This window comes from Mauremys mutica, chromosome 4 (genome assembly GCF_020497125.1).
Source record: "Mauremys mutica isolate MM-2020 ecotype Southern chromosome 4, ASM2049712v1, whole genome shotgun sequence".
Taxonomy (NCBI): Eukaryota; Metazoa; Chordata; order Testudines; family Geoemydidae; genus Mauremys; species Mauremys mutica.
The window spans coordinates 18756533-18900711 of record NC_059075.1 but is presented as its reverse complement, the minus strand read 5'-3'; the positions used below and the strand labels follow the sequence as shown (position 1 = coordinate 18900711).

Sequence of the window (144179 nt, the reverse complement as noted above, 5' to 3'; positions counted from 1 at the left end):
AATGGAGGAGAAAAAAGTAGCTATGGGAGGTAATCTAGATTTCCAGGCTTGAAACCATATATTCCATGTCCTCTTTATGGTCTTGTGTTAATATAATGTAAGAACGTGGGGACATAGTTTGTACCAATGCTGAAGGAGAAACTGCTGAATAATAATAATAATAATAATGAATTTAACTAATTTCTATGGAATGCAGGTCTCTGGCTCATAGTAATGTAGCCAGGATCCAGAGATCTATGTTCACAGTGGTTCCTACGGGTGATGGATCTGAACCTTTTGAGAAATCTCCATCTAGACTCTAGAGCTAAACCTTGTGGCTGGCCTGTCTACTTATAATGAGTCAAACTAAGCCTCCAGAGCTGAACTGTGGATCTGAACTGAGATTCACATTTTGGGCCAGACAATGGACAACCGCTGGGTGGAGACACAAGGTGACAAAGGGCAAAATACCCTCTTTTCAGTCTTTCACCACCATATGACTACAAAGTGTAGTCCCTGCTCCCTCCTAGCCCTCCTCTCCCCCAAATCATAGGCACTATTTGCCTGAAAGGGAGTGGGATGAGAGGGGACACATGACTCCATCTCCTCTGGGCTGGCTAAGAGAACTCGCTTGAAGCGTGCTGTAAACCATTGCAAGACTGGTGGAACGGCTGGGCCAGGGTGTGCATCTCTCATGACGAATTCTGGCTGATTCAGCAAGAATTCCTGTTGTGGAATCTGACTGTAGCCTGCCCCGGAGAGCCCCATTTAGCACACCTGAGACTGCCAAGGACACAATCTAGCCCATTGGCTGTAGGACTGATTTCTAGTTCTCACAAAGAAACAGAGGAGAGCAGGACAGCTTCGGTCTCTCTATTTGTACATACAGTCAATAGTACGTAACACACAGAACTATAGGCACGTGTACCTTAGGAAGCTAGAAATTGTTGTCAAGTAAGGCAGCCCGGTGGCCTCACTAACAGCGCTATCATTATTCCGAGATTCTGCTCCCTGGGCTAGCAGAGGAACATTGCCAGTTTTGAGAAGGAAGTGCATGCTGTATTACACTGCTCTTGATTATCCCCTAAAGGCCAGTTTGTGGGGTTTTATTTACAGTCTTGCTAGTCACTGTCTTGCTCCGGCACCAGACTTTATGAGTACAAATAGCTGCCTGAGGCAAGAAGCTGGGAATTATACACAGGCTGGCTAGAAGGGAAAGCCCTGAGTCTCCCTTCTAGACAACATAACATTCCGATTTGTTTTTCATGAGGTGAGTTCTGCATCTTGGACTGGAAAAGCAGGTAACAAAACTAAGGCAGGTCTTGTGTTTAATGCAATATACTGGAATTCAGATGATCTAGGGTCAATCTCTGTTCTGCTGCAGGCTTCCTTTGTGACATTGGACAAATCACTTAATCTCTCTGTACTCCACTTCTCCATCTGTAAAATGGGATTAATAATGTTTTCCTTTCTTCCACCCATTTAGATAAAAAGCTGATCAGGGCAGGGACTGATTCTTATTATGTGTACGAACAACACTTAGCATCATAGAGCTCTGGTTAAGACTTTTATTAATAATAAAGAGGAAGTCTATGCCATAGAACTGGAAACCTCTAATGAAATGAAAAATAAATACATTACAGGATTAAATGAATGGAAATACAATTGTCAAACAGAAAAATGTGTCACTATTAAGAGGTTAGACTTACACAGCCAGATACTCAGCTGGTAAAAATTAACATAGTTCCAATGAAGTCAATGTTTTTCCATCTTGGTTTACATCAGCTGAGCGTCTGTCTCAAAGTACTGCCTTTACTAGAAAAAATACACTGACACACTAGGCATACCTAGAATCAACTTTCTTAAGCCTGTAAATTATGCTAAATTATGTAAATATCTCAGCTGAATGCTCAATGATCTGATAGTTCCCAGAACAGTGGCCATTTAATCTTCAATCTGATATTAAATTAAAGAATATCTGTGGTCAAACTTCAGTTTATATTTTTGCACTTCTGAAAAGCATGATTCACAATGGATTCACAATGGATTGTCACTCACCTTTTTTGTTTTTGTTTTTTTGAGAATATTTTCATAGACTTTTAGCATCCAGGCAGAAAATGTTTTCAAATAGCTTTTTGGCTGTAATTAAAAACTTACAGTATATTGTATCTTGTACCTGACACCACTAATTTTGATATCACTTGTTTCAGTAATTAATAGATCGTGCCTATTACAGAGACAAGGCAGATGAGATAATACCTTTTATTGGACCAACTTCTGTTGGTGAGAGAGACAAGAATTTGAGCTACACAGAGCTCTTCTTCAGGTCTGGGAAAGGTACCTAGTGTCACAGCTAAATACAAGGGGGAACAGATTGCTTAGCATAAGTAGTTAATTCATATTCTCAGGGACATTTCAAGGTGAAGTGATCATTCCTATTACAGGCAACCCTTTCCCATTGAGTTATCTAAAGAAATATATGGTTAATAATGAGTTCCTTCCTGAATATGAAAATACTCTCTAAGAGGGAAGAGAGAGAGACACCTGGCAGTAATATATTTTTCCATTACGAAGGACTGTAAACACACCTAGGAAGCGGATGCAGCACTTTCTAAGATGCCAGAGCCATATCTATCAAATGCCACTCCAGGCCTTTTCACTTCTCCTACTGAGAGGAGAGCATGGAATGCACGTGGTATACACTTTTAAAAATCATTCACATTCATTTTACAGTGTGAACACTCCTGCTGTTAGGCTGCAAGTTTCAAAATAGTATAACAAATTACAAAATCCTTTTGAAGAAGACAAATTGTTCTGAATTATCTGCTATGATGCACTGTTTAATTATGCATGCTTTTTTGCTAAGCATCTTTAAATATTAACAAGATATGTTTTTGCACTTGTGACCTAAACCACATCCAAACTCAGATGTCTAGTGATTATTACCCAGTGCCGTCTTACAGTACAGTAGTGTTTCACTTAGTCTCTTTAGGTCAGGCTCTTTTTGTGTTTCTTTGCTTTTGTTCATCCCCAGAGATAGTCACACTCATCTGGGCACTGAAAAGGGACCAGAAAAGCCATAAACCTAACTTTACCGTTAAAAAGCAAGAGTCCTGTGGCACCTTATAGACATAGGGTATGGCTACACTTACGGTTTGCAGCGCTGGTCATCCAGCTGTGTAGGAGCAGCGCTGGTGTGTGGCCACACTCACAGCTACCAGCACTGGTGTGTGGCCACATTTGCAGTATTAGCAGCGCTGTTGGGAGTGCTGCATTATGGGCAGCTATCCCAGCATTCAAGTGCAACAACGTGCTTTTCAAAAGAGGGGGGTGGAGGGTGGTGTACTGTGACAGGGAGCGGGGAAGATAGAGTGGATTTTTGGAGCCAACACTGTTGTGTGTTAGCTTCCTGGATTGGAAAAATCACAAAATGTTCATGAGCCCTTAGTCTTAACTCTTAATTGCATACAGCCTGCCTCCAACACGGACACCACCCCCCCCCCGCCCCCCCGCTGTTTCACTCCCTGTGGTGTTTGCTGTGATCAGTGTTTGTTTTAGATTAGCAGTTCAACGGAGCTCTGATCGGTTCTGTTTCATTCACTCTCCCTGCCTCTCACTTGATTGTTTACAGCCAGGTACAGATGATCACAGCAAACAGGAGCTCTGTTCGGAGCTCCGATCGGTTCTGTTTCATTCACTCTCCCTGCCTCTCATTTGATTGTTTACAGCCAGGTACAGATGATCACAGCAAACAGGAGCTCTGTTCGGAGCTCCGATCGGAGCTCGTTCACAACAAAACAAAGAGAGGCTGCATAACAAAACAAAGAGAGTAATTTATAAAAGCATTCTGGGATACACCTTATACCCTGGAGGCCAATCACAGCGCTGGTGTGTGGCCACACTTGATGACCAGCGCTGCAGCACCAGCGCTGGAATCCTTATTCCCCATGCCGAGTGAGGTGTACGGCCAGCGCTGCAGCCAGGGAGTTGCAGCGCTGGAAGTGCCCTGCAGGTGTGGCCACTTACTAATTGCAGCGCTGGTAGAGGCTTTCCAGCGCTGCAAATCGCCAGTGTAGCCATACCCTAACAGAAGTTTTTGGAGCATGAGCTTTCGTGGGTGAATACCCACTTCGTCAGACACAAACATGCATCCGACAAAGTGGGTATTCACCCATGAAAGCTCATGCTCCAATACTTCTGTTAGTCTATAAGGTGTCACAGGACTTTTTGTTGCTTTTTACAGCTCCAGACTAACACGGATACCCCTTTGATACTTATTACCCTTCAGTTAACCTTTCCTATATTCATGACTCTGGGAGTGCATCCATGATCTAGCTCTGAGTGAGATCCTCTTTGCTGAAAAAGAAGTCTAAACTGAGGCATGAGTTTAGAGTGTGGTCACCCGAAAGAACGAATAAGCAGGACAGAGAAAATGCCTGCTATATAACATTGCTCTTGATGATCAAGATGGACACCTTGTGACCATCAAAAATAGATATAGTGACTCATTATTTCACTCAGTTCAAGAGATGCTTATTGCCATCATTCAAATGATCTGGGCTGCAGTATGGAATTCTGGATATTTGTTCTCTTAGGGTCTGATCCATAGCCCCTAGAAGTCAACCCAAGAAACCCATTCACTTCAATGGGCTTTGGATAGGCCCCTCGTCACCTCATGTTCAGATTAATGTTACCATCATTCTAATACTGTTTGGTATACTGGTTATTTCTAGTCTGGGCTGTTTATGTGAGCATTACTCCCCAGGTTGATGAGCACAGAATAAATAGATGGTCCAGATCCTCAAAGTCAGTGGAGTGATCCCAGTGTAGATCTGCTGAGGATTTTGCCCCATGTGTACTAGAACAATGTATCCATAGTTATCAGTCAATACTGGGATCAGCAGAATGTGAATTACATAATATACAAATCATTGGTGAGAAAATGCACAATGCCCTCATCTTGCACAGACACTAATTTCCACAGCCCACTAATCTTGGTAATGTGACTCTGCTCTTGCTGCCACCAGCTGGGAGAGATCTCCCACCTGCAGCAGTGATACTGAAGATATGAATCTCAATGCAACCAAAGACCAACCAGCTTGAATAGACTTCTATGGAGCGCCATGGGGCAAGAACCGTTTCTTACTGTGTGTATCTAGCACAAGGAGGCCCTGATCTTGGCTGAGTCCTGTAGGCACTGCTGGAATTCTACTACTAATAATAACAATAAAAAAAGAAAAGAGAGCATGTCTGTTTGCTAGCTAGCTGTATGACAGCACTTTTACAAGGGTAGGTATAACCCACACACCTCCTGAGTATGGTGTTCTGGCCCATCTAGTGGCACTGAGCCCACTTAGGGAGAGATTATGAGTCTGCACTACAGCCTTAGTTAAGAGCCACATGGCTTTTAGCTCATGCCATAGAGGATCATGCACTAAGCTCCAGAGGCCCCAGGTTCGATCCCAACAACCAGGGTTTGTTGGTGTTACATAGGCTTCCTGGAAGAAGTGCGGGTAATGAGCTTGTATATTGGCTTAATACATCAGGAAACTGCATTAGTATATACAAGGCAGCTTCAAACTACTGAGAGTGGTTTGTTAACCAGCAAAGATGATATCTACTGCTGAACAAAGCGGCTGTTTTCAATGTGTGAGGCATGCCTTGCTGTCAGGTTTTGTCAGAGTATGAATGCCGTATCTTGTCTGCGATCTGGTAGAACCAAATACAATAGAGGACATGGCAGTATATAATGGCAAGGGATGTTAGTACTCTCAGGAGCCAGGCACTAGGCCTCACAAGTAGAGCAGAAATGGGAATTGGTTGTTTTGTGCCCAGCGCCTTGTTTTCTCTCTGTAGTAAAGTTTCACAAACGAGCAATGGCTGCGAGCGAAGACAAAGTGTAGGAGAGAGAGAGAGAGAGAGAGAGTGATTGCCCCCATTTTATAGAGGGGGAACTGAGGGGCAGAGAGAATAAAAGTGACTTGCACAAGTTCACACAGAAAGTGTGGGGCAGTGGTGGGAATTGAACCCAGATTGCCTGAATCCCAGGTTAGTGCCTAACCCTGATACCTGCCTTTCGCTCTACAACAGAGAATCATCCTGCAGCTCCAGCTGCATTGCTTTATCTGTATATTTCAGTTTAAGCTGGGCTAGGCGCCTGGCCTGCCTCTGTGTTTCTGTAGTCCTTGGAGCACTGTAGCTGCTTAACAAACAATAATAGTAACAATGCACTTCAGGGACCAGTATGACAGAAAGAAAATGAACCAGCCTCTGAGGCGATGCTTGCTCATCCTTGTATGCATGCTCTATTCCTATGAACTTATGGCCCATTAATCAAAAAATCACTTACCTAAATGACCCTTTGGGGGGTCATTACAAGCCAATACAAGTTACAGCAGCCATTAAGCTTCCCTAACTTGTGCTGAGAGCTGGCTCAGCTGCCTGCCCCAAGACTAGGGGCAAGGAAAGCTGATTTGCTGCTCCACTGTGCCAAGATCTGCTCAAACCCAGCTGATGATTTAGCCCACTGTTTCCAGAATTCCCTTAAGCTCACAGGTTCTTGTCCTTTAATGGCCACAGAGCCATTGCAACGTCTGATAGAGTTGCAGGAAGCCACAAACTAATTGTGTCACCCATGGGTCTTGACATGACATCTCTCTGTTGAGCTGATGAGCGATGATTCAGCTTAATCTTTAAGGCTACTTCATGTGGTTCTTCAGCCCTGAGGACTTTTCCTTTCAGTGCAGAGGAACCCTTCTTGTCTCTGCTGCACGGGGCCTCATTTAGCTACAAAAGTTTGTCTTCGTCACTTACACCAGGTGGCATCTTAGACTGAAAATATTGTGATGTTACAGAAGTTATGCACATTGGCAAATTATATTTTGCCCAGGAGCATGCACCCTGAAATCACTAGTCATTAGGTACTAGTCAGTCTGAGTACTGGATGCAACTTCAGGGCCCTAATAATCAATTGTCTTGCTGTAAATGTGTCTGGTTTTGCACTCTGTTGCATGCAGTGCTCTTTTGCTACTCAATTAGGTTCATTGTTGATAATAATTACTCATTACTTGTACTCTGGTAGCACTGACGTGTATCTTTTTACAGTTTTCATGAAAGGAAACAAACATGGAATTCCAATATCAGCTATTGTAACCAAAGGTGGTGGGAAATTTTCCAACAGAATGTTTTTCCATTTCATCAATATTGAACCTTGACAAAATTTCATTTTGAAAAAAAAAGCGCTTTTCGACAGAGTCAAAATGGAACATTGCAATGTTTTGTTTTGAAATGACTTTTTATTTCAGGATTTTATATTATATTATATATGATAATGTACCTTTTTATAAAGTCAACAGCAGAAGGAAACATTTAAATTTTATCAAAACTGATTGTTTCAAATGACCCAAACCATTTTGTTTTCAAAAATTTTATTTCATGGGAAATTTCAAAATGTTGAAATTTCTCACTGAAGGGACATTCCAAGTTTCCATGAGCAGTAATTGCAATAGAGTAAAAAGCATGCACAATACAAAAGAGGTTTTCTATCTGGAAAAAAATATTAGTACAAGTAAATTATACAATGAATATATGGTGGAAAGAGAATAAGAAAATCAGAAAGAAGAACAAAAAACAGCAGCATAAGAATATGAGTTTAAAGTTATGCTTCATTTCTTAACTTGAGAAGAGGAGGGATTAGGAGAGTTGGCTTCATTTACACACACTGGCTCAGAAAGGTGTAGGTTTCACCTCACTGAGGTTCTGAGAGGAGCAGCTGTCCTCTAGAGAGAACCATCCCCTGGGAGAGGAGGCAGTGCCCTCACCCCTTCATTTGTGCTGCTTACATCCCTTAGAGATTGCCCTAGGGAAAGACAGATTTACACTGTAGTCAGGAGCCATAGCAACCATATTGTCTGCTCATTCCCAGCTGCTGTGGTCAGATGTGTCAGTGTGGGGGGTGGTCTGAGTAGGTGTCAGGCCTAGTGGTCTGAGCAGGAGTCAATAGCCAGGAATTGGAGCTGAGGTCAGAGCTAGACTCCGAAGCCGGGTGCCAGAGACAGGAGTCAGGAGCCCAGGGTCAGACCCAGGTGAGAGGCCAGAGGCCACAGCCAAGGGTCAGAGCCAAAAACAGAATTCAGGCATTGAAGCCAAGATTTACCTGGAGTGGGACAAGGCAGGGGGCAAGGATGGAACAAGGCAGCAGCAGCAGCAGCAGGACTGGAATGAGGCAGGAGCAAGGCTAAGAACAAGCAGGCATAGGAGCAATCACAGCTGGGGAGCAGCCACTGAACTGCTGCTGCTGCAGTGGTTTAAGAGCCGGCCTGCTGGCTCTTATGACCAATCAGGAGGTGTCGCTATTGAGGCTGCATACTACAGGCGAGCTATGCTGCTTAGGTTGCCTGAAGGCTGGCTTTGCTGCAGGCCCTGATGCTTACCAAGGGGCTTTCCACAACTAGCACTGCTCACAGTGGGCCACCTTGCACCTTCAGAGCTCCGTTCTGGGTGGACATTTTGCCGCCAGAGGCCTGTAGGCTGGTTTGAATCTAGTCCAGTATCTCCTTTTGTGCTTTCTTCATAGGTTCAAAAAGACTCTCAAAAATAAGAATGTGGGGAATCTCAGCACAGAGAAAGTGCTGCCGTCCTCCAAATGTAAGGGATTCAAAAGCCAAGCAGTTTGGCAGTGTGAACAGAGGTCACACAAATGTAGCCAGTGTCAGGATGTTGCAAGAAGTGGAAAATGGTACGAAAACTTACATGAAGATGAGTCAAACCAGATTACCAACCAATATCATCAGCAGCAGCTATTCCCAGCTATGCTAAATATTAGGTCATGAGAACAAATGGATAGAGAGATCATTTTAAATGAGAGGAAGCAGCAGTGTTTCTAGACAAGTTTCTGGTTACTGTCTAATGCTATAACATGGTTCCTGGGAAGTAGATAGGAACTTGAACCAAAACTCCAGATCCAAATTTTGGAAAAGTTCAGATTGAAATTCTGTGATTCAGGCCCATCTCAACAGGTTGTGCGTTTGTAAAAAGAGACACCCCCCGACACACACACAGGCTTGGCACCCAGTAGTTTCATGATAACTACAATTCCCCACCCACCTACCAGTCTCCACACACCTCATGCTTGGAAATATCTGGCTGTGGACTTCTTGGCCCTTGCCTAAGCTTAATTCATTCTCATAAAGGTGCTGTAATAAGGAAGGGCACATACCATAATGAGAGTTATGTGCAATAATTTTTAGTGATGAACTGAAAGGTATTTCTCAATAACATCCTTTTCTGAGTCAAAGCTTTTCTTGTTAATTAGGTGGGACAATTACCACTTCGCTGCTGTATAATTAAATCTCACAATTAGCATAAGCACCTATGCCATCTTTTTGTGAGCGAGACTTACAATGGAAGTTACCCGTATGGAAGGCGATCTATAGACATCTTGTGCTAATGATCTAGAATGTGCCACTGGATTTAATGATAGGTGCTATTGGCAGCACTCTGCTGGCTTGATATAGGAAGAAAAGGGGTTTATGCTTATGAACGCTATTACTGTATATCAATAGAGGACAGGGGACAGGAGGGACACAAAAAGCAGAGAGATAAATACATTAAGTTTCAGTTAGAGCAGCGATGCGGGAGAAAGCTGGAGTTAATACATTTTCGGAGAAGGCATTTCTTTGAGGAAGAAGTTGTTCTCTAAAGGCTGATGTGACGGGGTGATGATGGGAGAAAGGGGGAAGTGCTTTTAATTTGATTGGAACTCCTCTTCGCCATGAAAATGCACGGCTGTTGGGAAGTAGCATGTCATTGCACTGTACCTGTCAGTCTGTGTCAGTCCACTCCACATATCTACAGCAGAAGCTGAGCAAGGGAATAAAAGGAAGCACCAATGCAGCCTTTCAAAGGGAAGCCAATTGACAGCGCTGTCCATGTACCTGCTGGTATATGTGTGGGTGTATTTAGTGAGTTTGTGTGTGTGAAAATGAGTCTCGGCGCACTGACTCAAGCCAGCCACCATGGTTTCGGTTTTGCTAGGGCATAACACATGGGGCCAGATCCTCAGTTGGTGTGAACTGGCATAGCCCCACTGAAGGCAATTAAACTACACTAGTTTACGACAGCTGAAGATCTGGCCCCTTATTCCCTACTGTCCTAGCCTGGCCTTTCTCCAAGCACACGTTGATTGTCACACAGGCTACGTCTTCACTACCCGCCGTATCGGCAGGTAGCAATCGATTTCTCGGGGATCGCTATATCGCGTCTCATCTAGACGCAATATAGCGATCCCCGAATGAGCTCCTGTCGACTCCGGAACTCCACCAACCCGAACGGCGGTAGCGGAGTCGACATGGGGAGCCGCGGACATCGATCCTGCACCGTGAGGACGGTAGGTAATTCGATCTAAGATACTTCAACTTCAGCTACGTTATTCACGTAGCTGAAGTTGCGTATCTTAGATCGATCCCCCCCCTGCAGTGTAGACCAGCCCACAGTGTTGCCCACTGTTTAATGTGGACAAAGAGCCTTCTCCCACATGAGGGCTAAGACTGGTTAGGGATTTTCTGTTGATTTTTTTTCTCAACAAGCAAATAAGGTTTTGACGAGAGGTGTCTGCTTTTCATCAGAGAACCAAAAACCTGAAAACGTTCATCAGAAAAAACTCCCCCCCCCCCCACCAAATGTTCATGAGAACCTTAAATAAGGTTCATTGTGACCTATAGCATGATATCTGAAGACACAGATTTCCACAGGTAAAAAGCTACAGGTCTGATTCTGCTCTTGCTTCAGTGTTATAAATCAGGAGTTAGCTTGTAGTTAAGACACTGGAGGGATTCAGAAGATGTGGTTTCAAGTCCCCTCTCTGCCATTGACTCCCTGTATGATTTTGCACAAGTCACTTAATCTCTCTGTCTCAGGTTCCCACCTGTAAAATGGGGATAATAATATTTTCTTTTTTCCACCCTTGGTTGGTCTGATCCATTTAGCTTGTAAACTCTTCAGGGCAGGGGTTGTCTCCTACTGTGTATTTGCATAACACTTCACATAATAGGGCTTTTATCTTGGTAGGGATCTCTGTGTGCTACCATAAACTGTTGAACAGTAACAAGAAAGGGGGAAATCTACGGAAGTGACTGGTATTGCAAATTGGAGCAGATGAGCCCAAAGAACTGCCCATCTACCCCTTGTCCTTGCCACTATTTATGATTATGTTGGGAAAAGGGTGATTATCTTTACAACAAAAAATCATCTACAATAACCTGTTTAGTTACATTAACTGAATCTTTTACTGCCTTTGTAGCTTTTCTTCTTCCGAATAATTCTGTGCTAACTGCATGAGGATAACACAGTAGCATGAAATGGTGGCATAAGCCGCACAGAAAACAAAATTTTATTTATTTCCTTTTTATTTTTCTCACCTATTAGAATAACATCCAGCATTCAGGCATAAAATCCTAAATTACAAAGCGATTTGGGCTCTTCAGCTAAGCCACAGAAGTATGCACTTAGCAAATTCTAAGGACAGGTATGAGAGAGGTACAGTGCACCATGTGTTGCCTTTTCAAGAAACCCACTGAAGCATGCAAAAATACACATATGCGGAGGTGGATGCAACGTGCTATTTGTTCAAAGCAACGCGGCAATGACCTGGAGCAGTGGAAATATTTACAGGTTTAAACCCAGAGGACTCTGCTGCATATCAATTGCAATACGAACAGCAAAAATAGAAATGTATTATTTATAGGCCTACTTATAAAACCTAAATACCTCACTGGTGGACTTCTCTGGAATGAATTGGTTTTGGGAGCAGTGGGGTCACGTTACACAGCAAGATAGCAGGAGAATGCTCCATTACAAAGAATATGTATGGAGATACAATTAGTCTCCGAGCCTGATTCAGATCCCGTTTATATACTGGTGTAACATCAGATTTCAGTGGAAGAGCCCTGGTTTACACTGGCATGAGAACAAAACTCTATATTTAAAATAGTACCACCATAATGAGCTGACCCTGTACTGGTTTGAAGTCAATGGGAGTTTTCCCATAACTTCAGTGGCAGCAGGATCAGGTGCTGAGTGCTGGTATTTGGATTTTTCTGGTGTGATGATGCCTTTGGGTTCAATGGACACACTGAAACACACAGGGATTGGTTCTGGTACTGCACTGCTTTTACACCGATAAACTGCACTGAAGGCAGTGGAGCGCCATCTCGATTTACACCACTTTAAGAGAGATCAGCATCATGCCCACCCCTTCCTTGAGGTGTATGGATCAGCGACTTCACCTTACAGTAAACTTTATACAAACCTTTACAAGTAATGAATAACACTCTAGGCTGTGCACTGAACCAGCCAAAGCAGCCCCGTGCTCTCACTGACATCCTCCTCTTTCCTCCCGTGCTCTCAAAGGTGCGTTACCATCTCTCAGCATATTGTGTCTTAACTCCGGCCCAACTCTGTAAACCCATACCGCAAGCGTACTGCACCAGCCACAGTCTCAGAACTCCTACACACTTATCTTAGATATGCCATTGGTCTCTTTCTCTCCTTCCCCTTGAGCATTCCACCTTTTCCACATGCATGTCTTTCCTGTGTCATTTCTAAAGGCTGGCATTTTCAAAGGAGACCTAAAGGATTTAGCTGCCCAACTCCCATTAAATTGCAATGGGATTTTGGGACCTAACTCCCTTAGGCACATCTATACCGAGAGTTTGTGCACTGCAAGCTGGGGTGTAGATCTATAGATCTGTAGCTTGCTGCTCACTCACTGTCCATGCTGGACCCTGCTGCTCCACACTAAATATCCCTCAAGCACTTTTTCTTTCTCTTTATTTACACCTCTGCTTGCCACACACTAACTCTCCATAAAGACAAGCCCTCGGATGCTTATTGAAAATCTCAGCCTAAAATAAACGTGAATTTAAGGAAATAAAAATTAATCAAAGCAATAGTTGTCCTTATATTTCTTACTCTGAAGCTCCTCAGTCCCCTGACCATTCTCTGTCATCCAATATACCGTATATACTCGTTCATAAGCCGAATTTTTTTTTTAGCAAGAAAAGGGAAACACCAGAGAAGGGGGTTGGCTTATGAACAGGTATAGAGAGGGAGAGGTGGGACACAGCCCTCCCCCCAACAGAGGGGGCAAGGAGAGGCAGCACAGCCAGCAGAGCCAGACGGGAAGAGGCAGGGCCAGAGTCTCTCTGCTTTTGGCCAAGCTGCTCTCCCCCCAGCCTCCAAAGCAGCTGGCAGGCTGCGGCTGCACCACTCGGCCCCACTCCCCAGAGCAGGCTGCGGCCGTGCTGCCCTGTCCCGCCTGGCCTGCCGGAGCAGGCTGCGGCCGTGCTGCCCCGTCTGGAGGAGCAGCTCCAGCCAGGCCAGAGACATTCTCCCCTGGCCCTCCCCAGATAAGTTGGGAAGGGGAGTTTGTGGGGGTCTCGGGCTAGGGGTGGGGTCATGTGGGGGGTGGTCACAGGGGTTACTCCTCTGACCCCCAGCTTCTCCCCCGCAAAAAATTTCCCCACCAGTTGCTGTCAGGGTAAGCAGAGTAAGCAGCTGGCATGCAGGGACCCTTTGTTTACTCTGTGCCTGTGGACGCTCGAAGTAAACAAACCTTCTCGGCCCCCCAGCAGCTTATCCTGATGGCCCAGGAGCCAAAGTTTGCTGACCCCTGAATTATAGGGTCAGCTTATGAATGAGTGATGAAAATTTTCCATTTTTACTTATCCATTGGGGGGGCAGCTTATAAACAAAGCGGCTTATGATCAAGTATATATGGTACATCCTTTACTCCCCCACCTACCCATCCACCTTGAAAGCCTCTCAATAGGGCCGACTGTCTTTTGTCAGAGAAGCTGCTTCCTTCTGAGCACGCTGGTACTGCCCTGGGCAGGGGCAGCTCTAGCTTTTTTGCGGCTCCAAGCACAGCAGGCAGGCCGCCTTCGGTGGCCTGCCTGCGGGAGGTGCCCAGTCCCGCGGATTCGGCGGCACGCCTGCGGGAGTTCCCCGGTCCTGCGGATTCAGCGGCACGTCTGTGGGAGATCCACCGGTCCCGTGGCTTCGGCATACCTGCCACCAAATTGCCGCTGAATCCGCGGGACCGGCGGACCTCCCGCAGGCGTGCCGCCGAAGGCTGCCTGACTGCCCACCTCGCAGGGACCGGCAGGGCACCCCCTGCAGCTTTCCGCCCCAGGCACGCGCTTGGAGCGCTAGTGCCTGGAGCCGCCGCTGGCCCTGGGTTGCCCAAAGAAGTCACTGCAGAGTGATGAGATTGGCTCCCTCCTACTGTACCCATTGGTGAGAGAATCTGGACCGTACCAATGGAAACATTAAAAAGTATGAGACATAGTAGAATCATTTCATGAATCATAAGGCCAGTGGGCTAAATTCAGAGGTGATGTAAACAGTGATGTAAATGGGTCAGAAAAATACTTGCCTGGATAAACCGAGTGTAACTTATCCTGGGGGACACACAAGAAAGGGCTCTAAACAGGAAAATTACTAACACAACAGTGTAAGACAGAGAAACTTCTGCTGAAACTTACTCCTTCCTTAATGTTCATTTAATTCTACATCGCATTCTTCAGGTCTCCTCTGCATTACACTAGTATGACATCAAAAGGCCTCCATAGTCACACCCAGGGCTGGCGCTTCCATTAGGCGACCCTAGGCGGTCACCTAGGGCGCCAGGATTCGGGGGGTGGCATTTTGTGCGCTCCCCCCGGGGCGCGTGGGAGCTTCCGGTTCCGCTCCCATCGTGCCGCCGAAGAAGGACCTTCTGCCGACGTGCCACGGAAAACAGCAGCAGGCAATTGAGCAGCTCAACGACTGCCGCTGTCGCCTGCGGCATTTCGGCGGAGGGTCCTTCTTCGGCGGCGCGATGGGAGTGGAACCGGAAGCTCCCGCACGCCCCGTGGGGAGCGCACAAAATGCCGCCTCCCGAATTCTGCCTAGGGCACCAGAAACCCTGGCACCGCTCCTGGTCACACCAGCATAACTGTGGTAACACACCATGGAGAATCAGGCCCTTGGTGTTCGAGTTGCTCTCATCTTGCTTACCCATGGAATACAAAACCCATACAATTTGTATTCCTTTAGTACTGACATTCATTTTCTAACCCTCTCATGCCTGCTAAGTAACTTGCACCATTATTTATCACTTCTATGACTTTAATCCAGAGACTTCCATTTGAGTTTCACTTGGTTTCACAAGCTCTGTATTTGGCTTGATGTTGCCAGGTCTTTGGTTAAGCGGCTAATTCTGTCTTATTTCCTTCTCCAGTCAGCTAGTTCGCTATCAGCTAATACAAACTGGTGGCCTCTATTACGCCAGTTATGTAAATTCTGTTGACTCAATTACACATTTCACCATATATTGGGGCTTGCTGTAACTTCCATTGGTATAAATTTGAAAGAATTCCACTGGAGCCATGGAGTTACACCCATGTAAATCTGGTGTAATGAGAGCAGAGTCAAGCCAATAGTTTCAGTGGCGCTCAGGGCCTAATTTTCAAGTATCAGCACCCACTATTGAGGCCCAATTTTCAAAAGAGCTCAACATCCAACACGTTGACTCTTTTGAAAATCTGCCACTTACGCTGGTGCCGAACTGGGAACTCTTCTGAAAATCTGTCCCTGATTGTCAGTAATGAGCAATTTTGAAAATCTGGTCCATAGAGTCTCTAGTTCAGGGGTCAGCAGCTTTTCAGAAGCGATGTGCCGAGTCTTCATCTATTCACTCAAATTTAAGGTTTCGCGTGCCAGTCATACATTTTAACATTTTTAGGAGGTCTCTTTCTATAAGTCTATAATATTTAACTAAACTATTGTTGTATGTAAAGTAAATAAGGTTTTAAAAATGTTTAAGAAGCTTCATTTAAAATTAAATTAAAATGCAGAGCCTCCCTCTCCAGAGAGGTGGCCAGGACCTAGGCAGTGTGAGTGTATAGCAAGGTGACAACTCCCCAGTCCGAAGCCTCCTGCTGGTCGTCCTGGAAATTAGCTCTTCCAGCCTGGAGCGCCCTCTGCAGGCCAGTGTCTCACCTGCCTTTGGCCCCCGTGTCCCTCCATATCAGGGTTCTGCCCCCAGCAGTAACCCACAATCTGGGTCTCCCCACCCAGGGGAACCCCCAACCCTCTATTCTCACCTTGCCTCAGTGGCTACTGCCAGTCATCATCTAGCCCCTGCTCACTGGGGTAGACTCCAGTCTGTAATCCACTCATCACTGGCAACGGGGGTTTAGACCTGCTGCCTTTCCTAACCCTGGGCTGCACCTCTGCAACCCCAATACCTGCTTTGGGCCTTTACCAAGGCTTGCAGCCTGGAGAGTTGCCAGGCTGGAGCTCCCCCACTCCTTTGCCCTTCCCCAGCCCTGGTCAGCCTCAGGTACCCGGCTCAGCTCCCAGGCAGCCCAGTCCTCTCTCCACTGCTAGAGAGAGACTGACCCAGCTCCTCCCTGAGCCCTTATAACAGGGCCAGGTGTGGCCTGATTGGGGCATGGCCCCAGCTGTGGCTGCTTCCCCAATCAGCCCAACCTTTTTTCTAGGAGCGGGGTAACTGCCCTGCTACAGAGTGTCACAGAAAATCACCTCATGTGCCGCCTTTGGCACGCGTGCCATAGGTTGCCTACCCCTGCTCTAGTTGTTCTTTGGCAGAAAATACAAGTTACTTCTGAGCCTTCACAATACAGAAAACCAGAGAGAGAAAACAAATAAATAAAAGTGAAATGCACATAGTTGGCCAGAGAACCCTGCCAGATGTTTCATGTATTTTTCCTGATGGAGTTGTATCTTTCTACCTAAGGACTTTCACCCAGTTCTCCCACAGACACCAAAGTGGTCAATTTTTCTTAATGGGGAAAAAGATCAGGTTCCAATGCCTGTCATAAATTTTATGCCTAATTAAGTTCACATTAACAGGATTGAAAAGGACATCTTTGCTGGCAACTCACAGTTTTGTTTCCTTTTTTAAAAATTCATTTGGCCCTCGGTAGACCTCTACAGTGTTTCCTTCTCTCTAGTCCACTTGTCTGGTGGAAATACCGTTGTGAAGCAGCATGGCATTGCCTGGTATCATTTGGCTTTATGTCCATTCAAATTTGTTAGCTTTTATCTCTGCAGTTATAGAATTACAAAAACATCCTGCCATATTAGATTAAAAGGGGGGGGGGGAGGTATTCTGCAGTTACCAGAACAGTTGACAACAGTGCCATCTTGTGTTCCTCTGTGCCAGGATATTAAAAAGTAGCCCAGAGAATAAAAATTGAACGTAGCCAAATTGAACGTAGAAAGGAGACATAAATTAAATGTCTGTCAACGATACCGACATTCTTTAGTTCATGTGATACATGAGCATTAGCTGGACGGGTTTATTGTTTTTTTATTTTATTTAATTTTATTTTTGATCCTTTCCTTTAACTTTCTGTCTGCCACAGGATTTATAGTTGCCTCTCCACCGATCAGACTTCCAGGCAACATAAAGATAATCATTTAAACACTGAACCTTTTTGGAACACTTAGTTTGGGTGGAAATGGCTTGATAGAGCTGCAAATCAATATTACTTTGTAAATGTTTAATGTTCACACAATGTGAAAATGCTGTAAATAAAGCCAGCTAGCCACAAAAGGCTATTCTTTGTAGTTCATTTAAAAAAATGTCAGTTCAGCACTATGGCTAACTATCTGCTGTAGATATGGCTTTAAAACTGTCTAGGCTAATAAATCAAGTCCAGAATTTGAATAACCTCTGGTGGCAGGTAATTTTTCAGAACTCCCAAATACTACGGTAAATAGCACTAGAATTTTTTTTTTTAAGTTATGTACTAATGTGGACAGACCTGAAAGTAAATAAAATGAGAGCTGGATCAAGTCCTTGGTATGTCTATTAATATGAGATCCAGAAAAGTCACTGTAATTATCTGAGATGGGTTCAGACTGAGGAATTCAGACCTGGATTTTAACCATCTCCTCACAATAAAGTCTTCAGTGTTTGGAATGGAATACAGGCGAGTCTCATCTTACGCTGGGGTTACATTCCGCTGTCAGCGCATAAGGCGAAAAACGCATATAGTCAAAATCACATTGAGTGTAATGGCGGGAGGAATCGCCCGCACCAGAGGAACAGTATTTAAATTGTTATTTTTCTCTTTTTTTTGTTTTTGCCAACCGCGCAAAGCTGAATTCGCACATGTTAAATGCGCGTAAGATGAGACTCACCTGTACTTTAATTCAGCCCATTACAGAGATATATAGACACCATGAATTGTCTGTCTGGATCCAGACTGAGTATCAACATCCATCCCCCACCAAAGCACAAGTTGTTTGGTTGCACCCTATCACTAGTCATTATCGATCCCATATAAATGAGAGAAAGCGATGCACAGTAAAGGGCATTTACACTATAAGGAAAACACCATTTGTAACTTTGCATCATGCCTGTGTCTTTCCCAAAAGTGTCTTTGCCAGAGATCTCACTATAGAGATATATTGATGACTCTTCAGCCAGTAGTAGGTCAGTGACTGATTTGATGGTCTAGTCATAGATGCTCCCACATGGAGGATATCACTTAATCTTGGTCTGCTAGCAGGGGTTGGGCGGGTTGCAGAGACAATGTGGTAAGCCCCAGCGTACAGGGAGAATACAGCATTATATCCCATCACTCTGTAGCAACCCCTCCAAATAATTCAGAAGAGATGACTTAGCTGGAATGATGATCAGCCCAACATGGGATTCAGACCAAAAAAAAAAAAAGTTGAGAAAAACACTCAGAGGTTTCCAGTGTTTCCCTGCCTGTGTTTGGGCTGATGTTTGTAAGGAGCAAAAACAAAGACAATTTAGTTATATGCATAAATTGGATAGCATCCTGCTTGCCTTGTTCAAGCAGTAACCCTGTTGAATGGTTGCCAGGTAACTGCTGGTGCCTGCTGTCTCTTCAGGTAGGAATGCCACATTTCCCAGTCCTAGAAGGGGTTTTCTGGGGGATAGATAATAGGCCCATATCGGTGCTAGTCACTTGTATTTAGGTAGGGATAGCTAGTTTCCCATAGTCTTTTGCACAACTCCACTGACATAATTCCACCCTTAATCTCATTTCACTACTTTCTGCCCATGTTCCTAACCCCTCTGGCTCCCTATTGCATTAGTTCTCTTTCCTCAATGGTGCTTGCAACAACTCCCAATTAGTATTATCTGTGAATGTAATTAACGTGCTCTTCATGCTTTCTTATAGATCATTAATAAAGCTGTTTAAGACACCCAGGCCTCCTCATATGTAGCCCTGCAGCATCCCACTGGACTCATGCCAACTTGATAATGTGCCAGTTATTAATTTTTGTGTATGGTCCTTAAGCAAGTTACCAGCTCAGGTGAAGGGCGCATAACCACATACATTTGAAATGCATTATCAAATATCACCTTCTCAAACACTCAGAAGGAGGATTGCCTAGTGGTTAGGGTGCTAGCATGGGACTCAAGAGACCTGGATTCAATTCTCTGCTTTGCCACAGATTTCCTGTGTGATCCTGGGAAAGTCACATGGCCGCTGTGTGCCTCAGTTTCCCCTCTGTAAAATAGGGATAATAGAGCTGCCCTACCTCATAGGAGTGCTATGAGGATAAATATTTTGGAGTGCTCAGATAGCATTTTAAAAGGGTCCAGGTAAGTACCTAAGATAGATAGTAAATGTCTTCCTAAAGCCCAGACATGTTATATCTAATATATGACTTTGACTGTTAGAATTCCATCTGCATTTACAAGCCTTTATCATTGTCTCCACAACAGAAAACATTCTGATGAGGGGGTCAACGGTCTAGCCTGTAAACACTGATACTTGTGTTATGTTACATTGACCTGGGAGAGGAATCACCATAACGTTGCCACAGGTATAAACAGCACCACAAGAATAATTATTGGTGCTGTAGACTGTAGCCAGTTTTTCTAAAAGTTAATAATTCATTTGCTCTTAGTTTTATAGCAACACTGAGAATGTAGAGTAGGACCGGGCAGGAAATGGTTTTCTGGTCTGCTAGAATTTTAGAGATTTTGAATTTTTTACCTGCCATGAATGGGACAAAAAGACCTTGATACATTGGAGAATTGGTCTGAAATCAACTAGATAAAATTCAATAATGACAAGAGCAAAGTACTACACTTAGGAAGGAAAAATCAAATACACCACTAAAAACAGAGAGTAACTGGCAAGGCAGTAGTACTTGAGAAAAGGATCTGGGAGCTATAGTGGATCGCAAATTGAATATGAATTAACACTGTGATGCAATTGCAAAAAAGGCTAATATCATTCTGGGATATGTTAACAGGAGTGTTGTATGTATCGTAATTGTCCTGCTGTACTCAGCACTGATGAGGCCTCAGCTGGAGCACTGTGTCCAGTTCTGGTTGCCACACTTAAGAAAGATGTGGACAAATTGGAGAGAGTCCAGAGCAGAGCAACAAAGGTTAATAATTCAAGGGTTAGAAAACCTGACCTGAAAGGAAAGGTTAAAAAGCCTGGGCATGTTTACCATTAAGAAAAGAAGACTGAGGTGGACCTGGTGACAGTCCTCACATATGTTGAGGGCTGTTATAAAGAGGATGGTGATCGGTAATCAATTGTTCTCCATGTCCTCTGAAAGTGGGAGATGTAGTAATGGGTAATCTGCAGCAAAGGAGATTTAGGTTAGATATTCGGAAATAACTTTCTAACTATTGCAGACCCTCGCTAGAACGCACGTCTTTATAGCGCGGATTCGGTTATAGCGCAGGACCGCGCATGGATCCCAAATTTAATTGCCTGCATTGGAATCCATGGTAATGCAGTCGCTGCTATAATGTGTTAACGCGGGACTACGCCTGGATCCAAAACCCTGCGTTCTAGCGGGGGTCTGGTGTATAAGGATAGTTAAGAGCTGAAATAGGCTTCCAAGGAGGTTGTGGAATCCCCATGATTGGAGGTTTTCAAGAACAGATTAGACAACCACCTGTCAGGGAGGGTTCAGGTTTATTTGATCCTGTCTCAGTGCAGCGGGGCTGGACTAGCCGAGCTCTCGAGATCCCTTCCAGCCCTTCATTGCTATTATTCTAAAAAGCCAAGACAAAAGTGAGACAATATTGGTCAGCATGATGGGCAGTGATCTCGGCATTTCCCCAGCATAACCGCAGGTTGTTTTGAAGGCGTCACAGAAAAGGAGAGTTAGAAGAAAGGTTTCGAAGGAGGGTTATGTGGTAGTTTTGTGTATGTCGTTGCGGAGCTCCTCCCAAGCATGAAGGGCAGCACTGGAGAAAGCACGAAGATGCTTGTTTGAAAATTTAACAGGTGGACAATAGAGGCAGGAATCATGGGCTGATCAGAGATGGGGGCTGAAATCACAATTGTGAATGAGAATTGGCAGATAGGGTGGGGAGGATAAGATCTGAATGGCCAGGAAAATGAAGACAAACAGCTTATGTTTGATGCAATAGAAAACGGGGAGCCAGAGGGTTACAAAGACAGGAGTGACATGGTCAGAGCAACAAGCTAGGAAAATGCCCATTGCAGCAGTATTCTGAAGGGATATGAGTGCGGCAAGATTCCCTTGTCAGGGCCAGAGAGAAGGAGGTTGCAGTAATCAAGGAGTGAGATAAAGAGATGGGATGTCGGGTGTAGTTTGGGGGGCAGGGTGCCCCCCCAAACTGTAAGTGTGGAGTGGCGCTAGTAGGGGCTGCACGTCGCGGCTGCGGATCTGATAAGGTGATCAGCTCCCCCATCTCTTCCCAGTGGGTGGGCTGAGGTGGGCCTTAGGCCCTCCTTTGCCACGAGGCCCAGTCCCTGTCAGTGCCTCTGCTCCTCCACTTTCCTCCAAGGTCCCACCCCTGTCCCGGTTAGAAGCCAGAACCGGGACATGGTAAGAGCTGCCCAGGGAGCCTGGGCCACTGTGGGGAGCCCCAGACCTTAGGCCTGTCCTGGGCAGGGCACCCCGCAGGGTGGGGACACATACCGGGGGCTACTCTCAGGCACCCCAGCCCCCTGCCCCTGCAACTTGGAGGGTCAGCAAATTTGGCCACTCCTCTTATAGGGTATGTCTATACTACCCGCTGTATAGGCAGGCAGCGATCGATCCAGTGGGGGTCGATTTATCGCATCTAGTCTAGACGCGATAAATCGACCCCCGAATGCTCTCCCGTCGATTCCTATACTCCACCACCGCGAGAGGCGCAGGCAGAGTCGACGGGGAAGCGGCAGCGTTTGACTCACTGCAGTGAAGACACAGCAGTGAGTAGATCTAAGTACGTCGACTTCAACTATGCTATTCATGTAGCTGAAGTTGTGTAACTTAGATCAATCTCTCCCGCCCCCCCTGTGTAGACCAGGCTATAGACACACAGCTGTCATAGGTATATAATGGCTCTGGTTATGCCCCAGACAATGGCTCATCTACCCTTCCTTTCCAGGGGACCATTAACACCTTAGTCTGACAAAAGTGGAGGGTGTGCCAGGCAGTGGGGACACAGAGGTAAGTCTGTGGGGGAGAGAACTCTGCATTTCCCACACTGGCCAGCGTTTAGCAGTTTATTAATTTATGTTTCATTGTAATGCAAATTTTGAATTTCCTGGCTTTCAGACCAATACAATGTTGCACAAAGATCCAAAATGAGGGCTGGAAGAAAACCATTGTGCAACCAACTTATAACGTAAGGATTTTTTCTTAGTTTTCAATACCTTAGTTTCACCATTCATCTTTGTTCCTGATGAAAAGCATTTTAGAAGAATGGAAGACTTCCATCCTTGATGGGCTAAAAACGACCCATGCTTCATGCTTATTATCCATGTATTATTTGCAAGGCAATTTTTTGCTATGCCTAATACTTTTTAATAGAGTTTCCAAAAGGTCCTGCCATCCCTTTAGAGAGCGGCTCTGTTGGCTTAGCATTCAGGCCTGTGTAGTGATTTGTTAATGTATAGATCTGTCACAACTAATAAATCTTGACACTGTTATGGATGACATTATTACTTTTGATCAAGATTACAGCACCGGCTAGATGATGTGGTTGATATGGATGTTTATGAGCTATCAGCTGCCACTGGAATATTAGACAGAAAAAACCCAATGTGATTCAGAGCATACTTCCATTTAAATATTAATGGCATGATGATATTGATGGTAACAGTATCCCTGCCGAGGCTGAGTGCAGCGTCCTCCATACATGCATTTATACCATTAGATGCCAGAAAGAGCACTCACTAAGGAGCTGCTGATGATTGTAATGCATAAACATTCATGCACAGCTGCTTGGGGTTTGTGTGTGTGTGCAAATTGAGTTTATTATTGCAGAAGTCAAAAATCCCCAACATGCTATCTGTACCATGCTCTGGTGTCAGACAAGGCTTAAAAAACAACAACGACTTAAGCACAGGTCCAAATAATGTATAACATAAATAGCATATGTGCCAAATGAATTCAATAATAAAACAGATGTGGCAAATTACATTTAATAATGTTTGACAATTCCCCATGCAGCTAATGGTTTGTTAGAAATTAGTCCCTAATGTTTTAGGGACTGCTGGCATTTTCAGGCATTTTCTTTGTCTTAATTTACATGTTTGTTCACTGTACACCATTTTTCCTGCTCGTTGCTAGTTTATGATCCTTTTTAACTTGCAAAGATTTCAGATGCTCTTTCAATTCACTGCCTAGTCCAGTAAAATAATGTACCTGGGAAGATTCTGTCTTAGTGGATCATTTACTTCTCCCATTCTATAATGCAAAAAACAACCACCCACATTCCACTCTAATATCTGCAGAAGCAGGGATCTACTCATTGGTGCACATGAGACTCCAGGCAAGAAGCACTGTGACATGAGCAGAGAAAGAGCAAGTGATTAAAAAACCATTGTGCCAGATATGAAAAAGAAAGCAAGTTGCAAGGAGTATTCTGTTCTAGAAGAGATTCTCTTAAGTGACTTAATGAATCTATTGCATTTATATAGCACCTTTCATCTGAGGATTTAAAATGCTTTACAAACATGAATTCATCTTTGCAACACCCGTGCAAAATAGGTGAATAGGATTATACCCATTTTCCAGAAGGATGGATGTGGATACATGAGTCCTCCAATGCTTTCCCATAGTTCCCCTGGGAACTCCAACAATGCACTTAAAGGGAAATCATAGTGTACTTCATCTTACTGGAGCAATAACAACAATGAAATGTGACCCCACAAGTCTGAGGGCCTCACACAAGTAAGGACAGCACCAATATGGACACAACAACTTGTATGTTATTTTGCAGCATGGCCACCCTCACTCAGGCTAGGCTAACTTGAGAGAAGTAACATGAGTGTAGAAAACTTCTGCAGCGAAGACAAGCCCTTAGAGATCAACAGGTCCAGAGAAAAGATACCATTGCGAATGGCCCCAGTCATGAGATGTACATGATGAAAATATTGTATGACAGTGTTAGTCATACTACAAAGACATGTGAGTAATTGGCTTTATTTTTTTCCTAGTTTTTTGCATTGATCTCACTAGAAAGATGGCAGAACTTCAGTTGCCTGCACGAAAGAAAGAAAGACCTCCCTCTTTCACAATTGGTACAAGGTGACTGAGCTTGAAATATTTCAAGCGTGAGAGGCAGACAAGTGAGATGTACACATTAAAATTTCAGAGGAGGCATGTTCCCAGGATGTAAGTCAGAGCGACTGCTGTCTCATGCACTGTTTGCATCCACCTTCATGTAAATTTTAAAAGGTGCAAGCACTTCATTCCGATGTTGCAATAAAATCTCTTTAAGCTCAATAACACAGTGAAAGCTGGGAAAGAATGTCACCTGGAGAGCCAGCTCTCTCCCTTTCTTTCAAAAAATACACTCCAAGCTGCCGAGCCCAAGAAGAGGTTCACTAAAGATAGAGCGGCCGCTATTGCTTGAAAAGATGCCAGTCTTTCCTCTGGTGTAATTTCCAGCTCAGAGTCTCCCGCCATATTCCCCTGAGGGCTCTCCTTTGTCCTATGAGATATCGGTGTCAGCATAACTAACAATGGCAAATGCAAAGAGCCTGGATATTCTCCAAGTTAAATATTTGGGTGGGTACCTACTGTATTAACTATTCCTGGGCTGTAGCGCTCAATGGCCAGATCTGATTCAATAACACATTGCTCTCCTCATTCAGTTCCCCTTACAAAGAAGTACTGTAGGTTAGCATAGTGTTCCAACACACAACAGGCTATAATAATGTTTTGTGCCACTGATATTGTTTTTTTAGGAGGAGCAAGGGCCTGGCATTCCTGCAGTATAGGAACAGCAATCAAGGTACCATTTTGGGGGGGGAGGGGTAGCTCAGTGGTTTGAGCCTGCTAAACCCAGGGGTGTGAGTTCAAACCTTGAGGGGGCCATCTGGGGCAAAAATCAGTACTTGGTCCAGCTAGTGAAGGCAGGGGGCTGGACTCAACGACCTTTCAAGGTCCCTTCTGGTTCTAGGAGATTGGTATATCTCCAATTATCATTATTTATTTATTTAAAATAATGAGCCTAGTGCAAGCCAAACTGGTGAACAGAGAGGGATGCCCATATTCTCTCCACACCCATACAAAGGGCTTGTTTGCCAGAGTTAAAATCCCTGATGAGCATCTCGCTCTCTTTCAATCTCTCAATTGCTACCACTCTTACTTGAAGTGCTAAACATTTATTCTGTTGAACTGCCCTGCTAAAAGATGAGAGCAAAATCCAATCCCTGCCAATGTCATCAGGGCACCACAATTATCAAGAGCGTGCATTGACTCGCACAAAGAAAGCCCAGCTGCTCTCTGAAGGAGACCATTGGTGTTTAGTTTTCAATTCCATGGGTCTATCATACCATCTTGGTGCTCGAAGACCTTAATTCGTCTTGCTGTCAGATCTAGCCATCACCTGTGAGGCACTTTTTGAATGAGGTTCATCCTGCCTGCTAGCATAACACAGTCATCATCTGCCCTGTCATCTGAAAAAATATAAATGTTTCACGTGCCACTAATAAATCTGCTGCAATATTTGTTGTTGCTTTTGCAGTCCAGAGCCCCATTCCACAGAATATTTAGAAATTGCTTGCCTGATGATAAAGATCATTGCTAATCATGTGCCTCTGTGGTTTCTCCCCAATGTGTGGGACAGCAGAAATGCTCCACTGTGGACATGCAGGGTTGGACATTCTCTTTGTATTTCCTTTTAATGCCAGCCAAGCCAGGAAGAAAATTCCCTTGAGCACAATTGAGTAGGGGCTAGAGGGGTGGGAAAAAACAGATGAGTCACAGAAGAGGCTTGGTAAAGGCTTTTGCATGATCCCATTTAATAGGAGGAGCTACTGGATAGCATTTGCACAGGGAGAACGGTTATGCTCTGCTCACTGTTAAAAGTTACAGTTGATCACAATCCTCTTTCTTTGCTTGTTGATGTCCATTACTGGCCCTAAAGTACCAGCTGTGTAGCACCATATATTTCCCTTTTCAGTGAATGAAGTACTGAACCTGTTGTCATAATCAGCTCTAGTCTGCTCTTCCCCAGCTTCTCTGCTTTTAAACTGCTCAGAAAGCATTGCCCAAGTATCACAGTGCAAGCTAGTTACTTGGGTGGAGCCTTTAAGTTACCCCTGAATATGGGACATGGTGTCAGGTTGTACCATCCCAGGGGGCACACAGGGAAGGAATTGCCTCTCCCAATAACAGTTCTTCCCCAGCTCCATGGCAAGAGTAAGTGACTGCAGCCCCGAGAAAGGTGTCGCTCGCTTCCTTCCTTCCTCACACCTAGCTAGTTTGCTCTGAGAGGTAAATCCTTCTCTCCACCAACCCTGCACAATTCCATTGGCGCCAGTGAAGTTGTGCAAGGGCTGAATGAGATACAAATTTGCCAGGGAGAGTTTTGGGTTCAAATGAGTCCAAATACTCCATGTGTGACGAAGTGGGAATGTTCTTAATGTTTTCTCTGAATAACGTGTGGGTGCCTCAGTTTCCCCTATGCATTTCTTAAGTATCTAGGTGGTGGGATAAGCGTGTGTGATTGTTGCAGAGCCCTAAATGGCCAGTGTGATGCTGTCTGCACAGAGAATGGCCGACACCCTGTATCCTGGCAACTGATGGCCTGGTCCCCTCCCCTGCAAGGTGCCAGCTGAAGGTGCTGAAGAACAGAGAGACCAGGTGGCATCCTGGCCAGGGAAAGAGACAAAGACCAGAGGAGGGGCTAGAGCGTTTCAGCTGGGAGCTGGCTGTGGAGACAGGGGAAGGCTCAGAACGTGGGTCTGGGCTTCCCACCTCCCCAAGATGGACCTGACTGAGAGGTCCTGTTTTCTGTACCTACAAGCTCTATTTTAGACTGTGTTCCTGTCATCTAATAAGCCTTCTGTTTTACTGGGTGGCTGAGAGTCATGGTGAATCGCAGGAAGTCGGGGGGTGCAGGGCTCTGAAACCCCGACACTCCATGACACCATGTACATCTTGATCCAAAATGTATACATTTGTCAGATTTTCACTGAGCCCATAAGATACCACAGGCTTCAGTGGTTTGAGCATTGGCCTGCTAAACCCAGGGTTATGAGTTCAATCCTTGAGGGGGCCACTTAGGGATCTAGGGCAAAAATTGGTCCTGCTAGTGAAGGCAGGGGGCTGGACTTGATGACCTTTCAAGGTCCCTTCCAGTTCTAGGAGATTGGTATATCTCCAATTATTACCTATTAAAGGCCTAAATCAGCTCAGTTTCTCTCAAAACTGGGTCCAGATTTAATCAAGACATTTGCAAACCTGGACCAAGGACTGATTTTGTAACAAAATCTCAAACCAGCTGGATTTCATGCCAGCACTTACCCAGCTCCAGCTGGGCTCTTTTCAGCAGCCAAAACCTTTCTGCCTCAACCCACCTAAAGTCAAGTTGTCCAGTGTTAGCCTGCCCATCAGTTAACAGCGGAGGCCTATGAACATTGGTGGGCCTGGGCAGGTGTAAGTTTGCACAACCCTAGGCTCCACATTTACTTCTCTCCACCCATAAGAACCTCTGCACCCCCACAGTCTTTTGAAATATCATTGCCCGTTATAAAAATCAGCCCTAATGGCAAATCCCAGAATACTGGGTTCTGCCCTTCTTTTGATAGAACAAGGGTTTTATGAATTCCAACACCATATATGTCATCCCTACTGATTTGACTCCAAAGCTGGACTTCATGGCAAAGAAGTCTCCAAAGATGACTGAAGAACCGATTAACAACTGACCTCCTTTACTTTGGTAGCAGAAGATGCCCCGATACATGGGTGATGGACACGGAATAAGAACTTAATTAGACAGGTAGGTTAATTAGATAAAACTGCAATGAATGGTTTTATTATAATGTGTATTACTGCACCTGTCAAGATGGAGGCTTCTGTCAAGACGGAGGCCTCACCGTGTTTAGCACTATACATAATAAGAGACAATCCCTGCCCCCAAAAATCTTATAGTTTAAATAGACAGGACAGACAATGGGTGGGTGAAAGGAAGGATTATTACATATATGGAATGAAGATACAGAGGGATGAAGTCAAATGTCCAAGTCTGGACCCAGGTATCTCAAGTTTAAAACCAGTACCTTAACTACAAGAGCATCCTTTCTCTAATGTAGTCATTCTGCCCTTCTAGGCATTTTTTTTAACATATTTTATATAAACACCTGCATATTTTGTGCATCAGTTTCGTACTCCTGCTGCAAAAGCTAAACGAGCATAATTTGGAGAAACTGTTAATGGTCTGTGCACTAGCTCAGAATGCTTCTGATTGCCAGTCCTATCCCCATTCTTACAGATGAAGACAGTTGCTGAACAATATTATCGTGTCTCAAAAGAGCTGTTATCAGCCTTACAACAAACTGAGATAAAAAAAATTAATCAACATTGGTCTTAAACCTCCAAATCTTCCTATTAAAATCTGCTTCCATCTCCTCATTAGTCATTGTTTCAGACAATGAATGTTTACGAGGTATTAGACATTTTATTGGTTTCTCCTTCATTTTGAGTTCTTTGTTGTTCATTTGGAGAATAAAAGATCATGAGTGCTGTTTCCTAAAGTTATTTATTAATACTCACCAAAAAAAAAAAGAATGAGGAGAAAGGAAGCAGGCCAGATTTTCTTCAGGCCTGGACAGCGACAGAATCTCCTTTTCCCCACCAGCAGACAATGCATTGCCAGAATTCACACAGACACAAGGAAAGATCGGGCCTGAAAGTGACAAAAGACTACGGACTCCATCATTATTTTTCCACTTCACCTAGCTAACTCGAAAATCACTGACTGTTCACTTCAAAGCAAACACAGCTGCAAAATGACGCAAATGCCATTACTGAGAAGATGATTTTTTTTAAAAAAGATCATCATATTACACAATCAGGCTGCAGGTGCAACTTGTTAATTTTGCAGATCATGAACCCAGGCCTGGGAGAAGACGATACAGCAGCACTTTGCAGTGAATCAGTGCTTTGTTAGGCCACTATTAAACATGACAGTCCAGGCCTCAGTTAAATAGAAATTCAGTGCCAGAGCTTTTGGGGATAGAAGGGGTTGGAGGGAACACATGAGAAAGTAGTCAGGATAGAAAAGATTTGACATCAGTTATTGAAACCAACTCAGTATTATTTGGACGCAGTGGAGAAAGTGGCAGTCAATAGGATCATGTTCAAGTTATTTTCAGATTTGCCCTTCGTGCTGAGAGTGAAAATATATGTCAGAAGGAGAAAAATTGTATAAAAGGCTGCATTTTCTGCAGAAATGTTATTATTAATCAAATAATGTTCCCTTGGTCAGTAGTAGTCTTTGTTTCAACATGCCCAGGGAAATCTTTATGGAGCTATGGTAATGGAGCAAGTCTGTTTGTGTCTTTACAATTATGCATTCTGTGTTAGTCCTGGCATTGTAAAATGTATGCTGTGACCTCAGGGGAGAGGGAATACGGTAAATCCCGCCCCCTCCTTTCACCAGCAGCTAAATGCAGACATAAATGGGCCAGATCCTCAACTGGCATAAATTGGTGTCACTCCATTGTCTTCAATATAGCTACATTAATTTATACCACTTTTAAAGTTACAGTTGTGACAACTTGGTTTAGCAGCGGGGGGCTCTTAGATCAGTTCTCTATGGGCTAACGGTCTGATTCATGGACTTGCAAGCCAGGATATGTTGTAAAAATGATCATCAACTTTATTTCCACTAGACTCAAGCCTGGAATAATTGAAAAGTGGTTTCATGAAGCAATGCCATATTATTATGTATTTTATGAATCTACATTTGATGCATCATTACCGTGAATTTGCTCAAGGTAAAATAACACAACCAAACCCACAGCTCTTTCATTTCTCAACCTTTAACTCCATGGACACCTTTTCTGCTCTGTTATTTCCCCTACTTCAACCTAGAGAAACCTTCCCTGCTAGGCAGCTCAAAAAATACACAGGCGCCTCATTTAAATCCAATGAAGTGGCTTCAAATTATCAAGTCACAACGTTCCTCAACAGCCTTCTCTTGAATTGAAAGAAAGTGGAGTTTGGAATTCAGCAAGAGAACTGGAAGGAACTCCACATGTTCTACTCTACTATCAACAGGGATTATTTAATGCTTGGTACATTTCTGTGACTTTACTGTTTGATATTTTTATTCCAGTAAATCTTCAGTAATATAACTGCCACTCAGTGCTCTGTGCAGTGTCTCCTGACTAGAGGGCGACTGCTGGAGTAACTGAAGGTTTCGGAATAGTCACTTCCCACCAATAATGCTCCCAGCTATTAATAGGCTAGATTTTTGGGAAACCAACTCACTACAGGACGAAGTCTCTTCAAGCCTCTCTCCAAAATAAATTGCTCACTTCATCTGAATAACTTTACTGTAGGCAGAGAATCATATGGAGTTAAGGTTCCAGCAAAATGAATTGTGGCAGTTGCTAAACAATTAGCACTAAACAATATGGAGAAAATTTAAAACCCCAACAGAATACAACGCTATCTGTAAACATTGATATGGTGTGTTTCATCAACAGATACCAAACTATCTGTACATATACCCATGCCACAGCTGAGAGACATATGGCCAGCTCTGCGATACAAGGCAGCAATCAGCCAGCAAACAACACAAAACTGGAGCAAAGGAGAAAGCACTATGGTGTGTAACCCCTTTTGCTTGCATCTGACTCCGAACCACACAGGTTCCCCATTCTTTAACATTAGCAATCTCCTCTTCAATTTTTCTAACGTCCCATTCAGTGGGTACATTCGTGAGCAGGAAGAGGCGTTCAGGGTCAGCCCCCTCCAGCTCACACCAAGTCACAAGCCTCTTCTGGTAATCCATACTGGGAATTTACGTAATTTCCCAGGAAGACAGCAGGGGTGTATATAAGGTCTGAGTTTAAAAGACGGGATCCCAGCGGTGCCTCCAATGTAGCGCCCCTCTCCACCTGATTACCTCCTTTAATGGCAATCCGCTTACAGGTTCTGATGGACAGGTCTGGGTTCTTTTGGATCCCGCCACCCACTCAGCAGGGTGAATCTTTTTTCTTTTTTTGTTATGAAATTAGTTGGCGGTGCCTCCACCCCCCTCGCTCCTGCCTGGCAGGGTCCCCAGGGCAGCTTGGGCGGAAAATTCTAACTACAGAGGAATCCCCACTTACTTGCCAGATAGTTGGAGACTTCCAAGAAATAACACAACACTTAAAAATATATTCAGCACAACAATTATATTAAACAGGCAACAAATACAACATAACAGGGGAAACACCATTTTTAGGGTCACCGGTGCCCACACTTAAAATACCCCTGTGTGGAGTAACAAATGTAAAATTAGTATCCTGTTGGTACGCGTACTTTGCTGGGGCCCTTGATGACCTATACAATTCTCTGCAGAGGTGTAGCAGTGTGGCTGACTGGGTTCAGTACAGCCAAAAGACCCACAAGTGGGAGGAGGTGGTGAATCCCTCCACAGGTGTAATAAGCGGTAGATTATAAAATCCTCAAACCCTCACTCCCTGGCTTGAGGACACAGTGCAGGGAGTAGAGGGTCCCCAAAACAAATTCCCTGACTAACTAACTAAAGACAAGGCACTCACGAACTCCACAAATGATCTTCAGAGTTGAGGATGACGCTGGACGATTCCAGGGGCTGCTGTCCGCTGGCAGGGATCCTCCTCAGGCAGGAATCAGCCCTGGACTAGCAGCGCTGACCATGTGGGGACTGGTCTCACCAGGGGAGCTGGAGGCGAACCCAGCCTGGCTGGGGAAATTTTTCAGCAAGCGTAACAATTGGGAATCATCCGTGGGGGGATCTGGTGTCAGGTCCCTAGAGGCCAGTTCTCAGGGGGAACCCTGCTTGCAGGCCTGGGACTCACCAGCTCCCCACACAGCCAGTTCGGCCTTTCTCCTGGCTCGCCCCAGCCTCTCCTCAAAATGGCTTCTCCCCTCTCCTCAACTCCCTGGGAGGGGCATCTCCACTCCCTATTGGTTGCTGGGCAGACTCTGAGTTTGCCTTGGCTCCTCCTCCCTGAGCTGCCAGCAGACAGAGCTCCAGGAATCTATGTAATCTCCTTGGGGGTTACAGGTGTAAACTCTTTCTTGGAATCTTCTCCTGTACTTGCAGAACAGAATGGATCGTGATTTTTAAGTTCTCCTCCCTGGTTTTCTAAGGCGATCTTCTAATTTGTGACCACAAATAACAGCAGGTGCATTTAATAACATTTCCACCATACCAGGCAAAGTCAGGCAATCAGAGTTCCTAAGTGTTACATCTCAGCGCTGCAGAACTGCACACACAATTATTTGCCAATGCAAAAATGAGGGCACCAAATCAGATACCAATCTGAAGCCTTGTCAGAGACTAAAGAGTCTCCTCTGAGAGACCTCCATGCTGCAAATTGTATGTTACTCAATTTATCTCCCTTGGCTGGATATATAAATCCATCAGTGCTCTTCTGCTCTTAGTAAACATGTGAGTAGGCAGTAAGCAATTTGAGGCAAGGACCATCTTTACATTATTCATGTGCATTTCCTGTGCCTAGCACAATGAGGCCCAGATCCCTGATTGGGGCCTTGAAACATGACCATAATAAATAAATAATAAATCAGAGGGGAAATGAATAACTATGTACAAGATTATTTGAGAGATGCACTCTGAAGAGACACTGCAAAAGCTAGGCAGCTTTTGAATGTTATGGAAATGAGGCAGTGTGTGTGCAATTATCTTAAAATGCATTTCCAAACTTTCCCAACAAAGCATTTGCAATGAATGAGGTGTTCAGATACCATGGTGATGTACATAGTTGAAAACCATAGACAGAGAGAAAGACAGAGAAATACATCCATACAGAGAGAGAGAGATTTTTTACCCAGAAACAGAAACATGGCTACAACAGAGGGGAAACTCCATGCTTTCAATGAATGATATACCCTATCTGTAAAATGCAGTTCCGAAACACAAAAATATTTGAATATTCTTTTGGTCCAAATGATGCACAATACCATATTCTGCTGAAGCTCATGGTTCAGATCTAGAACTCTGGTGACAGAAATTGTCCCAGGAAAGCACAGCTCTCCTCCTTGGCATTAGGAAAGCAGCTTCAGAGATGATGTGTTGCCTGACTTTTATCCAATAACTCTACTGAATTTGTTGTCTGACCTTTTCTTTCCTGTGGATGGCATCATCCATGGAGCAGTATATCATCATCATCATCCTCACTCACATGATGCATTTCGCTAATAGATCATTAGAAAGAAAGCTCACTCTGAAGATATATTAGTGCAATACATCACCTCAGAAAAGGATGTGCTGCTGATGTACTACATAAAAAGATGACAGAATCCAGAGAGGAGCCAGTCTAGAGCAAATAAGTTTAATTGTGGTATGATGAATATGACACAATTAAAACCCATTACTACTATGATCACCTTATATTATTAAAAGCTGTCATGTTTGTTTATATTGCCCTGCTTCATTTAGCATGAACAACTAAAAAAGCCAAGTCAATTTCACTCTTCTTTCTAGTCAAGTTCACATTCTGGTTCTCATAGGCTAGCACAGGCTGCAATGTTCAGATTGCAAACTCTCCAGGGGAATGTTTCAATAGTTAAAACTTCACATAAATATTCAGTTTTTTTGGAAAACCTGTTTGTTCTACAAACGTCTAAATTTCATATCTAAATTACCTGAGTGCGTCCCTAATTAATGATGCCACTTGGCTTCATTCCAGACTATAATTCGTACCCAGAAGCTGTGATATGATGCAATACAACCATTGAGGAAAATATACTTGCAAAACAGCTGCATATTTCCTCTGAAAAACTAATAGGTAACACTGGATTTATCAGCTTATTTCTGCATGACACAGTAATTTCAATCCAAAGGACTTTGTGGTACTAGGCCTTAAAAGCCTTCACACTCAATATGTCATTCTCTCCCTTTCCATTAGCTGGTTGCCTACTTAATTATGTACTCTATGCTGAAGAGGGACACCTGTGGTGTTATTTAAGGACTGTGCTTATATGGTGAGGTCCCTCCCACCCCAGTGATGTTATTAGTAATTTTATTCTGTATTATCAACAAGCATACCAGAAAAGTAAAACACAATTAAGCTGCTATTTGGCACTGTGGTTAATTGCACAGCTATGATGAGGTCAAAATTACTGGGCAATCAGCTAGGCTTTCGCAGATGCATTATATAATCCCGGAGATTAAGTCCTTGGTAGGTAGCCAGTAAATTGCTCTTCATTAACAGAAACAAAGTGGTTCTATTAACAGAACTCGTATTCAAAGTATAATTTTGCTGGTTCTCAAAATAACAGAATTCCTCCTTTAAAGAACAATATATATTTGTATTAGGAAACACTGCAACTAATGGATAGCCCCAAATAAATCTAACACCAGACGTGTCATTTAAAGAAAAAAAAAAGTAAGAAATATTTTTCTTAACTTCCAACAGTTTATATTTTAGAAGGTGAAAAGGTGACATGTAGCGAGTTAGACTGTTATTCCATCAATGGATACAAAAGGCCAGATTCTGCAGCTTTATTCTATAATAAGTTCCATAAAAAGCAATGGGGCTACTCAGACAGTAAGGTACTACTCAACATGAGTAAGATGGCAGGATCAAGCCAAAAGGGTCAAATGCATTTTTCTTTAACTCCAAACTCATTTTTCAGATGATTTACTGCCTTGTTCTTTAGGACGTGGAAGGAAACTGCTGCTTTCAGCACTCAAACAAAGGACACATTGGAACTGACATATTTTTACGTATATTTCTGCATCGTGATGCTGCCATCTCCCCTACCTTGACAAAACTCCCAAGAATCCAAATTGAATTTTTGCCAATAAAAGGACTGCAGGATTGGCCACTAATTTATAAATGTTAAAATACATCTACTCTGTCTGTAAACCCAGACTTACCTTGCAGGGGTAAAGGTGATTTCCAAATATTTTACTATTTTTAGGAAATATTAAATCATGAAAATCATTTCAGAATATATCTCCTGAGTTATTCTTAAAATTTTCCCATATTTCTCTCAGACTGAAATAATATAAAAATCCATAGCAGAACAATTATTGTCACATTTGATGTATTCTTTATTACTCTACTATAAAAATTCAATTAAGTAGCAAAAGAGCCACAGAAGTCTTCCTTTAAATTATGCGGTAAACAAAGACAGATGCATTTACTCATGTAAAATGTTAAAAATCCCTAATCCACTAAGTGAGGTATCTAAAATAAATTTACATTTAGCAATTGGAATCACACTTTTTTCCCCCTCAACCACGTAGAAGCTTGCTTAGGGAAAGTGAGTCTAGCCAACTCAACAATCTGTGACTCTGAGATATATTATTGCCTCTATCCATGTTGCAAAATTCCCATATATGAGATTTATCACATGCATCAGGGGGAGAATATAGCTGTATGTGTGGATCAGTAAAAAAATGAGAGGAGTTATGGTTTCGGGGATAAACAGGAAGTACCCATTGTCCAAAAGGTATTCCGCTAGTCATGATTAATATTGCTTGGTATTATAAAAAAAAAAAGCCCTTTGGATTTGATTTAAGCATTGCAATGTACTGTATTGAGTTATAAGGTTATATTACCTCACACACTTTGAGAGAACTTAGCATGACCCTTTTATGCTCCTCACATTGGGCTAAAGTTTTAGGGTCCTTATGTGGCAACACATTGAAGTATGAGGATGTAAAGGCCCCCTTTTCTTGCCTTCTCAGACTGGGACTTTGACCAGAACACATCTGAACACACACGCCTGCCCTTCCCTTTCTTGTGAGCAGGTGGGTGTACAGAGGAGAACAGGGAAGTGGAAGGTTATCCTGCCTCTGCTTCTGCCGCTCATCAGAAAGGGGAGGTAGCCTGGGAGGAATTAGCTGCTCCATCAAAAGGGGTGAAGCAGCTTACGCCAGAACAATGGAGTAACGGGTGAGGAATTTTGACTCTCAGAGTCAGTGAATTCTCTGGTCTGCTACTAGGTCAGTGCAGCTATGCATCACCCCTTTCTCCCAGCAGAAGAGTTACAGTCCAGCCTATATCTCTCTGCAAACTTCATTTAGGGAATCAGGACTTGGGTTATGTTTTTGCGGAGTTTAAATAGTGGTGGGAGAGCTCTGACTAGTTTGAAGCCGTTTCACTATATACATAAAATCAGCTTCCTCGGGCTCAGCTGTGACTACATCATTTTGAGCCAAAATTAGCTGTGATGGTGACAAAGGTCATCTCAGCAAAGTTACAGGTAACAGCCACCAGTACTTGTGACTGTCTAGTCAGTTAGTGTCTTTGGAGCAGGCATGTAGCGGCATGCAGAGTGCTCCTGGCACCAGCAACACCATTGCGCTCTATGACCAGACAGTCTGTGCCAGCAGCCAGCCTGCACAGGAAGTGAGTTACTGTTAAAGGAACATTACTACCATAGGCCATTGGGAGCAGTGAAGGGTGGGGCTGAAATAACTTGAACACAGACTTTATCACACACCAGAAAGGAGAAGCAGAGAATATCCTGCCCCTTTAATTCCCAAAGGCGAATAGAAGGTGGCTTCCCTCTAGGCTGACCAGATAGCAAGTGTCAACAATCGGGACAGGAGATGGGGGGTAATAAGTGCTTATGTGAGAAAAAGACCCAGACATCGGGACTGTCCCTATAAAATCGAGACATCTGGTCACCCTACTCCCCTCACACAAAGCCCCCTAGAAACAGCTTGCATCAGCCAAGCCCAAAGGAAAGACCCAAAGCGTGGCTCAATTCAGCCACAGTCTGCGGAGGAAGAGGAAACTACCTCAAGTACTTGTTCTTCTCCTAATTCTGGGTTTCCTTCTGAAGACAGGCCAAAAAAAAACCCTTCATAGCTCTCATTCCCACAACACACCTTTATCTGCTTCCACCAGCCCTCCCTCCACAACTCTCATTACCGCTCTCAGCCCCATGCATTCCCTTCATATACTGTGCTAAGGGAAGGGGCAAGTGTTAATTAATTCCTCACAGCTGTCCCAGCTTTGCTGCCTTACAAATCAACACACCTGTGGTCTTTCCTCCGGCCAGCCACAGAGGGTTAACCCCTTCCCTGCCGACTTCTAGATGGGCTCTGCATGCTCAGTGTTTCTTCTTTTAAGCCGATTATTAATTGATGTCTGCATTTTGTTTAAAAGGCAGAGCAGAATTCCCAATTAGATTCAGATCTCCTGGGGAGCCTAAGGAAGGCCAGTTAACACTGGAAGAGCCACATTGCAATGGGCATGATGCATTCCAGAGCACCCCACCCTCTAGGGAGCATTCACTGGTCTAGTGGTTAGGCTACTAATCTGGGACTTGGGAGGACCCTAGGTTCACTCCTCTATTCCACCATAGTATTCCTGCGTGATTTTGGGCAAACTGCTTATAGCCAGATTTTTTAAGGAAATCTATATGTCATTGAGAGATAGGTGCCTAAATACCATTAAATAGCTGGGCCTTAGTGACTTTGTGCCTCAGTTTCCTCTCTGTAAAGTGGAGATAATGGTATTGCCCTACTTCACAGGGGTGCTATGAGGATCACTATATTAAAGATTGTGAGGTGCTCCGGTATTATGGAGATGGGGGCCATATAAGTACCTAAGGAAGTTAGACACATGAACTGAAGCTTGTACTCTTATGTTCCTGTCTGTACACCCATACGAAGGTCTGGCTCTTTTATTAAGACTCACTGCTAGGAAACTGAGGCACTTCCTACACTGCTAAACTCATTCACAGCAAAGAATAGAGGGAGAAGGGGCAACATGAGGAAACAGAAGAGGGGGAGAGAAAAAACAGATGGACTGGCAAAAGGGAGCAGTGTGGAAATGACTGGTCACCTGATCTGAACTCTCCCAGGCAGCCCGACAAAGATTCAGTGCTGCATGAGAGTAGACAGCACCAGCAATGAAACTGAAATATGACATCTCAGGGCTTGGGCAGAACTGGGGAGTTAGCATACATATGAGACAACACTTTGTGGGAGAGAAAGACGGGTTATATACACATTTACAATAAGCACCACTTAAGCTGCAGGGAGAAGAGACTGAATAATATAGTGAATATTGAGCAAGAGGAAAGTGAGAAATGTAAAAAAAATAAAATACATTTAGGCTAAAGAAAAAGGAGACTGAGAGAAAGCAAATAGTCAGTGTAGATCACATTCTATTTTAAAGCTGTTTCATTATGTCTTTCAAGTTCTGCATGTCTCTCAAACAGTCACTCGCAGACATGCAGCCCTGGTCTCAATTTCCTTAACTTTATTTCTGTCAGAGAGAGATTACTTTCACAGTTAGGATCCAAATCTATACTCAAGGGCCAAACTCCCTCGGTCTCACCACTCACCCTAATTTTCACAAACTGCCGTGAATTGTGCATACATCTCTGAGGCCAGGAGTGTCCTACCCAGCCATCTATCGATGTTAATTCTTTTCTCAGACCCTCATTTTTGCCCTTCCCTTTTTTTATCACCTCTCTTTCTGTCTTTCATCCCAGCCTTGTCTCTTGATCTCTTTTTTCCCCACCTTATGTCTTTCTTTATTTGCTGCCAGCTCTCCAAGACAAAGCGCTGAGATTTCTGAGTCGCAGTGTGAGCAGCTAAGCTGGCACAGTATGTTCTTATAAGCGGCAGAGGTTGCCACTGGCTGCTTTGCACAGCTCTGAGCGATCCCTGGAATTGGAACTGATGTAGGAGTTGGTGTGGAAGCTACACAAGTGCAGCAGCTAGGTGGCAGGCAGGGCACAGACAACATAGGGGCCAGGGATTCACTGCTGGATAGTTCCATCCCACAGAGCCTACTCCAGATACTACCACCCTCTTCATCTGCCAGCACTACTTAGCCCCGCAGGGACGGAAAAGGGACAGAAAAGCTGTGGCTAAAGAATAGGAAAGAATAGAAAAGGGTTTGCTTTCCCTCTGACTCACAACCTTTTCACCCCTGTGTAACTTGTGTGACTTCACTGGAGCTACTCCCAATTTACACTGCGGTAAGAGGAGAATCAAACCCCTAGAGTCCTATTACTGGTCCTGCGACAGACTTCCTGTGTGACCTGGGACACTTCACCACCCTGTACTCTGTTCCCCCTGCAGTAAGATGGAGAGAATAATACCACGACTCATTTGCTAAACCCGTGTGACCCATGAGCACATTCCGAGCTAAGCAGTGCAATCTTTTAACTGAGCTGCCCAGCACTTCTCAGTGCCAGCTAGGATCTACAAGCACAGCACTTTGACCCCTCAAATACTGTCATCTATTCATTGCGATGACACTGGAAATTCCATGCTACAAGAGGAAACTCTGAATATTATTTTAGAGCCATTTGGTACCAAAAAGAAGTTAAAGATAAGGGGGGGAAAATCTTCAAAGCTTCTTCTCTTCCTTCTAATTCCAATCAGTTTCTAATCAAACCAGCATGAGATACCAAGTGATTACAGTGCCATTTGCTCACCCCAGGATGTGACAATTAGCCTAAGATACCAAATGAAAGGAAATGAATCCTATATGTTTTATACCAAATGACTTTCATTTTAATTACAAATTCCAAATAAATCAACCTAGATAACAATCAGCAAGTTCCATCCACTAGGGCAGGGTGGGGATTTTTCCTTTTGTGTGGTTAAGATTTAAAACTGACACCCGAGAAAAATGATGAAAGACCAAAACATCGCATGATCCCTGGGAGAACACTTTTCACAAAATGCTCACTCTATAGCTGACCTCTCAGTCCTCATGCACAAAGGAAACCTGCACAACACCTTCAAAAGATGAGCCTGGGAGCTTATATGTATAACTTTGTTAGACACTAATAATCACAGACTCAATAAAGACTTATGGATCTTTACCACAATCTATTAACCAGGAACCCTTCTTTGTCCTATGACTGCAGAGGTGTTAACTGCCCCCTTCATCCTAACAATGTGTTAACTCCTTATGCTAAACAATCTGTTCCACTTTGTATTTAACTGACACACTGTGTATGTCTACACTGCAATTAGACACCCCGTTGACTCATGTTCATGGGACTTGGGCTAAGAGACTGTTTTAATTGCAGTGTAGGCATTAGGGCTCAGACTGCAGCCTGAGCTCTGGGACCCTGCCATCTCACAGACTCCTACAGCCCAGGCTCCAGCCTGAGCTTGAACATCTAAACCACAATTAAACAGCCTCTCAGCCAGAGCCCCGCAAGCCCAAGTCAGCTGGCATAGGCCAGCCACAGGTTTTAAATTGCTGTGCAGACATACCCACAGAGTACATGTCCCAAACTCGAAGAAGAGCTCTCTGTAACTCGAAAGCTTTTCTGTTTCGCCAACAGAAGTTGGTCCAATAAAAGATATTACCTCACCCACCTTGTCTATCTAAACTCATTTCAGGTAACAGCCTCTAGAACTGAATAGGGATGAAATCACTAGGGCGCTACAGGAATCACATACATCTCTAGATACATTATTCTAAAAACTAGAGCTGGTTGGAAGTTTTTCATTGACCTTTTATATATATATATATATATATATATATATATATATATATATATATATATATAATTTCAAAAATGTGTTGATTTTGACAAAATTTTGTCTCGACAAAATGAAAAGAGACAGTTCAGCAATGTTGAAATACCCTATTTTGACATTTTCAGAATGGACCCTTTCAACTGTTTGTTTCAAAGGACTTGTTGAAATGAATTTCATTGTGTTTTATATATATAAAAAAAGTTTTAAATGGTCAAAATCAGAATGAAATATTTTGATCTTTATCAAAACAAAATTTTTGATGTTCCAGAGCCTTTAAAAAAAATCATTTCACAAGAAATTTCTAGGGTTTCTATGGGACAGGAAATTCAAAATCATGGAATTTCCCCAAAAATGGAAAATCCAGTGCCTGCCCAGCTCTGCTAAAACACATATAATTTCAGAAAGAATGAGATTGTTACAGAAATGTTCTGTATCTATATATATGGCCTAGTCTACACCAAAAATTAAGCTGCTGTAGTTGCTTGTAGTGTAGACATATGGCATGTTAATAGTTAGTTAATACATAAAATGCAAGTAGATGGTGCTCAGGAATATAAAGGGTGAGTGTGTTACAGCTCCTCATCTGTGTCTGATCCACAGGGGATACGAATCTGCTTTATCCCTAATTAGAGAGCTTTAGCTCAAGCTGCAGTACCTTGTGCGTTTAACTGTGGATTTCCCCAGTTTGTTCCCTGTGGGTTCCAGCATCATAGATACTGGGTTTTGTAGGTCAAATAAAACTGGTTGTGCATTGCAAATGGCTGCCTCTGACAGTTCTTAACAGAGATCCCTACGATGAGGTTCCCCACCTCCCTCTTCTCTTCTAAATGTTATTCTAAAGAAAAGATATACACTCAGTTAACACAGGGCCGCCCAGAGGGGGAGGGCAAGAGGGGCAATTTGCCCCAGGCCCCGAGCCCCACAGGGGCCCCCACCAGAGTTTTTCGGGGCCCCCGGAGCGGGGTCCTTCACTCCCTCCGGGGGGCCCGGAAAACTCTTACGGGGCCGGGCGCAGGAGCTTCTTCTGCTCCCGGTCTTCACCGGCGGGGGGGGTCCTTCCACTCCGGGGCGGAAGGACCCCCCGCCGGCGAATTACCGCGGAAGACTGAGCGGGACCCGCCACCGAAGTTCAGCTCGGTCTTCGGCGGTAATTCGGCAGCGGGGGGCCCTTCCGTTCCGGGACCCGCTGCTGAAGTGCCCTGAAGACCCGCGGCGGGGGCCCCCCATCCGCCGAATTACCACCGAAGACCGGGCTGCACTTCGGCGGCGGGTCCGGCTTCAGCGGTAATTCGGCGGCGGGGGGGGGTCCGCCGCGGGTCTTCGGGGCACTTTGGTGGCGGGTCCCGGAACGGAAGGGCCCCCAGCCGCCGAAGACCCCGGGCCCCCGGAATCCTCTGGGCGGCCCTGAGTTAACATCTATGGGAGTCTCCCCCAACCCCAGCTGTTCAAAAGGGTGAAGCTAGCCAGCAATGCCTGTATCTTTTGATGCCCCAAAGCAAGCAGGTGGGTAGGGGTGTGACTTATGCACTCCCTCCTACCATAGGCTAGCATACATAGCATAGTGCTGTGTCAGTGCACGCTACATCTGTGGAGCCTAACTTTAGGCACCCAGTATGAAACCTGAGTCCACTAGTCAAATAAAGAGTGATAATGAATGAATTAGTTAATTAATAATGGCCCCAAAAATGTCATGTGGAGTTCCCATGAGGTTACAGCTCAAAATATCAGAAAATGGCAGCTTGGCATCACTGCACCAACTACAAACAATAAAAAAGGAGATGATTTTTATCCATTTAGGAACTGAAGAGCTGGTTGGAGAAGCTCCTACAGTGCAGTTTTTCACTGGAATTTGATGATTCCTCTAAATCAAATCATTTCAGAAAGACTGTCTGATGAAACTCCTGGCTGGTTTCATGCCAGCTTGCCCATTCAGCCTCCTCGGCAGCCCGCCTGGTGGGCTACTGGAGAGTCGGGACTTCCAGGATCTGAAACTCAGGGGCCTGGGGATCCATGCGCTTTGAGGGTTTATGACTCTGGGGCAGCCCACCAGCTGGACTGCCTCTGAGCAGGAGACCCTAGGGCTTCCAGGGTCCATGGTTCTGAGACACTCTGCCAGATCGACTGTCCCAGGGCCACGGCTCCATTCCTTTTCACAGAGCATTTCAAAATTTGGGGGAGTTGTGTTCTAAACTGGAACAAACCCACATTTCAAAATAGCAAAATCCTTTGCACAACGGAATAACCTTTCTCCTCACAGCTCCAGGAATCGAACTAAGAGCCTGATCCAAAGCCCACAGGTCATTTGATTGCATCAGTGGAAGTCAGAGGAGCATGCCAGCATTGGGAGGTGTCTCTCTCAGAATAAACCTTTCTATGTAGTCATGGAGGGAAAATTAGATGTGAGAATCTGTTGTTTGTGCTTCATCTTCAACTCCTACAACCACTGCTGTTCAATGTCATCCTGGGTAGGGGTGGGGAGAAGAGCAGGGGGGCAGAAAGCACAAGGTGTCGTGCAGGATTCTGAAATGTGCCTGTGTGGAACATAGAACACAGCACACACTAGCAGATTCATTTTCTTCAGGTTGTGATTAGTGAGAAAGGAGCCACAGCTGAGCTGCTCAGAAAATCTAGAGTGGAAATAAGGAAGAACTGCACATTCTTAACATTATTCCCAGAGAACGACTGGGGCACTCAATCTCTCTCTCTCTCTCGTCCTGCGTATGATTTGAACAGAGGGGGAGAGAGAAGGGTGATAACTTGAGAGGGGACAGCCCATTCAGCGAACTGCATTATACTTATTTTAAAAATGCTTGTCAGAAGTATATTCCAGCATAATATACCTGGGCACAGCACAATCTGCTCCTCGGTGTACAAATCCTAGGCAATTAAACGAATGCCATAGCTCACACTTGGCAAATGAAGAGAGAAAACAGTATCATCCACTCAGCTATGAAAAAAAAAAAAAGAGGACCTCAGACATATGTGAGCTGAAGAGGGATTCTGTTGCAGAATCTACTGTTCAGCAGTTTATGAGAAGGTGTCTTACAAGGACAGGGTAAAATGAATGACATTCACAGATTCCAAGGCCATCAGGGACCACTTGTGATCATCTAGACAGACCTTCTGTATAACACAGGCCAGAGAACTTCCCAAAAATAATCCCTAGAGCAGATCTTATGGAAAAACATCTTGATTTAAAAATTGTCAATGATGGAAAATCTACCAGGACCCTTGGAAAATTGTTCCAGTGGTTAATTACTGTTAAAAATGTACACCTGATTCCAGTCTGAATTTGTCTAGCTTCAACTTCCAGCCACTGGATCGTGTTATACCTTTCTCTGCCAGATTGAAAAGCCCATTATTAAATATTTATTCCCCATGTAGATACTTACAGACTGTAATCAAGACACCCTTTCACATTCTCCTTTGTTAAACTAACTAGCTTGAGCTCTTTGAGTCTCTCACTATAAGGCATGTGTTCTAATCCTTAAATCATTCTTGTGGCTCTTCTCTCAACCCTCCTCAATATATCAACATCCTTCTTGAACTGTGGGCACCAGAACCAGCAGCAGTCGCACCAGTGCAAAATATAGATGTAAAATAACCTCTACTCCTACTCAAGTTTCCCCTGTTTATGCATCCCAGGATCACATTAGTTCTTTGGGCCACAGCATCACACTAGGAGCTCATGTTTAGCTGATTAACCACCATGACCCAAAAATAGATCTCAGAATCACTGCTTCCCAGGCCACCTGTAAATATGGCCTACATTCTGTGTGCATTGGGCGAATACATTTACATTTAGCCATATTAAAATGCATATTGTTTGCTTGCACCCAGTTTACCAAGAGATCACTCTGAATCAGTGACTATCCTCCCACAATTTTTGTGTCATTTAGGGATGATTTTTAAAGGTATGTAGGTGCCTAAAGATGCAAATAGGCACCTATTGGGCTATTCAAAAGTGCCTAGGCACCTAACTCCCATTGACATGAGAATTAGGTTCCAAAAAGCCTCACTCACTTTTGAAAATTGAATTTCGGCTCCTTAGTGACATATGAATATTATGCCCTTAGAGCTGGTTGGAAGAGAAGGAACATTTTTTACAAACATTTTCATGACATTTTTGTTCTTTTTTCATAGGAAATTTTTGAAATTCAGATTTTTTTTTCCAGAGATCTGTAGCAGGCTGAAAAAATGGGATAAATTTTGCAGAAAAGTCATTGTGAAATATTTGTCCTTTGTTGTTGAAGTTTTTCAATCCGCCCTAGTAAAAACACTGGTGAAAATCAGTGAAAAAAATGTATTGCCCTTTCATTTTGCAAAACATTTGATGTTTTGAATTTTTGTCTCAGTTTGGGGTGAAAACAAATGTAGAAATGTCAGAACTGGCCTCTTTTTTCCATCCAGATCTATGGTTAGGCTTTGAAGAAGATCCAAAGCTTTAGAAAGACAGAATAATAATGAGAGAGTCGCTATTGGTTGACAGCCAGTGAACAGACAACACAAATCTCAAAAGGATTCTAGGTCTCTGTCACATCCAGTCACCGCCCCATCTACTAGTAGATGACAGTGTTCTAGGTACAGTGAGCAGCTGTCTGATTTGAGACAGGTGGGAATTGGCTGTAATTTGGCAAGATACTAGATATCTGATAACATGATATGGGATTGTTCCACGTTTGTGGGACCGCAGTAGACTTGCATTTTCGTGCTGTAATATTTCTTATTCCCATAGGCCTACTTACAGTGTGCAGGGGCTACAATTGTACTTGTCATTTACTCACAGCTACACTGGGGAGGCCCAGCATAGCGCAGAATTGCTCTTTTAATTTTACTTGTCACAGAAAAGCAAAAGGAAACTGAAAATAGGCACCAGCCTGATGAATCGTGGTCTGTGGAGATCTTGACATGGTCACGTGGGTAATGCCACCAATTCCCCCCTACAGTTTGATGCAAGGAGCCAATACCCGAAGGAATGCAATATCCCCTTCTAGCAGTGGGACCGCATGGCCGCACACAGTGTTCTCATCCCAGTGGAACTTTTGAATGCATTGCTCATCCATCACCCTCATCTTTATAACAGGGATCTAACGTTCAGCTCTCCAGCCACACTAAGACACAATATTCCAGCATGGTGTACTCTTTCCCACTCCATATTATATGTACAGTGATTTATTTGTAAGGGATAAGCCTACGAATTTCCCTTGTCTCCCATCCCATACACACACAATTTGCTTCTTGAATCTAAATGCTCAGACGGGTACTCTGCTTCAAGACCTTCATGTGGATTTCCAATGACTCTCCATGAACTGTACATGAAAGTACATCTAAACAATGCATTCAAAAGTTCCTGTGTGTGGCCATGGGGTCCCACTGCTAGCAGGAGATGTTGCATTCCTTCAGGCAGTCGATCTTTGCAGCAAGTGGCAGGGGAGATTTCCCAAGTGACCATCTCACTATGTGTTTGTGACCAAGTGTATATAAGCAAATGTTCAATTTTTATCTCCAAAGTTACCCTGACCTAAGGCATAGGACTGGCAATACCCAGCCAGGGACCAGTGAGTAGTTTAAGGCTCAGTATCTTGACCCATCAGAGCTAGAAACACCTGTCTTATCCCACTGAGGAGCTAGGAAACCAAGATTTCTAATGGTATTTCTAGCAGGCTCTAGAGGTTCAGTAGTTCTCAGACCTTAAAGCTACAACACTGATTTATGGAAAATCTCTCTCTGACAACTCTGGTCGAGTTCAGGATCCTGATACAAGGAAGAAAGGAGAGCAGTAGAACAGAGACCCTGGACTTCAGAAAAGCAGACTTCGACTCCCTCAGGGAACTGATGGGCAAGGTCCCCTGGGAGAATAACATGACGGGGAAAGGAGTCGAGGAAAGCTGGCTGTATTTTAAAGAAACCTTATTGAGGTTGCAGGAACAAACCATCCCGATGTGTAGGAAGAAAAGTAAATATGGCAGGCGACCAGCTTGGCTTAACAGTGAAATCCTTGCTCGTCTTAAACACAAAAAAACAGCTTACAAGAAGTGGAAAATTGGACAAATAACCAGGGAGGAGTATAAAAGTATTGCTCAGGCATGCAGGAGTGAAATTAGGAAGGCCAAATCACACTTGGAGTTGCAGCTAGCCGGAGATGTTAGGAGTAACAAGAAGGGTTTCTTCAGGTATGTTAGCAACAAGAAGAAAGTCAAGGAAAGTGTGGGCCCCTTGCTGAATGAGGGAGGGAACCTAGTGACAGAGGATGTGGAGAAAGCTAGTGTACTCAATGCTTTTTTTGCCTCTGTCTTCACAGACAAGGTCAGCTCCCAGACAGCTGCACTCTGCAGCATGGTATGGGGAGGAGGTGACCAGCTCTCTGTGGAGAAAGAAGTAGTTCGGGACTATTTAGAAAAGCTGGATGAGCACAAGTCCATGGGGCTGGATACGCTGCATCCGAGGGTGCTAACGGAGTTGGCTGATGAGATTGCAGAGCCATTGGCCATTATCTTTGAAAAATCATGGCGATCGGGGGAGGTCCCGGATAACTGGAAAAAGGCTAATGTAGTGCCCATCTTTAAAAAAGGGAAGAAGGAAAATCCAGGGAACTACAGGCCAGTCAGTCTCACCTCAGTCCCTGGAAAAATCATGGAACAGGTCCTCAAGGAATCAATTCTGAACCACTTAAAGGAGGGGAAAGTGATCAGGAACAGTCAGCATGGATTCACCAAGGGCAAGTCATGCCTGACTAACCTAACTGCCTTCTATGATGAGATAACCGGTTCTGTGGATGAGGGGAAAGCAGTGGATGTGCTATTTCTGGACTTTAGCAAAGCTTTTGATACAGTCTCCCACACTATTCTTGCCAGCAAGTTAGAGAAGTATGGGCTGGATGAATGGACAGAAGGTGGATAGAAAACTGGCTAGATGGTCGGGCTCAACGGGGAGTGATCAATGGTTCCATGTCTAGTTGGCAGCCGGTATCAAGTGGAGTGCCCCAAGGGTCGGTGCTGGGGCCGGTTTTGTTCAATATCTTCATTAACGATCTGGAGGATGGTGTGGACTGCACCCTTAGCAAGTTTGCAGATGACACTAAACTGGGAGGAGTGGTTGATACGCTGGAGGGTAGGGATAGGATACGGAAGGACCTAGACAAATTAGAGGATTGGGCCAAAAGAAATATGATGAGGTTCAACAAGGACAAGTGTAGAGTCCTGCACTTGGGACGGAAGAATCCCATGCACTGCTACAGACTAGGGACCGAATGGCTGGGCAGCAGTTCTGCAGAAAAGGACCTAGGGGTTACGGTGGACGAAAAGCTGAATATGAGTCAACAGTGTGCCCTTGTTGCCAAGAAGGCTAATGGCATTTTGGGTTGTATAAGTAGGGGCATTTCCAGCAGATCGAGGGATGTGATCATTCCCCTCTATTCAGCACTGGTGAGGCCTCATTTGGAGTACTGTGTCCAGTTTTGGGCCCCACACTGCAAGAAGGATGTGGATAAATTGGAGAGAGTCCAGCGGAGGGCAACAAAAATGATTAGGGGGCTGGAGCACATGACTTATGAGGAGAGGCTGAGGGAACTGGGATTGTTTAGCCTGCAGAAGAGAAGAATGAGGGGGGATTTGATAGCTGCTTTCAACTACCTGAAAGGGGGTTCCAAAGAGGATGGATCTAGACTGTTCTCAGTGGTAGAAGATGACAGAACAAGGAGTAATGGTCTCAAGTTGCAGAGGGGAAGGTTTAGGTTGGACATTAGGAAAAACTTTTTCACTAGTAGGGTGGTGAAGAACTGGAATGGGTTACCTAGGGAGGTGGTGGAATCTCCTTCCTTAGTGGTTTTTAAGGTCAGGCTTGACAAAGCCCTGGCTGGGATGATTTAGTTGGGTTTGGTCCTGCTTTGAGCCGGGGGTTGGACTAGATGACCTCCTGAGGTCCCTTTCAACCCTGAGATTCTATGATTCTATGATTCTTATAAAGGCTTTTAACATTTATTCTAACTTTTTTGTCATCCAAGGACTACAGACGGTAAGTCAAACCAGGTTCACAGTTGGATGAATTTGAAACATAGCTCCGATGAAAATGTGTCCGAAAATGCCAAGGGAAATGTTTCCAAAATATTCTCTATACAATACCTAATGATGTGTGGCACTAGATTTGTTTGTCTATTTCTTTCTGATGGGTCTTTATACAGTGCCCATCACTATATAGGACGGGGATGGGACTGAAGTGTAACATTTTCATTTACTTTTCTTTAGTGCACCCTGTGTAATTTACTGCTTGTGAGTAGAGCGGGTCAAAAAATGGACTATCCATTTGGTGGGAAATTTGAAATTTCCCATGAAATGAAAAAGGTCAGACAGTTTTGAACTGAAAACTGTTTAGAGGGAAAAAATATGGACATTTCTATTTTGAAACAAAGGAAATTTAGAAATTCTGAATCAACTCAAATTGAAATTTCAATCGAGAAGAGGAAGTGTAAGGAGGCCATTGTGAGTTCCTTTTTCCTTATAACATTTGTCATGGGAAGGGAAGGGAAAAGAGGGACATTCTGAAATTTGGGTTTGGTCTGATTAAAATTTTCAGAATTCTCCCCAAAAAGGAATGGAGCCCTGGCTTTAGAACCATCCGCCTGGAGGGGCTTCCCCAGAGCCACAGACCGTGGAGTCTCCAACTCTGAGGCAATTTAGTAGGCACGATGCCAAGGAGCTAGGCAGGCAAGCTAGCAGGAAACCAGGTAGGTTTCCAACAGACCTGTGCCCGTGTTCTGACAGAACGTCATCAAAATCAAACCATCTCTGGAGAATGTTTAGATTTCAATGAATCGGTAAAGTCCGAAAAATATTTCATCAGAGCCAACTGCCTCTAATAACAACATCTATACCATATATGTGTCTACATATACAGTATGTTCTTATTGGCTTTTACATTAGATAATTTTTCTCTCACAGTCTACATTATTACATACACACATAACCAAAAGATGGCCCCTGTGCTGAAAATTGGTGAGTAGACCATATGTTCTTATATTTCAGCCTGTCCCCCGACCCACCTTCTTTTCTTTTTGAACCTGTGTCCCTAAGCACATTTATGTCTTATTTTATCTCTCTTTTTGTATCACTTTATGTCTGCCTCTGAGGAATCAGAATTGCTGCAATATTCTTGTAAGGTGCTCAGGGTGATGCCAAGGGAGTGTGTATTAATTTGAAAGGAAGGGTTGCCAGAGGCATGCTACCTATATGTAACCAATGGCTAACCAAAGTGCATATGTATCTCTATTTATGTGACCTTGATAAATGTATCCCGCTTAATATGGCTGAGATGAATGAGCCAATAATTTTAAGAGAAGCCATCAGACATGCAGACTGTTTTGATGTACAGTGTTGTGTTAATAAATACCAGTGGCATGTTTGGTTCTTTGAGTTGCTGCATGTATCCCTCAATAGCTCCTGGGCTGTTGCCCAAGAAAGGTGGTGAATCAGCCACTGTCGCTCAGTTACTAAATACAGGTATTATTTAGCTAGAAGGAAACTGCATGAAAGTGCATTTAACTGTGCTGTGCTACAGATGCTATTTGTGTCATATGATGTAGGGATCTCATACATTTCCCCTACAGTTGTTAGCACACATATATCCAGAAAGTCATAGGTACCCTCCGCCAATATTCCCAAGTTTGTTAGTATCAGGCATCTCAATAGCGCAACATTTCCATAGATTTTATATGTTTTTTCCAGCACAATGTGTATTTTAATGAATTGGTTTTTTACATATTTTAATGCAACTGAATCTTGAATGGCTTTTGTTTGTCAAGGATTACAAGTTTTGTGTGAACTTCAAAGGGAGATAGGCACCTAGTGCTTTTGAAAATGGCACTAGGCACCTAATTGTATCTTTAGGTGCCTAAAAACCTTTGACAATCTGGCCCTAAGTGCGTAAATCATTTCTGAAAAATGGGACAGGCTCCTATGGCACTTAAATGCTTTTGAAAATATTTACCCTGATGCTCCAGTAGCAATTTAAATACCCGGGGCTCCCGGCCACCACTAGTGCTACCCCAGGTCTCCAGCAGTGATTTAAAGGGCCAGAGCTCTGGCCCTTTAAATCACCGCCAGAGCCCCGGGGCTCCCGGTCGCTGCTGCTACCCCAGGGCTCCAGCAGTGATTTAAAGGGCCCAGAGCTCCGGCTGTTGGCGCAGTAGCAGTAGTGACAGAGGGGAGCCCCGGGGCCTTTAAATCACCGCCAGAGCCCTATGGTAGTGCTAGTGGCAGTGATGGCCGGAAACCCTGGGGCTCTGGCAGTGATTTAAAAGGCCAGTGTCTCCAGCCACTGCCAGGAGCCCTGGGCCCTTTCAAATTGCTGGGCCCTGGAAAGTTGCCCCTTTGGCCCCTGCATCAGCAGCCCTGCCAGTAAGGTCAGCTGTGTACTGGCTCTTACTGGTACACCGGACCGGACCAGCTTACTTTCACCTCTGGTGGGACCACTGGACAATCAGTGTGCTAAAGGAGCACTCCAGGAAGACAAGACCATTGAGGAGAAACTACATGAATTCTTTTCCTCTGTCTTTACTGCAGAGCATGTGACGGAGATTCCCACACCTGCCTCATTCTTTTTATGTGACAAATCTGAGGAAGTGTCCCAGATTGAGCTGTCGTGAGAGGAGGTTTTGGAACAGAAAATACCTGCTTGTCTGTAGGTCTCTGAACATCTCCGCTGGGAGATGGATGTGTCCTTTGCTGAAGAGCAATTCTCCACTGTGTTTCACTCTAACTTTTCAACAATGAGCTGGACTTTTTGTTTCATCTTCACAATATTACCAACTCTCATGATTTTGTCATGAGTTTCACACTGTCTACTTCTGGGGGAATTCTGTGCCACTGCGCATGCACAGAATTTATGTGCCTTGCAGATTTCTTTGCTTCCCTGCAGAAAAATGATTTTCTGACAGAGAAGCAAAGGGAAGCCACAAGAGCGGATTTCTGGATTCACTTACTACGAATCTGCCTGCAAATTGCATAGATAATGGACATGCCAAAACCGTGTAAGGCTCATAAACTCCTGGTTGTAGCCAAATTTTTCTGATTTGGGCAGGCAGACATGGTCATTGCTCTCATAAATGTCTTGCCAATTTTTTGTGTTTTTAAGAAACTAGCTCTTGGGATTCCATGGCACATTTAATAGAGTTAGGATCTTGGCCAAAATTCTCACACACAAGCGCACGCGCACACACACACAGACAGAGGCAGAATCTCAGGTGATGCAAATTGTCATAGTCAGGTCAGTTGTTCTCTGCTAAAGGCTGTGTCACAGGAAAGGGCTGAGTTCCACTTTCATCCTTCTAAGGCACCTGTCACCATGATATCTAATACTAAGACCCAGATCCGCAAAGGAACCTAGGCTCCTAACTCCCATTGATTTCAATGGAAGTTAAAAGTCAGTATCCGGGCCTAGTCTGGGTGTTTTGTGTGACTGAGTCTAAGGTTTGTAAACCACTTTGGGACCTTTCAGAGTTAACAGCGTTATGAGCACTCCATTTGAATGACTCGTCGTCATGGCGGGCCAGGCAAAACAACAAACTTATTTTTCCCCCTTTATCACCCCACAATAGTCCATCTGGTGTTGGGCAGGATGCAATATCTTCTGGGGAGATCAGCACTTCACACTAGTTAATGTCTCTCTCCTGTATGGCAATTTACATAGTCACAGAGGCTCACAAATACAACTTCTCAAATATTACCTTACAATATGGGATACAGAGGTTATGAGAGAAATTAATCATAGAATCATAGGACTGGAAGGGACCTCGAGAGATCATTGAGTCCAGTCTCCTGCACTCGTTGCAGGACTAAGTATTAGACCATTCCTAACAGGTTTGTCTAACCTGCTCTTAAAAATCTCCAATGATGGAAATTCCACAACCTCCCTTGGCAATTTATTCCAGTGCTAACCACCCTGACAGTTATGAAGTTTTTCCTAATGTCCAACCTAAACCTCCCTGGCTGCAATTTAAGCCCATTGCTTCTTGCCCTATCCTCAGAGGTTAAGAAGAACAATTCTTCTCCCTCCTCCTTGTAACAACCTTTCATGTACTTGAACACTGTTATCATGTCTCCTCTCTGTCTTCTCTTCTCCAGACTAAACAAACCCAATTATTTCAATCTTCCCTCATAGGTCATGTTTCCTAGATCGTTCATCATTTTTGTTGCTCTTCTCTGGATTTTCTCCATTTTGTCCACATCTTTCCTGAAATGTGGCACCCAGAACTGGACGCAATACTCCAACTGAGTAGAGTGGAAGACTTACTTCTCGTGTCTTGTTTACAACACTCCTGTGAATATGTCCCAGAATGATGTTCGCTTTTTTTTTTTTTTGCAACAGTGTTACACTGTTGACTCATATTTAGCTTATGGTTCACTATGACCCCAGATCCCTTTCCGCAGTACTGGAATGATACGTAGGCAGTCATTTCCCATTTTATGTGTGCAACTGATTGTGCCCTCCTAAGTGGATTACTTTGCATTTGTCCTTATTGAATGCAGGCAGCGACTCCCAAGCATTCAATAAAGTCTAAACACATTCTTATATCTCTAATACCTATTTTAGCGATACTAACACACAGGTGAGCCAGACTGACTCCAGCTGTGTAGTCAGTGTTCAGCTGAGGCATGGGAACCCACGTCATAGTCCTCACAGCCATATCTCCGTATAAAAGAAAGCCAATGGCCAGATTCCACCATCCTGTCATTCCAAAGCAGACCTAACAGAGCAGCTGTGGATTTCCTTGCTGCAAGCTGTTCTGGCTCTGCACCATCTGCTCCTGGCCCATCCTAGTGCAGAGGTCGAGGCAGGGAGGTTGTGGCGGGCCAAAGGTTGCAGGGGTGGGAAGTGGTATGGCTAAAGTGCCTTGTATTCCTGTCTTCCCCTATGGGAGTGTTTCTGGCAGCAATTTAGAGCAGGCAATAAGCTGCTCTACATAATGCTGGGGCCCAAAGTGGTTCTCCGTCAGCCCCAGCAGTGAGTTACAGCTCCCTTTGTTCCTGCGTCTTCCAGGGTCCTGCCCTGAGTGGAGCTTGAGCAGATCCCGGATGTTAGCCCCAAATCTTACACTTTTAAGGGAGTAAGGACAAAGCCCTTCTAATCTAAGAACAAAGCATTGTCCTCCTGGAATAAAGGGAATGAACTAAGTGTAGCATCTCTCTTCATTCCTCTTCCCTTTGGCTCAAAGAGCAGCTGCTGTCACTAAAGCTGTGCACTTGTTCAGCCTTTGAGCTTTAATCTTTTACTATTGATTTCCATCCTGTTAGCTGAAATATTGTTCTGTTCCTTGAGAAAGGCAATCGCCCAGACCACACTCTCGCAAATAATATGTAGTTTGGAAAACAATGATTGAATTCCCATATTATCCTCTGAAGCAAAAACACTCTCCGCTGCCAACGAGAAAATGCTTTACACAGATAAGATCATAGGAATTCATCAAAATGGCTTTTTTTTTTTAAATTCATATCCCCCACCTGAGTACTGCTGAGATTAAAATGTATTATCCTTGGATATGGGAGCTAATCAACCCAACAAACTCTGTGATTCAGAATTCAAACTATAATTCACACTCTGGAAATTGTAGATCCTCCCTCAGATAAATCTCAGCTATAGTGTAGAGGAACTAGCTATGCTTTACATGTATATTTAAGCTGCAACCGTGTGTATACAAATCTGCAGATAAATTGCCATAAAGTAGTTGATTAGCATATGTTTCATAACCCAGAGACAGAGGAGAGATATGTGAACATTACGATTTTTTTTCCTCACTAGGAATGTCACAGGTAAATTTTCTCCAATCCATTTTTCAGAACTTTTAAGGTAACCAATTTTTTTTTAAATAAAAAATTGGTGCAGAGTGATGGCAGAAGCTAGGCAAGGACTTTAATACCTGGGTGCCTAAACTTGGGTGCTTAAATCCATATACACACACCTAAATAAAAATGGTCTGATTTTCAGTGATGTGGGTGTCCACAGCTTAGCACCTGAGTGACCAGACCCCACAGCCCAGCAAGAAATGAGGAGATCCCAGCAGGTACTTGTGCACATGGCATAGCACCAGCATGGATGAAGTTAGTGGGTGAAATTTTAGCCCACTGAAGGCAATGGGAGTTTTGCAAAGACAATAATATGGACCCCATGACTGCAAAGCTACCACCTCTGGCTCTCATCAACATAGGAAAGAAGAGGACAAAGGACTTTGTCTTTGCAATCTTTTAGTTGATCTTGTGTGGTAGAAAGAAGGCCCTAGTTTTAACTTAACAGGAGCAGATTGTGCCGTTGACATGGTGCTTTCCAGGGCTCCCCTGTTGCCATGGGACTGAAGTAATCTGCAACCTTTCTGAAGAGTCCAGTTTATAGCTCCTCCCCAGCCAAAAAACGGAGAGATGGTAGGAAGAACCATAACTTCACCTGCTCCCCCAGGGCCACCCAGAGGGGGGGGGGGGCAAATGGAGCAATTTGACCCAGGCCCCACAGAGGCCCCCACAGGAGTTTTTCAGGGACCTGGAGTGGTGTCCTTCACTCGATCCGGGGACCCCGGAAAACTCTCGTGGGCCTGGGCCCCCGGAGCTTCTTCCGCTCCAGGTCTTGGGCGGTAATTCGGTGGCGGGGGGTCCTTCCACCCCAGGACCCACTGCTGAAGTGCCCCCAAAGACCCGCGGCGGGGGGGTCCTTCTGTCCCGGGACCCGCCACCGAAGTGCCGGGTCTTCGGCGGCGGCGGGGGGCCCCTGCCACGGGTATTCGGGGCACTTCAGCAGCCGGTCCCAGAGCGGAAGGACCGCCCCCCGCTGCCAAATTACCGCCGAGGTGGGGGCCCCCCATCGCCGAAGACCCCAGGCCCCCTGAATCCTCTGGCCGGCCCTGTGCTCCCCACCCCTACGGAGACCATGGATATACCATAAGTGTCCAGAATGGTAACATAGGTGGGCCTTAAATGACTAGCAAGGGGTGTATGAATCCTTACTCTCCCCTACTCCTCTGTAACTTATTCAAAACATCAAGAAGAACTAGATCAATATTCATGGTCTATTTTGCCATCTACCTATCATATTTCCTGCCTCTTGGAATTCCTCTTCCTCTCTGGATACCAGGTCGAGGGACCTTTGGTTACTTGCTCTTCTGCATTTTTATCACAGATGTTTCTCATTCTTGATCAGATTTGTTACTTTCCGATGCCATTTACTGATTTTTCCTTAATGAATATGCAGTAGGAACGGCTCTAAAAACTTCTTACAAGGGTATTATATCTATTGTAACAACAATTCTATTTTAGTAGCAACTCACTCATAAGGGAAATGGACACTGAATGTGAAGTGATGTTACTATAAAAATCATAGTGTAATAAAAACAATATACTTTTAAAAATAGTATTGTAACAGAAATATTTTAATAAAAGCACTAAATACAACACATTGAAAGAAATATCAGGAATGATACAGGAAACAATAAGAATTTTTCTCTGCCAAACTGTTTTTGTCTTATTTTTTTACGAATAATTTTATCATAAACAGAAGTTATAAAGTATCTGTTTTGTATGCCATGTGACTATTTGACTTCTTTTACTACATTAGGAGAAAGCTAGGAAGAGCAGAATGAATCAAGGACTGAATGGCAACCTAACTCTAACTCAGCTTAGGCACTGTGTCCCCTCCTCTGCCCTATGCTGAGGGTGAGACAAAGTCTATGATTGTGGGCTAGGAAAGGAGCAAATGTGGGGAAAATCAGCCCCACAGCAGGCTTCCTGCCTCCTTGGGGAATAAGTTCCATGGAGAGCCCAGTGGTTGAGCAGGGAGAGTTAAGGAAGGAAGGTGGAAGTGGGAGGAGCTGGCAATGGTACACAAGTTTTTCCCCAACCCCCAAACCCATATCAGTGAAATTTACTGCAGAAAAGTCTGCCATAACATGTGTGCAGATCTACGTCATAAGGTCTTCTCAGGGCAGCCATAGTCAGGGCAGCTCCTAGTAGCAAGGATCTTGCCGGTGGTGCTCGAGGGCAGCGCAGCAGAGCCCAGGGGCCTCTGTGAGGAAGCCTCTTGCCTCCAGTCAATCCACAGCAAGCCACACAGAGCAAAGCACATTCATTATGTCGGAGGCTGAATCCCTATCCTCTTCCTTGGAGATGCAAATCCTCTTTCCCCTGCTCCCTCCTATGGAAGGCTGAATTGAATAGGGAACTATTAGCTGAAATCCACAGGCCTAGATTGTCTCCAGCAAGGAGACAAGGAGCATGAGGGGTGGAGCAGATGGGGCAGGGTAACTGGAAATGGAATTTGGTGGGGGTGGGAGAGGAAAACTGGGATTGGGAGCCAGGGGGAGACTGGAGCTAGCTGGACCAGGGGACTGAAAACCAGGAGGCTCTGAGGCAGAGGTGATGGAGAGGGGAGACTTATCTGATGAGGAGCCAGTCTTTAATTACATGACCCCATACTATTTTTGCTACAGGGTCTCTGCCTCATTCAGTGCACAGGATGGTCCTGCCCCCGGGGATGAGTCAGGGTTGTGTACTAAAGGGAGGTCTTGTCTGTTGACCCCTTCCTTGGTTTGCTGCATTCGGTGGAAGGTGCGTAGTCATTGAAGGAACTACAGGAAGAGACGGGCTTGTCTCCTTCAATGAACGCTGCCCTGCAGAACTGGATTCTGTCCCTGCCTCTGTCACAGAGTTCCATCCTATGTGATGCCGGACAAATCACTTTGTCTTAAGCCAAACTTTTCAGAAGTGGTCCCCAGTTTCGCGTTTCTCATTTTCTGGGTGCCCAGCTTGAGACTGTGGAGTCTAATGTACAGAAGTGCTGAACACTCAGAGCTGCAACTGAAATCAGCGGGAGCTCTGCTAGGAACATAGAAAGTGCTATATAATGCTAAACACTCAGAAAAATCAAGTCCTAGGTTTCATAAACTGGACATTCAAAATTAGTGGATACTTTTGTCCTTAATCTCTCTGTGCCTTGGTTCACCATTTGTCAAATAGGACAAATTCACCTCACATGGGTGTTAGGAAAATAAACTCATTAGTGTTTGCGAAGTGCTCAGATACTACAGTGATGAGATCCATAGAAAAGCCCATGAGGAAATCAATAATTCTGTCTTCAGAGGAAGGTCTGAATACTGTGCAGTGAGCAAGGCCTGGGACCACACACTGAACAATGACGAGAAAAAATAATATTGAATGGCTGATCACTTGGTACACGCTAAATGAGGCAGGAGTCCTGAGGTAAAAATCGTGTGGGATTATATAATTAAAGCCTTTTTCATAATATGTAGCCACACAAGGGGGACCCAGATAATCTTACTCATTTTCTTTAGAAATATTTTGTGTGTGTGTTTATCCACACACACATACACATTATTAGGTGATAATACGATTGTATTAACATGCTACAACTTGGTTTTATATATATATAAATACGTACACTGTGGGCTCAACCAAACTGCCCATGGTCTCACTTCATTACTTCACTGGGACTTTTCTGTGAGTAAAGACTGCAGGACACATAAGGTCATATAAACTTGTGATAAGAGAGAATCTTTTCCGTTATGTCCTAGTAATTGCTTCAGAGCCCTATAAAGAGAGTTTTGGTTTATGTGTTTTAAAAGAACTATGAAAAGAAATGCAATCATTGATAAGACTAAATGGTAGGAAAGGAAATTCTTGTATAAGTTTAATTTTTAATGGAATTCCCTCTCCTCCCCCTTATTTACTTTTTCTCTATTTTCTACACAACAGTTTAGTCCTTAAAGAGGCAGAAAAGCCTAAGAAACTTTGTAACATAAATACAGATGGAAAGCTCCTGGCACATCAAATCAGTTCTGTTGTTAATAAAAAATGGAAACAGAATGTGACAGGGAAGAATCCTACTTCCTACACAAAGGACCATTTTAATGCAGTCTTTTGCAAAATAGAAAGTCCCACAAACTATAGTCACACTCACAAACTGCTCCATCCTCAGGTGATGATATGATACAATTAACATACTTCAGCTTGGTTACAGAAGACATTTTTTAATCAAGGCATGAACCTCTCATAAGATTTTAAGATGGGAATTTACTAAACTCATATCAACAACATATAGTTTATTTGCCTACAGTCAAAACAAGTTCACCGCATGATCATTATTAACTCTGCATTACAACATGTTCCCCCTAGTATTATGATATCCGTTCATACCTTGGCTACAGTTAACTGCATTACAATCACGTTCATTATCACTATGTCTGAGTCCCAGGACTGGTGGTGTAGTGCCCGACCCAAAGCCCACTGGGAAGACTCACCTTGATGCCAATAGGTTTTGAGTAAGGTTCATAATGAGGATGGAGGAGAGTGAAGCGCACACTCCTCTTTGGAACTGAGACTCAGCTGCTGAAAGGCATTTAAGCACCTAACTCCTATTGATTTCAATGGAAGGATAATTTATTAATGAATATGGAGCAACGGCATACCACATTCCACAAACATTTTTAGTCAAAAACTCAATTTTCTGTCAAAAACTAGTTCGGACAAAAACATTTTGACCAGCCCGAGTTAATAAATACTGTTTTTAAGAAAACTCTCCCAGTCTAATCCAGAGTCCTAGGAAGAGAAGCCAGTTGATTTTGTTAAAATGCTTCTTCTAATTTGTCAGCTCAGCCCCTTTTATAAAAGACATGAAAATATCATCATTTTAAACTCAGAAATGTATCACTGTGAGGGTTTCTTTCAATGGGAAGATGTCAGCGTCTGTACTAGCTCTGTGTTCTAGGTTTAAAAGTTTATGGAGAAGGAACCATAGGCCACATAGTTAGAAAACTGTGTCTCCAGAGCCAGCCTGGAGGTTTGTGGCCATTCTGAGGCTCCAGATGGAGACATATCCTGGTTCAGAGGGAAGGTGCTATAAGATAATGCCTTTGGAGAATGTGGGAGTTACTGCCTAAGGAAGAACCCAGAAACCTTCCACCATGCACAAAAGCTGTATTGAACAATAATGGGTATTTTGCAGGATGACACTGTGCTTGTGGCTTTCAGGCATAAAATGCCAGTTTCACTTTCCTGTTACGCACTCTTAATATAATAGCAAAACCATGCAATTTCCACTGAGTGTGTGCTCTCTGGGCTGGATCCTGCACTGACAGAAATGAATGGAAGTCCTTGCATAAACCAGAGTGGACACTGGATCATACTGTAAGGACCCAATCCTGCATGGCGCTAAGTGCCTTCAACTCTTGTTAACATTAGCAAGCGCTGAGGAAGCTCAATACCTCCCAGGACATAGGCCAAGCATGCAGTTACTTCCTGGCTCTTTCACAGCTTCATGAGCCCAGATAGCACAGACATTATTTTTATTTATAGCTAGAGATAGAAATACATTTCAGTTTGATTTGCTGATTTAGGGAGTTTACTTTGCAGAGCAGAGAGACATTTTCATTTGTGTAACTACCATAAAGGGGGCGGGGGGGTGAGAGAGAAATGAAAATGCTGTTGTTTCTATCCTGCTGATTTTTCAGTATGAATGTTTCTTTGACTGGTAAATGGCCCTCTACCGTGAATTGCGATGCATGATCTTTTCCTTTTACTTATACATCAGATAACTAAACACCCTTTTAGGGATTAAATGCAATGTCAGATCATACCATTTCTCAGTACAGATATGTAAACAGGTGATTATTTCTCAGGGAAAATGATGTATGTTCTCAGGACATTAGGGAAATACCACCAGCAAAAGCTATAATGGTATAAGAAATATAGGCAGTGGGGTTACAAGCCAATGTTCAATCACCGTAGCCTTGAACAGCAGGTTAAAGTAAAACATGGCAGTAAATCTCTAGCCATGGCTCTTTAACCACTAGCGCCAGAAGCACGGATCTAATGCCAAGAAATAATGGCAAAGACGTTAGTTTCCAAAGATTATTAACAGATAAATGGGGGGTGGGATAAGTAGCTTTCAGAGTTTGTTCACAGATCTAGATAGATAGATCTGGGAATGAGCTTTGGAATCTGTATACATCCATTATATCAACAACACGGAAAGGTGCTGATCACTCTGGCCCTGATCCAGCATAGCACTTAAGCACGTGCTTAATTTACATGCCTTTATACCCTGCCTGAACGGCCCATACTACTGCAGGGAAAGAAACTTTGGGGGGACATTAGATCCTCACAACATGCATATGATCTGGACAGAGCATGTAGGAACAGGCAGAATCTTAGCTCCTCTCCAAATGCATAAGCTAGAACAGGTGCACCAGCAGTATGGGGGACATACACTGTGCCGAGAATAGACCTGGTGCTGGATAGTTCCCTTCCAAGTAACCACCCCAAGATGTGTTTTTAGGGCAGCAAAACGCCACCTGCCCCTTGCTTGGGGCAAAGCCATAAGTTAGCTCATACTTTGCACTTCTTTAAGGGGCAGGAGGCTTTTACTGAAAGAACAATGCCACTGAGCTTTATGAAAAAAATCTATTTCTAAGGCTGTGTCTCCCCTAGAGACCTTACAACTGTACCGATGCAGCTGCGCCACTGTAAGATCTCTTGTGTAGCCGTTCTATGCGAGGGGAGAGAGCTGTCCTGTTGACATAATTAAACCATCTCCAACGAGAAGCTCTCCCACCAACATAGCACTGTGCACACGACCACTTATGTCAGTGAAACTTATGTCGCTCAGGGGGGTGTTTTGTCAACATAAGTGGTAGTGTAGACCTGGCCTTAGTCACCTTCATTTTGGGGTGAAATCCACTCCTAGCAGACACCTATCCACACCCCCCACTTAAGTGCCCAGGGTTAAGAGGTGCAAAGGCAGTGCATAGGTCCTCTGCTCAGACGCCCATGTAGGATAACACTCAGACAAACCGTGTTTGCCTTGAAAGACCAATCTTGAAAATAAATACTAAAGAAACAGACTTCTGGATCCAATTTGAAAAATACTATTTCTTTTATCATTTTTACAGTGCAAATATTTGTAATAAAAAATAATAATATGAAGTGAGCACTGTACACTTTGTATTCTGTGTTGTACTAGAAATCAATATATTTGAAAATGTAGAAAAACATCCAAAATATTTAATAAATTTCAATTGGTATTCTTTTAACAGTGCGATTGATTGTGACTGATTTTTTTTATCACGATTAATTATTTTTTATTAATTGCGTGAGTTAACTATGATTAATCAACAGCCCAACAATTTATTGATTATGCTATAGAAAGGTTAATTTTTAATTTCATTTTTTCATCTAGTTTAAACTTGCTTAAATAACTGTTCTTTTCTGCATGTGGCTACTGTATCTGCATTGGAAGCAATGAAAACTCTTTCATTGTGGAAGGGTTTAATATTAGTGCCTTTTATGAATAGAGATCTTAACAGAAATGCATCATTATATTTAGCTAAACCTCATTCACCACAAGAAGTAGCTTTATTTTTAGTTTTATATATTTGCACACAAAAAAGTCCAATATTTTTTCCAGTAATATCCAGCTGAAAATAATGTAGAACTGTAACAGCTACAGCCCCAAATCCTGACCATGGAAATAAGTAAGGGATTGCAGTAGCAGCCAATCACCAGGGAGGGGAGTTGAGGCCACTCTGAAGTACTCTCTTGCAGGCTTCCAACCACTTTATGACGAGGTCAGTTTGTTTGTCTAGTTTCCTTTAAAAGAACAAAAAACTGCTACATACACAAAGACACCCTCCTGCACACACATTCAAGTAGCATCTTAATCACAGCTACTGAGCAATGGGAAAGGTTTTCTCTTCCATGGTCATGGGGTCATGGTTCTCTTTTCTGAGCACAGAAAATGTACTAAATGAAGAGTTCTCACACACTTTCCATAGCATGCACCACTTTTTAATAGAGACACTGTGTTATGGCCATTTCCTTTCCCATCATTGAGTAACATCCCTGTGGCAGCTACAACTTTCTCCAGGGAAAAGCAACATTAGGAAAGCATTTGATGTACTTTAGCTTCTTTTAACTCAAGTTGGCAGCTAGAAACTAAGAGGAACCAGCACCAAGTGACCAGGAAGTGTGCCATGGATTACTAGTGACTCTAAGACTACAGCTAGATGAACATCAAATGTAAACTTAAACCTAGATCCTCCCACTTGTAACAGTGATATATGTGATCCCAAAGCCTTACAAGCCTGAACATAGACTATACATGGAACGTAGAAGCTGAAGACAGACAAATTCAAATTGGAAATAACACACTATTTTTAATAATGAGGGTAATTAACCAGTGAAACAACCAACCAAGGGAAGTGGTAGTCTCCATCTCTCTCAGTCTTCAGATCAAGACTGGTTGCCTTTCTGGGTGATATGCTTTAGCCAAACACAAATTATTGGGCTCAGTATAGTGGGTGAAATTTAAGGGTCTATGTTATACAGGGAGTTAGACTAGCATCTAATGGCCTGTTCTGGCCTTAAAGTCTATGAACCTATGAATGTCTAAAAAAAAAAAAAAAGCCCTTGCAACCTGTCAGTGGTTTCTACTGTGCGTGTAAGTACTACAGATCTCACAGACCCATGAGAGAGCTTAAGCCCCAGCACATTAGGACAGAGGACCATGTCACCTGCAGATAATAGCAAGTCCTCGCGTTAGCACCAGGTCCGGCTCCAGGCACCAGCAAAGGAAGCAGGTGCTTGGGGCGGCCAATACAAAGGGGCGTCATGTACGGATCTTCGGCGGCAAGTCCCTCAATCCCTCTCGGAGGGAAGGCCCCGCCGACAAAATGCCACAGAAGAATGAATTGGCACGGTAGAGCTGCCACCAAAGTGCTGCTGATCGCAGCTTTATCTTTTTTTTTTTTCTTCACCGCTTGGGGCGGCAAGAAAGCTGGAGCCGGCCCTGTTTAGCGCTGAAAGAAATTCATAAAAAGAGCATAGATTAACATTTCTAATGGGCAGCTATCGCTTATGCACTAAGACTGGTCATAACTCATACTCTTTGCACTGTATAATCCAGACATCATTGTGCTAGAAGTAACAACCCAGCTTTTGATGCGCTAACTCTCTAAGGCGTGGTCTACACTAAGGGGGGGGTCGAACTAAGGTACGCAACTTCAGCTATGCGAATAGCGTAGCTGAAGTCGAAGTACCTTAGTTCGGGCTACTCACCAGTCCAGATGCTGCGGGATCGAAGTCCGCGGCTCCAAGGTCGACTCTGCCACCGCCGTTCGCGGTGGTGGAGTTCCGGAGTCAACCGGAGCGCGTGGGGAGTTCGAACTATCGCATCTTGATTATGAGTAAGTATAGACCTACCCTTAGATACTTATATGGCTTCTGTTTCCATAGCATCTGAGCACCTTGATGTATTTATTCTCACAACACCCCTGTGAGGCAGGGAAATGCTCTTATCCCCATTTTACAGCTGGGAACTGAGGCAGACAGAGGTTAAGTGAGTTGCCCCAGGTCACACAGGAAGTTATGTAGCAGAGCAGGGACTTGAACCTGGGTCACCCTACATCCTAAATGAGTGTCCTACTCACTGAATCATCCTTCCTTGCTCATCAAAATTAAATTGGAAAATATCTAACACCATGGCAGACTTTGTCTTCTCTACTGTTTGAACATCACAAATAATGTACCATATTGCAAGACAAAAGGCAGTCGATCAGGGCCAGATTCCGCTGTCCTTACCCATGTCAGGTAGTACCACATCTATATATCTGTGCACTTGTATAGCCTTCATCACTGTAATATCAGAACAGCTCAGGATCTTTAATGGACGTATTCTCACAACATCCCTGTGAGGTAGGGCAATGCTATTATTCCCCCGTAGAACAGAAGAACAGAGAGGCTACGTAACTGGCCCAAAGTCACATATGAAGTCTGTGTCAGAGCTGGCAATTGACCCTCAGTCCCAATTTTCAGGCCATTGCCTTAACCACTAGACCATCCTCCCTAGCTTAAGTAGAAATCAAGGGTAGCAGAATCTGGCCCTCTGTGATTCCAATTACAATGTCTCTTATTCCCCAACAATGTTCCCAGTTGAAATGGACAAGTCTTCTGAGGACATAATACCCATGGGGATTATTACCAATTATCATCATTATTTTACAAGGCGTGTTCTTGCTTTTTGTAGAATCGTTTTCTCCAGTGTCAAGCTCTAATTGGGAACATGTGAACCTGAGGAAATCTAAACCTATTCAGATGAAGCCCTTTTTCAATGGCGGGCACAAAGATTGAGCTAGTGAGAGGTTGGAAGAAAACTGAGGAAACAAGAGTGACCGCGATGTGAGGTAGGGGCCTCCTGGGTGTCCCTGGCTATAATTCTGCCATGATCAGAGTGATTTCCCTGTCCCCGGTAAAGTTCACCACCCTCTATGGATGCTGCTGCATCATCCCTGTGAAAGATGATTATCTTTGGAGTTCATAAAGGGTCCAATCTGATGAGGCACTCAGCTTCCACAGCACCTCACAGGATCAAGCCCAAGAACACCATCAGAAGGGCACATTCTTTTGCCTTAGCAATGGACCAGATTGCACCAACACAGCTAGTGTTTTCAAACAATTTCCCAGAGAGGATCCTCCTGGAATTCCCTTCAAAGTCCTCACCCCACCTCCCTACCTCACACTATACTAGTTGAACTCTGTGCTAGATCAGTGCCCTTAACATATACTATCAAAATGCACAGTGCCATATAAAGGAACCTCATGTATAAACATGCCTACTGTACATGCACTTAATATGAGTTTGTTCCACAAGTAGTGTTGCCTCATTCCTGTGTTACGCTTATGAGAACATTTGGGCTCAGAGGTAAAACAAATGATCCAGAGCAGATAACTGATATTTTCTGCAAAAATGGAACTGGTGATAGGTCTGGATGGCCAGATCCTCAGACCTGCAAAGTAAAACAGCCATAATTCCCACCTAGAGGAATCCTGCAATGATGCAGAGCTGTCATAGCCCCTTTTTTAGCCACTGAAGTCAAGACAGGGATGTCACTACCTCTGTCTTTAGGTACTTATGTAAACCCTATTACAGTAGTATCTGAGCACCTCATAATCATGAATGTGTTTATCCTCATAAAACCCCTGTGAGATAGGGCTGTGCTCTTATGCCCATTTTACAGATGGGTATGGAGGCACAGACAGACAAGTAACTTGCACAAGGTCATAGAGAAAGTCTTTGGCACAGCAGGGAACTGAGTCTGAATCTTCCAACACCAGACTAGCACTGTAATAATGGGAAAATCCTTCCTCTCTCTATCCTAGCAATCCCCAGATGCAGAATAGTTCCTTGCAGCCATGAGCACCCAGGATAAATTATGCCAAGGATTTTCCAAAACCCTGGTCCAACCCCAGGGGCAGGACATGACTCCACCTTTTTCTCTGACTCTCCTATCAAGATTTTTGCTGAGTACAGCTCACCAGGAGTGGAGAAACTAGCCCTTAATGTACATTCCTGATGGAGAAACTAAAATTGGATAAAATGCATGAAATAATGGTAGGTGCTTGTATTTTTCCTTGATATTTGGGGCCAAATTCTCAGCTGGTGAAAATTCACACCAGTTGAGAGTCTGTCCCAAGCATGTTATTTTAATATTGTCTTGAATATCATAATAAGATTTGGGCTCCTTGATTGATCTATATTGTTTAAGATGATGAAATGTGCAGAACAGATGTAATTAATGGGCCGATTTGTTCTATGAATATTCTTCCCGTAAGTAGTGGGATGACATTTTCCTCTTAATGCTTGAGTGACTTCATTAGAATAGATAAGATGACTTGGCTTTTGTCTTTGCATTAATTTATTGTACTAGTTTGAAAAAATTGATTTGAAAAAATTGAATCAATTCCCAAATCAGTTCCCAAGTCCTCTCTGCATGCACATGCCCCCATACTGTGAAGGGTTTATAACAGGCTAAAGAAAAACATTTTGTGGGAGGCCCTTGTTAAATATAAGCAGCACCTCACTGAAAAGAGCTTAGAAGAGGCATATCAAACATAAAGCTTTTCCACAGCGTGAGGATACAGACAACAAAGTTCTGGCTAAATATTCTGAGCCTATATAGCTGATCACTATTGTTTGCATAAGACATCAGAAACTCCACCAGTTGTTGAATTTATGGCCACCAACTCCAATTAACTGTGTGTATGAATTTTGGATTATTACAAAACCCTGTGCTGTTAATTCAATAAATCTTCATTAAAGTTTCAGGTAGCAGCGACCACCGGTAGAATCATTACTAATTGACCCTCTTTTCAAATCCTCATAATCCTGCACTGGAGAGATATATATAATTAGGCTCATTAAAAGTGAACATTGATTGAAAGTCCCATCGGGATCCATAAAAGGTCTGCGCAGAACAGAAGATTCACTGTGTTCCTGCTCTCTAGAACATCTGCCAGGTGTTTGCTGTTGCAACTGTGGCCCTCAGAAAGGATCACCATACTGGATATAGCAGGCTCCAGGGATTGCAGGTGGGGGGGAATTGTCAGAGAAAGGGGAACAGCCAGCAGTAAGCTATGGATAAAGCAGCGAGACTGTTGGGTCTAGTTTTTCCTCAGTGACAACTAAGTAATGGGTAACTATGCTCCATTTCTATGTATTCATTCTACTTTATGGCTAAGGTTGCAAATGAAAATGAGTCTGGTGGTCTCCTGAGAGAGACAGTTTGTCAAGCTCACAAAAAACACTTCCGCAAAATCCCCAGTCTCTGCTCAAGGAAGGTCAAGGACTGCAAGAGCCAGGTGCAGCTGGTCAAAAATGAGATGAACTGGCAAAGCATTGTGGGGAAGTTTACACAGTAACGGCACTAGTAATGGCATACATTCAGTTGTATGGAGTACATTGGGAGCTTAATTTGTAAATGAACATTATGCTGGACGTGAGATAAATTGCCAGAGAATTAATGGCCTGTGGGACTGTGACTGACCCTTATGGACTTCGGGCCTTATTCTCCAATGTGTCACGTTTTGTGTAGTCAGTAGCACCCGACTACACAAAGCTCGAGAAAGCCAGTTGTGCATTACATGGGGGTCAATGACCCTCGAGCGCTCTCCCGTCGACTCCGGTACTCCACCTCAGCGAGAGGCGCAGGCGGAGTCAACGGGGGAGTGTCAGCAGTCGACTCACCACAGTGAAGACACCGCAGTGAGTAGATCTAAGTACCTCAATTTCAGCTACATTATTTACGTAGCTGAAGTTGCGTAACTTAGATCGATCACCCCCTCCAGTGTAGACCAGGCCTCAGACTTTTCAATTATCTTCTGTTGTGAATGAGGTTCAGATGCCTTTCTGGAAACTATGTTTTAATCAAACACAGAAACTGGGTGAAATTCTATGGTCTGTGTTACACAAGAGTTCAGACTGGCTGATGTAATGATTCTTAAAATCGATGAATCCATAAAACTATGAATGTTTCCTGCCCCCAGAAAGCAAATAATTTGTATTGGTTTAGTCCACAATTTGATTGTCTTTTAGCTAGTGCCTTGACCTAATCTGAGTTGCCAGGAACACAGAGACATTTTTCTGTATAAGGAAGCTCATGCAACTTTTCTCTGTATAGTTTCCCTTCCTTCCGGATCAGTAATCATGTTAGTATCTTTGCAATTGTCTTGTGTGGATCATGTATCCTTAGCTTATCCTTCTTCAATCCAAAACTATATGCAGAACTGTATTAGTTTTGTCTAATGCCTGTTTTTACTTATCTTGAAGCAAAACCTCTCAGGTGAGAGAGTGAACTACAATGATCTTCCCATGCTGCGTGCTGCAGACCAATCTGTGCCTGGCTATCGTTTCGCCGGGCTGCTCTAGGTAAACGTAAAGATAAAGGTCCCCATTCAAGTTTATATCCCTTCTGTTCCAGTTTATAAAATGATAATTTGCAAATCGGTACAACAAAGCTCTAGAAGCTCCCTTCAAGTTTCATTGCAGTTTGAATTCCCCGAAGAAAGCCAGGTGTGAGGAAGAATTAGTGTGTGGAGCTATTGAACTGTCTGTGGAACAGCATTAGAGGACCGAGTTTGTCAAAATCAAGCTAACAAGTAAGTATCTCTCAAGGCACTTCTGATGCTCAGCTTGGGCAACAGTACAGCTGAGCATTAACAACACGTTACAAAGAGAACGTTCTCTCGCATTGACCAGCCTCGGTTTGCATGGTGTTGAACGTGCCGCTGGTTGGCAGCATTGTGAAACGTCCGTGAAACCGTAGACAGCCTGTCACAGACCTAAAGGCTGCATACGTACTCCTGGTCAAGGGCTAGGCACCACATCTGGGGATGGTTGGGCATTTTTCAAAGAAACCATTTTTGGTTAGAAAATGCCAACTTGTCAAAACTGAGACTTTTCTGAGGGAAAGAGTCTGTTTCAGCAAAACGTTCTCAGGTCAAGGATGTAATTTCAGGTCAAAACTAGAGAGAGTGAATGGTCAGGGCGCTCACCTCGAATGTGGGAGAACTACATTCCAGTTTCTGCTCTGTCTAATTTGGAACAGAGACTTTTACCCACATTTCCCATGTCAGCGTCCTAACCACTGGGCAACTGGCGGTTCTGAGACATGTGGGCTCTTGCGCTCTGTTTTTTGCAAAAAACATTGACAGGACTCACGGTAGTCCCAAAGTGGAACCAGAAATGTAACCCACACACCACACACTACTTAGAAAGAGAGAGAAAATGAATCTGCTCTACAGCCTTAGCTAACAGCCTGTTGGCTTTTAGCTCATATACTAAGCTCCAGAGGTCCCCAGTTCAATCCTGCCCGCTGTCGACTGGGGTCTGTTGGTGTTACAAGTGGGGGCTTGTCTGGGATTTCAACTGGGAAGTCTCTGAAGCTCAGGATGTACTTTCTCGGCCAGGGTAAGTATGTAACGCACACACCTGCTGGGTGTGGTGTTCTGTCTTATCGAGTGGCACTGAGACCACTTAGAGAGAGAGATTAATGAGTTTGCTCCACAGCCTTAGCTAACAGTGAGTGGGCTTTTACATCATGTGGTAGAGGCTCATGCACTAAGCTCCAGAGGCCCCAGGTTCGATCCCATCTGCCGATGGGGGGGTCTGTCGGCGTTACAGAAACATTTCCAAAATCTAAAAAAGTGTCATCAGAGGGGAAAACCATTTCCCACTTTGCACATGAGTGAGGGGCTTCATGTATCTAGTAACACAGACCCCAGCCATCCCCTACCTAGAGTGCTATTTGCATTGGTTGTGCCACACTGTGATCTAAGAGCTCGCTGTACCAGCATTATACCTGCTGGCAGTTTTCCCAATGCTGAAGAAATCCCCAGAAAGGAAGATATGGCCAGTATCCTCTTCCACGTCTCTGTAGAAGGATAAGAACATAAGAACGGCCATCCTGGGTCAGACCAAAGATCCATCTAGCCCAGTATCCTGTCTTCCAACAGTGGCCAATGTCAGGTGCTTCAAAGGGAATGAACAGAACAGGTAATCATCAAGTGATCCATCCCCTGTCACCCATTCCCTGCTTCTGGCAAAAAAAAAAAAAGGCTAGGGGCACCATCTCTGGCCATTCTGGCTAATAACCATTCATGGATCTATCATCCATGAACTTATCTAGTTCTTTTTTGAACCCTGTTACAGTCTTGGCCTTCACAACATCCCCTAGCTAGGAGTTCCACAGGATGACTGCGTTGTGTGAAAAAATACTTCCTTTTGTTTGTTTTAAACCTGCTGCCTATTAATTTCATTTGGTGACCCATAGTTTGTGTGTTATGAGGAGTAAATAACACTTCTTTATTTACTTTCTCCACACCAGTCATGATTTTATAGACCTCTATCATATCCCCCCTTAGTCATCTTTTTTCCAAGCTGAAAAGTCCCAATCCTATTAATCTCTCCTCATATGGAAGCTGCTCCATACCCCTACTCATTTTTGTTGCCCTTTTCTGTACCTTTTCTAATTACAATATCTCTTTTTCGAGATGGGGCGACCACATCTGCATGCAGTATTCAAGATGTGGGTGTACCATAGATTTATATAGAGGCAACATGATATTTTCTGTCTTATTATCTACCCCTTTCCTAATGGTTGACTGCCACTGCACATTGAGTGGATCAGATTATTGGACCAGGATCTGGCTCTTGGGTTTTTAGGCAATTTCCTATGTTTGACATTCGTGCCTCAGTTTTCATTGCATATCTATAATGATACATGGTTTAAACCATTGTCCTGCTTATTGTCAGGGCCCGTACAGGGACAGACTGACCTAATGGTCAAAGCCCAGATTAGAGTCAGGGTTGGGAGTCACACCCAGGGTCACAGCTGGGGTCAGAGGTAGAACCCAAGGGTCAAAATAGAGTAATAGAAGCCACGGCAAGGGTTAAGCCACAATCGGTGCCAGAAGTCATACCACAAATCAAAGCTGGAGTCAGGATGAAGGAGTAGGAACAAGGTGAGGCAACAGGAACAAGGAGTGGTAAGGAGGCAGGAACCTGGTCTTAGGGGTGTAGTCAGCAGCACACCTAGCAACTAGCTGCTCACAGAAGGGTGTGGCAGGAACAAGAGGCTTTATGCTAGGAGGTGACCAATCAACAGTTGGCTGCTAGTCACCTGATCCTGCTGAGTCAGTGAGTGTAACCCCTGTTTGCAGGGTATCAGCTATCCTGGCCCCATAGTGTGGTGGTGCAAAGGGTAAGCCTCCTACTCAACAATCCCCCAGGCCTAGCCTTGAGACCTGTAGTGCCTGATGCGCATGTACCACCCCACCTTTCCACCAGATGGGCTCCAGATTGCTCTTCGAGAAGTCTGTATTGATGGGTTTGGTGTAATTCACACAGCACGCAAAAGCATTTAATGGGAAGTTTGAAATAAAAGGCATAAAAATCAAACATAAATCAAGGACAGGTGCTTTCTTCGCATAGCCATTTTCATTTAGGCATGATTCATTTGTGTGTAGGTTTACAGACATAAGTATAGTGACAGCCACCATGTTATATGTACAATATCACTAGTCGCGTTGTGCTGATTGCCTGCTGTTTCATATTTATTAATTGAGAAAACTACGAGCTAATTGCCACCAGAGCTGCAACATGCTGACAAAGTCAGCCGCTGCCACTGTACCAATGGCATGCAAAGAAACTGAAATATAGTTTACTCCGTGCCTGCCGAAGGTTGAATATATGTTTTGTTTCCTAATTAAACTTCTAAACATTTGTTTACAGAGCAAAACAAAATGGAGGGATCTTTAGTTGCAGTTGCCTGATGTGTAATAAAAGGGTTGATGAGAGAATTTCTGGGTCACAGAGAAATTTTAAATGCCAAACCCCACAAACAGCCAATCACAACTCACATAAAGAATAAACAAAGTGAACATATCCTGAGCCTTGTCGTGTTTTTATGGATACAGCGGTCAAATGCAAAGCACCATATCAAACAAGCAATAAACTCAACTTCTATCTGAGCCTCTGGAAAGGACCATGAAGTATCCATGAACATCAGCATGAGTCATCCTAGCACGAGCATTGCAGGTGGCATCAGGCTATCTATGCCACAGGAAATTATGAAATGTCAGAAATTCCGAGTTTCGACCAGCTCTAATCCCAGAAATTAGGAAAGAAAGGAATTCTGAACCTATGACTTTGGGAAATGAACGTTCCTATTGAAATAGTTACAATTTCTCTTTCAAAAGTGGACACTATAAATTCACCAACTTAAAAAAAAAAAACGCCCCTAACCTTTCACTGTTTTGTTTGTAATTCTCCTATTCTTGTCTCTCCTCTCATTCCTTCTGGACTGTATCTCTCCCTGCTACACACTCATGCAATCAGATCCAATGTTCATCTAGTCCACCATCATGTCTCTGACATTGGGCAGTAGCAGATGCTTTAGAGAGAACTGTAAGAACACTACAATAGGAGGGTCTAGAATAATTTTCCTCCACACTGTAGGTTGCATCCTGAGTAATAGTTCAAGATTGGTTAAAGCAAAAGGACCATAGGCACTATCCTTTCAAATTTGTCTCTTCCAAGCCCACATATATTTTGAGTACATGAGGGTTCCCTGATAGAACTGGGTCCGAGGAATTATTTATATTACCAGCTTCTTGAGGCAGAGACTGTCACTTCCTTGGTATCTGTACAGGGCCAAGCCCATTGATAGATCCCAACAAATAATAGCATTGTACATTCCATCTGAACACCCCTTTTTCCTCACAGCACAGTAACATCACTGAAAACCCTGATAATTCAGCACAGGATGATGCTTCAGGCTATGAAGTTTTTTTAATATTATTTTAATTTAATATCTATTCATTCTTATGCCTATGGTGCTAGAGGGGTGCGTGGGTGCTTTACAGGCATGTAAAAGACCGGACCTTTCCCCTACCATCAGAACATGCAAGAGATCTAGTTCCTGAATATCTGATCCCTTTCAATGTTTATTCATAATAGAAGTAGAGTAATTATCACCTCTATAAAAGGGGGTGGGGGAAGAGAGAGAGAGAAAACTTGTGCCTGAAGGAAAAGGATTTGTGCTGATAGGAAATGAGAAAAAAAGAAAAAACTATAAGCATTTTGGGCCAGGATCTCATCTCATGTACCCTAGTGTAAATCAGGAATAAGTCCAGTGCAGTCGATAGAATTACACCAGTGTGAGATCAGAATCAGACCCCTCACATATATATTTGTGTGCAGGACTAGAGTCATCAGTAGGTTCTAGCAGCTTTTATGCTGCATTGGTGCAACACAGCCATAGGCCCAGAGTAACTGGCTAGTGAAGCGGGATTTACAGCTGCTTTGCACCAGTGAAGTGGAGTAAAGCAGCTGGAATATACTGGTGAATCCATAATGCATCAAACAGAGGGCATGATTCTGTTCTCACTTTCACCAGTGTAATTTGGGAATCATACCTCTCAACAACCTGCAAAGGCCCAAATATGGCATTGTGTGACAAAGACTCAGAAAGGGGAGCACCAGAAAAATTGTTCATACAGGAAAATTAAAATTCTGGGGACTCTGTTCCTTTAGTGTATCTTTCTATAAGCTGTAGCCTGATTATATATTAATTATACTGATTACTGAAGAATACCCAGTTATCACTTTGCGGGTTGACAGCTTCTTGTCCCAAGATCAGGCTCAGTATTAATAAAATTACTATGTAGTTGGGAACCTCGATGTGCATGGTTGCAACACTCACACTATAGGAACTCTTCTATATTTACATACAGTTTATCAATACATTTAAGAAAATCACAAACACCCTAACTCAGTAAGGTGAATAGAGAGACTACAGACTGTAAATCTGGACATCATCCCTTGCAGAACAACCTGAAAAGCTAGCCATTATCTTCCTCAGCACCATCGCTTTTCTCCTCATCACCAGTGGCCACCATGATGGCATCTTCCAAGGGCTACATCTCTCTCTCCTACTGCCCACAGGCTGGGATGCAACTATTATAATCTGCTGATGCCACTATATCTAATGCATATTTAGTAGGGGTTTTCCCCCTTTCCTTATTTGTATTTCCTCATCCTACTAAAGTTGAGGTGTCCTTCTTCTATAGCAGGGGTCGGCAACCGGTGGCTCGCGGCTCGCCAGGGTAAGCACCCTGGCAGGCCGGCCCGGTTTGTTTATCTGCCGCGTCGGCAAGTTCGGCCGATCGCGGCTCCCACTGGCCGCGGTTCGCAGTCCCAGGCCAATGCGGGAGGCAGGAAGCTGCGGCCAGAACATCCCTCGGCTCGCGCCGCTTCCTGCCTCCCGCATTGGCCTGGGACCGCGAACCGCGGCCAGTGGGAGCCGCGATCGGCCGAACTTGCCGACGTGGCAGATAAACAAACCGGGCCAGCCCGCCAGGGTGCTTACCCTGGCGAGCCGCGAGCCACCGGTTGCCGACCCCTGTTCTATAGGTTAGTGTATTAATACGTGCAACTACCATTTCAGCTCATTATCATATCCATCACCCCTTGCTTAAGTGGATTCATGGTTATTACTTCCATGTTCCTTACGGTAGCACATTCTAACTCCTACTATTGAACAAACTCTTCTTAGTTCCCAAAATCTAAAGGTAGCCGTTAATCTATGCCAAGGGTTATGGCCTACTTAATGACACTTATGCTAATTTATGTTTCAGGTAATATCTTACAGAATACAGGCCTGTTGGTTTCTTGTGTTATGGCTAAATATGATGAAAGCAGCTAAATAGCAAGCCAGTGAATATAATAGGCAAGCTTGCCCTATGGGCGACAAAGCTCAACTTCATGCTTCTTGATTTCTGATGTTCATAATTTAAAAAAATCAAGCAGCACCAAATGTGTGTAGAACATAGGTAATTTTGGGATGAAAATGAATGCTGCCCCTCCAAAGGAGGGACATATAAGAGGTATGTTGGGAGTAACTCCATTAAAGACATTGCAGCTGCACTGGTATAAAAGCAGCACTAGGTTGTAAAACAAGGCCTTTTCTCCAGGCTTGATGAATGCAGTCTTGCCCCACTCATATCCATTCACAATGCTGCTACAAAGACCGTTTTCCTAGCCCGTCATTCTGACCATATCACCCCTCTCTTTGCATCTGTAGTGAGGTGCCCTGGGTCCTAGCTGCGCTTGAGAGGGCCGAGCCTCAGACGCCGCCAAAGTGAAGTCCAGGGGTGGGACAGGAAGTATAAAAGCCCAGCCCCGGCACTCACTTGGGCCCCGGTCGCCGAAGAGAACAGACGCCAGTGGCTGAGCTCCCACCCAGCCTGAGCTTCCCCGTGCCCAGTATCCTGAGGAACTGCCTGAGTTTCCCTGTGCCCGGTATCCCGAGGAACTGCCTACGCTTCCCCCCTGCCCGGTATCCTGAGGAACCCATGGTCTGGGACCCACCGGAGGACGCCAGCAAGACACAGGTACCCAGAGAGGGGGAGATTGGAAGTGGCCCGGGGGTAGCTGACACTAGTCTGGCTCCAGGGGACCCCGAACCAATGTCAGTGTGTTGCGGCCAGGATCCCCACTGACCCAGCAGCAGACTGCCTGCCGCTGTTAGGGCCCCGGGCTGGGACACAGTGGAGTGGGAGGGCCTGCGTCCCCCCTGCCACCCTTCCGCGGGTGGCAGACTCCCCGTCTTGCTGGCCTGAGGAGGTTTTTCTTATAGACTATTTGTTTGCTCAACCCCTGCTGAAGGGTCTGAGCTCTAAACTGCTGATTGCTCTGCCCTGACCCAGGGCCTGGGCTTATAGACTACTTGTTTGCTCAACCCCTGCTCAAGGGTCTGGACCCTGACCTACTGGCTGTCTTTAATGAGGCGCCCTGGTTCCCAGCTGTGCCTGAGAGGGCCGAGCCGCGACACCGGACATCCACAACATCCCTCCACTGGCTCCCCCTTCTCTATCAAATCAAACATAAGATACTTATCTTCACTTTGAAGGCCCTTCATGACCTACCCCTCACCCTACCTATCATCTCTCATTCAGTATCAAAAAGGTCGGCTCCCATTTCTGAACAGCCGATGCTAGCTTCCATTGCCCATTCACTGCATTTTCAAACAAGCGCTTTCTCCCATGCCACCCCTTATGCTTGGTAGGAGCTCCCCATAATCATCTTCAAAGCTACCACGTTGTCCCCCTTCAGATCTCTTCTTTGCTGTGAGACCTGCAAAAAAAACTTGACAACTGTTAAATTGTCAGTGTGCTGAGACCACTGCCTACTATACTGACCAATATTGTTTCCTTGTACCCCCCATCAGTCTGTCTGAATCCATCTATTGTATGGTCTTATATTTAGACTGCAAGCTTGAGGCAGGGACTATCCCTTTGTTCTGTATTTGTACAGTATCCTGCACAATGGGATCCTGGTGCATGACTGGAGCGTCTAGGCATTATGATAACAATAACAGCAATAAATAACAATACCACACTGACATTACTGTACAAAGGGACAATCTGGACTTTTGTGTGCTTTTACCCTATACTATACAGATTTCATAGGGGAAACCAGCATTTCTCAAATTAGGGGTCCTGACCCAAAAGAGAGTTGCAGGGGGGTTGCCCTTACTTCTGCGCTGCCTTCAGAGCTGGGTGACTGGAGAGTGGTGGCTGCTGGCTGGAACCCCAGCTCTGTAGGCAGAACTGCTGCCTGCAGAGCTGGGCTCTCAGTCAGCAGCCACCACTCTCTGGCTGCCCAGCTCTGAAGGCAGCAGCGCAGAAGTAAGGGTGGCAAGGTATAATATTGTCACCCTTACTTCTGCGCTGTTGCTGGTGGGGCGCTGCCTTCAGAGCTGGGCGCCCGGCCCACAGCCGCCATGCACCAGCCGCCCATCTCTGAAGGCAGTGCATAAGTAACCTGGCAACCCCCCTGCAACTCTCTTTTGGGTCAGAACCCCCAATTTGAGAAACACTGGTCTCCCCCATGAAATCTGTATTGTATAGGGTAAAAGCACACAAAAGACCAGATTTCATGGGGGGAGACCAGATTTTCATGGTCCCTGATGCATTTTTCATAGCCGTGAATTTGGTAGGGCGCTATTTATAGGGAATAAACATATTTTAATTCCAAACTCAGTGGTGAAAAGAATCAGCAATACACCACAACTGAAAACAAAGGGGCAAAATAATGAAATAAATTACACTCCATGCAATGTAGTGGGCAGTTGGATGTTACTACATTATAATGTACCTGCCCCACTTGCGAGGTACATAAGCTGAAGCGTAGCCTGCATATTTTTTTCATGGGGATGGAAAACGCATTGATTAGAGGAAACCAGACACACCTGACGTTATCAAGTTTATTTAAATAATGAAACCCGATACAGTGAACGAGTTTCCCAGAGAGCAAGGTGAGCTCTATGGATGGCTCAGTAATCCCAAAACCCTGGCTTGGGTTGATCATGCTATTTGAGTGATGAGTCTCTGATGTTATAAATATAAGCAATAGTCTGTTATATTTTAAATTGCCATCCATTGCCAGCCCATTGTTTTATTTTATTCCCACACCCAACAGACATATTTATTCACAAATTGCTGGCAGCTCTGTGGGAATCATTAGAGAGCATATTCTGTAGCCGGTTTATTCTGCGTATGCTCTAGCCAGCCAGCCTCAGTCAGAGATCTGAAGAGCGGGTCACTATTGATCTATAAATCCTGCACACGTTTTACAAATCATTCTGAAATGTTGAATTCCATTTGGTTGTTGAACTATGAGCTGGAAGAGATCCTGGGTAACGTCCTTATGTTTCCCCCCTCAACTCATCTCCGGCCTGAGAGATCTTGGCAGTCTTGATCAGTCTATCTGGATTAATCCAGATAATGCCTGGTTAAAATGTGCATTGGTTAACATGCATTTGGGGACTGGATGTTGGTTGTCACAGGCCAATGTAATAGGAGCAAAATATGCACAACACAGAAGCAATAATTGGGTACCAAGAAATGTCCTGAAGAGAGATATTCTAATCTACTGATTAGAGACATTTTTCTTCCCTATTCTCCTTCCACATTAACTCCCACTGACTTCATAAAATAATGAAACTGTCAACAAACGGACCATTAAAAACACAGGGCCAAATCCACAGTTGATATAAATTGACATAGCTCCATAGAAACCATAGAATCCGGCCCACAATCCAATAGCTCTGTATAACAGTGATGTGTAACTCTAGTGACATATTGTGGTTCTTTTGGACATCACATTTGGCTCTGTAGGAGCTGATGGGTTTGGATGAAGCACAGATCACTCACCTGATTTCAGGAAGAAGGACAGGAGCTCTAATCACGGAGGGACTCCTCATGCTTCGTGGGACGTTTGAGAAGGCAGTGTGGGTAACACTGAGCACATGGACTGAGGACACCAACAAGATACATCATGGCAGCCATGAGGGGGAGGGAGGGAAATAGAGAGAATCCACCTCTCCATCCCATCATCCAGGAAAGGGTAGGGAGTAAATGGAGAAAGGAGAAACACCCTTTCAGGCTCCCTTGTGATGCCTTAGGACAGGGAATATGTCTTGGAAAGCCACAAAATAGTCCTAAGAATGCTGTGACATTGCAAAGTTATGTTTATGTGTGACAATGGGTCACTAGAGGAAAATGCTGAGCTAAGATGACACAACATCAGCCAGTAACCACCATCACTAGTGTTGGGAGAACACCCTCCAATGAGACCTCCATGGGAATACCGCATAGCCTATTGCAGAACGGGGACCACAGTTGACAAGCAGAGACAAAGATTTAACTCAAAATCTCTCTCTCCCTCTGCTGCATGCTGAGTTTGGTACATGAGCTGAAAGCATTTCAAGATGAAGACTTTAGCATTCAGGGAATTTCTTGAACTGAGTTATTACCTCAGGTGCCTGGAGCAAAAGCACCCCTTGGAATGTTTGACAGGACATAATAGCTGACTTGATTATGGAAACAAAAGAAGTCCTCTCCATGGCAGATTTAGTCTCTTGAATTTACCGACAATGCACTCTCCCCCCATAAATCAGAAATCTGCTTTATCCACTTGGCAACCTATTCTTAACCAGGGCTAAATACAAGCCACTGCTGGAAAATGTAAAAGCTTTGACACACAAAGAAGAAAACCTACAGTGCATTTTGGTAAATGAAGAGAACCTGGAAAAGGGTAAAACAGACACTTTTATATTCAAAACAAACTCTTTGAGATAACAGAAAAAAATATAAAGATGTGAGTCTATGTTCAACCCTGGAAGAGCAGGCTCAACTCACTTCGAAGTTAATGAGGCTGGGTCTGATCTCATTTACATTGGTGCAAATCCAGAATAATTCCAGTGGCTTCAATGGATTTATGCAAATGCATATCAGAGTTCAGAATCTGGCATCATCACCATCGTTGTTGTCATTACTACTACTACATCAGGTGTCTCCATCGCGGCTCATGACTGTATAGACAAAGATGAGCACCTCTGCTCCAGAGAACTTACCGTCTGCAAAGGGGAGAGGAGTAGGTTAGGAGAACAAGTTCCAAAGAACACAGAATTGAGCAGCAAAACAGTATGCCAAGCTCTCTGCTTGCCTAACTATTGGGGGTTCCCCATGCCTGTTTCACCAGCAATGAGTTTTACCCACAGATCCTTCCATCTTAACAGAGTACTATAAAATCACTCCTTTTGCAAGTATTCTTTTAAAAGCACTGTTCTACTTTTCCTCCTGGCCTCAAATGCTTTGATCGAGCTGACATTTCTTGAAGAAATGATAACAAATCTAATCTTAAAAAATTTCTGTTGAATGAACTATATTATTGGTAGTAACAATCAGTCTCACACGGGACAGAATCGCTGCATATTTTACTTACTTTCATCAAGCTATTTTTTTTTTTTTTAAGTTGTATTTTAGGTGTATTCAATTCAGTTAGCTGTGGATCCATTGCTAATCTGATTTTTGCCAATTAATGGAAATTAACATTATTTGATTTTCCAGATTTCCAATTAGCTAATCTCTTTACAAAGAACAAAACCTGGCTTAAGTAACAACTGGTAAAATCTGTTTGTTCAGGTGATTTTCTAACAAAGGTGGGGATCATTTCTTCCCTCTAGGCTTCAGTCTACTCTCCAGTGTAAATCAGGAGTTATGCCACTGAAGTCAAGGGTGGTTTTGGTTTTGTCCATACAAGAAATAAATGATGGATCTAGCAACAACAACAAAAATCCAAAACAAATAACATCTCATGAATATTTTGGTGAAAATCTTGTTTTGGTTCATATTTGTTGAAATTTCACAACTCAAAATTTGTCAACCATCTTTATGATATAACAGTTGGGCCAAGTTGTGTGTGAAATCGATGGTTTGGCCGAAACTGTGTGAAAAATGCTTTGGTGAAAGCTTGATGTTTGGGCTGAGATTTACTTTGTGGTTTAGGTTTCTCTAAATGAAACTCATGGAGTCCCATTCTCCAGTACATTTGGAACAGCTTTGAACTATTCCATCAGCTCAAAGTTGCCTAAAAACTAGTTTAGCCAGCCACTCCAGGAATCCTCCAGCATGTGGGAATCCTTGGTTGGTAGACTAGCACTGTAACAGCTCTTATGGCTCTATGCTGCCAGCATAGAGTCTGGGTCGGGGTGCAGGTGGTTGGGGACAATGGGATGTGACCAGGGCTTTCTTATGCCCAGTGATCCCTGGCTGCTGAAATGGCCTCTTGGGTCCATAGACAATCAGCATAAATTAGAGCAACCCTCCTAGCTGCTCTAATTGATGCTGGGGTCTCGACTCTCCCCTGACAACCGAGCTGTGCCATAGTTCATGATCTGGCTAGAAATTCACCTTAATCAAAACTGAATAAAACATTGACACGAGAGACAAGTTTCACACATTCCTCTCCTCCCTCGTGTGCTATACAGTTCATATAGTGCAGCTATTCTCCCAGTCGGGCATGGAACCACGCCAGGGCTGAGCCCTGCTAGTTCAAGGATGATGGAATGTCAGAATAAATGAAAGTGCTCTTTCCCCCTCCACCGCTTTGGCAGCTGAATTTGAACACTGCTGGCACCGTACAGAAGAAGGCATGACGTGTGGTAACCAAAGGGGCTACAGAAGAGCCGTGTATACATCAGACACTAGCTATAGGCCAGGAGCGCACAGCCAGAATGCAAAATGTCAGCTTCAGCCTCTCCCCACTGCGCAGTTGTTTTGTTTCTGTGAAGAGCTGGTGTGCATGACAGATTAGGAGAGTTGTAAAGCAGGCAGGTCAGTACTGTGGTGAGGGTCATTGCTATTTCTATTACTGCGAGATGCTATAATTATAGCTTTGGAAATGTTGGATGCTGCCAAATTCAATTCAGGAATGAATAAATAAATCTTCCTGTGGCACAGGGGCTGTTGAACTAGAGAATGAAGATATTTTTATCAGCTGAAGACTGAACCCTGGGAGGAAGGAAAAAGCAACTTTAAGGTTTTAGTAGTCTGGACATTTTGAATGTATATAATTAGACACCTGGAAAAGTCAAGAGAGCCTTGTGTTTATTGCATTGGCTCTGCCTTTTTAGTTTTCTGGCACTGCAGTTTTCCACTTGATCTTCAGACAATTGACAGGACTGTTAAACATCCTTCACCAGTATAAACAGATGAGAAAGCACTGCGGCTCATTTGCGTGCAGTGCCTCTGACGGGTGTTGCTGTGCAGGAGGGCTCAGGCAAGTACATGACTTTATATATGCTGAGATCCACCTCTCTGTTACCGCCTCTGTGCTTTGCTATCCCTGACCGCAAAGGTGTCCACATGCCATCTCTGTGTGCTTGAGGATTTATGGCAACATGGTCCTCAGTTTTAAACTTAGATCAGGCATAATATTCTCTCCCCAGATATCATTGAGCTATACAGTATGTAAAACTCGTTTGCCTTGTGCTCATATGAGGAGTGGTAGATATAACCAATCCTCCGCAACGAGTGCTGGGTGTATTTGTAAGAGGTGAGGACAAGTAGTCAGGAGATGTGGGTTCCATTCCCTGCTCAGCCACTGATTTGCTGTATGGTCTTGGGAAGTCACTTAAACAGCCCAATGTCTCTACCTTTCTTCTGTAAAATGGAAGGAACAGCTTGTATACAGCGTGGTAAAGCACACCAGAGCTTTAGATGAAGGCAGCCAGATAAGTGGAAATTATTAATGGTTATTAATAATTATTAATTGTTATTGTTAATGCTACTGGCAATCTTTTCATGAGTCATCCTCCGCGAGCATTCTTGTGCCTCCTGTTACCTCATAATACCTGCCAGCACCCACAGTCCCCATGTCATTCTTCACTGGAATCTCTCTAATTGCTTCAAGCATTCCATAGCCACCCTGGGACACATGGCTCCACTTGCTTACCTGTCTTGGCAGCCTCTCCTCCCACCTATTCTATTTAGAAGTTCATGCTGGATATTTTACCTAATCGTTCCTTTTTTTCCCAAGCCCTCTGCATCTCCCAATGTTTAAATACTTGCAGTTGTGTTATTCATAGGCAGGCTGCAGCACCACTGCCCATTGCCCACAGGAGAAGCCTAGCGCCTTCAGAATCATTTCACTCGAAGTTGTTACGGTGTCATCAGCATCTGTCCTTTTAGAATGTCCATATTCCGATGGACGGGAAGCGGTGTGGTTTGCCCTACCTAGCTGTAAACCCAGCTACACATGACACAAGGCTGAAAGTTAGGGCGTTCTGTGCTGTACTTCATTTTTCTATCACAAACCAAGGATCTGAAACACAAATTAGGATGGTTTGGTTTTAAAATCCTACAAAGCAGAAATAGATTGAAATCAAACACTGCTGTATCTCCATCTATAACAATGGAATTGCAACAAGGACGCATTTGGGCCCATTCGCTGAACCACGGTTACTCAACTGAGATTCATCCCTGTCACCAAAACTCAGATACTTTGGGCAAGAGTCTCAGTTGATATAAAGTGGCACTGGTCCCTTTAATTGTATTCAAGAATGGCTTTATTCACACCAGATCACTTTCATCCCAGGTGTAACTCCTGACTCCTAGGAAGTCAATAAATATTACCCCAGGGAGGAATTTGGTCCATTTTCTCTTTCTTTATACCAAATGGTTTATTCAAACGGCAAAAGTGCTAGCACAGGCCTATACACCAATGTGGCACTAAAATCATACTTTCACTTCCCAGTGGCAAATAAGCAAATTATATTGCTTTATTTCCAATCTATTCTACAAATTATTAAACATATTGACTGCAGTTTCAGGCTTTTAGACGGAGAAGAAAAAGAATCCGTTTTTATTACCTTATTACCCTTTTATTTAATCAAGTAATAAAACTACTCAACTGTGTGGTGAAATCTAGATTACAATTTGCCTTTACTTCCTGAAATCACATAGATAAATGCTCCAGTAGTTAACTACGTTGTATTTGCAGTAAGTGTTTTGGTCTGCTATCAGATTCTGTTAGGTGGCACATAGATTCCTGCCTTGCAGCTAGCATCATTTCAGGAGGTATTTTGAAAGATCTTCCAATTATGGCTTCGCTTTTCTCTCACAGCAATTAAAGTCCCTTATTTTAATTTCATTGGAAACTGTAGTGTTTTAGACCTTGCCCATGCAGCTGAATGCTCATCTCTGGATCTTATTTCCAGTCCTCATAAGGCCTGGGTTTGATGACCTAGTCTGATTACAGGATCTTTGACAGCTTTAAAGAAATTTGCACAAAGGAAGGAGACAGCTGCTGTTCTGATGAAGGATTTTTCTGAGCAGGCCTCCCAAGCTAGACGTGCCACTATGAGATGCTGCCTCCACTTTTCATCATGAGCAACAGGTATGTCTAAACAGATTTTGTATTCTTGCCTGCATGGGTCATTGCAATGAACATCTTGCTCTTAAAGCTGCTTAACTTGGATCTGTAAAATGCTGTAGCTTCTTAGTTTATTATTCGGTATTATTCAGTCTTCTATTAACACCAAAGGCCACCTCCTCAACTGGTGTCACTCAGCATAGCTCCTTTAGTTTATAGATTCTCCAGGGAAGGAACTGTCTTTATCTGTGTTTATACTGCACCCAGTGCTGTAGGGTCTCAATCTCTATCAGGTCTTATGGACACTAACATATTATTGTTTTCTTTGTAAAAAACTGTTTTGAGGGTTTATTAATCTGTCTGAAATAATGTGTAAAATCCAGCCTTTAAATTGCAGTTTGCAGTGTTGATGGTAGCAATAGGGTTAATAATATTTCAGATCCCCAGTGTCACACTTTGTACAGAAAAATAAGTCTGAGCAGTTTAGCAACGTGTGTTGTTGGAAAGTTGCCTGTCATGATCACGGTGCCATTTCCAGACACAATAACTATCCTCCATTTGCCTGTAATCAGAACGCCCCACCATCCAATTGCTATTCTTACTCAAATGCTAAGAGTTTGGAATAAAGGGGGTTTGTGAGGGCTCATAAATACAGGAATATTATTTTAAAATGCATCTCAGACGATTTACTTGGTATATTTTTGGCATAACTAAAGCAAAGATTTCAATAGTGGGGGGTTTGTTTACATGTGGGTTTTTCTCTAGTTTGTCTTCTAATCGATAGTTACTTATTACCAAAACACTCAGGCAGTAGGATATACCCCTAGGAACATAAGCTTAGCTACAGAGATCTTGTGCTGGGTGCATCTGAGAGGTGGAAGGGAACTTGGTCTTCAGATACCTTTCCACTCCACTGATCTTGGGGCCACCAGAGGTCAACATTAGCTCTTGTGTAACTAAGAGCAACCAAAGGGCTGCTTTACGGCATCCCAGTTGGGGCAGTTCCTTTTGCTGGCTGAGGATCGAACAAAACGCCATGCACTCTGGCTCCACCCCTTTCTTGTCTTGCCTTGCCCTCTCCTGCTCCTGCCACAATGCCTTCCTACCCCAACTCTTGGCAAACAGAAGCATGTGGAATAAAGCCAGATGTGTCCTTTATACTAGGAGAACCCTCATCAGCCTTTTTTGGTCTCATTTAAGGTCCCTTTTCACCACTCCATGGCACTAAGGAATGATATCAGAGCCAGCGAGTTGGCCCCTAGTACTCTCTTGAGAGCATGGGCATGACCAACAGGGTGTGGTCGTCTTTTTGAGGCTGAGCATATGATCCAGTCAGAAACAAGTGTTGGGAGGAATGAATGCTGCTCCTTTTTGATGCAACAGTAAGGAGCACCGGGGCCCCACAGTCCTTTGAGCATCTTGCCTTTCACTGGCCTGGCAACTGCTAAGTCCTCCATTCAACCATTGCGGCTGCCCCCAAACTAGTCACTGCCTTCCCAGTGTCTGAAGAGCTGGTACAGTATTGGATCTGGGAGTCCTGTTCCTCCTACTCACTAGTTTCACTGCCCTCCCCCCCACCCGCCCGCCTGCTGAGAGCTCTTCCCGCACCCTAGCTAATGGAGACATCCAGCAGTCAAGGGAGACTTGCCCACCTCAAGAACCAAAAGTGGGGTCATTCCCCAATGGACCACCTAGCCCACAGCCAGCGCAGACCTACACCCCACATAACCCCACAGCCAGAGACAGCCGGACAACTTGCGTGCCCTTACCACTGCCAACAGAGTCTGCAGACAAGTCACCTGCCACCACTACTGCTGCTGTGAGAAACAGCTGTCAAGCTAGGGAGTCACCTAGAAGAGCCTCAGAGATGCTGGGGAGGGGGGAATAGGATGAGTGAAGAGGTACTGGGTTTGAAGGGGGGGGTACGTGTCCATCTAGAGGAGCAGCTGGATTTGGGAGGGAAAGAGTATGGAATTCATAGATTTAAGGAGGAAAGAGGAGAGTGTGGAACTGATGGATATTTTGAGTGTTGGGGGGGAAGGGGTATCTCAGCCAGGGAATGTTACGTGTATTGCTGAGATAGAAAGCTTTTGAGATAGCCCATTGTTAAAATGCTGGCAGCTGATCAGTGGTAATAACCATGTGAGAGGAGAGGAGCAAGGACAACTACTTTGGGGAGGCTCCGTAGTATAGCAAATGAAACAGCAGAGACACCCTTTAGCCACTTGGCACAAGAGTGCACCCTGTGCAGGGTTTCAGCATTGCAGTCAGTCACTTTCCATCATATTGCAGAAGATTTTAAAGAAAAGAAAATGAGGGATCGTGCCCATTGTCTGGAAAGTAACTTTCCACCTCACTTTTGGAACTGATCATATTTTGTCCATGAAAATATGTTGCAAGGAGTTCACTTGAATGTAGAGAGCCAAATTCTGCTCTCACACCCTCACTAATTTCCACTGACTTCAGGAGAATTGCCTGGGTGTAACTAAGAACAGCATTTGGCCCAACCCATGTGTGCAAATCGGTTTATTGCCAAATTAAGCAGATCGAATCAGTTACATCGACTAACATAGCAGGGGCTCAATCCTGCCAGTGTTACACACACAACTCCCTGCCTGTGGAGCACTCGCAGAATCGGACCCTCAGTGCATACTGTTAATTTGATCTCTTGAAAACATAGCCCAAAAGGGTTTCTTGACAGAAATTTATCTCGGTCAAACATAAGGTAACTCTCCTGGAAATCAGTCACGCAGGATCCCACAGGAACAGCTCTTTGCTTTGGAACAGCAGGTGTCCGTCAGGAAAGCTAACACGACTTCTTATCACTGAAAAGCGATGTCTTATTTCCCAGCATTGACATTAGCCATATGGCAGATGATAAAGTAGCACAAGAAAAATACATGTTTTCAGTTTCCAATGCTAGTGACTGTCTAGGCGGGAACAGAACAACACAGATGTTAGGGAGGCCCAGATTCACAGTTCTGGCAAAGTTGTGCTTGGCACAGGAGCAGGGTTTGGTGGAAAAAAGTGGTTTACATCACCTCTTCAGCTCCCTGATTCTGGGAGCTCTGTTGGGTTTCTTTGGCCCTTAGAGTGGCACAAACGGCACTCCAGTTTTTCCCTGGCTGCCCACTGCCCCAAGGGGCCATTCCAACAGCTGTGAGTAGGTGGAACACAGCAGTGCTCCAGCCTCATCTCATTTCTCTCAGAAATGCCCCCTGCATGATGGGGTATAACTAGGGTGACCAGACCGCAAATATGAAAAAATCAGGATGGGGGTGGGAGGTAATAAGAGCCTGTATAAGAAAAAGACTCCAAAATTGGGACTGTCCTATAAAATCGGGACATGTGGTCACCCTAGGTGTAACTGAGGGTGATAGACTGCAACAACGCCACCTACAGATTTCCCCTTGCCAAGGAATTCCGAGGTAGCCAGAGTGCTGCCACGGGGTCAGAGAACATCTGAGATTCTGTCCAAAAAACCCCTCTAGCCATATTAGCTCATCCTCTCCATCACACACCCAACGCAGTGCATTGCTGGTGTTTAGTCCAGTCTAGTTTTAAAGGGCATTAGCAGCATGGCTTCCACCATTCCCTAGAGGAGACTGCTCAAGAGTTTTATACATCTCACCGCCAGAAAGTGTTCCCTAATGTGGCTCCTAAAATTTCCCTTTCTTAATTTATTCTCATTGGGTAAAATGAAAAGTGAATGGGACTCATGCTCCTAAACCACATGGGCGATTTTGAAAATGTTCCCCATTACTCCTAGTTATTTCCCTCTGTGCCGCTCTGGTCGTCCCTCTCCGTCGTGGGGGGTAAGATTCTGATCTCAGTTACCACAGTGTAAATGCAGAAAAACTCTTGACTTTAATGGAATCACAGGAGTGTAAATCGGCCGTGAGTGAGGGCAGAACTTGGCTCATGGTCTGTACAGAGTTCAGATACGTGTAGATTGTTAACATGCACCTCACTCTTATGCATGTTATATGTATTTCACTCATTCCACCTTTTCTCAGACATCAATCCCTCCATTGCCCTCATCATTGTCTTACTCTTCTCTAACCTCTCTTCCACGAGGTGCTCAAACCTGAATGCCATGTTTCAGCATCAGCGCCATATAGAGAGTTATAGCATCAACTCAGTCCATGCTGTGATGTCTTTGACTATACAGCTGAAAATGCCATTGGCCTTTTTTATTTCTATATCACTTTGCAAATCTCACATCCAATTGGTTGTCCTCTATCATCTGTAGAATCTGTTTGGGCATTAATGGTTTCCACGTTTCTCAAATCCATGTAGGGCCTGATCCAAGGTCCTTGGAGGTCAATCAGAGTCCTTGGATTTCCACAGGATTTAGCTCAAGACCTTAATCCCTTTGTTTCAGATTATTTCCTGCAGCGATATTAATGTACATTTTAATTAAACTGAATTTCATGTGAGGAAATTAGTTTTATAAAACAAAGAATAAAAAGCAATTGCCACTCAACTTGAACTCCCTTAAAATAATACACTCCATCCATTCTAGTGTGTATTTACAGGAGTGTCGTATTTAAGGCACAGGAGGTCATTGTCCCACTCTACTTGGTGCTGGGAAGACCTCAGCTGGGAGCGCTGTGTCTAGTTGCGGGTGCCACACTTTAGGAAAGAGGTGGACAAATTGGCGAGAGTCCAGAGGAGAGCAACAAAACCTGACCCGTGTGGAAAGATTAAAAAACTGGGCATGTTTAGTCTTGAGAAAAGAAGACTAACGGCAGGGACCTGATAATAGTCTCCAAGTATGGTAAGGGCTGTTTATAAAGAGAACCGTGTACAGTGAAGGTAGGGCAAGAAGTAATGGGCTTAATCTGCAGCAAGGGAGATTTTAGGTTAGATGTTAGGGAAAAAATAAGGGTAGTTAAACTTTGGACTAGGCTTCCAAGGTAGGTTGTGGAATCCCCATCATTGGAGGTTTTTAAGAACAGATTAAACAGTTACCTGTCAGGGATGGTCTAAGTTTGCTTGGCCCTGCCTCAGCGCAGAGGGTTGGATTAGGTGACCTCTCAAGTCCCTTCCAGCCCTACATTTCTATGACAAGTATATTTGCAATTTCCAAGGTTTTTCTTTTCATGCTCTTTGTCTCCTCTTATTTTATCTCAAGTCAGCAAGATCATTCTGTTTAGTACGATTGCTGCTAGTACTACTGCAGTTAACAACAATCCAGGATTCTTTAAAGAGAGATTGCTTTAGCACTAAAATAACCCCTAATGTACACCAACTGAGAGATGAAAGGTCACTCTGAATGCCCTCTCCAGCCAGCTTTAAGCTCTGTTCAGCTGCAACATTCAGATCAGTAAGACTGACCGATATGGAAGCAATGAGCAGAGAGCCGATATTAGCATTTGGTTACTTGGTAACTCTTATTTAATCAATACATACTTTACATTTTAGATCCCAGTGGCAGGATAAACAGAATGGAGGGGAAAACATCGAGTGAAATAAATCTAATGGTTTATGGGACATTTTTATCTCAAAATGCACTGGGGGTCACAAATAAGAGGTTGATTATGATTCCAAAAGTTTAATTATCAAATAGATGTGCCAAAAACATTTTGTGGCTAAGAAAGTTTGTTTCAGTGGCACAGATATTCTAATATATATGTACTATACATCATCCTGAATACACAGTTTTACTATCTACCCAGAAAGAAGCATGAGCGAGAAGCGGTAATGGTAAGAAATGGAGTCAGATCAAACCCCTTTATATGTCAATTGAGTTACATCATGGATGAATTTGGCCCAGTCTCATCTAAAAAAGTAAAATTATTTCCTGCCAGATCCTAAAGGGGCATGTCAGGGCTTGACTGTGCTCCAGGCTGGCAGTACCACCTAATGGTGGTAACCCAAGGTGTGATGCCTAATAGCAAAAGTCCAAGGATCAATTTCTCTGGCCATTACAGCTCAAGGTAGCACTGCCTATGGTGAGAATCCAGAGGCCACTCCACCTAACGGCTACGGTTCAGGTGTAGCATCATCTACTTGTGAGAGTGGGGGTGAGTAGGGGAACCTGAACCTATCCTACTTCACCAGGTTCCAACCCAGGGCCCTTAGAAACAGTAGCCATCATCCAGGACTCAGGGCCTGATACCCCAAAGCACTCTCCCTGGGTCACTTCCTACCCTTGCTCCAGTGCCTCTGGCATCATCATGGAACAGACATGGGATCCTCGTGTATTCCCCTCTGATCTGTCCCCAGCATCTCTCCCGCTAGCCCTGGTGAGTCTCAGGGTTGGCCAGCTTGCAGTGGCTTTGCTATGAGGTTCGGTCCTGGTGGCCTGGAGCCTTGGCGGCTTCCCAGCAGGAGGCTGCTGCGCCCAACTGCTCTCCTCTGCTGTCAGCCCAGACTGATCTGAGTCACATCCTTTTAAATGCAGAGGTGAGGGGTGTGGCCCCTTGGGCTCAGAACAGCTGTTTAACCCTTGCCTCCCCAGTGTAGAGTTGGTAATACCCTGTTACAGGGCAAATTCTCCATTCTGAGCTGCAGTGTAGGCAGCCTACCCACAATGCATGGTCCTGTTGCATATTCTTCCCAGAATTTGCTCATAGGAGAGTTCCATTCAGAACGTGCAGTACGTGATTATAAATTAGCACTGTGGATCAAGGAGGAGAATTTTGCTTTAGAACTGCCTGGTGTATACAGTGCCAGAGCCAGAGTTGTGTCTTCATCAAGCAACTTCTACTGTATTGTACCAGATCTATAAGTATGTTTGATATTGCAATGTTTATTCTAATATTTGCAAACAGCAGCTGATAGACGCCTTCAGTGCATAGGTGAATTCCTACTGACATTGAAGGGAGTTGCAGATATGATCAAAGGACAGTACATAGCTCTGTGTCATCAATGAAAACTTTCACAGCAGATTAGTAATATGGAGCATGAAAAGTGCATGGCTCCCAGGCATGAGTATGAGTGACCCTCATGGATAGCAATAGAAATATTGTAGCATGTTTCTTTTCTTTCTATTTTCCTTTACTATGGACAATTGGCCTCATGATACAATGGGTCTGTAGGTATCAACAGAATTAAGAAATACATGATCTGAAATAAATGAAAGCTGAGGTCTTTCTGTGACGTTGGACTCACACTAACACAGTTTTAAATGTTATCAGACCATTGGTAATTGCATGGCTTCCATTACACTTTTTAAAAATAATCAAAACACTCCATGAAAATGCCTGCACCCTGAAACAACTGTCAAAAGAAACACTAATCTTCACCCTTCTTGTCACAAAAATTCCCCTTGTGAATGATTTTCACAGTAACATGATTTTTGCAGGACTTCCCTTCTGATAGATATTACAAGTAAGAGCTAGGCTGTATTCCATTGTGTGGGTGTCCTACTGTGTGGATATCTTTCAGCAGTGAATTTGTTTCTCCAGAGGCAAAAAGGGGATAGTACACCTTTCAGTGTTAATTATGTGCTCTGGGGAATTAATATTTTTCTGATGTATTACGTGACGGTGGAAAATCACACTTGACCATCACGAAAACTCATCTTGCGGCCTACAGCTGCATGGCTAAATTATTAATGGCATGTACACAGAACCACTAATGGTGGAATACTGAACGAAGGATCGGTTGACACTCAGGAAGTTGGAGGAGATATGGAAGACTCCCTTCTAATTAATCACCTTTCTGTTTTGTTATACTGATCTGCAGCTTCCAGTTACAACTGTACCCCTTGCTGTATGCTATTACGTGATTTTGTTTTCAGATTGTTCAAGATAAAGTTACTTCATTATTAATATATATGCACTGTGCATGTACATAAATATTGTATATGTACGTGTGTGTAAACCTATTGGAAGTGTTAATAGTTAAGATAAACTAAGTCCATTATCGCAATGTGTGACTATTTCTATGACCCTATTTGCAATAAAACCAGATTCAATGATATGAGAAAATTGCTAGGTTTCGAAATAATTGAACCAGGCCAGATGAATCCCCACAAAGGCATCATTTACAAAGTACTTTGCTTGTCTAAAATATTTATTCCTGCTGGAGGAAATGGAAAAAGAGTTCATACCGTTACACTGCTATCCTCTGAGCGTAAAATTGTTTTATTGTGTTATGTTTATTTCCTAGACATCTTCCATTGGGATATTGCAGGAAAGTATTGTATGTGCAATCAGTCCTTTTGTGTAGGCCGTTCATGTTTATTCACTGGGAAGTCGATCATGAGGGTTTGGGGTTGTTGGTTTTTTTTCATGTTTTTCTGCTGACACCTAAATTCCCTTTTCTTGTAAAGACACATATTTGCATACACAATGCAAGCCCTTAAAGCCAGCATTTGCCAACACAGTGCTCTCTGCGATGCCATAGTTTTCCCCTCTGTTTAAGATAGGAAATAGTCATGGTAACTTGTGGAGGATGTGTTGGCTTTAATGATTACAACTTCACTATAGAAATTGGCCTAAGTCCTCAACCACTGGCTAACAATATTTTTGTTTGGTTTTAAAAACATGGTTAGTTTTTGACCGTTGAATACTTGCAACAAACGGCTTGCAGCAATCTACAGACATAGAATTAGTCCCAGAAATTATCCATTGTTTACATATGAATAATGATATGTTTACAAAAATCACTATCTGTTCATAGACAATTAGCAAAGTGAAAAAGAGATGAAATTCATCAGACAAATTATTCGTTAGTAATTATTTGTCCAGCTTTACTTCTGATATATGTTGAGTGAAATGAGATCACCGCTTTGATAGGAAATAACTTAAAATAGGACGATGAGGTTGGAGAAGACACTCCAGACCTTTACAGAGTAATCTATCTCAGTATGGTAACACTCACTTCTTCTCTTAGTATCACCTTAAACGTTCACTGCAGTTATTTTCGTGAAATCCTTCATATCGTACATTAAACTGTTTGATTCTTAATGTATATGCGATTTTAGGTGACTAATCTGCAATCAAAAACACTTCGCGGGAATGGATCAGTCGCTGTTATGAAGTTTGAGCTTATAGCATTTTTTCATGCTGGAATGTGAGGGCTGAGGTAAGCACTGCTTATTCAAACATTTACAACTATTGCTGTCCATGTTATAAGCATCTAAAGGTGAATAGTTAAAGTGGCAATTTTAAATGATCCTTTCTTAGAGCTGATTGGCAATTTTGCAACCATACTATTTTTTTTTGATGGACAATGGCTTTTCAAGTAAATTGTTGCTTTATTGTTGCCAATAAAATTTCTTTTTGTTAAAATTGAAGGCGGGGGGGTCAAACTGGTTATTGCTTTTTCATTTTTTGAGAACATTAAAACCTTTTCCTCCCAACCTAAAACTGTCAGTTTTCATTTACTGAAAACCAAAAAATGTTTAGTTTTAACCTTTTTGAAGACACCCCCCACACACAAAAAAATCAAAAACAAATTTTGTAAATAATGAAAAGAGTTTTGTTTTCACTGAATTTTTTGATGGGGAAAGAAATCATTACCCACAGTTCTAATGTCTACGGCTAGATTGCGGCTTGACCTATGCAGCTGTGCACGAGAATAAGCTGGAATAGAAGATACCCCACCCTTACACATCTACATGGGCTACATTAGTATAGGGGTATAGAGGTAAGAGAGGATATTCCCCTGCTTATTACCATCCTGGGGCAGGTGGGTGGGGAATGGGTGGCTATTTGGCTCCACCTCCGTACTTGCTGAGCAGAGTAGCTTAGTCAGCATATGGGTGCTGGTATAGACCAGCAGCAAATTACTATCTGTTTGGGGCAAGGAGGAACCAAGGAAGGAATTGTGATGTAGTACTTCTGGGACAATGCAGCTTATGCACCCTTCCTTGTTCAGGGCGGTGCCTCAAGTCAGACCCTAGCCATATGGCTTCATACTGATTTGGGCATCTGTTAAAATTTCATGTAAAAATCCTACATACTAGATCCTCAGATGTGCTGAGGGCCTCCAGGGAGCTCCTGGGTAACTTCATCTCCCAGGGAAGTCCCTGGTAATTGAGGGCCCTTGAACCAGGAAGCCCTCAGCAACCTGCCTGCATAGGGTCTTATATGAACAGTTATAAGAAAGAAATTTCCCCCCCTAAAGAATGTGTTGACACAGCGCAGTTGAGGACTTCCAGACACAGTGAAATCCTTGCAAGAGGCATCAGAGAGTGGATTGCCAGAGTTTTAGAAGCCCGGCAGCTGTTAGCCTGTTGCAGCATGAGGAAGAGTCTTCGGTCTCTCCAATGCACAGGAAAGAGAAGGTAAGGGGAATATCTGAGTTACTTCAAACTGCTCTATTTACATGCAGCTTACAGTGGAGAATCCCAGTTTATCAAAAACTAGCTGCCATCCTAATCTGAATGCTGCTTTCCTGTCTGCAAGTGAAAAGCAAAGTTCATTACACTGTCATGCTTTTAGCCCACGGTTTATAGTTATATGAATGGTGCAGACATTTGGCAGGTCCTCAGCTGGTGCATGTCAACAGAGCTTTATCTTCAGTGAAAAATGTGAACACCAGCCCTAGCCTCAGCACAGATTTCTTCCCCTGGTATGTCGGCTCATTCACGCTGGCCAGTACATTGGATGGAGAGGGCCAAGACTCTGCCCATTCCCCACCCTTGCCTGCTACAATGTGCAAGAAGGCGAGTAGCGGCTCCACAGAGGCTGCTCTTCTCCCAGTTGGTGAGGTGGGTAACAAGAGGACAACATATGCCCCATTCTCCCCTGTTGAGATTCGTTATCAAACCAGTGTAACTGAGAGCAGAACTAAGCCCACTCATCCCACTCGGTAATACATTTGCCCCATGTTTAAGGAGCATTTGTGGGGATTTCACCAAGTCCTGTGGAAGAGCAGAAAAGCAGACTAGGTAGGCATGCCATCATGGATAAATAGCCCCGGGAAAACAAAACACTAAGCTTTGCTTATGCTATTTATGCAGTAAAACAATAAAATATCATATTTCAATGATCAGCACTGGGGCTTTTGATGGAAAAATGTATATTTAATTATGACTGGCCTTCACTGTTTGACAAGGGGCTGTTAAAGCCCCTTTGAGAGTGAATCACATCTCTTCCCAACTAAAATTCTATCAATGATTTTATTATAATATCTGTAGAAAATTCTAATGTTAAAATCCCACTTTATTACGATAATAATGGAATGTGTAAAGTGAGGCCATAACTGTATTGGAGAGAGATATATGTGATCCCACTACAGCTATATCATTTCCTGATGACTTTCGCCCACATATTATCAACAGAAGGAAGAATAAGAGCTGAGCTATTTGCAAGAGTTTGAGATTGGGAATGGTTTCTAAAAAGAAAGCCCAAAATGATCATAGAAATGCAACAATCATTATGAAAAACACAGCCTCATTTACATGCATGGATGTAGAAACATTTGTCTGTGATCTAATCCATCTAACTCCTTTCCCCTTAGCAGAAAAACCTCACTTTTCAGTTGCCTATCCAATAATATCACTAAAGTAGAATTGTTGGATATGTCCATACTTATCTTAAATTAACTTATTACCTACTCCAGCCACTTTTCCTGCATGTCTATTCACTTGCTGGTGGTGCTCTTGGAGAACATGCAATGAAGCAGAAGGGCAGTGAGTTTAAAACTGATAAAAGGAAATACTTTTTCATATTCATATCTAGTCAGTGGAACTCATTGCTGTGATAGATCTCTGAGGCCATTTGCTCAGCAAGATTCCAGAGAAAGGACTGGATATTTATACAGTCACCAAGAACATGCACAGTTATAATAGAAAAGATTGTGGGGAAAAAACTTCAAGAATTTTGGAAAATACATATGAGCCTTCATGCTTCAGGACTTAAGTCAGTCTGACAAATGAAGGGTAGGAAGAAAACTATTGGAACAACTTACCTCGAGATGATGTGGAGTCTAGATCATTTGAAGTCTTTAAATCAAGTCTTGATACTTTTCTGAAAGAGAGGCTGTAGCTCAAATAGAAGTTATGGGCTTTGTGCAGGAATTGCTAGGCTCTATGGCCTGTGTTATGCAGGAGGAAGACCATTATGATCATCCAGTCTGACTGCCTGCATATCAGGCTTGTTCCTTCTGGTCTTAACATTTATGAATCTGTGAGATTTTCCCCTATGTGAAGATTATTCCTACTGCTGGATTTCTTGGATCTTCTTTAGAAGCATCCTGTAGTGGCCACTGTCACAGTCAGGCTATTGAACTAGATGGACCGCTAGTCTGATCTGATATGGTGATTCCTATGAGAAGGATCTTCTCTAGGTAACACTTCTACATTTTATCTTTAGCCCATTCAGATCATGACCCCTTATTTTATTATTCCCTCCCCATAATGTGAATAGGACTTTTCCCTAGATCCTGGTATGATCCAAGGATAGATTCATGTCCAGAATGATAAATGAGCACCCTGGTGTCCAATCCTGAGGTCCTATCATAGACCTTACTCAAGTATTAATTCCGCACAAGTCCTCCTGACATCACAGGGAATTAAATATGCACTTAAGTGCTTTGCTGAATCAAGACCTGAGTTAGGCCTGATTAAAGACTTGGTGGCAAGATTTGGTGGCAAGTTTATAGCCCTTTTTCCCTCCTTTCTAGCCCCAAAAAGAATCATTCCACATGAACATTGTTCCCCTGATTTGTGCAGTTTGGACAGGGATGCTGAACTCTACCCATATATGTTCACACATACAGAGTTTGTCTTTTTCCATTTGTTGATATGGGATTTTGATTGAAGTGTAAGCCAGTGAAGCCTGGTGATATACATGTCCCCTCTACTTTGGGAGACAGAGTTAGCTGGGAGGGCAGTTGGCACAGCCCTGCACATGATGTAGTATGTCTGCAGCCTGATACGTGTGTGTGGTTGGGTGGGTGAGAGGCATTTGATCTGTGTGAATGGGCAGAAGGAACAGGCAGTAAGGAGTAGAAAGATTAAACTAGGGAAAGAAGAGGGGATAGAACAGAGTGAGTTGATGGGGATGAAAGGAACATAAGATGGAGAGGCCAAAGTGATGAAACAGGAGAGGGAGGTTACAACAGTGGAAACAGCATCAACCAATATTAATTTTTATTAGTGTTACCATAGACCCTAAGAGCCCTAGTCATAGACCAGGACCCCATTGTGGTAGGCGCTACCTTCACCGTGCCCAGCAGGTTGTCCAGGGAGGGAGGATGGACACCTGTGAGCAGATATATTTATCCTCATCACTGGATTTCGATCACAAAGTAATAATGTAGCAGGGAAAACTCCCATCACCACAGTTAGGCCTTGTCAAAATATAGAATGGTACGTCTGCTTTGCCCACTTTCACTGGGTGCATGTGTGCAGTGCACAGTTCTTAACTCATCTGCCTGGGACTCACTTATAGACTTTGATCACATCATGATAAAGTTCATTTTTAAGAGGAAACTGGGATTTTTTATTTTATTTTGTTTGTCGTTTGCCCGCAGGATCCATAATAATCTGATTCTATGATCTAAGATTGAATGTTGTTTTCAAGCAAAAGTGAGAAAGACAATATAAGTATATCTAAGTTTTAAGAAGCATATGAGTTACCATAACATACACATCAGGATGATACACAAACATGAGACTAGTGTGTCATACCAGTCACTACAATGATATGTGCTCATCCACCATGGAACTGCTTAACTTGGAAGAATAGTTTGGAAGACATCCCTATAATATTTGATATCGTGTTTGTGTTTTTCTATCCTATTAGGACTATGCCGCTTTTTTAAGCGCCACGTACTTTCAGATTAAGAAAAATCCCTTTTTGAATTAAATCAGTTTGTTCCAAAAATAACAATTCTTGCATTTTTATGTTTTAACCAAGTTCTGTTCTGTCATGCCTTCTGGTGATGACAAGTTCTAGTGAACTCCAGATCTATGACTCTGAAAGGAAGCACAGCGTTACTTCACTGTAAATACTGCAATGATCTGAGTGTCAACAATGTTGCAACAAGTGTGTTTCAGATCATGTCTTTTGAAGGACACCATACAAATACTATATAACCAAAGCAAGTTCAAAGCTTTCATTCAAAAGGCATTACTCCAGTTTGAACAATGGCATTTTGTGCTTTGATCAATTATCTAGACGAATTGTAGTAAATGTCCGCCTTCGATACTGAGAAAAAGGCCACCCGTGAACCAAGCTGTGAGTGAAAAGCGAAAAGCAGAGAGAAGGGTTCGATTTCGTGAGCCAGAGATCACTGGATATGGTATGTTTAAGATATTTAAACTATTTATACTCTCCCAAGAGTGGCATTCTCTTTCCAGTGTTTCCACATCTTTTCAGATCCCCCTCCTCTCCAATGTCTGTTACCACAATTCATTGTGTTATCTGTGTAAATCGGGCCAGTTTCTTGGGGTACAATCCTTCAGCTCAGTCTTCAGCACAGGTGGCTGTGATCCACCTTTCTGCCTTCCCTAGTGGCAAAATAGGCCCTGGCACAAGTTAAAACAACCACACAGCTATTTTCACTGACCTCCTGGAACAGTCCCCTAAAGGAGCATTCTAACAGCTCATGATTGACAGAGCAATAGGTTCTGGTCATGTCCCTTTTCACCCCATCTCATCCCATCCCAGAACACCCCCTCTGTGGACCAGGGATGGAGGTGGTGGCTCTTTAGGACAGATTTATGTGCTGTTTATGTCACTCTGAAGCAAAAGGGATTTAGCCAGGGACTTCAATGGACTTTGGCCAGGATCACGTTATCTGTGGGCCTTTCTAGTCATTCAGAATTTGGCACATGAAAGGATCCAGTAAGTTGACCCTAAATTCTGTGGATGTCTGCTTGCATGCTTACCACCACATGTCTGAGGAGAAATTATTCTTCCCCGTCTCACTCCCAGCATTTATGTCCATATCAACAGTAACAAGTGCAAGAATCTCTCTCTAGTGCAAGTTGGGAGATGTGGAATGGAATTATAAAGGATCTGATTCTCCTCTCATTTAGAACCATAGAACCACAGGCTTAGAAGGGACCAGAAAGGTCACCCAGTCTAACCCCCTGCCAAAATGCAGGGTTTGTTGTGTCTAAAGACAGATGGCTCTCCAACCTCCTTTTGAAAACCTCCAATGAAGGGCCTTCCACAAACTCCCTAGGCAGTCTGTTCCATTGTCTTACTGTTCTTAAAGTTAGGAAGTTTTCCCTGAGATTTAATCTAAATCTGCTATGCTGTAGTTTGAATCCATTGCCTCTTGTTCTGCCATCTGTGACAAGAGAAAACTGTTTTCCATTTTTATGGCAGCATTTCAAGTATCTGAAGACCACTATCATGTTCCCCCTTAATCTCCTCTTTTCAAAAGTAAACATATCCAGTTCTTTCAGCCTTTGTTTGTATAGCTTGCATTCCATCCCTTTGATCATCTTTGTCACTCGCCTCTGGATCATTTCCAGTTTCTCTACATCCTTTCTATACATTGGTGAGCAAAACTGAACACATTATTCCAGCTGAGGCCTAACCCATGCCGAGTAGAATGGTACTGTCACCTCCTGTGACTTGCATGCTATGCCTCTATTAATACAACCTAAAACTACATTTGCTTTTTTTTCCCAACGTTATCTCATTGCAGACTCATGTTGAGGTTGTAATCCACCACAACTCCCAGATGTGCTGCTGTTAAACCAGCTTTCCCTCATTCTGTATTTGTGCATTTGTTTTTTTCTTCCCTAAGTGTAGCACCTTATATTTGTCTTTGTTGAATTTCATTTTGTTGTCCATAGCCCAGTTCTCCAATTTATCAAGATTCCTCTGAATTTTAGCTCCATCCTCTAAAGTGTTGGCAACTCCCCCAGCTTTGTGTCATGTGCAGATTTGATCAGTTTGCTCTCTCTATCTACATCCAAGTAATTAATAATGATATTAAACAACACTGGACTCAAAACAGATCCCTGTGGAGCCCCACTTGAGACCTCCCTCCAATCTGACATCATTCCATTAATAGTTACTCTTTGTTTGCAATTGCTTAACCAATTATGTGTCCACTTAATGGAAGTTCTGACAAGCCGGCATTTCTCCAGCTTACTTATCAGAATGTCATGTGGAACTGTGTCAAAAGTCTTGCTGAAGTCCAGGTATATTATGTCCACCACTTCCCCCTGTCCACCAAACCAGTTGCCCTATCGAAGGAAATCAAGCTGGCTTGGCATGATTTGTTGTTGGTAAATCAATACTGGCTGCTAGTAATTATCCTTTCATCACCCAAGTATTCACAAATTGAATATTTTCTACATGCTGTAGTAGCTTCCCAGATATCAAAACTAGGCTGACTGATCTATAGTTCCCCAGCTCCTCCTTTCCCTTTCTCCTTTTTTAAAGATGGACACTACATTAGCCCTTCTCCAGTCCTCCAGGACCTCTCCTGTCATCCATGAATTTGTAAATATTATTGCTTATGCTGGTTTCCACTGAATCCTAGAAATGTAGGACTAGAAGGAACCTCAAGAGGTTATCTAGTCCAGGGGTTCTCAAACTGGGGGTCGGGACCCCTCAGGGGGGAGTCGCAAGATGATTACATGGAGGGTCGCGAGCTGTCAGCCTCCACCCCAAATCCTGCTTTGCCTCCAGCATTTATAATGGTGTTAAATATATTTAAAGTGTTTTTAATTTATAGGGGGGGGTCGCACTCCGAAGCTTGCTATGTGAAAGGGGTCACCAGTACAAAAGTTTGAGAACCGCTGATTCTAGTCTGTCCTCCCTGCTCTGAGGCAGGATTAGGTATACCTAGCCCATCCCTGACAGGTGTTTGTTTATTCTGTTCTGTCAGGGATTCCACAACCTCCTAGGTAACCTGGTCCAGGGCTTAACTATCCCTATTGTTGGAAGGTTTTCCCTGATATCTAACCTAAATCTCCCTTGCTGCAAACTATCCCATCGTATTACTCCTGACTCACAATGAAGTGTAATTGAGAGGAGAACCAGCCCCAGGTTTTTTTAAGACATGAAAAATTCCCAGTCTTTCGCTTCAAGAGCCATAACTAATTTTCTTTATTGCAAACAGCCTGTGATTAAGCCTCCCTTGCTGTTTGTCCATACAGTGCTATTAATACAATTCAGTTAGAGGCTGGTAAGCAAAAGCTTGTTGGCGCCACTGACATTTTTCCATTCGCTGTATTTTCATGCTGGGTTGTACTCGAGCTCTCCTTGCCAAATAGGCACCATTCCGGGGTATTGTTAGATGAGGAATCCATGTTACAATAGTGTTTGTTTTAAACTTAACTTCCTACCTCAGCCTGCTGGTCTGTCTCATTCTCATGCTGGAAATTATTCAGATGAGGCGTTCCTTCTTGGCAACAGCTACGAAACCTCTCTTCCCAATCACAACAGCAGCAGTCGCTGGTTCTTACATTCCTGCTCCATCACTGTCTGTTTTCCATTTCTTCCTGAAATGCTTCTACCTTTTCACACTTGCCGTTTTTAGGTAGCAACTTTCACTTAGTGGGCCAGAGGGCCCAGATTCTCATCAGGCCTCCTAGCTCCTATTTCACTCTGCTAGGCAGCCTTTGTTAGCGTGTAAGAACATTTTCATTCTCTTTTCTAGACATTTCCTGCTGGGACTACAGAGTTGGTAAGTTGAAGTTTTACATTATAACTGTGGGCCATCCCTGGCACTACCCTGAGATTGCCTACCTGCTGCTGCGATTAATTGTGCAGCGATACTCCATGAATAGGAATTGTTTCATGCTGTCAGTGTTTTTGTGTGTGCATGAAGCACAATATGTGATCAGTTCTGCTCCAGTATTTTAAACCAACAGAAGGTAAGACAAATAGAGGAAACAAGAATTCAGTCCCTGGAGCCATGTTTAATTTAAACATAATTAATACATTTTATGGCAATAAAATGGGTCCAGGTTTTTCACGGAGATAGGGAAAGTGAAGCCCCCGTAAGCTAAGCTGACGTTCTCTCGGCTGACTTCTACCCGTGGTGAATATGCAGTTCATTAACACAGTGGTGATGTGGAGGAAATAATTAAAATAATCTGTTTTCTCTTCTTGTGTGTGCAAGAATATTCAAGGCAAACAAAAGTTGCAGAAACACTCCAGGAAATCTGTGTGCAAGTGTTATTGACTATATTACAGGAAGATCTGGAGGCCCTCCCAAAACCAAGACTGGGACTAGGGTTGCTAGGAGTCTGGTTTTCGATCAGAACACCTGGTCAAAAAGGGACCCTGGTGGCTCCTGTCAGCACTGCAGACTGGGCCAATAAAAGTCTTATTGGCGGGACTGGCAGACTCCCTACCCGGCTCCGTGTGGCTCCCCGGAAGCGGTGACATGCCCCTCAGCTCCAAGGCGGAGGGATGGCCTGGGGGGCTTTATGTGCTGCCCCTGTCCTGAGTGCAAGCTCTGCAGCTCCCATTGGCCAGGAACCACAGCCAATGGGAGCTGTGTCTATGGGCGGAGGCAGCGAGCATGCACCACACAGAGCCGCCTGGCCGCGCCTCCACCTAGGAGCCGGAGGGACATGTCACTGGTTCCAGGAAGCCCCCCAAGGTAAGTGCCGCCCACACCCCCTCCCAGACCCCAACTCCTTGCCCCCAGGCCCGAACCCCCTCCTGCACCCTAAACCCCTCATCCCTGGTCCCACTCCAGAGCCTGCATCCCAGCTGGAGCCTGCATCCCCCCTCGCCATCCCAAGCTCCTGCCCCAGCCCTGAGCTCCCTCCCATACCCAAACTCCCTCTCGGAGCCCGCACCCACATCCCTGGTCCCGCCCCAGAGCCTGCACCCCCAGCCAGAACCCACATCACCTCGCACATCCCACCCCCCTGCTCCAGGTCTGAGCCCCCTCCTGCACCCCAACCTCCTGCCTCAGCCCCCTCTCACACTCTGAACCCCTCATTTCTGGCCCCACCCCGGAGCCCACACCCCCTCCTGCAGCCCAAGCCCCTGTCCCAGTCTGGTGAAAATGAGTGAGGGAGGGAGGGGGAGAGCCAGCAACAGAAGGAGGGGGGATGGAGCGACTAGGGGCAGGGCCTCAGAGAAGGGATGGGGCAGGGGGTTGAAATGGGGAAGAGGGCAGGGCAAGGATGTTCAGTTTTGTGCAATTAGAAAGTTGGCAACCCTCACTGGGACCCACTGTGCCAGGTGCTGTACACATACCTAGTTAAAGATCTTCCTGTTCTGAAGAGCCCATGGTCTAAATAGACAAGTTAGAAAAAAGGGAGAAGAAAGGATTAGTATCCCCATTTTACAGATGAGGACCTGAGACTCATCGACATGCTGCATCAGATCCTCAGCTGGTCTAAATCAGCTGAGCTGGTTACGAGTGATTTGCCCCCAGTCACGCAGAACATCTGTATCAAAGCCAGGAATTGAATCCTGAGCTCCTGTGAGCCAGTCTTGTACCTCTATCAGAGACCAGCTGCCTCTTTATTATTTGTAACAAACAGTTCAGCTAATGGGGTTAACGGAGCCGTGTGGAGGACGGAAGTTCCACTACACAAAGGATTTTTCAATTTTGAAATCTGGCTTGGTTACAAATTGCAGTGAAAACTGAAAATTACATAATTCTCCATGAAGGAAAATTCCAGAAAAAAAAATTCATTCTGAGTTGTTCGAAATGTTGTGTTTCAACAAACTCAGAGTGTCTAGTTGTCAAATCCCACTTTAAACTTCTTCTGTTGTATAGATGATAATAATACAAAATAAACTGTTTTGAAATGAGAATTTAATTTCAAAACAAAAAATTGAAACATTTCATTCAAAAAGGACTTTCTTTTTTCATTTTTAACCACAAAATTCTGGAAAAATGTATCTATTTTCACCAAGCTTTTTGATTTAAACTGAACTACATATGCTGATGGAAAATAACTCCTTTGAAGTTTCACCAACCAGTTGAAGAATTTAGCCCTTTTTTCTGTTTCCAAATTAGACATGAGCAGACTGATTTTTTAAAAGAATTTATTTGCAATTGTACAACAAACATCGTTAAGCCTGAAGGTTGTTTTCAATTATCAGAATTCACTTCCACTATACCTGTGCACTGTTCATTATTCATAGGATCTGATTGTTGATCTCAGGCTGGTGGTGGTTATTCCCAGCTACAGAAGACATACCAGCGCTAGCTCTAATCGAGCTACCATGCTACAAATAGAGTGAACGGCAGGAAAGGCTAGCTGACCTGAGTACATGCCTAGCATCTCAGACAGGGGCGTAGCCCTTCCCACTTCACATGTCCCTGTAGCAATGCTTTATTCTTAGCACACTAGTTCAAGCACATGGGTATGCCTCCTTGAGTGGGGAATTACTCCCCGAGCTCAAAGTACAGACATATCCTCAACTGTAATTTTTTCTGTTCCCTCATTGAAACTTTATAAGCAGGGAGTGAGCATTTCCACCATGAATGGGGACTAACGAATATCTACATTTATATCTGAAGTGTGAATCCCTTGTAAACCATGCAGAGAGCAACGTTTGTGTGATTTATAAACCCTCTGCAAGAATGTCAGAGGAGAGGGAATAAAAAGGCCTGAATCAAAATGTGATTCTCAATTCACACGATCAGTTCCCAAATCATTTTCACTACTATAAGACTAACTGTGACCTTTTTATTGAAGTCTGTCACCCAGTTAAGAACGAGGAACAATATCAGGTGATTCAAGAGACAAATCACACATTGGAAATATCGAACAGCACATAGTTTCACTGGAAAGAGCTGGTGAGCAATCCACAGGCTAAAATACGTTCACATAAACCTTCTGTAGAATAATTCCAAACAACAGACAAATTAATAAAAATCGAAGCCTATTCACAGATAATCTGCAAGCAGAAAGAAGGGCTACATTCAAATGAAGAAATTATTTGCTGCAAATAATTCACCCAACTCTATTATAGAGCATCGATTTGGCTTCTGGTGAGCTTTCAAATGATTGCTATTAACATTCTACCTTCTCCCCGCACACTTTTTGATACATTATTATGTGCTTGTTGCTTGATTTTATGACTTTTACCTTCCTTTATGTACATCTGTATGACAGCTTAATTGACTGCTATGTATTCCAGGGTTGGTAATAGAAGCTAATTTAAATACGCTACAGCTAATGTCAGTCCTTTACCCATAACAATACACACCACATCTTTATCTTCTTATTGATTATGTGCATATGCCAGGCAAATAGTTGCACACTCTCGCTTTTTATTCAGGCATGAATTTGGTTTTCGAGAGCACATTTAATACTTGGAGTGCTTTATAAAATAATACTGACTGCAATGACCATGCAGACCAACAGAACACCCATTACGCTCTCAGAAATAGCTCACATATGCTGTTTAGGGGTAAAAGATGGATGGTTTGTGGCTAAACACAAGCCTGGGAATTAAGAGAGTGGAAATATATCACAGGTTTCCTGTGTGAGTAGATTGCCACAGCTCTTATTTGGCTGGGCAAGGAAAGGAGAGGGAGTCTGGTGCAGCTGTTGTTGTGGTAGGATATGGGGTGCGGCTGCAGAGGCAGAAAGGGGTCACCTTTGATAGTGAAGGATGGGGCTCTGGGCTGCAGGGATACAACCAGGTGAGCGGCAGGCTGCAGTGGTCACCAGGCCCTGATTTCTGTCATTAGAATGCTGTAATCTTTAAATAAACCTAATTTAGTTGCTACATATAAGCTTTTGTAATTTCAGTGCAGAGAACAAGACAGGAATAACATGCCCTCTGGCTTACTCCATTGCTCAGACTACGACTCCGGCTGCAATGAGGAGAGCCCCGTACTCCCTGTCATTGGTAAATGATCAGGGGAGTCAGGGAAAGGGATGGGAAGTAGCAAGACAGCCCCCACAACCTGCCATCCACAGTAGATGACCAGACACACAGGGAGTAATGAGCTGTTCCAGGAGAGGGTATGAAGTAACTTACTCCTACCCCAGAGCAGTGGGGAGGAGCTGGGAAGTACCCTACGCATTGCCCCTTACTCAAAGAAGACTGTATGGTTAGAGTCTAGCTCTAATCCTGGTGTGCCTGTTTCTTTGCCTGTATCATGAGGCTGACCCTTCTCTGATCCACTGGGGCATTGCAAGTCTCAGCTTGTCAGGCAGGGAGAGTTTACCCAGATGCCCACCATAGAAATGCCGACATGTAGAATAGTAACAATCCTTGCATTCAAGGTAGCTGCACCAAATTACACCAGCTGAGGATCTGCCACCTAACGTCAACACCTGTGATACCACCCAACAGAACTGGCCAGATCCCCCTCTTGTTCTGATCTACTTTAAATCACTGCCCATGTCTGTGTTCTCAGCTTCCTTTTACTGCTGAGAACCTTCCCCCATACACAGCATGACCTGCATACGCTGCACTGACCCATGCTGCAGCAGGGAGCATGCACAATTCCTTCCCACGTTGTTGTGCTGCTCTCTAGAATCATAGAACCATATGGTTAGAAAGGACTGCAAGGGTCGTAATGCCAAAATCCAGGATTCAGTGTGTCTAAACCATCCCAGACAGATGGTTATCCAGCCTCCTTTTGAAAGCCTCCAGTGAAGGAGCTGCTTCTTCTCTAGCTAGTTTGTTCCATTGTCCCACTCTTTTTACAGATGGGCAGTTTTTCCCGGAGATTTAACCTAAATCGGCTATGCTGTAGTTTGAACCCATATTGTCCTGCCCTCTGTGGCAAGAGAGAACAACTTTTCTCCATCCTTTTTATGGCAGCCTATTCCTCCAGGTGGGATACAGCGCAGGAGCACAGTGCAAATCTATTGCACAGGTGTCTTAAGCAATGAGAAGCACCTATCCTCAGAAGTCGGGGAACTCTAGACACTTGATGCCAGATTCTAGCCCTTTGACTAGTGGTGCAAAGTTGCTGTAGTGCCAGCTTAACTGGCCAGTGTAGAATTCCTTCTATCTGGGTGTATCTTCCAGTGGGATAGGAATGCTGTAATGCCACCTTTCTCTTATTAGCCCCCAATTGGTTGGAAGGAAGGCAATTATGCCCAATGGCCCCCAACTGGTTGGATGGAAGGGGGTTATGCCCCCATTAGTTCCTGAGCTGTCATCATGGTAGTGATAGGATACACCATGGAAAAGTTATGGGTGAGGTTAAACTTCATTGAAACTGGTGGGTGTCACTCAGGATAAGTGTACAAAACAAATGAGCTCCTTTTTGGAACCAGAAACTGGAAACAACAGAACCACCCAGAACACAGCCACATGGCAAGGCTTGAGTAGAAGTTGAACTATGTGACCCCAAGGAGTTTGCCTGGGGACTGATATAGCAAATGTAGGTGCTGGGGCAGTGATTGGTGGCTTGTGTGCCTGTGTAAGAGAGAAACACCATATACCAGACATAGAGAAGGAGAAGAAACCCAGGGGGACAGCAGAACAAGCACTAGGGATGTGGCCCTGAGAAAGGGGTGAGAGAGCTTTTTGGGCAGAGTGCTGTAGAAAAGAGGCTTAGAACTAGAAGCAAAGAAATTATCTCCTGCTGTGTTCAGGGAAACTGGACTTCGTATATTCGTAAATAAACAGGATTGCCCCAAAGAAATATCTGGTTTCATCATCAATTTCTCATCTTAGTGGAAACAACCGGCAGGACCCTAAAAACTGGCTAACTTCTCGCATCATGACGGGGTAACAGAAAGATTCACTAAAGGTGCATTCTCATATCTAAATATCTATTTGCCCCTGTTATTCTTGACCAGACCCTTTGAGAACGTTGCAATGGCATAACCCGGCTATAATAGACAGCAGAATGGCACCCAAGCTGTAAAATGTAGCCCAATGATTTCGTAGTATGCCTGACCCCATGATCTGAAATGCCTCAGATTATTTTTACAAGCAAGAAGAAATGTTTACAATATATTCCTTTTTATGATTAAGCACAGTGAACATTCCAGTGTGATTAGCAAGTTTAACATTGAGAGACAGACTGGCCCCGTGAAAGCATTGTAAATGCACTGCTCAGTTGACACATCCTCATCTCCTTCTTATTTTAATTAGCAAGACCTGTAACAAGTTAATGTTACAGGGAAAAGGCAAGTAATCTACTTCCTCTCTCTTTATGGAACATTTGTGAGCATTAAATAATTAGTCGTGGTTGCTTAATATTCTCTAGTATTTAACCTAGTGTTTTGCTTAAATGTATAAAAAATAATTGCTGTGAGGAAATTTGAGAACATGCATTAACTATGGTAATCCTGTTCTTATTGTAGATAATTAAACCCTTGTAATGCTCCATTAGATTACATCTTTTATATTCAGTAGCCTCTGTAGGGAGGTGTGACTCGCTGCCATTTAACTGATGCATATAGAAGCACTCACAACCAGAGCACTGCTTAACCTGCTGTTTCCAGAAAACCAGGACAAAGGCAGCAGTGGGGGGTCAAATTTGGGAGCTGTTGCAGACAACACTAAAATAATGCTTCTTTCTTTTCTCTCCCCAACCTCTCCCAGCACATGACAGGCCATCAGCTGGATTGCCCTTGTTCCTGTGGATTTCGCTTTGTTTAGTGCTGATCCTGGCTGTGAGTCTGTACTACAGCAGCGTGAAGCAGAATTTCAAAGTCTTGGAAGAATTTCAATCCCAGCTCGTTATCTTCTTTCTTCAGATAAGACGGGTTGCTTTGAAATGCTGGACTTGGTTTATGAGGCAATAACGGTGTCACACGTGTGGAATTGTGCATGGCCCAAGACAAAGATCTTAGCAGATAACATCTAAATGTATATTGCAGCACAAGGCTGACAGCCCACTCAACCCAAACACCAGAGAATGCGCCAGCCTTCCCTTTGAAGACTAACTGAGCTGACCCTGTCGTGTACACACCTTTTCCTGTAGCCACTTGTCTTCCATTTCTTTTATTATTATTGTATATATTACACTAACACCTAAAGGTTGCAACCAAAATCAGAGCTCCATTGTCCTAGGCAATACATAAACATCTGGTAAGAGATAGTCCCTGCCTCCAGAGTTTATAAACTGAAGAAACAAGAAAAAGCAAAGGAACAGAAACACACAGATTAATTGATTCAATCAAGGTCACATAGGTAGATAATACCAGGAACTAAACCCAGGTCAATCAAGTCTCAGGTCACAAGACCATCATTCTGCTCTTTTTGCTACTGCAATGTGTGCAAGCATTACTTCTTGTGTTCAAAGGCTCTGCAATGCTGTATTTTACACATATGTGAAATGATTGTGAGTAAAACCTTGGCAGATGGTGTTCTCATTTCCCCTCCAGCTTTCTCCTATGTGGGCAAAAGATAGCTCTTGGAAATGTTTCACCGGGCTCCCAGGCATGGAAGAGAGCACGCAAACTCATTTAAACAGGCTATGGTTATTTGCTTAATATCACACATAACAGAATTGAATCCCAGGTTAATTATCAAGTCAGGAGTTTAATCCTATGAGTTTGATTCAGTCCGTAAATCTCATGAGCCAAGTTTACATGGTTTGTGACATCAACAAACTTCTTCAATTCACTTACAGCTTGTATTCAGTCAGGGGGCCACGTATTCATTCCATGCATGCTCAACTATAGTTTAAGGCTTTCCATAATGCTACAATTGAGTGTTTATGAAGGTGGCAAGGATAAAGCTCCATTGTTTTAGGAGCCCCCCCTCCCATTAATAGCCTACAGTAAAGATATTTCTGAAGGGGATCATTTTAACAATGATAGTGCAATAAATGCTGAATCCCTCTTGTATGTGTCAAAGTGGACCCCAATGCGTCTATCCAAGTGTTTCTCAAAGAGGGCCAACAAATTCATCTGGCCTGTGAGCACTAGCTTCCTGGACTTTATTTTCTCTATAGGCATAAATAGCAACATCCTTTTTTACCAGGCCTTCTTTTCATGTAAAATTAAAAGAAAATATTTTGACAAAGTGCTCTACTGTATTCAGAAAGATAAAGACTACCTGAGAGTCTGCAACAGAAGAAAATACCCTGTGAAGAAGATGGAAGACAATGCTTGCAAGATCCCAAAGTCCCCTGTCATGACAACCCACAAAACATTGTGCATACTATTGTTGATTGATAAAGAATATTCTATATTGCACTGAGGGGCAACAGCACATCATCTTGCAGGCAACTTAAAGTAGGCAAAGAATTAAATAGGAACAGGGAGAAGCAACCTTTTCTCCTAAGGAATGCATGCCTCGTCTCAACTGAAAATGGATGAAACCAACTACAGTATTGAGCCTCAAAAGCAGAAAGAGGGGACTTCAGCAGCTAATCTGACGCTCGCCATAAGATGTCACAGGCCCACAGGCAATTGCATCAGACAAGCTGCCAGTTTGGGGGTCAAAGGATGCTCACATAGGTGTATTTATCCCTGTGACTTTTTACACAAACCAATTGTGTAGTTCAGTCTAATGGGGCTAAGCTGTACCATCGCCTTGCTCCTCCATTTCCTTTCTTTAAGTAATAAGATGAGAGGTTTATAACTTTTATGTGAGTGACTCATTAAAACATTTCTTGAGAAAGATTAGGAAATGGTATATTAGTGAGATGAGCACTAACCTTCAACCCCTCCCTCTGTCTACATAGATGTGTCTGATCCCTGTTTAGCTCAACTTTTCTGGAGCTGAACTGTAATTTCTGGAAGAGGCACATTGAAAACAGAGGGCTTGTTTTGAAAGGGCAGTTTGCTCAGCAAGAGCCATGGCGTGGTAGTGCAGGTAATACATACAGCAACTTCAATAGTCTAGGAGGGGACGTGCTAGCTTGTACCACCCTGATATGCTAATGTCATGCTTTACACTTCTCAGAAGACAAATCAGAGAGTTAAGAAGATAAAATGGCAACTCCAGAATAAGGATTGGAAAGGACAAGAAGCAGAGATGAAATCCACATTTAATAGCGTGCTATTTATTCACAAGAAGGTAACCGCCTTTAAAACTGGTCTAAAAATGTTTGAGGTCAGTTATACATAACAGATTATATCAGTCTCAAACAAATTGTATTCAGTATGTATTTTAGGCCTTTGAAATTATTTAAGCCTAATCCCCTTCCTGTGAGGGAAATGGTATTATCCTCATTTTACAGCAGAAGTCTCAGATAAATCTAATGACCGGCCCAAGTTAAGAGAAAAAGAACAGGAGAACTTGTGGCACCTTAGAGACTAACAAATGTATTTGAGCATAAGCTTTCATGGGCTACAGCCCACTTCATCAGATACATAAAATGGAATATATAGTGAGGAGATGTATATACATACAGAGAAAATGAAAAGGTGGGAGTTCCCCTACCAACTCTAAGGGCTAGTCTACACTTACCAGCCGGGTCGACGCGGTGAGTTCGACTTCTCGGAGTTCGAACTATCGCGTCTAATCTGGACGCGATAGTTCGAACTCCGGAAGCGCCGCGGTTGACTCCGGTACTCCACCATTGCAAACGGCGGTGGCGGAGTCAACCTTGGAGCCGCGGACTTCGATTCCGCGGCATCTGGACGGGTGAGTAGTTCGAACTAGGGTACCCAAGCTAGCACGTCCCCTCCTACGCTATTCATGTAGCTGAATTTGCATACCCTAGTTTGACCCCGCTTCTTAGTGTGGACCAGCCCTAAGAGGCTAATTAATTAAGATGAGCTATTGTCAGCAGGAGAAAAAAAACTTTTGTAGTGATAATCAAGATGGCCCATTTAAGGCAGTTTGACAAGAAGGTGTGACGATACTTAACATGGGGAAACAGATTCAATGTGTGTAATGGCTCAGCCATTCCCAGTCTCTATTTAAGCCTAAATTGATAGTATCTAGTTTTCATATTAATTCAAGTTCAGCAGTTTCTTGTTGGAGTCTGTTTTTGAAGCTTTTCTGTTGCAAAATTGCCACCTTTAAATCTGTTACTGAGGGGCCAGAGAGGTTGAAGTGTTCTCCTACTGGTTTTTTAATTTTATGGTTCCTGATGTCAGATTTGTGTCCATTTATTCTTTTGTGTAGAGACTGTCCGGTTTGGCCAATGTATATGGCAGAGGGGCATTGCTGGCACATGATGCCATATATCACATTGGTAGAGACTGGGAATGGCTGAGCCATTACCCATATTGAATCTATTTCCCCATGTTAAGTATCCTCACATCTTCTTTTCAAAAAGAACAGGAGTACTTGTGGCACCTTAAAGACTAACAAATTTATTGAAGCATGAGCTTTCGTGAGCTACAGCTCACTTCTTCGGATGCTCACGAAAGCTCATGCTTCAATAAATTTGTTAGTCTTTAAGGTGCCACAAGTACTCCTGTTCTTTTTGCGGATACAGACTAACACGGCTGCTACTCTGAAATCTTCTTTTCAAACTGTCTTAAATGGGCCATCTTGATTATCACTACAAAAGTTTTTTTTCTCCTGCTGACAATAGCTCATCTTAATTAATTAGCCTCTTAGAGTTGGTAGGGGAACTCCCACCTTTTCATGCTCTCTGTATGTGTATATCTCTCCTCACTATATGTTCCATTCTATGCATCTGATGAAGTGGGCTGTAGCCCACGAAAGTTTATGCTCAAATAAATTTGTTAGTCTCTAAGGTGCCACAAGTTCTCCTGTTCTTTTTGCGGATACAGACTAACACAGCTGTGACTCTGAAATAGGTTAAGACAGCAAGTCAGTAACAGAGCCAGGAACCTCTGATCCCACAACTTCTTCCTCCCAAATCTCCTGACCCCAAATCTCCTGGAATATTTGAACCTCTGAAAGTTGGACAGGTCATTAACTTGGGCACCCAAATCTCTTGGTTAACCACTAGACCGTACTTCCCCTCTGCTGTTATCCATTCTATTTTCTCCTCACACATAAGGTGATGCCGAATCCATCCAGACGTACTCTCACACACACATTGTCTGACTCACTTGTTTATTCTCTTACTATTCTTTATTAATCACCAGATGTACTTGCACCATTGTTAACTGGACTGGAATCTTCATTGTTAATGTTAGATGGATTGGTGTCAAGAGGTGAAGAGTAATGCCTTGATAGGACATAAAAATCAGAAAAGCTAAAAAGGTGCCAGGCAGTCACAGGACAAAGGTCATGATGGGTTGTATTCCTCTTGAGGATTGTGACAATTTCTGATAAATCATGTATTTTGTTAAAACTTTTCATATTAATTTAATTCCTTGTGAGAACTTGCTGAGATTGGATGAAATCAGCAAAGTAACCAATAGACCAATATGGTTCGTGAGATAAATCAGAGGTTCCCAATATTTTTCACAGTTAGGACCACATGTTAGTAGACAGATTGGGTAGCAGAGTTTCTGTTTGCAATTTCATGAACTGTCTCATCTCCCCTTGATGAGTGCATATCCCCTATGTCACAACTATAGCAGTTGCTTACCTGGAAACATAATACTAGGAGAACACCTATGGATTGTGACCTCAGGAGTATCTGAAGGAATGAGATGAGACCACATTGTCTAAAATTCCAACAAACTTTTGATGCATCACAAGCCGTAACACAGCAATGCCTGCCCCCTCTAGAGCTGGTAACAGGCAACCCACCCACCAAACAAATATTTGGTTTTAATCCTATTCCCTCAGCTTTCTCTTTCAAACCACACCCACTTGCAGCCCAGCTAATGGGGAACAGGCAGCCCATTACAGTCATTTTTGTTGTCATTTAATGTCATGTTAGCACTTGGAAACAGATGCCAGCACCTTGCGAGAGGACAGCTCTCTCAGAAGAATTATCACGTGTTCTGTGAATAACAGTTGAGGAACCTCTGAGGTAAATAATAAGCACTCTTTAAATGGACTAGTTCCTTACTAATTCACTATCCCAGAATAGTCCTGGCTCTCAGCAACCATTGGACACACCATGCAGGGCAGCATACCCATTTATTTACGCCGCAAAGAGAAAATCAACTTGTCATGGTTCAGATTCTGGGCCTGCCTCAAGCAGGAAGGTGATACCACTATGATACTTGGTAACTGGTTGGTCCTCCATGGTATATAGAAATCACAGCATCCTTTCCTCATCAGCTACATTTACAGGACACCCATGACTGGATTGGAACTGAAAGGACCCACAGTTGGTGGACTGAATCCTGGATGCTGCTGTTTTTTTTTAAATGATAGCCTCCCCCCACTGGACGTGGCATTTCTACCTCAGCTATATGACTGGGATGCAAGTTTTTCTCAGCTGAAATGGGTCCCAGTGAAAGATCAGGTAATGCAGTTTTCAAAAGGCTTCCAACAGTTTGTAGGGGGAATGAAAATACTCTCATAGGTCAGGAAGGCTAACAGGAGTCACCAGCATGTTCGTAATATTGAAGCTTCCCAATGAGGAGTACAGGGAGCCAGACAGTGGAAATGCCACATACAGAATGAGCACAATATTAGCAATAGGAATCGAAAACATGTACTGCTAGCAAGGATCATTTTGTTCTTATGAGACAGGCAGATTACACAGATAGGCTGCAAACACTGCAGGTCAGAATCTCAGCTACTATAAACTAGGATCTCTCTTTTGACTCTTGGAGCTCACTAGCTGATAAGGCCCTACAGTAAAATTATTCCAGTAGAAGTTCAAAAGACAGGCATGAAAACACTGAATTTTCAAATAATTTATTTGTGTATAGCACTAAATCATAAAAGCGCAATGCACTGTCCAGCAAAAAGCATTCAATATAAAAACACATTCATTCAGTAACAATAATACTAGGGCACATTAGTTACACTGACCCCAATCCTGCTCCCCTCAAAGCCAGTGCAAATTTTGCCAGTGATTTCACTGGCAGAAGGATCAGGCTCATTATTTCAATTTTGCCAAATGTTTACGAAGTATTCTATTAAAATGCTAGTAACTGATTTTCCACAAGTAAACTGCACCCCTTTCACAACTGTATAAAAACAACAACAAACATTATTCAGACTCTGTGGTTCTGTGAAATTGCATGCAATTTACCCCCCAAATCAGCAGTTAATAAACACAGCAATAGATAGCATTATGCATGAGTGCTAATATTTAAAATATATTGGGCCATATCCTCAGTCGGTGTAAACAGGTCTGGCTCCAGTGATGTAAATGGATCTATGCCACATACCCCAGTTAAGGATCTGGCCCACTCTTGGTTTTAGAGATTAAAAGAACTTTGAAAACTGTTAAAATTGTTAAAGAAGCTATTGCACAGACCTCTTTAGCAGGAAAAAATAATGTTCATCTAGGCTCTCAAAGCTTTTTCCAAGTGGATACAAGAAAAGAAGAGACAGTAGTTCACAAATATGTAAATCACAGGACATCTATCTGGAAGAGGTTCAGATGCATTCAGGCTCCGCATTAAACAAGCAGCAAAGGTACACTTTCAATCTCTGCAGGCAGTAACATACTAAAGACACACCCTTTAAATCTACAATGACCTTGTTAATGTTCTCCTTTTAATAATGGAGAATTTACAGTGATTTTAGAACACACACTCTGTTTTACCTCACAAATCACAAGCTACACAGAGAAAAGGCCCAGTCGTACATTATTTCTTATACTTCGAAATGCCAAAATTAAAGGCACAGCTTTCAGAGTCAGAGATATTTCAGTTTGCCAACTCAGGAAAAAAATTGAGTGTTATATCGACCTAAGCACTTTTACACCAGTATAACTGTGTCTATAACTGGGGATCATACTGATATAGTTAAAGCCCTACAAAAGCTGAGAGTAGATCAGCACATTTCTCAAAAAGACTTGTTTCACCTCCTGTATGTAAAGCTATCACCAACACTGACCACATGGGCAACGCTAAGACTGAAGTGACTGCTAGTTTTGGCTACTTAGGGACTGAAGAACTGGGACCTTCATGCTTTGAACATGGATGTTTAAATTCCTCATGTGAAATACATTAACAACTTTCTTTGCTATTCACTTGCATTCTGATTTATGTGGATGGTGCATTTTCCAGTTCCCATGAGCAGTTCCTGTCTCAAATAGACACAAAGGAATAAGGATTGAGTGGTTCTACAATGTTAGTACAACTCTTTTTGATCTGTTGTGCACTCTAAAGTTTGCAGGGATATCTTGAGGATGAAATGAGCCAGGGAGAATAGATGTCAGTGGTATTGTTTTCTTTTTTTTTTTTTTTAATAAACCTGCAGAAACCTTTTAGCCCTGTGCTGTAGATCATACTATCGATTTCTAAATTGCACAGTTTCAGTTGGGAAACAGAGTAAAAGTTTGGTTCACTGATTAGAGTAACATCAATTAGATGGCAGTAGAGCCAAATCTTCTCTGCAGCCTAACACCCATGAGGTATCCTCAGGATCAACTGCCAAACCCTTTTTGTTTTTCTGCCCTATTTAAATGGCTTTCCTTTGCAATACCATCATTCTGCAGTGGTTATGAGCTTCACTGCGGTCTTTTCTCCCCATAGGGATGCTATTCAGCAGGGGCTGTTCAAAGTCATTTGCAAGAGGATTTTGATGATATAACAAGAAGAGTATATTCAGCTCTGAGGGGCTTGACCATGTACCAGGGAAGTCAGTGTTTAACTGTGAGAGTTAAAACCATTGGAACACTTTACCAAGGGAAGTGGCTAATTCATCATCAGTTGGAGTCTTTAAATCAAGTCCAGATATCTTCCTAAAAGATATGCTCTAGTTCGTGCACAAGTTATTGGACTTAATAGGGTTCACGTACATAGTAGGGAAGAATAATTGATTCCCCTGCAGGAATTACAGGGTGAAATTCTACGGACTTTGTGATGAAGGAGCTCATGCTCGATGAACCTTTAAGGCTAGGTTTACACCACAAGCTAGGGGTGTGGCTCCCTGCTCACTGAGCTAGTGAGCGTATTAATAGCAGTGTAGCCATGGTAGTACAGGTAGCAGTAGTGGCAGCGTAGGCATGGCTTAGCCGTGCCGAGTACATACCCAGCCTCCGCTGTTGCTACCCATGCTACTTTAGCTACACTAAATACTCTTGCTAGCTCAATGAGGGCTAGTGTGAGTACGTGTACACAAGCAGAGGAATCAGACCCCTAGCTCATAATAAAAAGAACAGGAGAACTTGTGGCACCTTAGAGGCTAACAAATGTATCTGAGCACAAGCTTCTGTTGGGTACAGCCCATTTCATTGTCTATGCATCCGATGAAGTGGGCTGTAGCCCACGACAGCTTATGCTCAAATAAATTTGTTAGTCTCTAAGGTGCCACAAGTACTCCTGTTCTTTTTACGGATACAGACTAACACAGCTGCTACTCTGAAACCTAGCTCATAGTGTAGACATAGCCAAAATAGATGGGTCAACTATTCCACTAGCCTAACTCCTCTGACTTCATTGGAGGTATGCCAGCAGAGAATTTGGCCCCAATGGATCTATGAATGTGCTTTTTACAATTAACTTCAATAGGAACAGCTTTGGGGCTTTTATGAAAGAGCTGTAGAAATGTTCAAAAGATCCTAAGTGAATTAGGAGCCTAGGCCTCATTTTCAAAAGTGACTTTGGCTTAAGAGCCAAAGTTTCACTGGATGTCAATGAGATTTAATTTCTAAGTGCTTAAAAGTCGTCTTGGAAAATAGGACTTAGTCGGATCTTTTTGAAAATTGGAACCATGATGCTTGAAACAGTTGTAGTAGCTATTAGAGGCAGAAATATTTAAGAATTGGGGTATTTACATTCACACTAATGCAATATCACTTCAAACACAATCTTTTGTCCAGACATAAGATACTCAAGAGCTTCATTTAACAGAATTCCATGAGAAAGCACTATTACACAAATACTTCTCCCAATGTTAGAATAAAAAGCAGCAGTGCAAGTAGGGCAGCCCGGTCCGGTCCACTGTACTAGCAAGATATTTATAGTGTACCGGACAGAGGAGGAGCAGAACGTGCAGTGGCCCCACGCCTGCAGTACCTCCGGTGCAGCTGTACTGCTCCCAGCCCTTTCATGCAGGGTCTCCTCCGGCCGTAGAGCAGCCCCGCCGGAGGACAGAGCTGGGGGCAGTACAGCTGTGCCAGAGGAGCTGCTGGTGTGGGGCTGCCTGGTGGCCCCACATTCTGCTCCTTTCCCCACTGCGGTTCCCAGGAGAGCCCTGCGGTTCAGGGTTCTCCTGGGACCCGCCCACCCCACTCCTGTCCTCCAGCGGGGCTGGCTGCTGTACAGACGGAGGAGACCCTGCATGGAAGGACTGGGGCAGTACAGCCAGACCGGAGCAGCTGTGGGCATGGGGCCACTGGGCGGCTCCACCATCTGCTTCTCCTGTGCAGTGGGAGGAGGACAATGCCCCTCCCCCAGGTAAGGGGGTGGATCATGGGGAGGGGATGGGGAGAGCATGGGGCCCCAGACTGGGGGCAGGAAAGGGAGGAGTCATGTGAGGAGGTCACGTGCCCCCCACCCCATACCAGTAAGAAATGGATTCCACTTGCAACACTGATAAAGAGGCATTATCAGCCAGCCAGCTTTATGGCTACATTGCAATACATACACGGTGCAATAAATTAGATGGATGTACATTGCAGTTTATGCATTTCAGACACCATGATTTGGATTTTTGAGTGACTGAAATGATTGCTTGATCCTTTTGTGCCTGGAATAAATCAGAAGGTTGTCCTTCTCCATAAAAGCGTTAAATTTTTTTGATCCTATCAGGGTTTGGCCACTCTAATAAAAAAAAAATACAAATGTTTATGAGCTGTGTGTCTGTCTGTGAAGGCTGAAATATGATGCAGAAGTAGTTTACTCTTTCTAAAGGAGGAAAAGAATGAGAATGCAGTGCATTTTGGCCTTGAGGAAATCAGGGATAAAATCATTTTAAAACAAGATTTCCAACATTGTTAGGTACATGTGCCTTTTCTCATTGTGTGCAAAGTAGAAACTGAATGTGCATGAACTGGTATTCCTCTTAGGACAAACTTTAAAAAGGGCACTGCAGTCTCTAGGGTTTTTGCCTGCAGAACAAACAGCCTAATTAGACAAAATAAAACACTTCCATCAGCAAAGATTAGTGATTGGGCAGCCCTAGCTGCAGATTTCAGATCTTCATCCTAATATAAACTTTCCTCTGAGTTCAAGTGTGTTCACTCCCAGGGCTCTGATTTGGAAGTAGAGACAAAAGTTTAATAAAACCCAAACTATATCTTCATAAGAGAATGTAATTCTGACCCATTTGTATGATCAGCCAAATTGTCTCATGTTATACATAAAGGAGACCCCATTCAGGCAGCTGTGAGTGATTTACATAGAATGTTTGGGATGCAAACATTGGAGGAGAGGAATTACAAACAAGGTGTTTGTATACAGCATCACACATACACCCAAATGCACATGATTTGTATTAAATAGTCTGCAGATCATTCTGGTTTGGAGGTTTCTCATTTTAAACTGTACTTTACAAAACTGTTATGTGGATTGATGTGTTTAAAGACAATGCAGAAAATCAATATTTCACACAACGTCAGTCTGTCATTGATTTCTTGCATCTCAAAAATCAGTAGAGGCTAACTGCTAGCAGCAGCACTGGGAAATGAGTATAGTAAATCTGTATAAAGAAGCAAGAAGTTCTGTGACTAGAAATTCAATAGAGGCTCTGTGTAACTGAGAGTCCAATCCTGCCCTCCTTGTGCACTCAATTATCTTTCTGCTATCAATGAGAGTTTTGAGTGCACCGAGATTGTAGAATCAGGCTCTGATTCAAAGCCCAACAAAGGCAGTAGAAACACTCCAGTAGATTTCTGAGAGTTTTGGATCAGGCCCTAAAGTACTCTCTCTAAGAAAAACAAATACATTCAGAAAGGTCCTGATATCCCAGATACCATATAATTGGCCACCAGAGACTGACCATCTTTGTCATCCATTTCAGTGACTTAGTACCAAAGCACTTGTCAATTTAACCAGAGATTTGCATCTATGGCTCTGCAGGGGGAAACAAGTGTTCAAATGCTTTTAAATATAAGTTGTCAGATTCTCAGCTGGTGTAAATCAACATAGCTTTATTGACTTCAATGAAGCAACACTAATTTACACCAGCTGGGGATCTGGCTTCTGATTCTCTCATCTAATTGAATAAAACCAATGGGTTTTTAATGAATTTTCCCCTCTACAGTCCTAACAGTGTGTAATCACAGTTTATATACATTTTTTCTTCCCTTCCTTGCATTTACTTTTCTTCCCCAATAAGTGGATTTTTTTTAAAACATGCTAATTGCTTTGGGTCTTACATCATTTGCTAGGCTGTTGCAGAAGAAGAATCAGTTTTGACAATTGAAGGATTAAGACTTAAGAAAATATACTTTAAGGTATTTGTCACCTATTTTGAATAAGCATTAATTACTATGACCTAATTAATAGTAATACTTCCATCAACGAGTCAATGCACATTTATGTTACATTAAGAACTTTGTTAAAAGGAAATATCACCCTCCAGTCATGTAGGATTCCAATGTATTTCAATCTACAAACTATAAACACTTCTACCTTCATCTAACTATGCTGTCTTGTTGAAGATTATACCAAGTATAAACAGTAATCCCTAACACTCTGTGTAAGTGAGGATAAACCTTGAGGGATAGTGTGACTGATTACTATTTCCTAACAGTGAAATTGTTTGATAACACATAGAGGTATCTATATCCTAAGTGGCATCATGCAGATAAGTAAGAAAGGAGGGGGAGGGGGGGAAGGCAGTGTAGAAATTTAAGCTATTCTGACATTCTCTGACTGTCTACAGGGGATTTTACATCAAAATCATGGTTTAATAATGGGGATTATCCTAACAACCCCTTTAACATGGGGTGTGTGTGCACGCACACACACCCCCTCTGAACACCATCAACAAACCATGTTTATCTGAGTTTTCATTTGTTATAGTACATATTTCTCTCAGCAGCAGCATCAACAAGCATGATCTCCTAAATTCCCAAAGCAAAGCTGCAGCGTTTTACCTACATGGTGCCTGTGGGAGATTCAGGGATCAAACACTGTATGATGCTTTGAATATTTAAGAGACAGGACTTTAAAAGCTTTTTCTGACATTTTAAAAACACTTTGCTCCAAACTATTGTTTTAGTTGAGTTCTCTTTAAAAAAAAAGTTTTGGTTTTAAAAAACAAAACCAGATTTTTACAGTGTCTCAGCTGGATCAGGTTTTTCTAGCACTATGTCCTCTGTCAGCAATGGCCATAACCCCTTAATCCAAGTGGTTTTGCTAACAGGAAAAGGGCATCTGGAATGTATCTCACATAGCAGGTTACTTGTGTGTCAATACCTTGTTGGTGTTGTAGCAATTCAACAGAACAGCATCTATTTGCATTTTAATAAATAAGGTGCCATGTAAACTCTACCTTCATTACTATCAGCCATTTTATGTAGGCCAAAAAGGTGGTCTTCTGAGTCTGATTTAAACATCAATATGCCCATTAGCAAATTAAACACTTCCCCTTTACAATCCTAAAAATAGCTGAGTTTTGTTACATTAAATGCACAACCTTGTTAAACTACTAGGGTCTCAGGCATGGTTTTGGAGGATGCAAATTAAAGGAGAGTTTGAAAGGTCACAGAATGGTGATGCATAAATAACAGCACCCAACTCAACAATGCCCTGGTAATTTACAGCTAGAAAGAGTCTAACTTGTTCTTTTATATTTTGCAACATACAAGTTCACATTCTCATCCCTGGCCAGATTTTCTGCCCTAGCCCTCGCTTTGGCACAAGCAGTTTGGCCTGGGTGTTTCAGCTTTAGAATATAAGCTGGCAGAGAGCTCGCTCTCAGACTGAAAACTAGAGTAAAACTGTTCTCAAACAAAAAGGCCCAGCTAGGTTAAAACTAAACTACTTCTGACAATCTAGCTCAGAAGTTTGCCTTCACCTAAACTAGCTTCATAGCTACTAATCTCTGTTCTCTTCCTTCTAACTACTAGGGAGCTTTACTTGAAAAGGTCCTTGCTTTTAAGCCCCTAATGAAACATCCTAACTAGATACCTCAACTCATTCCACCTGTGTGGGAACCGGAGTAGTTTACAAGTGAATTAACCCTTTGCCTGCTGGCTCCAGAGTAGTCTTCTGAATTTTTTCACATTAACAAGCTAGCTTAAAAGTTTAGGAGCCAAATTCTGTCTTTTATTGAATGAACTCTTGTAAACAGGCAACTGAGGGTAGAATAAGACTCTGGAGAAATTATGTACCAAAAACTAAGTTTTGAAGATAGGATGCTTCAGATGAATAGAGACATTATCTCATCTGTTTGTATTATATTAATTTGGGCTGGGGTTTTCAAAGGAATTTAAGGGATTTAGGTGTCCAACTCCTTTTGGGTTCCAGACTCTCTTAGTCTCTATTGAAAATCCCAGATTTAGTCTATTAAGCTGAAGAACAGGATAGTGAAAGGGCTTTAATTCCTAGAATAAAAGTTATCTGCAAAACCAAACAGACTAGAAACTTTGGGACAAATATTCCCTTCTTTTTGAGGGGACAGTGGGTTGGAGCAAGACAGCCAGGCACCTGCGGGGAGGCAGGCAGGGTGAAAGTGGGGGGGGGGGGGAAGGACAGCCTCATCTTCACAGCATCATACTCTTATCCAGAACCAGTGGAAGCATTTCCAACAGGACAGTCTGTTGCCTAGCATGGGAAGTGATGGGCAGACATCCACTTTCTACATCAACAGTAAGTAGCAAATTACTTAAATTAACTTTGAGCATGTGAATAGCAGCATGGAAGTCAGTGATATTATCACATGCTCAAAATTAGGTATGTGCTTAAGTAACTTGCAGGATGGGGACCTTAATGCTGAATCTTAAACTGGCACTAACTAACTTGGTCTCCATCTCCATCTTCTTAAAACCCTCTCCTGATGTGAATTTACAGCTGGAGAATGCCATGGCAGTATGGCTCTTGCATGAAGTTTGCTCCGTTGTGGGTAGGAACCAGTGCATGTAAACAGGGCCTCTATGTAGATGGACCTTGTTTCTAGAAACCCTTTGCAGACAGATCTGGTCTCTGGAAATCATCTGGAACTCTATGATGTGCCAGGTTCCAAGAGCCAGCTCCCCTGATGGAACAATTCACAGAGTTTCACATCCCCTACATAGGTTTTTCCCACATATGGAAACAGTTTGACCATTAGTCCATATATAAAATACAGCAAAATCTGTGCAATAGAACTATTGTAACTCTGGGTGATTTTTGTGCCTTCAGACTGATTCAGCAGCTTTCAGAAATCAGTGGGATTAGTCATATGCTTAAAATTAAGCATTTGCTTAAGCACTATGCTAAACTGGGCGTCAGATTCCTATTGTACCTGATGACTATAGTCCTATATACTAGCAATTGTTGTTTGCAGTGTTATTGTAGCTATGTTGGTCTCAGGATAATAGAGAGACAAGGTGGGTAAGAGAGAGACACAAGCTTTCAAGCTTACACAGAGCTCTTCTTCAGGCTTTTTCAGACCCAAAGAAGAGCTCTGTGTAAGCTCAAAAGCTTGTCTCTTCACCCACAGATGTTGGTCCAATAAAAGATATTACCTCGTCCATCTTGTCTCTCTATATACTAACAAGGCATTCATTCTTAAGCATAATAATTCCACTGCCCTTTGAGTTATCTATGTTCCTAATTGTTTGATATATTGTAGGGTTTTATAATCTCACCCATTATCCTAGCGTCTGAGCACTTTCTGTGTAAAATCAAGAGCAAGAGCAAAGTCCCTAGTGGACTTCATAAAGTAAATGGCTCTTTTCCCTTTTCAGGGTAGCAATACTGAATATTGGAGCAGCTGTTAAAGGCCCCTGGCCAATGTAGGGGAAAATAGCCCAGTTCATAAAAGAACCAGCTATATGATTACTGAGCAGTGTTTACAGTTTACTATACTGATAGAGACATTCATACATCTACTATGCAGCTATTTATAATAATTTAACATAGCCTGTTTGAGATTAATAGCACAAGTAAACTCTAATACTTGAAGCTGAATAGTATATAGTACTAGGGATCAAATTACATATATGAATGAGCAAGCATTAATAATAATATATTAAGATTAATCTCTTATTACGCAAGCTGCAGTTACTGCCCGCTAGACTACGTTTTACAAAGCAGTAATAAATGTTTGCCATGCCAAAGTCTAAGATGAAACATAAACATAAATAGACTCTACAATCCCTCCAAAAATATACAGTACGTTTAAGATGCTGTAATAACCTGTCATTGTACGAATTTCACTCTATCTAACATTAAGTATATAGTCAGGTACACAGCTCCATATGTTCTAAAGTGATCAAATCAAATGGGAGCAGGGATTATAAAACTGTTGTCAATATTTTGTATGTATACACCAAATTTTGGGGTAGCAAAGGCCCTGTCCACACACAGGTCAGAACAGTGCTAGCTAGAACAATGTTAAAATCATGCTACAAACTACATTAAATGGGCGGTCTTTAGCGAGGTTTTGCTACCATAGTTCTCAAAAAACATCCTTCCCTCAATAATCAGGGAAAGCATGCTAGAACCCTGATAGCGACAGCCATCTTCACACACAGGCATAATTAGTTCTGCTCCCAGTATGTACAGGAAAGTAAGTCTACTGTATCATACAGTTAATTGTCTATATCCTAACAGAAATATGGCTTCTGACAATTTCTCATTACAGGACTGTGTAATTCTAAATTAAATTTCAAGTTCAGGAAAGCAATGATTTCACACACTCACCAATTCTCTTGATTTCAGCTTGTGATAATGAATTACAAAATTTACAACCTGCACTGTCGAGTGGCTTACACATTAGATCATGCCACTTTTCTCATCCTGCAAAAAGGTTCGTGAAGAGGATCGTCCTAGTAGCAGCTCCTTCTCATGGATCAGGCTGTCTAGCAGATCTTCCTGCCTGTAGTTGTGATAAACCTTCAGGAAGGCCAAAATGGTAATTCCCAGCCAAGTCAGCCAGGCAGCCCAGAGACCAAACTAGGCAGGAAAAGAGATGGCAGAGAGGTTAATGTTGTGTTGTCAAGATAAAGCCAACCCTCATTTTAAGGCAAGATCCTCATCTGGATGGACTTCAATGGAGTTGTGCCAGTTTACACCAGCGGTGGATCGAGCCCATTGTTTCTCAGACTTTTCAGGCTGGTAACCTCCTTTACATTTAGTATAAAAGTAAGAGTAAAAAAAAACAACAGTAACAATGATAAGCCCATATAATATGATTACTACTATATCTTGTGAAACACACTCAACTCATTAAACCTTTAAGTATTTGTGCTGTATTTGGCTGCCATCAACCCTCTGTGTCTAGTAAAGTGTGTATGGAACCAGATAAGAGAAAGTCTGTAAGATCTACAGTGTTAGCCAATATCATATACAATATTACTATATATATCATATATGTTTGTGTATGAATTGCAGTTATGTTAAGCTCCTTTCAAAATGCTCCTTACTTATGTTAAATCAAGAGGGAGGTGTGAAGTGTTCTAATTTCAGTGTTAGGTACAGAGACATTCCAGAGAGACAGGGCAAGACAAACAATTTTCTTAATACTTAGCTAACATGCTCTCTGTACCAAGCTATAGCTGGTGCAGAATGTCTTTAAAGTCTTGCTGACTTTTGGAATGCTATGATCAAAACAAAATGAAGAAACTGTTGCAATGTCTGTCCTGTTTTTGTGGAGGGGCTGTGTAAAACCTGTCGGAATTCAAGATGTATTCTACATTACAGCTTACAAATGTGTCCCATTTACCAGGTACAATCAATTATTGGCATCTTGGTGTCTTCAACATATGTTTCAGAGAAGACAGATAAGAAATGAGTGGCAATTTAAAGTAATACAGAGAAAATCGTGAAGCTTCTCTGAGTCAGGTATAAATACATGCAGGGTAAGCCCAAAATCTTTGAGTCTCACCAGCTGCACTTCTGTCTTCCAGATTCATTGGCAATGTATTAACCTTCCTTTCTGTATTAATACCTGACTAATAATTAGACCTTTAACACACTTTTGAAAATCTCCCATGTTTTTGTCCTCATTGACATTTCAGTCCACCAATGTAAAATGTCTTTAAAAATAGCAATGAAATAAGTTATATAAAAAGATATGGAATGAGAAGTTGTTAAAATCTCACTCATTTGGGCTAATTTGTAATTTCTCATATCTGTTTTTGTGTCATTAGTGCAACATCAAAATTGTAGCACTCTTAAATGGTCTCAACATAGACTTAAGTCTGCATTAAGTGGCTTTTCTATCCCTTTTGAGACTTACTCAGCACGAAAGACTCTAGATAAATCTAGCATAATTTAGTTAATGAGTGAAGATCAAAGAAAAGTTCTGGACAAGCTAGAACCAATTGAATGGTGTTTAAATGCCAGCGATCCAACTTTGTCATCAAACTGGTTAGTTTCTCCTTGCAAAGTTTACCCAGTGCCCAACTCTAATTTTTATTCAGGAAACATTCCCAATGTATTCCCTGAGAGTGGTGCTTGGGTATGGACAGCTGTATTGAGCCATCAGTGTGCTATACAAGGACCTGTTTTCCTGGACCATTAGGGATGGCCATTCTTGCTCTACTTGCCTTGAAGAACCATTATCACTGTGGCCAAAGGAAAACCCACCAGCTAGTTCTGCTGAAGCCAGGGCTGGCTCCAGGCACCAGCTAAGGAAGCAGGTGCTTGGTGCAGCCAATACAAAGAGGAGGCACTCCATCCACTATTAGGGTGGCCCATCCGGGTCTTCAGCGGGAATTCAGCTGCGGGTCCCTCAGTGCTTCTCTTCCTCTTTGAGCTGCCGCCGAAGTGTCGCCAAAGAGGAAGAGAGGGAGTGAAGGAGAGGGGGCAGAAAACCTGGGGCTGGACCTGGCTGAAGCTAACAGATAGCACTGCAGGGATTTGTTCCCCACTGAGATTTTTTTTCACATGATCTACTTCAGGGTTTCCTTACACACTAGCAGGTCCGTGCCCTGAAATTGTGTTTTCTTTCGTCAGCATAAAAGCATCTGGCAGATGCACCTTCACTCCTCATTCATGTATGTGTAGTAGTTAAAGCAGCATAGGCTGCCCCTGGTAAATCCATAGTGGGAATTAGGAACAGATTGTTTGGGGCTAGTTCTCCTATGTACTACTACAAAGTAAACTTTACTTCCAGATGAGCTCTGTATATCTTGGCACACACTGTATGATGCAGAATTTTTTTTTTTGCACAGTTCTCTATTATAGTCAAAAGAAGGTTTTCTCCCTGCACATAATTTGTCCATAATGCCCCCGGTGTCAGCAGCTAGATATATAATTCCAATTTACTCAGTCATATCCTACCACAGGGGTAGGCAACCTATGGCACGTGTGCCGAAGGCGGCACGCGAGCTGATTTTAAGCGGCACTCACACTGCCCAGGTCCTGGCCACTGGTCAGAGAGGCTCTGCATTTTAATTTAATTTTAAAAGAAGCTTCTTAAACATTTTAAAAAAAAACCTTATTTACTTTACATACAACAATAGTTTAGTTATATATTATAGACTTATAGAAAGAGACCTTCTAAAAACGTTAGAATGTATGACTGGCACACAAAACCTTAAATTAGAGTGAATAAGTGAAGACTCGGCACAGCACTTCTGAAAGACTGCTGACCCTTGATATATAGCAAAGGAAACACAATGAAGTTACACCTACATAAGGAAAATGCTGATGAAGCAGAATTTGTATTGATATGACCAGAATTTGTCCTTTATTAACATAGTAGTAGTCTGAGAGGAATAAACCACCCAGATGATTTTTAATCTCTGACTGGAAAATTAATAACAAACACTGTTCCCAGAGTTGTGCTCACCTTAAAGTGAATGTCAGAGCCCCCAGTGACTTTCCTAAGACAGGATTTATGACATTTTGTCCGAGTGGCCGGTCATATACTATGGCGATGAGCACAGAATAGATAAATAGATGTGACACAATAGCAGCTAGTTTGCACTTGTTTTTCCTGCACTGGAACCATGGCAAAACAAAATATTGGCCAAAGAGGAATGATAAAGTTGGTAGAGGGAGAAAATATTTTACAAGCCTCTAAGAGGCTATTACAATGAAAAGAAAATTATAAAAATGTAAGGCCTGATTCACCATTGTATTATTCCTGTTTTAAGCCCATGTAACTCCATTGATTTCAACAGAGTTACAACACATAAAACTAGAAATGAGAATGGTCAAGGTTATGAAAATCTCATTGAATGAGATTGAAAAGATTGTGATTGTTACCTCACAAAATAGCCAGACAGCGAGAATATGATAAATAATGAATAGTCTACAGAAGGTAGATCAGGAACTTCTGTTTCTCTGGCTTGTGACACAATAACAAGGGAACAGTCAGTGAAATTAAAAGGTGGGAAATTCAAAACCAATAAAAGGAAATAAAGAATCCTGTGGCACCTTATAGACTAACAGACGTTTTGGAGCATGAGCTTTCAAACGTCTGTTAGTCTATAAGGTGCCACAGGATTCTTTGCTGCTTTTACAGATCCAGACTAACACGGCTACCCCTCTGATAAAAGAAAATAGTTTCACACAGAACACATAATCTGAACAAACTGGAGAAATGGTCTGAAGTAAATAGGATGAAATTCAATAAGGGCAAATGCAAAGTACTCCATTTAGGAAGGAACAATCAGCTGAACACATACAAAATGGGAAATGACTGCCTAGGAAGGAGTACTGCAGAAAGGGATCTGGGGGTCATAGTGGATCACAAGCTAAATATGAGTCCACAGCATAACACTGTAGCAAAAAAAGCGAACGTCACTCTGGGATGTATTAGCAGGAACGTTGTAAGAAAGACATGACAAGTAATTTTTCCGCTCTACTCTGCACTGACAAGGTCTCAACTGGAGTACTGTGTTCAGTTCTGGGCATCACATTTCAGGAAAGATTTGGACAAATTGGAGAAAGTCCAGAGGAGAGCAACAAAACTGTCTAGAAAACATGACCTATGAGGGAAGACTGGATTTGTTTAGTCTGGGAAAGAGTAGACTGAGAGGGGACACAGTAACAGTTTTCAAATACTTCTAAAACTTTGCTACAAGAAGGTGGGAGAAAAATTGTTCTTGAGGATAAGAAAAGAAGCAGTGGGCTTAAATTGCAGCAAGGGAGGTTTAGGTTGGACATTAGGAAAAACTTCCTAACCATCAGGGTGGCTAAGCACTGGAACAAATTGCCTAGGGAGGTTGTGGAATCTCCATCATTGGAGGTTTTTAAGAGCAGGTTAGACAAACACCTGTCAGGGATGGTCTAGATAATACTTAATTCTGCCATGAGTGCAGGGGACTGGACTAGATGACCTCACAATTCTATGATTAAACTGGAACCATTGTCACAGAAAGCCATTGAGGCAAAAACCTTGACAAGATTCAAAAGGGAAATGGCCATTTATATGGCGATAAAGAATATCCAGAGTTACCATAGTTAATGTTAATGGACATTTTGGAAGAAATACTAAACCTTGTACTTCAGGGCTTAAGTCAATCTCTATTAGAGACCAGGAGGAGATTTATGGGGGGGGTCAGTTTACCCCACAATGGTTACTGTGGAGTTTTTACATCTTCCTCTGAAGCATCTGGTATTGGCCCCTGTCAGAGGCAGGATCCTGGGCAAGATGGATCTTGAGTTGGCTTCAGTCTGGCAATGCCTATGTTGGAGTAATGCAATGGTGAATCAGGCCAATAGCTGGCAGAATGTCATTAAGGTTCCTTAACTACTTTTCTTAAATAGGTTATGGTCTCTGCCAAAGTCAGACCTGACAGCTGTAAGAGAGTGGTGGAAGGCAGGTATGTCAACCCTAAAATGGTGAAGACCCCTTTCCCTATGAACTGAAAAGAGATTATCTCAGGTTAATGAGAGACATCTGAGTCTGCCAGTGACCTTTAAAACCCCCTCTTCTGGTGAGAGGCAGGAGGGATGAAAAACAAGGACAGCATGGAGAAAAGGCTTCTCCTAGGTGGAAGGCTGTTCTCCTCCTTATATGGGAAACAACCAAGTTAGCTTCTGCTTGGGGAAGGGGTAGCAACTAGAAGTCTGCATAATAAGGCAACACCCCATGGAGGGGGCAAGGAAATGTATTTCTTTTGTGTTGTTTTTTGCTTAAGAGGCCTACCCTAACGCCCACCTTGTAAATACTGAAAAAATAAACCAAAGTGAAGAAATAATAACCTCCGGAGCAGGACTGATATACTCCAGGCCCCCACCAGAGGGAGAAACTCTGAGGCTGACAAGGCAAGGGAGGTGTCTTGCCACACATGGTGTCAGATGTGGGATTTGATGCAGTGGACTAACCCAAGGGCGAGACAGATAATTCCCGACAACGGATGATATGATGAGGGTACTGGTGCAGGCCACTGTGGTAAAACCAATGGCTACATTGAGGCATATCTCCTCATGTTTGAAAGAACAGCCCTAAGTGAGGCCTGGCCGCAAGACCAGTGAGCAAGTATCCTCACTCCTTTCCTGTGTGCAAAGGCCCAGAAGGCCCACTATGAAACTGCAGTGGAAGCTGCTAAAGACTACTCCCAGTTGAAAACTAAAATACTTGCAAGATCCTGAGTGACTACAGCTGTAAGAACCCAGAGATTCCATGAGTGGAGGTCCTGTGAGAGCAAAGCATCAAGATCACAACTGTTCAACCTGATCCACCTAATGCAGAAGTGGCTGTGTCACGAGACCCACGGTATAGAAAAGTACTCTTGATTTTGGACAGATTCATGAGACGACTACCACCAAAACCTATGAGGGTGGGTTGCCCAAAATGATCCTTCCTCTTATGATGATTTGGTCGCCCTCATAGCGAGGCATTCAATCGCCAGAGAGCTTTCTTGGACTACTGGATAAAATATGTGCTGGACCAAGAGATCAATCCCAGTCCCGAAGGCCCAGACCTCCGGAAGTTCGAATACAATTATGTTGGGGAGGAGGGATGCCAAAGAGTGGCCTGAGGGTACAAAGGGACTTGGGGAACTGGCGAGAGAAGGCCACAGGATAAGACCTAATGGCCCAAAGAATAGGAGGCTATCCCGGGCTGTGTATTGATGTTATGCTTGTGGGGAACTAGGTCATATAGCAGCTCAATGTCCTAAAATTGAGAGGCCCATGCAGTGTAGTCTGGGTGACAAAGAAAAGGAGTCACTATACACGTATACACCATACACTATTTACGTGGCCAGTTGGAACAAATAGTACAGACACCATTGTGTTAGCAGACTTAGGAAGTGCAGTTACACTTGTCTCTGGGAAACTGGTGGCGTGGAACCAGCTGTCTCCAGCCAAATGCATGGGAATGACCTGCATACATGGGGCAGTTAATTACTACCCAGCCAATCCCACACAACTAGAGGTTCAGGGAAACACAACAAAAGTGACAGCGGGAGTAATCCCTTGTCTTCTATATACTGCACTCAGAGAACAATTCTTCCCAGACATCTACTCCCAATGGAAGGGTTGGAAGAAAGCAATAATCATGGAGCTGATATCATGGCCCCATAAAATAGCCCACCTCTCATTTTCTATTATTTAGCCCTTTAGGCCGGCACTTATTTTCAGCAACTGGGAAATCCCAGATGATTAAACAGGAAAGGAAGGCAAACAAAAGAATGGGGACCAAAATCTTGGCCCAGAATCAAAAGGTGGTGTTCGTGGGTAAGCAGTCTCATCCAGCAGGCAGGGAGGCAACTCAGATAGTTAATGAACTTGAGGCTGGGCCCAATTCAACTGAGACCAATCCTGGGGATGAAACAGAAATAGTCCCCCCTTTAGTTTGGGCATATCAGTCCCTCATACAAGAATTTTGGACAGGACCAAGCCAATGATGCTCTGTACCACAGTATTAGAAAGGAAGTTGTCAAAGTGAGTTGGGTCCCATTATAGGGGAAAGCCAAAGGCCCAGGGCCATGTTTTGTGATGAAAAGGACTTACTATATCGAATAATCTGACTACAGGAGCAAGAACTGGAGCAGCTGCTAGTACCTTGAGGATACCAAAGGGCAGTATTAGACCTATCCCACAATCATTTGTTTGGGGGACATTTAGGGGTGGATAAAACCCTAAACAGAATCCTATGAAGGTTCTCTTAGTCAAGAGTCCACACGGAGATCTGACACTATTGTACCTCCTGCCCTGAATGCCAATTGCAAGGCCCACAACCTCAGTACCCCTACAGATTATTAAAGTCCCATTTGAGAGGATAGTGATGGACCTGATAGCCCCCTGGAGAAGTTTGCCCAAGGACATCAATGCATGCTCATGATTCTAGACTACACTACCCATCACCCAGAAGCCATACCCCCAAGAAACATGATGTCCAAGATGATAGCAAAGGAGTTCATCCAACTTTTCTCTCGAGTAGGAATACCCAAGGGACTCCCTTGAAATTAAGATGCAATGGGATGTTCCAATTACATTGTTTTAAAATTCAGTGCTGAAAAGTGATGGATATTGGAAAACATAATCTCACCTATACATACAAAATTATGGGGTCTAAATTAGCTGTTACCACTCAAGAATGAAATCTTGAAGTCATCATGGATAGTTCCCTGAAAGCATTCACCCTATGTGCAGTGTCAAAAAAGCTAATGGATTGTCCATAACCATTAAGAAAAGGATAGATAAGAAGACAGAATATATCATAATGTCACTGTATAAATCTATGGTAAATCCACATCTTAAGTACTGTGAGAGTTCTGGTCACCCCATCTCATAAAAGATATTAGAATTGGAAAAAGTACAGAGAAGGGCAACAAAAATCATTAGGAGTATGGAACAAGTTTCATACAAAGATAAGTTAAAAAGACTGGGACTGCTAAACTTAGAAAAGAGATGACTAAGGCGGATTTGATATAAGTCTATAAAATCATGAATGGTGTGGAGAAATTGAATAGGGAAGCATTATTTACCCCTTCACATAACACGACAACTGATCATCTGATGAAATTAATAGGCAGCAGGTTTAAAACTAACAAAAGAAAGTACTTCTTCACACAATGCATAGTCAACCTATGCCATTTGTTGCCCATGGATGTTGTGAAGGCAAAAAGTATAACTGGGTTGAAAAAAGAATTAGATAAGTTCATAGAGGATAGGTCCATCAGCGGTTATTAGTCAAGATGGTCAGGGATGCAATTTCATGCTCTGGGTGTCCCAGAAGCTGGGACTGGATGACAGTGGATGGATCACTTGAAATTGCCCAATGCTGTTCATTCTCTCTGAAGCATCTGGCACCGGCCACTGTCAAAGATAGGACACTGGGCTAGATGGACCATTAGTGTGACACAGTATGGTCGTTTATATGCTCTTATCGAAAACTTATTGAGGGTTTGACTTTGCAAGGTGCTGAGTCCTCTTGTCCAATCCACCACAACACTTGAGCACATGCTTAACTTTAAGCACTAATGAAGTCCTACTCAAGTCAATGGGACTGTTCACATTCTTCAAATTAAGCACTGCTTAAGGCTGATATATTTAAGGGGGGGAGGAGGGATAAAGGAGGTAAGCATCCAAATCCCAACACAAGTCTGTGGGAGTTGGGTACTTAATTCCCATAGGTTCCTTGGACAAATCCCAGACTAAATATTTTGCTGGATAGGGGCCAAAGTGTTCAGCATTTTGCAGGATTGAGCCTTGCTGAGACGGTTACATTTCAGTAATAAGCAGTAAAAGCATAGGTACAAGCCAACATCTGAAGCTATCTATTTTTAATTTTTACAAAAAAAACATGCCCATCACTATGGATCCAACTAGCACCTAGTGAAGTCAATGGAAACACTTCCATTGATTTCAGTGGATGCTGGCTCAGTATCAGTGGCATCAGGTCCATGTCCAAATGGCTAATGAACTGAAACATTCTTTTCAAAGTAGCAGCCATGTTAAGTCTGTATCCGCAAAAAGAACAGGTGCCACAAGTACTCCTGTTCTTGAAACATTCGTGTATCTTGTTCTGACCTACCTGTGCAATAGCAAACTGATCATAGAAGGCAGAGGTTTCTAAATTCAGTTCAAGATCTATATCCTGTAGTTCTTCACAGCTACAAGGCGGCGGCATTTAGGGGGGGAAAAAAGAAAATTATTTCAGAGATTCCAAATAAACAGACCAAGCATAAGATGAAGTAGCCACTGTACCCTTGCTAGAATGATTTTCTAAATAAAAATAAAAGATCATAGCTATAAACAACATAGGTATAACAATGTTGCCATCAGAAAAATTATTCTGCTCCCCTTGAAATAAGTATAGGCTTCTTTATTTATGTCCACTCCCAGAACAAACTGTTCAATAGTCCTAATCAGTTTCCATTATTCTAAATGGTAATACCAGAATAAAGGCTTCAAAGAGTAAGCAGTTGAAAATTCTATCAAATAAGCTTTCAATTATTGCCACAACTGGGCTGCTTGCCAATTTCCTCTCACATTAAGGTAAAAGAGAGATTTCATTATTTTTTAAATCTATATTTAATTATGTAAATGAATAACATTGATTTTCTGAAATGTGTAACATAACCTTCATTATGCAAATAATATGCTTAAAACCTCCTTTTCTACTGCCCACCCCAAGACCTCCTGCATAAGTACACACATTTGGATCACCCCAGATGTTTGTTTCACCCCTAAATGCAACGAAGTGTATGAGCCTCCATTACCTTTTGACATCATCACGGAAGGCTTCAGGAGAAGGGATTGTGTGGGTGTTTTTGTTTCAGAAGCACCAGCAAAGAGAAGATATAGTGATGGTAAAAGAGAGGCTGCCTACCGATTTTACAAATAACTCGGACTGGTGTGAAAAAAATCCCAGGATTTTGAGGATGTCTTTCTATCTCTTGGTTGATTTCTGAAGGCTCTTCTCTGTCCTTTTCAGTGGTGTCAGCCATCTTGGATTCTTATCCGAATATTCGATTAGGCTTTTTTTTGATAACTGAGATAGAATTTTTAACCGAATATTCGAATAATTCGATTAATCGTTGCAGCCCTAAACAGAACATTTACTATGGCATTTTGCAACATATGACAATGTGAAACATAAATATATGCTCTAGTAATAGTGTTACTCAATATCATATGACATAAAATGTCACTTTTTCCTATCTCTTCATGGATATTTATTTAATATGAAAAATTCATCTCAAGCTATTATCTACCTCCTACACTGAACCCAAATATTATTTTATTAGTTATATATTCTATAACTCTTAAGATAATGTTGTTCATCAGTACTTTGCACTTATACAGTGCTTTTCATCTGAGAATCTTGGTGTAAACAACATCACTATGAGGCCAATATTTTGTACTGATTTTGTAGATTGTAGACTGAGGCACACAGAGGCTAAATAACTCACTTAGGTTCTTATAGTGAGTCAGTGTCCAAACTAGGATTTGGAACTCAGGGGCCCTGACTCCCAGTTTCCTGCTCTGATCACTAAATCACATTCTCCCTCGTCACTAGAGCGTTATCACAACTAGGTTTTCTTTTCACAGCAGTCTATAAAGATTTTATGTTAATTTCTTTCTGTCCTTCTTGTGCTTTTCCATGTAACTATGACTCTCTAATAAGCAATGAAACATCAATGAAATAACTATACAATGCTTTTGTTTTATGTGGACTAGCAGCCAAAGGTTTATTCGTTGTTTTGATCCCAATCTAAAAATCACATCTTTATAGAAAGACTTTCAGGTTTTAAATACCTTTCCTTGTCTTCTTTCCATGCATTTAATAACTATATTTGGTAATACCTCCATTTATTTGTGCATATGTGAAACCGGAAATTTTTCCTTCAGTACTAACCTATTTGGCATGCTTCCTTTTTCGGTAACAGCATCACACCACATGTTAAATCCTACGCTCACTATAGTGCTAGCAATAAAGATGACAAAAACCACAAAGACGCTGATCAGCAGATTCAGGAAGGCATAAAAGAAAGAGCTGCAATAAAAGGGAAGAAAAATGTAACACATAAACAACTGAAACACAGCATCAGCAGTCTTGTAAGCAGCATGCACTGGGCACATATGAAAGATACCAGTCTCCATTTGAAACACATCTGCTTTAATTAAGAATGCCTAACACTATTGACAGACTAAAGGATTATGATGTTGGTTCTTATTATGCCCATCACTTAAGCTCTTTCACATTTTTCTTTTTTTAAATGTAGGAGGCCCACTCTGAATCATAAATAGTAAGTTGTGTGATTGCTCACACGCAGCATGGCTTTCATTAGCTCTAATGATGAAAATCACCATTGTTAAAATAAATGTCATTAACTTAAATTATATAGTAACTGGAGCTAAAATTATTTCATGACTATAGTGATAATTGGGACAAAAATTGCCTACCAAAAGAAAACTAAAAATAAAACAAAATACTGGTGATAACTATAATTATGTTAATCAGCTAAACTTACACTGCTAGCAGCATGGGACAGGACACAGTTCTGCATGTGTGTGCAGTGTGCATAGCAGGTCAGATCCTCATCTAGTGTAAACTAGCATAGCTCTGTTGACTTCAATGGACCTATGTCAATTTACACCATTTGAGGATCTGGGCTTGCATTGCAGCTTAGAATTCGACCAGCTATGACATGCAGTTTAGAATCCACAGCCAGCTCAAGGCATATGCTCTGTATAGGATCCTACACTTTTGGGGATACCAGTACATCAACATTTCCTCCAAGTAAGCATCCAGGACCTTCCAAGCTGATGGGTGCTGGGACCTCCCCATCATTCTTAAAAATGAACCATGGGGAATCCTTTGAGTTGTTCATCCCTCCCTACTAGTTGATGGAATCTAGCTGATGAAAACCTTCTAACCTTCCCCTCACCCAGTAATAAAATCTACCCTCACCCCCAATCACTTGTGTCCCAACACCCTTGACATGTCCAAACGTCAGTCTTTCCCACTCTCACGGCTTTACATATGTCTGCCTCAGGCCATGCGTGTCTTATTTCCCACTGTGTTTCAGGGCCGCCCAGAGGGGGGGCAAAGGGGGCAATTTGCCCCGGGCTCCGCAGGGGCCCCCAAGAGAACAGCGGAGGCTCCCGCCTCCGCCCCTCTCCTGGAGCCTCAGCGCATCAAGCGCCGAGTCTCTGCCTGGGCCCCTGAGCCCCTCCCTGCTCAGAGCCGCGTGGTCAGGGGGCGGGGCCGGGAGCTCCGGGCTGAGCTCGGCTCCCTCCGCTCGGCGGGGAGCTCCCAGCCCCGCCCCCTCCCCACGCGGCTCTGAGCGGGACGAGGCTCAGGCCCCGCCGGCCACACGCTGCGGCTGTTCCGGCGAGGTGCTGAGACTCCGGGTGAGGAGGGAGCCGGGGGTAAGAGGCTGGGGCCGGGGCGGGGGGGAAGCGGGACCCGCCGCCGAAGCGCAGCCCGGTCTTCGGCGGCGGGGGGCCCCTTCCATTCCGGGACCCGCCGCTGAAGTGCCCCAAAGACCCGCGGCAGGGACCCCCCCCCCGCCGAATTACCGCTGAAGACCGGGCTGCACTTCAGCGGCGGGTCCCGCTTCGGCGGTAATTCGGCGGCAGGGACCCCCCTGCTGCCGGTCTTTGGGGCACTTTGGCGGCGGGTCCCGGAACGGAAGGGCCCCCCGCCGCCGAAGACCCCGGGCCCCCGGAATCCTCTGGGCGGCCCTGCTGTGTTTGCAGAAACTAGGACTGTCCTTGCCAGAACCTATCCAGCCTGTTAGGATTTGATCACTGACTCGAAAAGCATTTCAGTGTTTAGTTTAATGGAACACTTGAGAAAAAATGATGATGGATTCTTCATCCTTATGAGCTATTTGCTGCTGTTACAGGAGATGAACCTTAACAATCAGTATGGGAAATTCTAGGCCCTTTATAATACCAGGGATAAAATCCTGCCCCCAATGACAATTTTCACCCAATGAGATCAAAGGCAATTCCTATTGCTTTCAGTGCGAGGTGTCCATGATAGGCCCAGCACATTTTCTAGCTGTTTTAGGTCTCTCAGGAGAACTACGGTGTGGCAAGTCTTCCAGAAACACAAAATCTGTCGCTTGGAGCATTCACACTTATGGCCTGTTTCTATTCTTATTGAGGTTCTGGCTGTCACTGGACATGTAAATGTTAAATGCCTTAACTCATGATAATGAGAAAATGAAATATAAATGATTAATACTCAGCATTTAAAGGGCAAGTCAATTAATCCCCAGGACATTCCTGTTAAGCACATAAACAAATTTATTCTCATATTACAGATAGGGAAACTGGGGGGAGGGGAGAGGATCAGGATAAGGGAAAGAATTTAAGTGACTTGACCAAACCACAAAAGGAGCCTATGACAAAGCTAGGTTTAGAAGTAAGGTGTCCCTGCTCTCTGGCCTGTGCTTAGATCACTAAATCATGCCCCTTACTAAAATTAAACATTACCAGTTCTTCTTACAGTGATATTGCATGGAGAGAGGAAATGGCAATATACAAATCTATTTGTCAACTATAAAATTAAATGATTGACTTATCAAGTATACGCTGCAAGCTTCAGCTGGGGGCTGATCAAAGACCAATGGGAGTCTTTCCAATCAATTCAGTGGACTCTGATTTAGATCAAGCCCTTACTGCAGAAAGCAGTGGTTCACCCACTTAGTGGAAACAGTTAGCATGAGCATGGAACAGCTGTACTGGGTGTTCGGCACTGACTTTCCATCTACTTTCTGGTGTAATTCAAGATGCTAATAGTCTTTAAATGTGCAGTCTTGGGGTTAGGACTCAAGGTGTTCTCAGTGGAGCGGACCAACTCTAAAACTTGCTCCTTCCGGTTGGTCTACCAGAGCTCAACTCGGTAAGCTTCACATCTTACAAACGCACCATCATGCATATTGTTTATTTGTCAAGTGCAAACAATGATAACAGTGTGATGCAAGGCTCATCTTTCCAGGCAACCCTTTCATTAATCTACATTGCTGTTCTGTTGTCTTTCTTCTTAATCTTCAGCTAGTTTTCTGTTTATAGTAATTTGTAGCTATATACCATGCATCTGACTGACAATCAGTGGATGCTCTGTATACTATTTAATAAGGTGAATACCCTCACATATTTTAACAAGGAGTCACTTCTTATTCATCATGGGCCCAATCATCCTTCAAGTGAAGTCAATGGCAATGCTCTCATCAACCTCTGTAAGTGCAAGGATATGCAGCAGCATTGCTGCAGAATTTCCTCCTGAACAACCTCCAATCAGTACAGTAAAGATGTACATTGTTTATGATGCCCAAAGAGCACAAATTCCTCTATCTTTCCAGAAATAAAGGGCCATTTTCAGGGTCAGTCGCTCATGCATGTTTGAAATGTGAATGGACCTTTGCTCAGTGTTAACACAGCAAAACTCACTTAGGATGCTACATTTGCTTTTCAGATTTGCAATGACAAATCTGGGCGTGGGGTGGAACTTTACTTTCCCCGTGTTTTATTAGACAGGCTACATGTTGTCCTGTTTTAATCCATATTTTGACCTTATGTGGTACTAGACTTTCATATTTTATTATAACAATACGCCTAATCTTGGCTTTCAAACACCCAGCAGCCTTCCAAATCCTTTCTTACCCAGATCAGCATTTTATTAACTATGAATAGTGTTACCCAAAGGATAATGCTCAGCTGAAATGGAAGAATTTCAAAAGCTACTCATAAAGAACAAATCTCAACAAAAGAATTGCACAACAAAATAAAATAAATACCCAAAATTGGAAAAAGATCAAAAATCATGTAAGTCTTGTCCAAAATACACCATTAAAAATCTTAGTAGTTCTGTTTCTTCCAAATAAGCTGTTTTTAAACTGCAGGAAATAAAATGCATCTGGATTCAATCAAACATGTATAGCTAATTGAAGATTATGATATTTGTTTAAAAATACTTTTTTTCAAAGAGTATTAAAATGTCTCCTCTTACATTTAGATCTTTTAGGATAAGCTTCAATCCTGAGAAAGCTAGCTATTGTTTTATTATAAATCTGTTATGGCATATTTTAATATTGGATAGAATAAGGGTGGTCACAGAATATCAGAGAATAATATCCAACCCTATTATTATTTGCATTACAGTATCACCTTGAGGTCTCAACCACGATTCATAGATTCCAAGGCCAGAAAGGACCATTGTGACCATCCAATCTGACCCACCTGTGCAACACAGGCCATAGAACTCCTCCCAAATATTTCCTAGAGCAGATCTTTTAGAAAACTATCCAATTGTGATTTTAAAATTGTCAGCGATGGAGAATCCACCATGCCCCTTGGTAAATTGTTCCGAGATTAGGGCCTCGTTGTAGTAGGCACTGAACAAATATATAGCAAGACAGTCCCTGCCCCAGAGAGTTTACAATTTAACTAAAGACAAGACAAAGGGTGGAAGGGAAAATAGAAGCACAAAAAATGATTTATCCAAGGTCACACAACAGATCGCCAGCAAGCTGGGAACAGTACCCCACTCTCCTGACTCCCAATCCAGTGCCCTAGCCACTAGAACATACAGCCTCCCACTCACTCCGTACATCTTAGTTTACTCCATAACTAAATATTGCTTCCAGTACCCTTTGGGTACATCCAGACTACCCGCCAGATCAGCGGGTAGTGATCGATTTATCAGGGATCGATATATCGTGTCTCGTCTAGACACGATATATCAATCCCTGAATGCGCTCCCATCGACTCCGGAAGTCCACCAGAGCGAGCGGCAGTAGCGAAGTCGACAGGGGAGCCGCGGCCGTCGATCCCGCACCGTGAGGACGGGAGGTAAGTCAAAATAAGATACATAGACTTCAGCTACAGTATTCCCGTAGCTGAAGTTGCGTATCTTACATCGACCTTCTCCCGCCCCCAGTGTAGACCAGGCCTTTGTGTATTTCTTATTCCACATAATCATTGATTATCATTCTTCCACCAAGTTTCTGATATGCCTATTTATCAATATCCTCATTTAACACCAGGTATTCAAGTTTACCCATCTTAGTTTGTAGACTTCTTGTATTTGTATACAAGAACTTATAAAAATTGTCAATATTTAGTTGTCTGCCTTCATGTGATGTAATTGAATGGGACTCTTTTTTGTTTGACTGTTTCTCTTCAGTTCCTACCTGTACTTTATCAACTTCTATCCTCTCCTCTTTACAGGGATACAGAGTATCCCTTTAATAGATCCTCCCCTCCAGGATGTGTCTATCCCAGCTGTTTACTTCTCTGCACCTGTCAGCTTTATCCCTGCCCTCAGTTTAAAAAGTCCTCTATGATCTTTTTAATTTTAAATGCCAGCAATCTGGTTACATTTTGGTTTAGGTGGAGCCTATCCTTTCTGTATAGGCTCCTCCTTTCCCAAAAGGTCCCCCAATTCCTAATAAACCTAAATCCTTCTTCCAAACACCATTCTCTCATCCTCGTATTGAGACCTTGTTGTTCTGCCTGTCTAACTGGCCCAGCGCATGGTACTGGAAGCATACCTTGCAGTCTAAATTTGGCCTCCAGTATCTCTTTTCTACCTTTCCCTATGTCACTGATACCTACATGTGTCACGATCACCGGCTCCTCCCCAGCACTGCATGTAAGTCTGTCTAGATGTCTTGAGAGGTCTGCAACCTTCACATCCAGCAGAAAATTCACCATGCAGTTCTCCCGGGCATCACAAACCCAACTATCTATATTTCTAATAATCAAATCCCACATTAATATTGTCTCTTCGTAATAACCGTGGTCCCCTCCCCTGGAAAGGTATCCTCAGGGTGAGAGGATACCATGACATCATCTGGAAGGAAGGTCCCAGCTCTGGGATCATTTCCCTCTGCTCCAGCTTGATGTTCTCCTTCCCCAAGACGTTCATCCTCCTCAGCAGCACAGAGCCTAACAAACTGGGGGTGGGATCGCTGTGCTGTGTCCCTGGCAGTCTTGTCTATATACCTCTCTATCTCCCTTAGCTCCACTAGTTCAGTCACTCTGGTTTCAAGAGCCCATATTGGGTCTCTGAGGGCCATGAGCTCTTTGAGCCAAATGCACACATATACCACCTGCCCATAAGACAGGTAATCATTCATATTGCATTCAGCGCAATAAATTGAGTAGGCCCCACTCTGCTGCTGGACTTCTGCCTGCATTCTTTTTACTCTTGCAGGGTTTTGTTTGTTCTTGCAGCATTATTGGCCTAAATTTAGAGAATGTTTATCAGGTATATCTGGCTCTCACCGACCCTTCAAACTCCTCTATCAAATTCTGTTTGCTGCTCCTCAGGGGGCTTAGCTGGTTTTTTAAATGCCTGTTCTCCCTGAATTAGTCCCACCCCCTTGCCAACCGACCCTAAAGGGGTCAGGGGTCAAAAAATGGCAGGCTAGAGCATCCCTAGGAAGCTCCCAGCCTTGCCTAGCAGCATCAAGTAGAAAGCAAAACTTCTTGAAGGATTGACCCTGCTCCAGTTAAGTTGTCGATGCCATAAATAGAGGAGTCACTCCTTACGCTCAAAGTCACGCCCTTAATGGGAAGGCAAAGGTCCAGATGGAAGTCTCCAGGGGGAAGTGCCAGATCCCAGCTAACACCTTGTTTCCTGGTGACCTCTGTTCACCACCATCCCTGGCAGGACAATGTAGGTGTGTGGAGGGCACTGCTGGGCGCTGGCTGTCCCCGCACTGAGGCAGAGCGTAGCCCCCCTCTCCCTATGCCCCCTTCCCTGCCTTGGCCCTGCAGCTGCAGGGCTGCCTCAGCCGGCTGGGGATGGGTGCTGGCAGATGGGGGGGGCCAGCTCAGGCATGGGGGGCAGGTTCAGGGGGGCTAAGGTTCTGGCAGCGGGTAGGTTCGGGGGGCTCAGGTTCTGGCAGGGGCAGGTTCTGGGGGGCTGGTTCAGAGGGGCACAGGTTCTGGCAGGGGGCATCTTTGGGGGCATTGGTTCTGATGGGGCTAGTTGGGGGGCAAGTTTGGGAGGGTTCAGGTTCTGGCAGGAGGGCAGTTTGGGGGGCTCAGGTCCTGGCATGTGGGGGCAGGTCCTGGTGGGCTGGTTCTGAGGGGGCAAGTTGGGGGGCACAGGGTCTGGCAGGGGGCAGCTTTGGGGGTGTTGGTTCTGAGGGGGGTAGTTGGGGGGCAGGTTTGGGGGGGGTCCGGTTCTGGCGGGAGGCAGGTTTGGGGGGGCTCAGGTTCTGGCGGGAGAGCAGTTTAGGGGAGGGCTCAGGTCCTGCTGGGTAGGGGCAGGTCCCGGTCCCGGTGGGTGGGAGCAGGTCCTGGCGGGCTGGTTCTGACAGGGCAAGTTGTGGGACAGATTCAGGGGGCTCAGGTTCTGGCAGAGGGGGGGCAATATGGTTGGGCTCAGGTCCTGCCCGGTAGGGGCAGGTCCTGGTGGGTGGGGGCAGGTCCTGGCGGGCTGGTTCTGACAGGGCAAGTTGGGGGACAGGTTCGGGGGGCTCAGGTTTTGGCGGGGGGGCAGGTTCGGGGGGCTCAGGTTCTGGCGGGGGGGGCAGGTTCGGGGGGCTCAGGTTCTGGCGGGGGGGCAGGTTCGGGGGGCTCAGGTTCTGGCGGGGGGGCAGGTTCGGAGGCCCCCCCAACGCACCCCGTTAGTTACTTACTCCTCGTGGCCCTTGCAGAGGAAGAAGAGCGTCCGCCAGGCCTGCGCGGCGGCCAGCAGCAGGGAGAGCAGCCCGGCGAAGACGCTGAAGCGGCAGGCGGCCGGCGGCCCCCACTCCTGCACGGTGAAGCGCTGTCGCTCCGCCGTCAGGTTGGCGCTGAGCCACATGCCCTCGGTGAAGAGCAGGCAGCGGCCGCGGCAGTCGTTGCTGTTCTCGGACAGCGGCACCACCACCACGAAGCTGCAGAGGAAGGCCAGGAAGTAGCCGACGCACTGGGCGAAGAGCAGGTTGCTCAGCGCCATGGCGGGAGCCTGCCGCAGCCGGCCTGGGGGGGCGGGGAGCAGGGGGGAGGATGCGCGCTGGGGACCCCCCTCCCCCGGGCTGAGCGCGGGAGGCCGGGAGCCGCGGTCGGGCTGCGCCACCCAGCTGCACAGCGAGCCCAGCCTCTCCTCCTCGGCCCCCCGGCTCCGGCCCGTGTCCGCGCCCCACCCCCGAGACTCCGGGCCTGCAGAGCAGGTGTGGCCGCGCCGCTGGCAGCCGGAGCCGGCCTCCGCCCCGTGCAACGGGACTGCCACCCCCGGGCTGCACCCAGCCAGCGTGGGGCGCCGAGCCCCGCAGATCCCTCCGGCCGAAAGGAGCCGGGGTCTAGCCCCAGCCTTGTGCGCCTCCAACACCCGGCCCAGCTGAGCCACCTGCACCCAGCACCTGCCGCCTCCCAAAGGTTGGCCCTGACCGCTGCCCCGACCCACCCAAGCCCTGCACGTGGAGAACAGGGCTAGCC

At 43.6% G+C, this 144179-nt stretch overlaps 2 protein-coding genes across 2 annotated transcripts; one reads left to right on the top strand and one right to left on the bottom strand.

Annotated features, from left to right (window-relative positions):
- Window positions 1-83939: 83939 nt before the first annotated feature.
- Window positions 83940-109837, top strand: C4H14orf180 (chromosome 4 C14orf180 homolog). The gene is made up of 6 exons (XM_045016104.1): window positions 83940-84073; window positions 92988-93088; window positions 94133-94292; window positions 98134-98257; window positions 101585-101611; window positions 108427-109837. Exons 3-6 carry the CDS (start codon window positions 94275-94277, stop codon window positions 108627-108629), a joined length of 372 nt encoding a protein of 123 aa, XP_044872039.1. The 5' UTR covers window positions 83940-84073; window positions 92988-93088; window positions 94133-94274; the 3' UTR covers window positions 108630-109837.
- A 14818-nt stretch (window positions 109838-124655) lies between these two features.
- On the bottom strand, window positions 124656-143700 carry TMEM179 (transmembrane protein 179). The gene is made up of 4 exons (XM_045017105.1): window positions 143399-143700; window positions 135649-135786; window positions 133822-133900; window positions 124656-124835 (listed from the first exon to the last, which is right to left on the bottom strand). The coding sequence occupies exons 1-4, from the start codon at window positions 143698-143700 to the stop codon at window positions 124656-124658; spliced, it is 699 nt and encodes a 232-aa protein (XP_044873040.1).
- Window positions 143701-144179: the final 479 nt, after the last annotated feature.

Coding starts and splice junctions, on each gene's coding strand:
- TMEM179 (XM_045017105.1), bottom strand. CDS start 143,700: ATGGCGCTGAGCAACCTGCTCTTCGCCCAGTGCGTCGGCTACTTCCTG. Junction 135,787..143,398: donor CTCTGCAAGGGCCACGAGGA/GTAAGTAACTAA, acceptor CTTTTATTGCAG/CTCTTTCTTTTATGCCTTCC. Junction 133,901..135,648: donor AAAGGAAGCATGCCAAATAG/GTTAGTACTGAA, acceptor GCCGCCTTGTAG/CTGTGAAGAACTACAGGATA.
- C4H14orf180 (XM_045016104.1), top strand. Junction 98,258..101,584: donor GCCAGAGATCACTGGATATG/GTATGTTTAAGA, acceptor TCTCTTTTCTAG/ACATTTCCTGCTGGGACTAC. Junction 101,612..108,426: donor CTGCTGGGACTACAGAGTTG/GTAAGTTGAAGT, acceptor AACCTCTCCCAG/CACATGACAGGCCATCAGCT.